The 136,850-nt window shown below is 43.1% G+C and overlaps 3 protein-coding genes across 10 annotated transcripts; 1 reads left to right on the forward strand and 2 right to left on the reverse strand.

The window, feature by feature from the left end:
* Positions 1 to 18,708: 18,708 nt before the first annotated feature.
* ARHGAP40 (Rho GTPase activating protein 40) lies at positions 18,709 to 90,390 on the reverse strand. 6 transcript variants are annotated; one of them, XM_039497778.1, is made up of 16 exons: positions 90,240 to 90,390; positions 43,156 to 43,352; positions 38,790 to 39,010; positions 36,127 to 36,330; positions 34,357 to 34,435; positions 33,082 to 33,242; positions 31,877 to 32,042; positions 31,433 to 31,524; positions 31,245 to 31,322; positions 30,798 to 30,957; positions 29,189 to 29,271; positions 27,831 to 28,037; positions 27,042 to 27,182; positions 25,298 to 25,458; positions 23,559 to 23,614; positions 18,709 to 20,739 (listed from the first exon to the last, which is right to left on the reverse strand). In XM_039497778.1, exons 2-16 carry the CDS (start codon positions 43,334 to 43,336, stop codon positions 20,633 to 20,635), a joined length of 2,097 nt encoding a protein of 698 aa, XP_039353712.1. In that variant the 5' UTR covers positions 43,337 to 43,352; positions 90,240 to 90,390; the 3' UTR covers positions 18,709 to 20,632. The 6 variants fall into 6 exon arrangements, with proteins under 6 accessions (XP_039353712.1, XP_039353710.1, XP_039353709.1 ...); XM_039497776.1 differs by lacking the exon at positions 90,240 to 90,390 and adding an exon at positions 60,543 to 60,718 and having other exon boundaries at positions 31,877 to 32,039; XM_039497775.1 differs by lacking the exon at positions 90,240 to 90,390 and adding an exon at positions 60,543 to 60,717 and having other exon boundaries at positions 33,082 to 33,239.
* A 2,743-nt stretch (positions 90,391 to 93,133) lies between these two features.
* ADIG (adipogenin) lies at positions 93,134 to 97,501 on the reverse strand. Of its 2 annotated transcripts, none has more exons than XM_039497784.1 (3): positions 97,217 to 97,501; positions 94,693 to 94,991; positions 93,134 to 93,661 (listed from the first exon to the last, which is right to left on the reverse strand). In XM_039497784.1, exons 1-3 carry the CDS (start codon positions 97,227 to 97,229, stop codon positions 93,428 to 93,430), a joined length of 546 nt encoding a protein of 181 aa, XP_039353718.1. In that variant the 5' UTR covers positions 97,230 to 97,501; the 3' UTR covers positions 93,134 to 93,427. The 2 variants fall into 2 exon arrangements, with proteins under 2 accessions (XP_039353718.1, XP_039353717.1); XM_039497783.1 differs by lacking the exon at positions 97,217 to 97,501 and adding an exon at positions 97,043 to 97,209.
* A 1,503-nt stretch (positions 97,502 to 99,004) lies between these two features.
* ACTR5 (actin related protein 5) lies at positions 99,005 to 113,091 on the forward strand. 2 transcript variants are annotated; one of them, XM_039497781.1, is made up of 9 exons: positions 99,005 to 99,731; positions 100,981 to 101,210; positions 103,055 to 103,224; positions 104,283 to 104,500; positions 104,765 to 104,947; positions 106,892 to 107,014; positions 109,454 to 109,593; positions 110,672 to 110,804; positions 112,407 to 113,091. In XM_039497781.1, exons 1-9 carry the CDS (start codon positions 99,336 to 99,338, stop codon positions 112,662 to 112,664), a joined length of 1,851 nt encoding a protein of 616 aa, XP_039353715.1. In that variant the 5' UTR covers positions 99,005 to 99,335; the 3' UTR covers positions 112,665 to 113,091. The 2 variants fall into 2 exon arrangements, with proteins under 2 accessions (XP_039353715.1, XP_039353716.1); XM_039497782.1 differs by having other exon boundaries at positions 99,007 to 99,593.
* The last annotated feature ends 23,759 nt before the right edge of the window (positions 113,092 to 136,850 follow it).

Raw genomic sequence — 136,850 nt, forward strand, 5'->3', positions numbered from 1 at the left:
AAAACCACCATGTTTTGCATATTTATTTTCCATCAATCTGACTAGAGTCTCCAGGTTGTATGGACACCTGAAACTGGGTGCATTTTGCTTTGGGGCAAAAGTCTTCCTTAGTTCCAGTTTGGGGCAGAAAGGGCTTTTCAGGGTGTGTGTAAGCCACCAACCCTACTTCTCCCCCTCCCACACACACTTCTGCTGTGAAAATAAAGAATGGTAGGGGCCAAGATGAGTACCTAAAAATTAGGGGCCCTACACTTGAAAAGTCAGGCCTAAGGAACTTGGTTAACACCACATATCAAATCAATGATTAAGTCCTTAGCAGAACCCAGATCAACAGCTTGCCAGTCCAGCATCCTATCCACTGGGCCACACTGCCTTCTTCTAAAACCACATGGCTCTGAATTTAAGTATCTACATTGTAGTTAAGAAGCTGTTTCTCTCTACCCAGCCTGCTCTGCTCTCCTGGAACCAAGAGGGCCCACTTTACTAATTTGTAGAGATTCTAAGCAATATTAACTATAGACTCCAAACAATGTGGCAGTGTCCCTTGAAAGTCTAGTGGTTTAAAAAAAAAAAAAAAAAGTTGGCAGTGCATGCTCCTAAACCACCTGATGGACTAGTTAGGGGGCATCCCTTCATGGTATGCTGTGCTCCAGCCCTTTGACTATGCTGGGGATTCAGTCAAGGCCCCCACAGCCAAACACATCAGGTGATGACTCAGAAGTGGCTTTGGGAAGAGGGACATCCGTGGGTCTAAGCATAACTCATGCTTTCCATTTAATCCCCATCAGTGCAAACATGCAATCCAGTTATTAGAACACTAGGCACAATAAGTAAATACACGTCCCCCACACACAAAACCATATTTGTGTAGATATTTTGCACACATGCTATGGATTCACATAGGTGCACATATACATACACACTTTTTGTACAGACAGTTGCATGAGGAAGGGAAAAATAATTGTGTGCACAGAATAATGGAGGAAAGCAGAGGACTGTAGTCTGAGGTGAATTATGTTTCCATCTCATTAGCCTGCCAGCTGTAGCACTAGCTGTGCCCATCAGAGATTTGCCAAGAGTTCTGATTCAGTCAGTCATGGAGGTTACAACCTTCAGGATAGAAAGGAGAGGGAGGGAGGGCAGAAAGGGGCAAAGATCTCATCTTTATGCTGGACTGCCTCTTGAAAGGTCAAATTTATTTTTTTGAAACAGGTCCTAGTGTCAGGAACAGAGTTATAGAAAATGTTACGTCTCTGAATTATGCTATTATTTTTAGGTGCAGACTCTTGTAGTTTAATGGTTTCACCGGATGTCACAGGTGGATCACTGCCTGGAGGCAAAAAATATGCCTGGGGTGATATATATTAATAACATGGACAGAGTGGGTAGCAACATCTTCATTGAACTACCTCCTTATCCACCCCATTGCTAGGTACCACACTCTGCACCCATCACTTTCACTTCACAAGTGGTCTGTGAGGTGTCCCTCCCTCCCTTTCCTCTCCCTCCCTCCCCACATTGAACTCCATGTTTTTCAACCTGTGAAATGAGAAGTCCACATACAAATTCATCCAGCTGCTGAAGTCTCACTGATTTCAGTGCAGCTGTTGCTGCCGGCATACCCCTCAGTCTGGAGAATAGAAAGACTCTTGTGGGAAGCCTCCTTAGAGACTAAACAACGCAGAGCAGAGAGAACAGATTCCCAGTAAGCATGGCGAAGTGCAAACAACTCACAACAAGTATTTTAAATCAAATGGCAGCTTATGCAGGCTGAGAGAAATCCTGTCCTTGTGCCACAGAAATCCAATGAGAAGAGCACAGGTGGTAAGCACAAGGCTAGAAAACCTCGGTTCCCTGGAAGAAGAGACAAAGCAACCTCTCATTCCCCTCCACAGGTAGATACATTGACCTTCATTCTCCATTGACCTGAGGCTCTTGTCCTCTGCTCCAGCTGAGTAAATGCAGCACTGGCCCTAGGTGTTTTGTTGCCCAGGGCAGCAAACATTTTTGGTGCTCCTCCTTCATACACCTCCCCCCACCCAAGCAGCCAAGTGATGTAGTGCCCCTTCCTCCACCCCCGGATGATGATTTGGTGCCCTTAAAAGTTGGCACCCAGGGCGACCACCCTGATCGCCCACCCTAAGGCTCCATCTGTGTAACAGGGCCTTAAAGGCAACAGATTTATGCTAGGGAGCCAGAGGGGCTCCCGGGGCAGGTGTAGAGCTGCCACAACAACTCTGCACCAGCTCCCTGCAACCCCTGGCATAGGGATCATGTGGGCAGGGGAAGAAAGAGGAAACCATAACTGGAGCACACTACAGTGCCTCTTCTCAGCTGCCTCTACCTCCTAAGGGACCACAAGAGCATAGGAATTGCTGACAGTGGCCAGCAGCACATATTTCAGAGGAGGGTGCAAGAAACCTGCAGCAGGCAGATTTGGGATCATCTGCCCCACCCCTCTTTGATGGTTAGAGGTTGATTTTAGCCCTGAAGAATGAGGGCTAATATCCCTTTCAGAATAAATTATAACAACTCTGCATATTCTTGATATCTATATAAATGTCCAAACCCTTTTTGGCTCTCAAGTTCTTTGCCACAGAAAGTCATTGTGACCATGAGTTCCACAGTTTCAAGGTGCATGGCCCATAATTAATGTTTTGGTTTTAAACTTCTCACCTTTAAAATTCTTTGAATGACCCCTTGTTCTTGTTGTGAGGGAGAACAGACATTCCCAATCCACCTTTTCTAGACCATTTGTTATTATACTTTTATCAAGTTTCCTTTTTAAGAAAGATTGGAAATATCAAGATGATTTTTCTTCATGAGAGATTTTCCAGGCCCTTGATCATTCTTGTTGCCCTTCTCTGAACCTCTCGAGCTCTACAATATCCTTCTTGGCTAATACGGCACACAGTATTCCAGATGAGGCCAGACCATTCATTTCTATGAAGGCATTAGGATAGTCTCTATTATCCACCATCCCGTTCCTTATGTGTCTCAATATTAGCTTTTTTGACTGCAGCTGAGCATTGAACAGATGTTTTCATTGAGCTTTCTCCAGTGATGCCTGTCTTGCACTGCTACAGTTAATTTAGAACCCTGTAGCATGTGGGATTCATTTACATTTTCCCCTCTAATGTTGGACTTCATTTGCCATGGTTTTTGCTCATTCATCTACCTTACCTAGATCTCTGAAATTCCTTATAGTCTTCCCTGTTCCTAAGTAACCTAAATCATTCTGTGTTACCTGCAAATTTTGTTACCACACTACTCACACTCACTACTCGCCAGTTCCACACATGAATAAACAGTTTAAACACAGGAACTAACACAGAACCGTGAGGTACCCATTGTTAGCCTTTTTGCCTTGAAAACTGACTATTTATTCCTATTTCTTCATTTTGTTTCCTTGCCATTTTGTTTTCATCCATCACAATACCTTTGTCTCGCACCTTATAACGACTTAACTTCTTCAGCAGCCTCGTTGGAGACCTTGTCAAAATGCTTTCTGGAAATCTAAATAAGTTATGTCTGCTGGTTCTCCTTTATTCACCCCTTTATTGGCACATTCAAAGAATTCTAAGAGATTAGCATGATACTATTTATTTTGGCGAAATGGGCGTTAGACCCCATCCAATCATGACCTTTCAGGTGTTCATTATTTTGCATTTCATTGTTACATCAACCAGTTTGTCAGATACAGATGCAAGACAAACTGTTCTTCAATTCCGCACATCACTTCAAGAGCCTTTTTAAATATAGGTACAACATTTGCTACTCTCCAGTCTCCTAGAATAGTGGCTGCTTTTAAATAAGGGATGAGGAGCATGTGTGTGTATAAATATATATATCAGGTGTCGGCAACCTTTCAGAAGTGGTGTGCCGAGTCTTCATTTATTCACTCTAATTTAAGGTTTCACGTGCCAGTCATACATTTTAATGTTTTTAGAAGGTCTCTTTCTATAAGTCTATAATATAGAACTAAACTATTGTTGTATGTAAAGTAAATAAGGTTTTTAAAATGTTTAAGAAGCTTCATTTAAAACTAAATTAAAATGCAGAGCCCCCCGGACCAGTGGTCAGGACCCGGGTAGTGTGAGTGCGAAAATCAGCTTGCATGCCGCCTTCAGCACCCATGCCACCCACACACACACACACACACACTCTCGAACTAGAGCCTAACTTTTCTAGAGTTTGGTGGGAGAGAAGGGGGAGAATCCAGGGTTTAGTTCAGCCCCCTTCCCTAGTACTCAAGGTTGATTCTCTCTCTCTCTCTCTCTCTCTCTTTCTCCTCCATGTTGAGTTTACGGACTCTGAAAAGAATCATGAAAGGAACATAAAGAACCTTAGCAGGCACATGGAATTAACTGTTATAAAATGCTGTCAGGAGCCAGTCTCTTTCCATTATCCAGATAATTTTCCTCTTTTGTCCTGGGATGAATAGATCACTTCAGCACCAAAATTGCTCCAAAGGAGAGTTGTTACCAAGGCTTTCAGAGCAAGAAACTTAGTTATACAACAAGCAGTAATCAACACAAGCAACATGTTGCATCTTCTAGCTGTAATTTCCCAGTTACAGTGACGTAGACTATACAAAAACTGTCTCCAGTGTCTAACTAGGAAGCTGTAGAAGCTGCATACTGAATGTGTAGCATTTTCTGAACTACAAACACACAGTATTTTTCCAGATTTGTGTAACACTTACAAAAAGTTACCCATAGGACTAATGAATACCTAACTTTTCTAGAAATATTTGCTCCAATAAAAAGTTGTCCTTCATTTGTTTCTTTTCTAGTAAAATTATCATTTGGGAATATCTGTGGAAAGAAAGTTTGAATAGTCACAGCACGAATCTGAATCAAGGAGTTATGTTCATCCCATCAGAAACAAAAGCAGCACCATCTGACCCATATGTCCGGTCAAAACTAGCCAGCTTCACTTGAATTCGAATGAACAGCTCCGGCACAAGCTACACATAGTTATTCACAGAAGTTATCTGGCAGATAAATTTTGAAAATGAATGAATTAGTTTATTGCCTTGACTAGCTTATGGACAAGAGACAAAAAATGAGCTGCTGATACTCCATAGAAAGGAATGTGGGTTCTCTCTCTCCCACTAGCCTCCAACCACCAAGGAGGATTCAGAAGGAAATGCCACAAATGGAAACATGTGAAATTTCCCAACCCCTACACAGAGTCATAGAAATGTAGGGCTGGAAGGGACCTTGAAAGGTCATCTAGTCCATTCCCTTGTGCTGACACAGGACCAAGTATACTTAGACCTGCCCCAGACAGCTGTTTATCTAAAAACCTCCAATGCGTCAAACTGGACACCATACTTCAGCTGAATTCTCATCAGTGCTGAGAAGAGCAGGAGAATTACCTCCCACATCTTACATACCACACTCCTGTTAATATGCCCCACAGTTAAAAAAAAAAAAAAAAAAAGCTAATATAATATACTCACCTTGTGCATCCCCTTGTGGTTGCTTCTGGGGATTAGCTCCTCCCAGTCTGATGCTCCCTTCCTCTGTCACTCGTGCCACAACCTCTCTCGCTCCCTCTCTGTTACAGTGCTTCCTCTTTGTGACTTGACCCTTCTTCTTCATGCCTTGGCCTTCTGTCCAGGACACTTCCCCTTCTGGGGTATCAAATGTTCACCAGACCAGCTGTCCCAGTACCATTCCAGCCAGTCTTCCAATTCAAGACTGTGCCACTCTCCCAGTGGCTGGTGGAACCCAGACCCAGCCACTATTCTGGGCTCCAGCCCAGGGACATACAATCAGCAGCCCCAAAGTCTGTAGCACCTGAAGCCTTGTAGCAGTTTCCCTGGGCATCTTCTCCACCACTCCTTTGAATAAACCTCTTCCCTCAGGGTCAGGATCCCAGGGTTTCTGGTCCTCACTTGGGTTTCCTCCTTCTCTCCTCACTAGGCCCAGAGAGTGACTGCCAACCTCCACACTGAAGCCCTTTATGCTCTCACTTCCTGGCTTTAGACAAGCCCCTGCCTACTATTGCCCATCTTCAATTAGTGCTTGTCAATCAGGCCCAAATTCTCCTCCCAGGTGCAACCTACTAGGCTAATGAGCCCTTTCTGAGCTGCCTTAACCCCTTCAGGAATGAAGTGGGGTGAACACCATCACACAATCCTTTTATTCCAAGTTCTGTTATTGACTTAGCTATGTATTATAAATAATATATGCCTCAACCCCATTGTGCTAGACATGGTACAAACACAATAAAAGACAGTCTCTGCCTTGGGGAGCTCACAATCTCAGTATAAGACTTACTGTCATTGGGGTGGGATCTTCGGCAAGACACTTCACCTTTGTGCTCCTGCCTGCTTACTCAGCTTATTCTGTACTCTAAAATGGAGCTCACAAAACATACAAACATCACAGAAGGGGTCAGAGGCTAAATACATTAATGTCGGTGCTTGGATAGCCATAGCTGGAAGAAGGAATAAGTGCAAGGTGTTATAATTTCCCCAAAGACCTTTGCCAACTATTGAACATCCTACAGGGCTTGTAAAGGCTTTTTCACAGACAGTACCAGAGCCCTTTTTTCTTCCTGTGGGATACTGATCTGATTTTTTTTTAAAACAAGTGTTTTAAAACATACTGTAGTGTGTTTTTTCATTGCTTGAATTGGCATCAGGTCTCAGGTGCAAAGAACTGCCTGAGGTTACATGCCTGGCTCTGCAGAGGACTCAGCCACAGGAAGAATCCAGATGAATACTCAGGGGCATAGTTTCACTGTTATAGGAAACATGAAGCTATGAGTTTGTTCAAGGGGCAAAGCTTCCTCTAATTTCTTGCTTCCCTCTGCCACCCACCTCCCCAAAGCTTTACTTTCTGCTAATACCCTCAGCAATGCAATATTGATGACAGTAGTTAATCAAGTTAAAGAGTTAATCAAAAGAGACCATTATTTCTCCCTGAAATCCCCATTATTCTCTGCATTGACAAGCATGTTTGCGAGGATGCATTGTGGACTGAACCAAATAGGTTCTTTCCATTGAAGCTAGCTCATTGCCATACAAAATCTGCCAGCCTGGCTTGTTTATTTATTATGGACCCGTCATGGTTTGGAAATGTAGCTTAAAATAAATGAGCCTGAATGCCACTGACTCTAGAGTTATTATTAAACTGCTCGGTCCTGAGGAAATTGCTTTTCAGAAACATCCTAAGCTCTTATGGGTTTCTTTTAAAGTGTTTAATACAGTGAGGGTCCTAGTTAATCTGAATCAATCTGCAAACTGCATCACTAATGAGAAAGGAAACTGTATTATCGTTTGATATTGGAATAGTAGTGTGAAAAGGACATGGCTAAAGAGATGGGAGGGGATGCACAATAAATATATATTGTCCTCTTACTAGTTGATGCACCAGCCTATACTTAAAGAAAATGCCTTTAATTTTTTTTCTTTAGTAGCCTCAAACTTTATGTAATGCTTATTCCAACCTTATTGACATTGTCTGCGCGGTGTCCATCAACCCTCTGATTTTATCAACTGAGATTGGCCGTGTTCAGACAGTTGTTTCCACCTGACAACAGCTGATGGCCTACATTAAAAGAAGAGCTGGGCACAGGGCAGTTCTGAGTGGATTTCCCGATTACAGAGCCAATACCAATGCCTAGCTTCAGTCTCAGAAGTGCAGAAGCCATCTTCTGTAGGTGCTCATTTCTTATTTGATATTTGCACTATGGTAGCACGTAGAAGTCCCCTATCAGGCTCTGCTAGACACTGTACCCTCACAGGAAGGAGACAATCCCTGCCCCAAGGCACTTACAATCTAAGCAAGTTCATTTCTAAAAAAGGGTCCCATGCATTGCACAAATGAATGAATGGCAGCTAGATGGTACATTCCTACAAGCAGTGCCATGGCTTGGGAATAGTGAATCCAGACACAGATTTAGAAGGATGACCCAGATGAGCTCTGAACACTCAGCAGCTCCAAAGCCTTTAGGAGGGAGAATCCCTGTGTTCCACATCTGTTCCTACACACCAGCAAGGTATAGAAAGGGGATGTCCAAGTGACTGGAGTGTGGGTACTTGTGAAGCCAGCATGTGATGGCTACTCCTGTGAAGTGGATAGTGTTATACCCAGTGAAACTACCTCAAACTCCCCCCTACCCTCCAAAAAAAAAAAAATCCTTGACAGCCTCCTTTCACCCAGTCCTAGGGTGACCAGATGTCCTGATTTTATAGGGACAGTCCCGATTTTGGGGGCTTTTTCTTATATAGGCTCCTATTACCCCCCAGCCCCATCCTAATTTTTCACACTTGCTGTCTGGTCACCCTACCCAGTCCCCACCTCCTGGATTTCTGAAATAGTATCAGTGGCCTGTAAGAAGTGAGTTAGTGGGTCTTAGTCCAGTCCCCACTAAATATGTCCAAAAGTGACAAAAGCCACATATTGGCAAGTCTCAGAAGAGGCAACAAAGAGGGACCAGGTTATGAAGAGTGACCACCTCTCTTCCTGCCTCTCACATCAGGGTTGAGACACATTGCTGGGGAGGAGGAAAGGAGGGAGTCTTATGCCAAGCTTACCTTTCTGCACTACTATAATGACTTTTTGGAAATTTTTCCAATTAAAAGATTTTCCTTTAAAAACATAGCCTTTATTCAAGAATGAGATTTTTCACAAAAAAGATATGTACTTTTGTGAGAAATTGTGCTTATAAAAATGGTAAATGAACTATTTCAATAGCTATTTTGCCAGGCTTTTCTAAATACGTTTTTAATATTCTTGAAAAAAAATGAGGGGAAGGAGTTAAACTGAGAAACAGGTCTGTTCTGAACACTTCAGAATGAAAAGAAGGTCTAAATTTTACCTACATACAGGTTTTCATTTTTTTGACCAGCTCAAATTCTTTGTATTCTAGTAACACAGAGAAAATTCCAATAAAAAAAAATGAAGGCTCCATCATGCTAGATGTCATGAAAAACATTTAACAAACAGAGAGATCGTGAGAGAAAAGACTTCAGTCTCCAGAGCTGCCCTGCAAAATGGGTACAAAACAAAACAAATTAACCAGCAGATGCTCCACCTTCCATAGCTTTACAATCTGAACTAGACAAATGACGTCAACCTTGCATTTTTCCCCTCGCTGACGGATAACATGATACAAGAAAGGAATTCTCTAGACCTGATCTTGCATCCAGCTTGAGAGGAATGACGCAAGTCCCAGCCCTTGTCACATACCCAACCTTCTGCAAAATTGAAAAGAAGAGATGAAAAATAGCAGCTAAAAGAAGAAACAAGAACTCCAGAGTGCCTGACCCCTTCAAATAAATTCATGTGCATTAGTGCCTGTGCAATAACATGGAGCCAAGTCTCCTTGGCATCACATTTTTTTAAAAAGTAAAAACTAAGGATCCGTAGCCAGGAATAAATTCTTATTTGCATTGAGACTAAATTGAAGAAAATGATGTGCATTTTTCCTCCCGGAAAATGGGCGATGTAGACCAATCTGGGTTGCTATGCAACCAAGGCCTGCACATGGCTGATAACACTCAAGGCATTATCTGTGTGCCTGACTGCACTGAATCAGAACAAAGCCTGGCTAATGAAGCTTTCAAATGCTGTTGGCTCTGCCTTTGACGGTTCAACACAGGTTCTCCCTGCATGTATGTGACAGTCACAGCAGTGATTCAACATCCCCTCCAACCATGGATGCCTCTCAAGCCTGGACAGGAAAAGCCCAATGGAAAGTGACAGACAGACAGCAGCGGAGAAGAGTGGCAAAATGTCTGACATATAGCTAGTTTTCAAAATGGAGGACAGTGACACAGAATGAGAGAGAGAGAGAGAGAGAGAGAGAGAGAAAAGAGGGGATAAAAGAGCAATCAACAAGCATGATCTGCAAAACGATGAGCCGCCTGCACCAAAGACCAAGCGGATTTTGTTTAATCATAGAATGCAATAGTCCTAATTCACCAAGGCTAGAGTTTATATTCATGGTGGAACAGAGACAGGGAGCAGAAACCTTTCTAATAATAGCCTAACCAGGAGGAGGAGAAAGAGTGAGCTTTCTCCTCTGGGTTATGTAGTTCAAACACCCCCCTGCTAATGCATGCGCTAATATGGAGAAGGGCACCTAAAGACAAAAATCAAGTCCTTAAAAAATGCTATGTTAGAATAAGTTTGGTTCTGAATGTATTTACTCCATTCATGGATGGATGCAATTTCTCTTGACTATCCCGCAGTTGGAGAAACAGATCCAGCAAACAGGTGAATGCTGTCCCCAGCAGGACAGCGTACATTGTTTTCCCCACACCTTGTCTGTCCCCACCCACCCCCGGCTCTCCCAGGTTATACTGAAACGGTCCCATTTTGTAATTTTCACTGCAATATCTGATAGTCACTACCAATCCCATTGTTAACAGGGAAACACACTGGGGATATTCTTCTTCCTTAGAAAGGCCAGTTGATTAGATACCCTCTCCTCCTGCTACACCTCTGTCCTGGACAGAGCTGTCATTGTCTTTTCCCAGCTTCTCTGACATCCACCAGACAGTCCATTTTCTGGTAGGAGAGAAGATACCACAAGGAAGGAAGGAGATCCTATTTGTTCCATTTCATGAATTTCTCATCTCTTTTGAAAGGATCATGTTAGGATGCGATGTGCATATCTCCAGGGATCTTTTACCTGCAATCACAGAGCAGTCTGGGTAAAACACTGTACTTCCTGTTCTCTGTCAGCAAAGAAAGCACACAGCTCTATCGAGCTTAGGGTTCTCTACTGCTGCTCATCACCATAATGTTGGAATGTTTCCACACAAAAAAAAAATCAATATCAGTGATCCTAGTAGACCCCATAAGCATCTGGCTCGTCTTCATTTTCAGGGTAAAAAAATCTCTGCTTGTGTATCGAGATGGGGTTTGTTGAGTTGCAGAGGAGATTAAACGAAAGGGGAGCCATGTTGCATCTTCTTCTGTAAGAAAGACAGGGTGAAGCACAAGTGGGGAAGAGGGAAGAAGAGAGCCTATCTAAATGTAAAACAACCTCTGGGTCTGATCCTGCTGCCACTGAAGTGAACATGAGTTTTGCAGATGTCTTGATGATTCAGTAGGAAGCAGGTAACCTACTGAATCAGCAGCACCTTGGGTTGCCACAGGATGTGTCCTATCCAGCTATTAACCAGGCTCAACCCTGCTTAGCTTGGGTGAGCTGGGGCAGGTGGAGAAGGGGGGGGGACACCACAATTCAAGGCTCTATAGCTGCAGAACAAATTTAACAAGAGACAATTATGCAGCTTTGCCATTAAGACCAACATTTGAAAAGCTTTAAATCCATGCAGTGTATGCCACTCCTGAAATTTGCAAACCTCTTCCCCACTTTCCAACTAAATAACGCTCTTTCAGTCCGTTTGTTCTGTCACAGGCAGCCAAAGTGCAGCCAGGCTTGATCGATTTGCTAATTACAGTAATTTTACCTTAAATGCAGGCAGCTGAGTGTTCATCAAGTCACAAATTCGCCGTTTAGCAAGAGACCTCCCCCCAGCTAAATAATTAGGGATAATAACAAGTGGCTCATAATAAATGCAACACACAACAATATGTGCTAAGGACATGATGCAGAGTCAGGAGGGTTATTAGGGAACCCCCATGTCTATTTCTCCTTTTGAAAAAAAAACAATGCAATATCCTTAATTGTCTTGCTTGAAAACTGGAATCTAGCTCATCAGCCAGCTCTGTTGGTTTGTTATAAGTAATACCCAATTATTCCCTTTTTGGCTGCCTCTTATTGTGTCCGGAGAACAGCTTACCACAAAGTCATCAGAACAGGCCAAGAGCATCTTCTTCGATGTACACTGACAGATATGAAAAGCTGCGAAGCAAGACAGCGGGAGACACTGACTATTTATGGAGTTCCTCACCTCACAGCTCTCCAGTTTTTTCTTAGTAATTAAAGTAGCAAATTTGTGAGCTTCCCCAATAACCTGGCATAGGTATTTGGGCCTCTCTTCCCCTCACCCCCAGCCCATCAATATCTTCCTGGGGCGGGGGGGAGAGGCAGTAGATTTTGAATTTGCATAAGTTTAACTAGGCAGGGGATTTGCCTCAATTACAAGGGTCGGAGTGGCTGTACCAATACAACACTACTGGTACTGGTGGAGCTTACTATAGGGTTTCAAGTAAGAGATAAAGGCTACCAAAGCAGATAGTGGTTTTGTCCAGCTACACCAGTGGTTGCACCAATGTAGCATACTAGCTATATTCAGGACAACCCCCTAGTCAAGGAAAGGCCTTAGAGTGATTACCAGTGATTGGGAAAGTAGTTTCCATGCCCTCCCACACCAATGGAGAGAAGCTGAAAGCTCCAGCATAACCATCACACCAAGTACAGTACTCAGTTTTGTTGCCATTTAGGGCAGATAGGGGGCTCTCAACACCTTGAAAGAAAAACACATGCAGCTCTGGAATTTTGCCCTTGCCAGTTCCCCTGTTGACCACTAGAGGCTTCTGTGCCACATGCTCTGCAAGCTACCTGCAGTGAGCGAGTGCTTACGAATGCCTGAAGCAGAGTGGAGCCCTGAAGTAGGTACAGCATAGCCGAGCCACCCTGCACCCACAGTGTTAATGGAGCTCAGGGCCTAGGGAAGCCCCATCCCATGCAAGTTAGAGACAGGGGGCAACTGCTGGAGCCTGCCCCAAGAGTGGGTGCCTGTGGTAGGCTGCTGGGAAGGAGGGGTTTTGCAGAACTCTGCCAGAGAAACCCCTCCCTATAATATAATCTGCTCTCTCTCTTTCTCTCTATATAGACACACACATTATAGGGAGGGGTTTCCTCTGGCAGAGTTCTGTGGGTGCAGGGTGGCTCTGCTATATTATATATATATATATATATATATATATATATATATATATATATATATATATATATACACACACACACACACACACACACACTCTTCATGAATTATTCTGCCTCCCCCTTACCCAGCCTCCCAAACACTTGGGCAGATGCTCCAGATGGGCCCATTCCCATTGCTTTCCTCAGCACTAGGATTTTCTGCTCCATCCCTAGCTTCTTTGTTCCTTCAGTCCCCTCTTAGTGCTGTCTGGGACACCTGGGAATCTCACCTCCATCCCCTGCCCAAGCCATGGAGTGGGGATAACAGGAGAGAGTTTAGTCATTCTGCTGTCCCAGCCCAGGGACAGGGCCATGTCGGGAACCTGCGAGGAGGTGCTGGAGAGCCGGCTACAGAGGAAGGAAAGGACAAGTGTTTCAGGCGTGCTCCTGGGCCTTTCAGAGTGGTGGAGCTCAGCCCATTCCAGGTGCTGAAGGACAAAGAAGCTGCCTTCTCCCTCTCCCCCACCTCCCAAGGAAGGACAGCCAAAGGGATGTTCCCATAGAGGAACAGGTGTTCCCCATAGACTTCAGAAAGCCTGAAAACCTGCGTCTATGGGAAAAACTATGGAAACCAGAGCTGCCAACTCTGCTGTCACCACCTATGTGGTGTACAGCCACTGCAACTCTGCATTATCTTTAGTAGGACCTTGATAAGTGGCCTACGGTTTAAGAGGTTGGCCATAATGCATCAGTCTTGCCCAACTGGGACAGTCCCACAATCCAAAAATAAACCTTTATGGCACTAAAGGATGCACAAAACAACTTTCACATCACGTTACTTCAATCCGATCAACGGCTGCCCGAGACATTAAAACCCAGTGAAAAATGTAGACAAACACTTGAATTCATGCTTTATTAATCAGGTCTTAACGTACAAGGTGTCACCTCACATTTAACAGTCTTCCCAAAGTAGGTTTGGGGGTTCCTTTCATTTGTATGGTGTTCCCCTCCCCAACACCTCAGAGGCTGCTTGAGAATATCTGCAGAAAGAATTTTCAATTCATAACCCTGGGTGTTTGTTCTGGAAACCTCCAGTTTTAACCAGCCCGTGACCACCACCTCCAACTAAAACTCAAAAATGTATCCCAAACCAAACATTTTTTTAAAGCTTACAGTTCTCCTGAAAATCATGATCTACTGCCAGCAATTTGTAGAAATTATGACATTTTTAGTGAATAAATTTATGGGGCGGAAGTCAAACTCCTCACAGTCAAGTAGCAAAGGGGGGGAAAGCGTCTAAATGTGATGGATAAGTTATTTGCTACAAATTATTCATGTTGCTTTAGCAAATGCATTTGTTTAGCAGAACTGTTCTGTTATCTGGCTGTTTTTCTATGGCATTCATCTCACCGTGCTAAAGTTTCATTCAGCCACTGAGCTTCTTCTTGTTCAAGACTTCATTGTATTTCTACACAGATTTTGTCCTGGGGCAAATGTTTTTTAAATAGGTGACATTCAAGTCAGTTCCACTTTATTCATATAAATCTGTTTAACCAACATTTTGCAAAGCTCTCGCATGCTATTTCCAATTATCACCTCACATCTCACTGTGACCAGTATACAAAATAAATACTGGGCTTTTATTCAGAGCAGACAAGATGGCCATGTAATGATCAATCAAAAAAATGCCCTTGGGAATGAGAGAGATTAGCACTTTGATAATGTGGAAGATGAATGGGTGGACTGAGTTTGATAAACTGGTGTTTTCCTCAGATAATCCCTCTGAAATACTTAAAAGGAGAAAAGCAGCCTCGAACCACTTGGGCTGTTTTTCATTCCATTCGTCTGAAAATCACTTAGGGAATCCTGATCTAGAGTGATAATCCTGTGCCCGCTGCTATTGCTTTTTATATAAACACAACTTTGGTCTTATACCATATTTCACAACCCAAACACTAGGCAATTGCAGCACCCAGCAATAAAACAGCAACTAATCATAATTTCATTCCACAGATAATGTGTGAAACCTTTAGCTTCCCTTAATCTTAGTTAATAGTTGGTTATTGGCTGTTAACCACTAGCTGGACTATTCTGTACTATGCGTAACCACAGACATGGCCCAACGGAGGGTGGGGGGCAGAAGGATAGAGGGGTTTTGGCTTTAGTTGGAAGTTGTAGGTGAATGAACATGTATTGCCTTTCTAGGGCCTGTGGCACTCACCCTCTTCTTGGTTAGGTCAGGATGTCCATCAAGAAACCTAAAGTCTCTGGGCATGCGTCTCATTGTCCGGAAACACTGGAGACAGAGCAGCCCAGCCTAGCACAGTGGATAAGTGACCGAGTGGCAGAGGTAGGAACTAGGAGTTGTGAATGAACACACACACACACGCACCATTCCCAACCCAGCTGGTTCCTTTTGGCCTTAAGAGGACAAGGGAAGTCATTGAAGGCTGAAGTGTTCATTTCCAAACACAAGCCATAGAGATCGTTACAGGACAATAAGGCTCAGAAATGAAACAATCAGCAGTCTGGTTTCCTTCCTTGTTACACGATCTTACCTGGAACCTCATCAGGATTGCCATGCCTCAGTTTCCCCTTGTGGCCCAATGTCTCCCTCCAGCTGGTAGGATGCTTTGGGTGCTTTAACATATGGCCAAACCAAAAGGATCCTCTCCCAAAGTAAACGAGCTGAACAAAACCATCCCTCTCCCTCCTGGGTTGAGTCCCTTTCTCCTCAAGATAGGGGTTAACACCAGTTCTTGCCCATCCCTGAGATAAGTTCTTCTCCATGGCTGCAGGGCCTGGATGTTGGGGGGCTCCTCCCCCTTCTTCCACAGTCCTGGCCTGGGACCCCCTAACTGAAGAGCAATTGCACAGAGCAGGTGTCATCCCCATACTGTGCCATCTGTCCAAGCCCAGACCATCCTCCTCCTGCCCCAAATCATCACCAGAACGAGAGCTCCTTACATCTCAATGCAGGGCACACACCTCCTTGGCCCTCATAGGAGAAAACAAACAAACAAAAAACCAACAACCCTGTATCTCAGGGTGTCTTCCAGAGGCCTGTGATGGAGACCCACAGATAGCTCCAGGCCTCCCTGCCAGCTTTCGAGCCCAAACTCCACCCCTTCCTTGGGTGCTTCCTTTCCCCAGCTTTTTGGCTGTTTCCTCAAGGTTGCCTTGCACATACTTCTTTGTTCCTTCAGTCCCCAATTAGTGCTTTCTGGGGCAGCTGCTTCTGTTCCCTTCAGTTCTTCCCTTCCCAGGTCCAGCTGTGGAAATGCTCCCAGCAGGGGTGCTAGAACTCAAGAGTGCTGGGGGTGTGACAGCACCCCCAGCTTTAAATGGTTTCCATCATATATAGGGTGTAAAGTTTTGTTCAATGGCTTTCAGTACCCCTGAAACTGTGCCAACACCCCTGCTCCCAGGTACATCTTGCCCTCCCTATCTTCCTCTTACTTAGTGGGAGTCATGCCATCACATGATTCCCTTCTCAGTCATACAACTCATCCAAGTTTTAAAAGGGCTTAGGCCCTACAAGTGCGCTGGTAGCAATTTACCTTTAAATGGCCGGCTTGCTCTGTTACAGACCTCATCACTTCCTGAGAATAGGTCTGAAGGGCACCTCATCTTAAGTGAGGTGGTAGCATCTACAGAGAGTTTGAATCAGGTCCCATGCCACAAGGAAGACAGAGACAAGTTGGTAAGCTTGTGTACATCTTGCCAATGTCTGGAACTAAAGACATGGAGAAAGTCAAAAGTTACTTTAAAAAAAAAAAGTTAATTTGACTGGTCTTTTTGCCATTGAGTACTAAGACTTGCAGTCAATATGTTTTATTGTAATATTGATATTTTCACTTCAAGACCTGTAAAAATGTATTGTTGATATTTTGACTCGAGTCTCTGGTTGACCAAATCTTGGCCCCATCTATAGGAGTTTTGCCATTACCTTCAATAGAACAAGGATCTGTCTCTTTACAGCCTAATCTGGCAAATATTAATGCACCAAGGTTTTACTCACTGTATGCCGCCAAGACTGAATTTGGGCCACTGTCTTCAAATGAATTTAATAAATCCAGCGTGTAACTGAGATCAGAATATAGGTTAGTATCTCCAGTAGACAAACATAGTAGCCTGAATGTATTTTTGTCCAGTCAAGCTCATAGTTGCTATCCCATCCTAAGTGTGGATTTCATACCCTGTCGCTGGAACATGGGACATAAGAAAGCCATTTATCTAACATCTTATGATTCTTTGTTGCTTTATTGATTAAGTGGATTTTAAATACACCATTAAAAATATTGTAAAAAGTTAATAAAAGCTAACATTCCAAACAAAACTTTTACATTGTGGTGACATTTTTCTAGCCTCACCAGACTTGGCCTTTTTTACAAAATTAGGAAACTGTAAATACGAAAGAACATCAATTCTATGGACAGAGATGGAGTTTGACATACAATTTGAATATAGTTTTATATTTCTAGCCTATTTGCCTCATGAGATATTCCCTCTAACCTTGTTTTTCACAGCACTTATTTCACATTTGGTGAGTTTCTCAGGAAACCGAACAGAGATTAGTTGTTTTACAGAAGTGATGGAGTAGCATTTTCCTTTGTCCCCACTCTCTAGCCCTTGTAGCCAATCAGAATGCACAGTTGTTATAGTACTATAAGATGTTCCTCATACCAAAGCAAGCAGAGTCCTGTACTGCAATTTGGACTATCCTGCTGCTGCTGTCCATCTTTGTACCTTGAACTATATATTTTTTTTAAAACAACCACACCTCGTTCACTATGTTCACCAATGCCCTTTGTTTTCATGTATAAAGGACCGCTGTTGTCTCAAAGCACACTATTATACTTGCCAATTTCATGTCAGATTTTCAAAAAAGTGCACAAAATGTCTGTAATTTGCATGCACAAGCCAGACAGTTGTACCTGCAAATGGATGAGGAGCATTTGAATGTTCAGTTAAATTAACTGTGCATGCAAATGAGGCATGCATTTTGTATACAGATTTGAAAACTTTGAAAAAAAAAATGAGCCCAAGATGTGGAGTATCCCTCCTACAGATAACTCTAAATCATTACCCCCAGCAACCAATTGATCAGCATTTCCCAACATTCTGAAGCGTTCATATCTTGCCATCTCTCTGAACAACCACGCTGAGGTTGGGAGAAGGGGGAATGCAAAGTCAGCTGCTTATCGGCTTGGGAGGGAGGGGAGGGTCATTTGTTTGTATCTGGTAGGAAAGCTCTGCTCCAGTTCCCAATGGAGAGATATTGTAATGACTTATGAAATGTCACTAGACTAGTTTTACATTGAAAAAAAACTGAATATATAAATAAAGCCACCTAGGATACTAGCCTATGGGTGAAGAAAAAAAAAAAAGAAAGCCCCGTGATCGAGAACTATCAGGAGTGCATCTTACAGTACGAACACCTTTAGTAGGAGGGCATGAATGCGCTCATCTACATACTTCTAACTCCCACATTATTCATGAGATGGTCCCCTGGTATCCAAAGACGTGTCACCATGCAGCAGCAGCTATTACTTTAGAATATTGTATTCGTGGTTTTGTAAATCTCCACTGTGTTTTTGTTCTTTTCTTTTGCTAATGCTCATAACAATCGCTTTGGCCAAGATTTTCGGAAGTGACCAGTAATTTGTGGCCCTTGTGTTTTGAGGGTCCAAACTAAGAGCAGCCTGATTTGCAGGAGCTGTGAAGCATCCTGCCTCTGAAAAACAGGCCCCTCTAAGGTAACTTAAGTAGCCCCTCCCCCCTCCCAAAATTGAGGCACCATAGTCGTTAGCCACTTTTGAACATCTTCACTTACAATTTCAGATTATTTAGGCTCTTTAAAAAGAGGATCAGGAGAGTGGAAGAAATGAAAGTAATGATCCCTCAAATCCGTGCATCTGCACATCATAGCTTTAATCTAAAAAACAATCAAAAAACAACAACAGACATTCTCATATAGACAACATTTTAAAAAGTCAGCAGCGTAAATACAGGAATGACATCAGGACTAAGAAGAATTAAACAGAATATGGCTCAGCTGTTTCTCAAGCATCTTAATCCTCTCAAAAGAATTTAACTGGGATGGAAAAAGGAAAAGAAATCTATACTTGAAGTGCTCTTATAAGAAATGTTATGATTCCAAGACAGGGAAGAGTAACAGCTAAATATCAGCCTGAGAAAACAGGAAAGAGGATCAATTCAGATGGCAATGGAAACAACTCAATTAGTGAAATAAATAATACTGAGATCGTCTCCAAGGTGGACAAGGATAGGCAGAAGACGACTTTCTGAAGTATACTTGAAGGACAGCCCTGTCTGTGCCACATGAATGTTTAAAATACATTATATTGCCTGCTGGGGGTACAGTTAGACGGACAGATTTGCTGCACATTCCACATTCTACCAGTGTGTATAGTGGGCTCCCTCATTCTTTAGGGATTTCAGCACCACTGTAAGGACAGTGACACTTCTGAGGTATTCTTCCAGAGCTGCATTCCAGTTCCGATCTTAAGGAAGCCAGTACACAGATGTTTATGCTACCAGACAGGCCATAACTATTCTGTGTTCTCCCCAAACCCACAGCACGCACACTCCAGAGTCATGGAAGGTTGCAGCCAGTGTAAAAGAGCCCAATTTGGTGCTCACAGTAGCCTGAGGGAGTTTGTAGTCAAAGATGATCTCCACCCATCACTTAGATTACCTTTACCCTGGCAAGGACTATAAGAAGCTGTGTGGAACTGTGGCCAGGTCAGACTAAGCCTCACATTAATATTGATTTTGCAGGCTTTAACATACGATCTACCTCACCCAAACCAAGCCCAGTTTGGCCCCTATATCAAGACAGAAGTTCTTTGAAATACAATCATAAAAATTCCTCAAATACTGTTCCAGAATTTCTCCTCTGCCACCTTTTACCCTGGAGGTTTCACAAAGATGATTAAGCAGCAAAACTAGATGCTGGTCTTCCTTTCAGTACTGGAGCACTTCACATCTTGGGTGTATCTATTATGATTTCCACTGTGCATTACCAACAGTACATGTGCAGGGACAGGCAAGCAGCTCCTCCTTGGCATGTCTCTTCTATCAGCTGGTCCCTCTGAGAAGAGCTGATACCAAGTCCATGTCTTTCCAGAAACAATTACTTTTTCTTGCGTGCAGCTTTAACTGTAGATGTTACATGAAGAATGCAAGTCTCTCCTTATATCTGGCCACTCATTACATCCCTCCACAAACAAAACCGAAAGCATCCTAACACTTTTCAGAGAAACCATGAGACTTGAGGAGTGGGGGTAGGGGTGAAAACGAGTCTAGTTCTTCCAGCACTGTACATGTGACACTCAGTGAAAAGTCCATGAAACTTAACACATGCAACACAAGAAGACTAGACTGTTGATAGTGCTAGTTGATTTGACCATCTCTCTCCTCCAAAATGAGGACGTGGTCAAAATAAAGAACAATGCAAACCCAAAAGGATTAAGAGACATTCTACCAGGTTCTTGCTCCAGGACAGGTCTCTCCCCCACTTTCTCTGCAGCTCTGCTTGCAGGTGCTTTACTAAAAGTATTCACACCCTCCGGATTCCGTGACCTAATGTTGACTTCCATTGGTTACCAACTCTCACATGCTCTCTTTTTTTCAGCCTGCTGTAACTGAAACAGTAAAAGACATTCCAAACCAACACTGCTTATTTCGCTCCAAAGTAACAACTTTCCTCCATTCTGGGACGTCACATTCATTAAGAAAAGTTCTAGCTTTCTGCTCCCGCCCAGAATCTTGAAACAAAAGTCTATTTTCACTCATGTTTTCCCTAGAGCATCCGTGGAAAGGACGGATTTTGCTTTATAATCCATTCAGCATGGGGGTTGATGTGGTACAAGTCTAAGAGATATGTATCTGGATCCAGGCAATGTTCACCTGTTGGATAAAAACACAAATTTTAAAAAGAAGTATTTTGCACCCTCAGTCCCATAGCTATTACTTTTTCCTGTGTGTAACACTATTCAAATTACTTTAAATATATATGTATAGCTATTTAGAGCAAACAAGTTCCATAAGTTAGTAATAGCTACCCTTGTTTTTAGAAGGTGTATCTTGGGTGTATCTATTTTGTACGATCAAGTTTTAAGAAGAACTGGTTTTCATTTGTGAACATGCAACTTTACACATTTTAGGGAGGAGGTGGGATAGCTCAGTGGTTTGAGCATTGGCCTGCTAAACCCAGGGTTGAGAGTTCAATCCTTGAGGGGGCAATTTAGGGATCTGGGGCAAAACCAATACTTGGTCCTGCTAATGAAGATGGGAGACTGGACTCAATGACCTTTCAAGGTCCCTTCCAGTTCTGTGAGATAGGTATATCACTTCAGGACCATTAATGCTTGCAGATATGAGAGAAACAATTCTACCTCCGTGCTGGTGATGTGCATTGCTAGAATCTGATCTGAGGCCTAGTCTGCATTAGAAAGTTTTACTGGTGTAACAATTTGGTTAGGGGTGTGATTTCTTTTACTGAAATAATTATACTGGTAAAAGTCCTAGTGTGAACAGTTATACGGGTATAAAAGTGATTTACCAGTATAATTATTCCCTTTCCCATACAGGAATAAGCGATATCAAAATTACTGCACCCCCACTAGAGGGGTTGTAGCACTAACTATACTGGTGTATTTAAAGCAGTACAACTCTGAGTTTAGAGATGGCCTGAGTGTGCAGGCAGTGGTTTTGGAGAAGTTTAAGCACAGAAATGGGTTACAACCTGATCTTCCCTTTAAAAACAGTTTTTAAAATAACGAAGTTTCCTTACTAATGCTACCTTAGCTTATAAAGATGACAGAATTTGTATTATTTAATTTAGCTTTCAATATCTATGCTGTTTATTTCATCTTTTTCATTTCAGCTTGGTCAATTAAAAGTCAGATTTGTAATTTTCACGTGTTTCCTGTCAATTTCACTTTCTGGTTCTCATACACTAGTGAGTCTTTGGGTTTATCACATTCCAGTGCAACGTTTCAGAAATCAACATCTATTCCTTTTTAAAATCAATCAGAGATCAGGTTACCTTTTACTTTCCTTACACAGTTCTGCCGCATATAGAAATGGCAGATCAGAATAGAAGCATTAGGAGTAATGCAGCAATTTATCGACTGTATTAACTACTATGGCCCTGACTCAGCAAGGTAATAAGCACGTGTCTAACGTTAAGCATGTGAGTATTTTTCATTGAAGTCAACATCATGAGCTTAAAGAAAGGCATGTGGTTAAACACCTCACCCTCTAATACTTACACGTGACAATAATTTGTCCTGCCAACTGTTCTGTGTATTTTTAATAAAGAACTGGCAGCTAACAAAAAAAAAATAAAGTTCATTCTAGATCATGAATAATTCCCCCCAGTGTTGTGTGTGTTTAAGTTCTGGGGTAAGTTGACAGTGTCCCTTAGAATAAATGACACTTACTGGTCTATCCTCCAGCATATGAATTGGTAAAAGATTCCTGAACAGATACACTCTTGTTGCCAACTTCAGTCACTACAGAGAACCAGCCTACCACCCTCAGTCCTAGCTTTGGCCTTTTATCACAATAAAGGCACCATAACACAGTATTAACATCCAAGAACTTTAGTGCTGGTAAAGACCTTCATACAGATCACTCGCAGCCTTTGGATCTGGTAGAAGGGATTTAGTTACTTCTATCAAGCAGGCAGAGTCCCTTTCTTCTGTTGATACTATAATGGAGAAGTGTTAAAGACAGACCTCTTCTGGTAGATAGAGTTATTCTCCTGACAATCCTGTAGCTCATTATAGATGGGCATTACCGAAACTCCATCTTTGTGCTTAGTCCATGTTGCCTCACCTCCATGTCCTCTATACTCATTAGCAGAGACCATCTTTAAAGATTCCTAATACCATAACAAGCCTTATCAGTCCTCACAAGACAAGCAGTGACCCAACTAGAACCTTGAATTTGTTGAGCCAGCTGCTATCACAGAAAGACAACCCAAACCGGTTGTTACTAGTTCATTAGTGAGCAAGCCTTCCAGCAGCATTAGCCTTCTCCTTTAATAGATGATGATACTGTACATAGTATTATGGCACAGGTTCATTTTACTAATGCTGCAGACTCAGTCTTTAAACAGGATGAGGTGTACAATGGAGACGGACTCACAAGAATAAAGTTGGGTTTGGTTAGGAAACCTGTATATGAATTAGACGATGGCAGAGGATGGAATGGCTTTGTATCACCGTGAAAAGAAGTAGACACGTACCTAGTTCTGCTGCATTTCAGAGAAGTTCCTTTAGAAAGTGTAACTATTTTTAGGGTCACATTTTAAAGAGATCTCTACTGTAGGCACCTGCGCCAAGTGGACCAATTTTAAGAAGAGTTCAGCACCCACAAGCTCCCATTGTTCCAAATGGCCTTGTTCTCAAGGGGAGCTGACCACAACTTCGGAATGTCTGGGCTTTAACACTGTTTATTGGGCCCATTTTTTAAATAACTCCCGTGTCTATCAAGCTGGATTGCCTGGATAACCACTTCAAGGCCTCTTTAAACAGCTTAAGTGGCAGAGGATTTCATATGGGTCCTGTGTACTTGGGTGAATTTCACCCCTGGGGAGTACAGTTTGCTCCATCTTTATCAGAACCCTCTCCCGCAGCCAGACTTTCTTTCTTAATTCCCCACTAATGCCCCAGCACCAAGAAAAGATCTGTAGCTATTCAGCATCCAATCTGACATACTTATGTTGCCGCCTACTTCATAGAGGAGCAGGTTCATCGACTCGACAGCACCATTACTGCAGGAGACAAAGAAGAAACACAACATTGTAATTGGACTTTGTACAAGGCAGGCCAGAACAATCACATCCAGCTCAGCAGTTCATGTTTCTAAGGCCAGCAAGGGTAAGAGAAGCTACAGGGCATAGGGCAGTAGACTCCCCTCACTCTCTAGGAGTCCAACTCTTGAAAAGATCACCCAAGAATCAAGACTGAAGCAAGGGACATTCTTCACTGCTACGAGACCCACAAAGGGCTGGCAAAGGACTAGCTTCTCAGACAGAAGATAAAAGGCACAAAAATCAATGTCTATCGGCAGCGTTCACCTTGGACCGACAGCCTATTTGAGCAGCACTCGTCTGTGTAAGGAACGCTGCAGCAGCCTTTGGCAGGGAAGGCAGCTGGCCATTGGGATATTAGTGTTAATGCTTTCAAGTCTAACGTGACAGCTTTGATTGCTTTCTCCTCTGCTCTCTTAAGCCTGGACATACCCTTTGTAGGGATGTGGTGCAAGAGATGCATCAGTGTGTGCTTCCTGAAAACACTGCCAGATACAAGCAACTGTCTGGATTAGCACAAAGGGTGATATTTTGGCTGCTAACGGTTTTGTAAAACAAATTTATAAAATCGAACTTCCGGGTTGAGATCCCAGTGCCTGATGGGGCAAAATCATTTGTCGCGGTGGTTCTGGGTAATTTCCCTGGATTGCCCCAGCAGATGCCAAGCATGGGCAATCATGGCTTGCATGACAGCAGAGATGGTTACTAGCCATATTGCACCATCCAAACCCTTCCATAAATTGAACTGAGGATGATCATGGCTACTAGTCCCCCCACTTGTGTGATGAATTAATAAAGAATGCAGGAATAAGACACACTGACTTGTTTAGTGAGACTGAGGGGAAGGCAGCCTCCAGCTGCTATGATCCAGACAGGACAGACAGTGTGTTGTGTGAGAAAGCAGCCCCACTGCTGCTCCTCCAGGGGGGACTTTTTTTTTTCTTTACAAGGGTGGGGGGGGGGGGGGCTCAGCCCTGTTGCTGTTGCCCTGATGAGGATGGTTACCAGCCACCATCCATCCCATCCATCCAAAAAAAAATAAGGGCCAGGGCTGATGGGATGGCGGCAGTTTTACCAGTCCTTTGTACTGAGGCTGATGAGGATGATATTTATCTGCAGCATTCAGTAAAGATAGGGTGACATGTAAAAAGAGAGAGGATTGTTTTGGCTGCAGGAACTGTGGGATAGCTTCAGTCCCCAGTCCATGAGCATCCATTTGATTCTTTGGCTTTCTAAGTAAAGCTGACACCACCTCTCTTGGTTTACTGCAAACTTCAAAAGGGAAGCCAATAAGGGTTTCCCTTCCCCCTTTCCCCCGAAAGAGCAGCCACTCCTCCTCCCCAAGAGAATCTTGCACATAGTGTTACAGTTCACCTGCTCGCTAGCTGCCAGGGGGCAGCAGACCAACAACTGCTCCACATCCCCAAAAGCCCATATGATGACGCAGTCACAATTTAAAGGGAGATTAGGGTTTCCTCTTCCCCCTCCCAAACACATTTCAAAAGGTTTAAAACAGCAAACCAGAGACACTGAATGTAGTCACTATATAACCTTTCTCCCCTTGCCAGTCTCCCACCCCTGCAAGAGAAAACATATGGAAACTGGACTACTCTGTCTGCTTATAATGAAGAAAGAGCCTTTTACCGTTTGATGAGGCTGACTTTGTTGACAATACTCCAGCCATTCTGACTGAGGTGTTTCTGAAACTGCCTCAGGACATCAGCAGCTTTGGTTCCATTGTTCAGATGAACCTCCAGTGAATCCTTCAGTAACAGAGACGTCTGTACTTTCACTGTCTTGGAAGGCTAAATATAGAGGTGAGGGGAAATGGTTTTAAAAGAAAGATACTGACAATTTAGAACAAGAGAGATGCCAGTTTTCTAAATGGAGGTGGGAAATCATGTACAAGTACAAATCCAATGGCCCATTGATGGGATTTATACCAGGTTGAGATGTGAAAATACAGAAGTGTCTAAAAGCGGTGAAGACTAAACAGAGAGATCGACTTTTGTTTTAATACTGTAGCCAAGGATGGAATTGTTGGTCTTGGATATAATTTGGAATAGAATTAAGTGTGGGTGCCCTCTGGTGGTCATGAATGGTCTGGGCATTAAAGCTGGTATAGAAACTTTGACGTAGCTAAAACAATCAGTTCCACTGAAATGGAAAAGCTTAGTGAAATTGGGTTGATTTTGCCTGAATTTCATTTTAGAAGAAAAACTGAAAAGGAGGGAGTTCTGAAAGCACTGAAATGCCCCACTGCAGCATTTTCCAAACAAAACATTTTGATTTTTCAAAAAATTCAGTTTTGGTTCTAATGAGAACAAAGCCAAAATTTCAGTCTCAAAATCCTTCAGAAAAACTGAACTTCCGTTCTCTGCACAGTCCTTTAAAAGTTTTATAATGGATGTCCCAACGCACACAGTTCTTCCTGCTTAAATTATACCTGTTTGCTCCATATTGGATGGATAGTTGCCGACTCTATAAAGCAGCAGCTTTTCAACAGTGATAACATGCATTGCATAATGCAGGATTTGAGAGTGACTCGTCCCTTTTGTTTAATTGATTTGTGGTTTCTAATTGTTTAATAGTAAAAGCCAAAATTTGCAAGTACACCTCAGTCTGTGCATAGCTTCCTAACTTTGGCATATTTTTTTAAAAGAAATAAATGGGAGCCTCTCTTTTTTAACTGCTATTTTAAACAGAATTTGGATGGGTCTGTCAGCACCCTTGGGAAAGAAAGTGGTATGGAAACAAGTGCAGTGAATCACTATTACTATTTGTGATATCTCACTGCCTACGTGCCCTAGTCATGGACCTACTGTTTGCTAATATCCAGCACCACTGCATGCACCTTTACTCATTAACGCTGGTGTCATGCAACCCTACTGATCAGAACAAGTGTTTGGAAGCACAAAAGCAGGGCAGGAGAGACAGACAGGTACCTGAAGGCTGCTGCCCTCATCTCTAAGTTTCTAGGATTTCTAGCTGGCACTTGTAAAAGCCAGTGTGTATCAGTAAGATAAGCCAGTATGTCCATTGTGAGCATACAGAGCCAGATCCTCAGTTGTGTCAAGTTTACACTTGGTGCAGCTAAGACGACAAGATTCGACTGCCAACATTTCAGATTTCCCTCCTCACACACAAGCTTGAGAGCACATGGCATCTAGGGCACAGCATTTGCACAGTTTAGTAAAGGAAATGGGGGTGTTTTGCTGCAAGCCAGTGAGACGAATTTTCAAGGAATTTGTTGTAATGTTTGTCTGTTTCTCTTTAATTTTTGTTTAAAGAGAATTTAACCCCCTGGCATACACTCATCATTCATGGGGGGACCTTTAAACAGGAAATCTTCATTCAACCCCATCCTCAGAGGGTTCAGCTTACTTACTTCTGCCTGGTTCTTCTCCACTTTGTCCTTGTCTGTGTGAATCTTCCGTAGCAAGTTTTTGATCCGTTTGTCATAGAACTGGTACCTCCGGCTGCTGCTCTCATTCAGTTTTCTCACTTGAGCTACCAGGAAAGAGGAAATCTAAGGGAAATAAAAACAAACCCCAATAAATAGAACCAATGGAGAGGGGTGCGTGGATGGATACATTCAAGAACTAGACAGTCATTCCATAAAGATACTCAGAAAGCACTGGGCTCCAATATATGTTGACAGTTACACTGGCGCATGCGTAAGTTTTCCCTACATTGAAGAGTTGATGGGGTTAAGGAGAACATGGTGAATGTGGAGTGGCACATCCCCACCCACTTTCAACCCTGAGAAGGTGGAATGCCTCCTAGGGCATCTGCAGAAAGTTACTCCTGCAATGTCCACTGCTCTTTAGGGGACTTTTGGTGGGGCTTTGTTTCTTTTTTAAAAAGGGAGGCTTTGTGGCTTTATGCATATCACATCCACAGGCAAGGTCACCTGCAGAGAAATCAGTGAGACTTCCAAAGATTTCTATTGTAAATAGGAAAAAGCCCCTAAAAAACAACAACATTCTGTAGACATAATATTTTGCCTATGTGCCTTCAAAACAGCAAAGACAACAAGAGAGTTTAGCCAAACAACTTTTGTCTACAGAGTTCTATTTTGTTTAAGATCTCCAGGATTATCTTATTCTTCTGAGTTATAGCCCAGTCTGGCTAATGCACAGGTTGCTATCACCCAACAGCCAGCCATGTGACTTACAGTCCAAAGCAAGTCTTGGTAATGGATCATCATCCGCACAACATCGGCTGCCCCCTCTGCCAGCTGCTTCTCCTTCCCTTCTGGGATCTTATTCGCCAGTCCTTTATGCATGAAGAGATTCGGAGCGATGACTGTGGAAACATTCCAGAGATTCATTTTGTTCTTTTTCTCCCTAGCAACCACTTTACTGAGAAATTCCAGCAGAGCCTGAAAGAGAGAGAAAGACGTGTTTTCAAGACATCTGTGCACAGTACAATTCAGCAAACCTGATTGGGCAAGTGCTGGGTGGCTTAGCTGGTTAATGTCAATAGCTTCTCATTTCTGGAGACCCAAATGCAAATCACAAGTGTAAGTGGGCTTGGTGGTCAGGTCCTAGCACTAAGGAGGTCATCAATTATTTGTATCAAGCTGTGGTGGCGGCTTTTCGGGCATCAAATCCATAAGTCAGGAAAGACAACAAGATTTGCACAAGGCAGGTAAGGTCTTCTTCCCTGACTCGTGGCAGGCTGCATCCTTTGGAATTCACTCTGAATTTCAGATTCCAAAGACCCCTCAAAATTCAAAGCTTCACTCAAACAAAACAGACAAGCATCTCCTGTTTCTACCCAAAACCATAAGCCAACCAAGCTGCCTCAGAACACTAGATCTTTGACCAATTGAGCCGGAGTTTTAAAGTTACAATAGTTCTGCAGGACTATGCAGATATAGCACTTCGATCATCTGGAGGCAGCACTATCGAGCGACTTGGGAGATACTTGTGGGAATTAAGGACATGGCTTCTACAGTACTTCTGACACCTGGGTCCCCAAACTGCTAGAGAACAAAAGTAAAATCCAAATGTCCTGCACTGCTACAAAACTGCTCCAGAAACAACATTCTCTTGTTCAAAATTAGCTACAAAGGTGAGAAAGGGATTTTAATGCAGTCTGATCTGTAGGGGATAGAAAGTTAGAACTTCTGCAGCACTTTTTTTCCACATTTTAAACAGATATTATATAAGAATCACAAAGATCAGCTGCATCTCGGTATCCAAGAACTAAGGAGACTTTGGTCAATGGATATTCTAATAGGAAGAGCCAGATTTTCAAACATGGGCATAAGATGTACCCTGACAAGGCATAACTCCTGCTGCTCCTGCATTTGCATGCATAAACTTGGCAATCCCACTGAACTCACACAGGAGTGTGTTTGGCCCCAGGCATCCACACCTAGACAAGTTAATGGAGTTGATGCGAGATCAAAAGAATAAGTCCAGATTGCTTATACTTCTCTCTACATGAGGTATTAAGACATAGGTTCTCTGGAAGGATTGACATTTTCTCACACAACTAACTGATACAGTAGAAGGTGGTTATTACCTTTAGGGTGTTTCTATTGGGCTCTGGAAGAATCAGGATAAGCAGGTTGAGAGCTTGCAATCTCTGCTTCAGATCTGGGATATCTACAGTAGGGAGAATGTACTGTGTCCCATCAAACAGTAAAAGCATACATGCAAAATAATCTGAGTCTAGTTAAACATCTAAATCCACCTGGCTCCCACATGGAATCAGAGCTCTGAACATGCTGGTGCCCTATTGTGAAACACATACCACTACTATGGGCAAAACGCAGGGGGGTAAAACTTTCCAAAGCACCCAAGTGATTTAGGGCTTGTCTACAAGGTACTGCATTCTGGACTATGAGGGTGTGAACTGTAGAACGCTCTAACTGCCCTGTATTTAGTTTGCTTCAGTAGGTCTATAAATGGCAGTTAGAGCGTTCTACAGTTCACACCCCCAAAGTCCAAACTGCAGCACCATGTAGACTAGCCCTTAAAAGCCTGAATCCTACTGACTCTCGATGAAACTTCAGAGCTTACGTCACTTTTGAAAAATGGCAATTAGTTTCCAAAGTCTGAGGGTAAATTTTTCCAATGAACCTCAGTACATTATTTCGATTCTAGGATAGGCACTACAGAAACGTGAGAGTGTTTTACAAACTTAATTGAGCTCACAGCATCCCTGTGAACAGACAGATTATAACTATTTCAGAGATGGGTCAACAGAAGCACTGAGGTTGTGATTTGCTTTAATTAAAATAGCAACTCTGTGGCAAAGCCACTCACAGCACCCAAGAAACCAGATTCCTAGAATGGGCTCCAACCGCTACTCCATATTTTCTCCAGAGTCAGAGAGACTACAAGTACAGAAAAGTAGGGAACGAATGAGTTTTGTTCGACAGCATTAATAAAAATGAATTTAATAATGCATTTATGTTCCACTACAGCAGCTGTAGGACTTAAAAAATACACTACACTAGATGGACTGAAAAGTGAACTGGTTCCACATTCGTCTATGTTTATGGTAGCAACAAGTTTTGAGACAAAAGCCATGTTCTATCCGAGAACCAGAAGGGGAAAAAAGGGGGGGAAGGGGGCAGTGTCTGGGCATGGTCTTGTCCAGAGGTGTGCAATCCATGTGTTAAGGCAGGCTAGGGAGGAAGCATCGTGGTTCAATGGAGGGGGGCGGGGGGCAAAGGACTGGGATTCAGGAGAGCTGGTTTCTACTCCTGGTTCTGCCACTGACCTACTGTCTGACCTGGAGCAAGTCACTTCCTCTCTCTGTGCCTCTATTTTCCCTCCCATCCTTTATCGGTCTATCTTAGATGATAATTTTTACCATACGTTTGAACCATGACTAGTACAACAGGGCCCTGATCTGAACTGCGGCCCCTACACCAGTAATAAATAATGCTATTGGGATACTTGAGTGCCATGCAAATGACTTTCGTACACTATTGGAAATAAGAAAGAATCTAGTGTTTCCAGCACACTGGGTGCGGTGTCCGTATTTATTTGACTGATCCTAGTTCACATCTGTCTAGAACACAAAAGCTTATGTGGCACATATCGAATAGGAGATCACAAGACCAACAGAACTTTGAATAAACCAAGGCTGCTAAGGCCAGGCTGCTTGGAAAAGGACTCACTTTGCACAGCAGCGAAAGCCGGCAGATACTCGGCTGTCAACAGAGGGGTGGGCAGCTCTCGAATGAACCTCTTCAGTAAGCCAGACACGTCGTTCTGGCGGACCTCATCCCAGCGGAACAGACCGGTATAGAAGTCACTTTCCAGCTTTTCCTCCAGGCTCTGTATGGGAAGGAAATACCCCATCACTCTCACTAACAAACAGAATGGGAATCCAACGGGGGGCGGGGGGAATCTTGCACAGGGCAACCCCTCAACAAAGAAGACACTGCAGAGTGCTTCACAACGTAGACTTACTAGCAGGCTCCCCAGCAGTGAGTTTTCCCTATTGTGTTGGCAAGGTGAGTGGGGATAATTTTAAATAAGGCTGATACCATACATCAGGCTCATGCAACATGATCACTTGACATGTACTCCCATACTTTAGAGTATTACCGAAATGACTGTACCTTAATCCTGGTCTGGGACCCAGAAACTCTCAGGATGCCTTCAGTGTCAAGCCCTTTCTTTTCCAAACATGACAGCAACTACAAGGGAAACAGAAAGCTCTCAGGTACAGATCTGAAGGCAGCTGTTCCAGCTTATGGTTCAAGGCCAAGGAGCTATCACATGCAAGTGAATTCTGAAGGTAACTTACTGCTTGGAGAATCAGAGGGACCTTGGCGTTGGGGATGAGTTTTTGGTCATTTTCCAACAAAGTGCTGAGTGGAACTCCAAAGAGTCGATTCTCTGCATTAAGGACAATAAATGTTGTAATTCTTTACTACGGTTATACACCAAAGGGGCATTTCTTCTATTGAAACCAAGAACTACACTTTATCAATACCCAAGTTGTTGGAGGAAAGAGAGGAACAGAAGCTACAACAGTAGTTAGCAGAGCAAGGATATAGGGGAGACCCACAGAAAGCAGCAGTGCAAGGACCCATGTTCTGATCTCAAGTGACAGCTGTGCAAGTCTGGCATATCTCGATAGTCTTTAGTCTGGATTTACATTTATTAGACTGAGGGAGTCTGCAATGAAGTCTAGCGTTACCGAGACCCATTGTCCAGCTTTGATCACAAGAACTGAGATAGAACTGACCTTTTGCCTTCTGTTTGGCTGCCTTGTTCCTCTTTAACTCCAAGCCCAGGATGTCGCAGAGAGCAGTCAGCTCAATCAGGGCCAATGTGGGGATCTTCTTCATGTCCTGTGAAGATAAGTCTCCTATCCGGGTCATTCCCAGCCTGCCCTTGGGAATCTTAAACTGCTAGGGAGAAAGAATGGAAGAAAGTTTGTAAGGTTTGAGGCAGATAATTCTGTTGATTTTCTTGTGTGTCTTGAATTCCTTTGTGTCCCTACCACTTCCTTCCATCGCTCTTATGGCTGTAAATCTGCCTCTCACCAGCCACAAACCACTGCCCAGGAATACCACTACTTCTGCTTCACCTCCAGGGAAGTTCTTATCCAGGCATTCACTGCCTCTTGTCTCCACTATTGCAATCACCTTCTCTGTGGTTTCCCCAGAGTCCTAAACTGCAGGTTTCCTAGCAGCTGTAAAGTTTTATGCTGCAGCTTGCTTTGCACCCAGAGCTCTCAATAGTGTAGCAGAATGGATTGAATGCAGTAGCTCAGCTTCTTGCTGCGTCAAAATGCATCACCACCAGTTTGGATGGGACTCAAATCAGATTACAGTTTCAGGGTGGATGCATACAAGATGTTGATAATTTAAATAATGCTAAGAGTGTGTTTTAAATAAATAAGGGGATTTGTTATGCTCTGGAAGAGCTCACTTCCTTCAGCATTGCTTTTTCTTGATTGTCTTATTTGCGATCCCAATTTTGTCAGGCAAATTCAGTACGCGAGACCATCCCAATTCACTGCAGCATTTAGAAAGGGGCCCGATAGCTTCATTCGGCTTTGACAGAGTCTCTTTTCCTATGCAAGTCAAAATTCCCCAACACGATACCTTGGGTCTGGTTATTATCCTTCCTCTAATGTACAGTGAAAAGAGGAAACACAAGTGTCCCAGACACCAACAATGCAGAACTGTAGTTGTTACGTCAGCCAAGATTTGGTGCAGAGATACCTCCTTTCCTGACTTCTACCACAACACAGTTCCTTTTATTAATCATTGCATTACAAGCACACAAACTCCCACATTAACATGTACACAGTTCTGCTATGCTTACCCAGAAGTCTAACCTATTTAATACCCTGAAAACACAAAATGAACTAAGCTCCCAAGGCTCTCTCTATAAGAGGGGAGCTCAACAGGTTCCGAGGGTAGAAGTGCTTAAAGCCCTTACAGTCAGGGCGCTCTCATCCTTTATCTTCCTAGGCTCCTGTAGAAATGATCCCTTGAGCAAAATGGCTGCTTGCTCCGAGTAGGCAATGTCAGTACAGAATATCTCCTCTTTTCCAGGGCTTCTGAGCATGCAAGAAAAATCCTGGAGTCCCCTTGAATCTGCTATGGATAGAAGAATCTTAGTTGAGGAAGTTTGGAAAGCAAAGAGGACACACGGGCAAACTAACCTAGGAATGTGTATTAAAGTGCAAGACTTGTGGAGCCACCATAAACAAGTAACATCCCTGGGTATTTGAACTGGGCAAGGTTTGTTAGCACACAGTATTATGTCCATGTTCAACAAGGTAGACTGGCTTAAAGTCATGGTATTATAGCTACAATCTACCAGGTCAGTGACATGCAAAATGTCTAAGATGACCTTGAAATGAATGAATGTCTAGATGGACAACTTCTTAAATAAGACACACAACTGATTTTGGTATGATAGCATGTGTTAATCTCTAAAACTACTTATTTTCATAATCTATAGCAACTACCCAAGTCCGTAACCATGTGATACTACTCCATAAACTCTATCCTCTAAAAAACCTAACACCACACAACATTTGAGCATTGGGGCAGGTCAGGCAAACCCAAGGCAGATTAAATGTTTGGGTTAAAAATCTAGGCCAACGCTCTGCCGTTACCAGATGGCATTGGACCTAGATATTGTAGCACACAGGATGTGTGTTACATAAAGATAATATACTCTTCTCAGAAACTTTAATACTGGAGGCAAAGCCGTTTAAGAACTTAGATTAGAAACATGTCCCTCCTGGCTTTTTAGCCCTACCTAGGAATTTCCTTGCTGTTGGAGATGATAAACAAAAGGTCAACACATGTATGTAGTTGCACATTATCTGAATATTGTACAGCTAAACAAGCGCTGTACTTCCTGACTTTTTTTTAAAACCAAGGATCTATTAGGAAAACCCGAAACTTGAACAGTTCTAAGCCTTGGCCTTTGCATATGTGAAAAGAGAGAGAAATTAAATAGTGTGAATTATCTCTCACGTGTATGTTTTAATCCCTTATAAAGAGAAGAGATTTGGATGGAAGTGGTGCAGGTACAGCTCTTAGTTTTTCACTGCTGCTAACAAAGAGGGCTGAGGGATATTTGCTTGTGTTTTTATATTGTGAAAAGGAGCCGATCATAGATGCTCTGTTCCCAAAACATGCTCCCTTCCTAAACCGCAATGACACACTGTAGGTTTACAATACAGTAAAATTGCCTTACGTTTCTGAGTGCAGTTTGAAGTCTCCACACTGTGCTGAGACCGATCCTTGTCAGACTCCTCCATCTCCACTACCTTCTCCTAGAAAAAAGGATGGAACATAATATGCCACATGCAGAGCAGATCAGCGGCCAACATGGGGCATCCTTGTTTTGGCAAAATGTACCATGTCAAACTATCTTGCTCTCTAGCACTGAAGAGCTATAACAATGCCATTTAGTTGAGTTGAAATCGGCAAGGTCTGCCATGGATGCAACAATCACTTAAAGAACTGCTATGAAATAAAATACTTCACAAACCCCAGTGTACATGTCTTCGTTTTATAGTATCTATAGCTTACTTTCTTCTGCAGCAGAAGCCTGCAATTAGCACTCCTCTCCCTGCCCCTCCCTCCATAACCCGTACACTCACATCATTGTTAAATCACCAATTCTTACTCTTTCACAGCTTCAGGTGTCAGTGGACATATGCAGAGAAGTCTCAATGGCCCCATTTTATACAGTAGTTTAAGTGTTCTAACTGGCTGTCAAAATGCACCAATCAGCAGTCAGTTTTTATTCAAACAGTTCCTCTGACATCCACCCACAGCATGATCCATCCATGGAATGGTGGCCTTTGAGGAGAAGTCACTTTCTTCAATTATATGCCATTTAGCCACATTGATGAAAATGCACTAAACAGACTAAGCAACACAATGTTTCCCTTTTGTCTGCTTTACAACAACACATCTCTTTGCCACAAGTCATATAGGTCCCTGAAGTGACATGTGTCTAAAAGATCAGTGTGATCCAGACATCGCCGAAGGACATGTTGACAAAAATCCCATGGTCAACAGAGCTGGCTGTGAAACAGGAAAAGGAATATTTTCATTCAAGTTTTTTGCCTCAAAAACTTTAATTAAGACTTTCTAACTAGCTCCAACTGCAACCTTACTGTCCAGTTAACCTGGCAATAAAGAATAAGGAACCTATGCTGAGCCATTGCAAATAAGTAAAATCATCCAGGTGCAGAGAAAGTTTTTACTTCTTTTCTTGAACAAAACATGCGACTGATTAACCTTGTGTATAGCTGGCCCAGTGACTTAGCAACTATAGTCCTGCACCTAACAAGCACACAGCTTGACGTCAGAGCACCATGGTCCTTTCCAGCTTGGCATGCCTGTTCTGTGAACAACAAATGTGGGTGTATCCATGTGTGTGAAAAGCTATGCTAGAAATGCAAGTCATTTTGAGGACTAAAAATGCTGCTTCAGAGATGCAAATAGGTCACGGCAGACTGCAATGCCACACACACACACACACACCCCACTGTTAGAGAACTCAGATAAGGAAATGTCATTGTGAAGCAAATTAAGAGTCCCTGCTGATTTTGATACATTGGAGTTCTAGTGGTTCCTTCATAGGCCCTGAACCTGCCCTTATTGAAGTCAACAGCTGGATTCCCACTGACTGCAAAACTGCAGGATAACTCTCACCGTTGACATATTTATTGGGCATAATACTTTCCTTAGCTCAAATGTGGCACCTAGAATTCACAGTAAGAACAGCATCAGAAACAGGAGGAAATGTGCACCTGAAGGGGAACAGGAACATGGGCGAGGGTCTGATCATAGGACTAGGTTTTCAATTGTTACTCTCTGCCTCTTGCACTGACTTTTTTCTGAGCGAGAAAGTTTTGTGATCAAGGCAGTAGACTAGGACTCAGAGGATCTGGGTTCAAAACTCAGGATGCAGTAAACTTCCTATGTACCTGTAGAAAAAAAATCAGATTACCTCTGTGTGCCTCAGTTTTCTCATCTGTAAAGTGGGAATAACATTCAACCACCACAAAGGGATATTGTGATTGCTCATATTTGTGGAAGTACCAGGAAGGTAAGACATGCTAAGTATGTTTGTTTGTACAGGGCTCCCATAATCTTCAGCAGAAAACCCATACTTGCATTGGAGGGCAGAAGTTGGCTCAGCATTCAAGGTGTTCTGTGAAAAAAAAAAACTCGCCTGCTCCAAAGCCTACTGAAATCAATGGGACTCTGGATCAGGGTCTGTAAAAGGGTACCAATCAACACATTATACAAGTTGTTTATGATCCCAGAGCATTAAAATAGGAAGAATTAAACATTACAAATAAATACATTGATTGCTCTTTAATGACCAGAATTAAGAATCTGATATTTCCCTTGCAATGGAGGAGGGTATCGCAAAACTCAGAGAGAACAGATTAATTGCCCTTTTTATTTTAAGTGCTTATGATTTCATCTTCTCTTCCAATAAAGGGAAAGACAACCCAGGAATATGGAATTCAGGTCTTGGCAAGTCAGTAAAAGAGGAACAAGTTTTCCAACAGCTAGCTTTAAAATAAATGTATTTGCAGTTCTTAACTTTGCTCACCCTGTCCAGTACATTCTGCTAATGATTGGGGATCGTAAACACATGACTGCAAAGCTTTGAAGTCCAACAATATTGAGAGAGAAAACATGAATAATTCCAGTGGCTCTAACCAGGGCCTGTAGAATGGTGTCTAGAAATCTGGCTTACAACTAGAAATGAGATGGAACATTCTGTTTTCTTATCAAGTTAAAAGCTATTTAAATAAGCAGGTTTGGTATCTTTGAATGTGCACACAGTATACCAAGTATTTTAAAGCATGAAGCTGGATCTCAGTTGCATGGATTGTCAAATGTAAATATTAGCAATATATCAAATGCACGCAGGAGACTGATCTTTATAAGCTCGACAAATGCTTTAGGAGCAATGGAAAATGGAATAATTTCAGAAGAGCCAATGGGATCACATTACATTTGTTGCTGGTAAGTCAAAACTAAAACATTCAGCATTAAATTTTCAGACAAGCAACTAGATTGAACCCCAGGGCACAAACAGTTACTGTAGCGCCACATAGGGTAACCAGGCATTGTGATACTAGGGGCTTTATCTTATATATGCACCTTTACCCTCCCACCTCCCCACCCCCCCCCAAAAAAAAGCGTCCCAATTTTTCTGCACTTGCTATCTGGTCACCCTAGTTGCACGTGCAAAATTACTACATGTGTGCTGTTACCCACTTGTGCATGAACAAGAACAGTCTGCATTTATACAGGATTATTCATAACCCTATCTCCGTGCAATTAAGCATGCTAGAATTATCTCTACCTAAGAACAGTGAGAAAGCTACAAGTAACATCTGCCACTGGTTTCCGGCCTTATATTATGGAGACACTAGTTTATTTTTCCAGCATGTATTTAAACAATCATTTATACTATTAGTGTGTTCAACTGAAACCTATCAGAAAGGTCATCTGGAGAAGAAGTATGAAGGAACAGCTCATTCCTGCAAAAGGTCTTTGTTATAAGGATGACACCAGGCTAGGCTCAGCTTGTATAAATGAGTATTCCAAATTTTTAAAAGGCACCAAGTGGAAAGGAAGGAATTGAGCAACTTCTATTGGGTAAGCTCCCTGGGTGAATTCACTAGCAAGTCCACTTTCCAGGGCTCATAATGAGGTAGGTTTAAGGACTGTGCTATCCTGCCTAATGCTTTTTTAATAAGACTGATACTATCAAGTCTCTGAAGGCAAATTAATTAGAAGAGGTGCAATTAATCCAAATGTTCTACTTTAATGGGAATAAGTTCAGGAACATGTTAAACGGGGCCTGCATTATTATGATCCATTCTCTCACTCCTGACTAGGCACTGGTCCCAAACTCCATAGCAAATTGTGAATTAATACCTCTTTTTCCTACCCTTTGTGTCCATGTGGTCAGCTTAGACTCTCAGCTCTCTGAGGAGTGTGTACATGCATACATTGGGGCCATGATCTCAGCTGCGGCCTCTAAGTGCTTTTGGAATACAAATAAAATACTAATGTTTTTGTGTGTCATACATGGAACATGTTAATTGTGTTGGCCAGATCTGAATTCATGACAACAAGTTGTCACTGGTGCTGCAAGCTGTGGAAAGCGGCTCTCTTTCTCCAGTACATAAGTGATAAGTATCAAACATCACAAAGATCCCCACCACAACGGACATTAACCAATATGCTTGTTGGCAGTCTGCAGGAAGGCTATGGACACTGAAACAGCCCCTCACCGCGAGAAGTGTTAAGGCATATTGGCAGAAGAGTAGCTGGAAAACTTGTATTGCCGCTGCCCATACCACTCCTATTCTGTGGTTTCAGAGAGGTCTTCAGACTTACAGAGCTGCCATTCTGCTACCTTTCGCTAGCGCTACACTGACTAGAGTGAAGTCTCTAAATCCTCAGGTTCTAGAACACTGTTTTACTGTAACCCTGAGGCATAAAACTCTGCAAGATACACTTCCGCTTAGGCTCAAAGGTGAAATGTTGCTAGTTCACAGTCATATAACCCCAGAGAGCCAGAAAGCCAAAGCGGCTGCTAGGACGCATGGAAATATTCTGGAAGTCAGTAAAGCAACATACCTCAGAGCCGACCACACCAAAAATGTCTCTGACATCACGCACGGGTGGTTTGTTCTTCTTCCGCCGTGACCGCGAGTAAGTATCCAGCCTTCGTTGCACGGCTGCAGCCTGCGTCTTGGTCAAGGTGGAGAGCAGCACTATGTTGTCATTTTCTGAGGTGTCCTCCCCAATTAGGTCAGAGAGGCCTGCATCCTGTAGCCACTCAGCTTCTGCTTCTCCCTCTGAGAGGCAAGGGATGAGGAGAAAAGCAGTGTCTGTGAGAAAGCAGGGTAACACTGCGAACTAACAGATACAGTAGGGACAAAGCAGGGCTAGAAAGATAGTCAGACATGCCAAAAATCCCAACAGCTCACTTCATTTGGGTCCCTCAAGGATTGTTTCTCTTGAACTACCGATTTATGAAAACTACAGGGCTTTGAGCCACAGCCCTGGGTTGGGGATGGATCCAAGCCACATCACCTCAGTGGGCACCAGGAGAGACTGGGCTTATCAATTAGGAGTGGGGGGCGGGGAGGGACATGCCCATTGCAAAAGCTGCACCAAACTCCTCTCTGCAGCTGGATAGCTCCACTGAGCCATGGGGAGAGAAGGTAGGCCCTGCTACCACCAAGTCCTCTTTGGGGCAGCTAATGCCACATCGTTCCCTATTCAGGCCTAATCTTTACACTCTGACAGTGCACGGACTGTGATTATGGCTGAACACTGGGGACGAGGGTGGAGGAGGAAAAAACTTGTGCTCTCCCATTACACAGCTGCCAGCCACAGTCCGGCCTCAAAGGAGCTTCCTGGGCAAAATTCTGCCCTGGCATAAGGCAGCACACAACTCAGTGACTGCAGCGGGGTCGGCACCAGTTCACTCCAGGAGTAAATCTGATCCACCGACAGCTTTCTAGAACAATCAAGAGAAAAGCTCTGTTAGAACACACCACCACCTGATATTCCCTTAGATGGCTTTTCTGCTCTTACTATTTAGATTGTTCCTTTAACAGCTAGATACATAGTTAGATTTACCTCAGAATATATCCAGACTCTGCCTGGATTCAATTTTATCATCTTTTATTTAACTTCTTATGTGCAGTTATCTTGGTGCAGTAACATTATACTTTTACCGCCACAGTTTATTTGCCATTACATTTTAAGTGGGCCCAGACATCTTTGCAGTATTTCTACATGCAGGTAGAAGTAAGTTATGTATTTAATTTACAACTATATTCATTTTTTTTTAAATACTACTACAGTCAAAGCATGTTATGGGTCCAAAGTGAAGCTCTCAGAAGTCAGGATACATAAAGTTATCTGCAAAAAACTTAACTCTTTCCCCTTCTGCAAATGAATCAAGTCTGAGGACTCGGCATATTTTTCCTGCATAATTCATTCTGTGTGCAGGTCAGACAGCGCTATGTGAACGAGGCAGCTGTTTGAACTCTGAGGACAAGCAGAGTCATGTGTAGCTTCAGCCTTAATACATTGTATGCCATACAACCTCCTCTCTTCCTCAGCTCTGTCTCTGCATACTGCATTTATTCACTACAGGGAGGTTCACAGACATTCTGTACTTATCCATTTACAGACATGGCCGAAAAATCACTATTGAACTGACTGAAGACCGAATATTTGTTCATGCTCTTCCTCTGACAGAAACTGATATTTCCTCTCCCGGGACAGCTGCTCAAGCAAACCATGACTGTCAAATCTATTATACCATATGTCTGTTAAATGTTTTTATAGGAAGTACCCCAGCCTTGTGAAGTTAAATTCACCTAACAACTGGATAAAGCTAACATCTCATCACATAGCCTTAAAAAGTAGTATATTGAAGTAAAAGAATCCATATAATGAAGAAAGAGGAGACAGCTCATTATGGAGTCACAGCTGCAAGATATTTTCCACGCTAAACCTTATTTCTTAACTTGGTGAAAATAGAACTACAGGCCTAATACAAATATCACTTGCTTTGTAGTCTAGATTTGCTATTCTGAGGTTCAACTTGGTCAGCAAGATTCCCTCCCGCCGGTGAAAAATATCAGTGAATGAATTGGGGGTGGGGAGTTCCCATTTTGTCAGATGGGCATTTTTGCTGGGAAAAGCGAACCCAAAAAAAAAAAATTCAGCCTGCTCTATATTAAACCCCCAATCCTATAAACACCTGTGCACGTGATTCATGCCACTAAATTCAATGGGAACTCAGGTGTTTGAGGTTACTCATGTATTTGCAGGATTGGAGCCTTAATCTAATTAAAGAGCCTTGCACTAGACACCTTATTCTGACAAAAATCCTGACCTCTGAAGTCAGTGGGAGCAAGGCATGCACAACAGGGCCTCCGTTTATTAACTTTTGGTGATGAGGAGAAATGTCCGTGTAATTTTTGCAACTCTGAAAGTTTCCAATTCTAATCATAACAGGAAACGAAAAACTGACACACAGCTAATTAGGTAGCTGATTTATGGTCTTCTATTAAACCGATTGGCCTATCTGATGCATCCAAAGTATCTTGGATATAATTCATCTAAATAATTTCCATTTAATAACCTTGGGCTAAATTACATTTACTGCTGGCATACAAAGAAGCAAGTATGACTGGTTATTTCTCTGGGAAACTCCAGTGGGAGGAACTGTCCAGTACACAGGTTAATGAAAATCTGGCTTCGGTGATTTAATCTGGAGAATAATTTCAAGGCTGACCCAAGCTACGTAGGTGCTAGACAAAACATTCCCAGGGAGAGAAGGGGAATATGTAACTGAGGAAAACACATGGATCTGGAAATTTAAAGAGAACACTGACCATCCTGAACACACCTTTTGAGATGTAATTTAGCAAAAATAGTAGTCAAAAAGGAACATTACCCAGAATTACCTAAAGAGATTTAGCCCATCCTGCATTGGACTAATATATGTTGTAATCCCAAAAGCTAAGGGAAAATTTCTGACACGTGGGTTTCAAAAGTTTTAGAGAAGCTGTAAGAGGAGAGGGTTTTCCCTTGCACAGACACTTTTCTTAGGCATATGGCAAAGTCACTCAGCTTCAAGCTGGGCAGAAGACAAAGAACTTCTGAGATTCAGTAATCTCACAATCTTTGTAACATCAGTTTAGTGCCAGCCCAGCACTGCTTTCTACATCGCACAAGTTCTTGACCTCTTATTTTATCATATTCTCTCTGGAAAAAAAAAACTGCTACTAAAAATACCCATTTAAATCTACATGCTTGTGACTGGACAGCTAGCAGTTGCTAGCATTGAAGATTGTGAACTATGAGGACTGGGGAGGCAGCACGATGAACAGGTTGTGATTTAAATACAATTTCAGAAGCATGGAGAAAGCTGCCATCTTCCTCCCCACACAGCTACAGAAGGACTTGAGGGGCTTTGGGAGTACCAGGAGAGCCAAATAACCAGAAGGGTCCTGGCCATCTTACATACATGATGAAATACAAGTGCCCTGCTGACAGTCTGTGGGGGAGTTCTAGGATTAATTTTTCCACAAGAGATAAACCACTTCTTCTCAGGAAAAAAAAAAATCAGGATATTTTTCCATGTGTGTCAGCATTTTGGGGAGCTCTTCATTTGTGCATAGCCCTCAGTTTGTTTCTGTTATGGTTATTTATTGTTTGCTAAGCTCCAACCAACATGCCCTGCAGTGTATGCTGCCTTAGCAGTGCTTTAAACTGCAGTCTGGAATCCAAACTCTTCCTTTGCACTTCATGATCTGCAAAAAACATGCAGTGCTCTCTTTTGCTACACAAAGCTTTGAAGAGCTCATGCTACAATGCCATCTAGTGGGCTGCACTGACTGAAACTAGTTCCAAAGAGAATGAAAGTAAGAGGTCATTGGGAAATTCATAGATTTCAAACCCAGAAGGGACTATTAGATCTACTCCAGGGGTGGGCAAACTATGGCCCGCGTCCAACCTATCAGACCTTTTAATCTGACCCTTGAACTCCCATCTATCTTTCATAAAGGACCCCTGTCTTGAAGGCACGACTTCCCTTGGTAGTTTATTCCAATGGTTAATCACTCACACTGCTAAAAATTTGTCCCTTAATTCTAGACGAAACCATGCTGCACAATTCCTTTCGCACCCCAGAATCTTTTTGCCCTTTTCCCCATCCAAATAGTTGTCCCTACCCTTTACCCCCTCTACCCCCAAAAAATGTTAATAGGGTGGTTTTTTTGTTTTTGGGGGGGATCCCCAGGTAAAATTATCAAAAAGTACCTATGTACTTAAATGACTTAGGAGCCTACAGCCCATGTTCAAAATGACTCAAGTACAAAGGTACTTTTTGAAACTTTACCCAGTGAGATTTGGTCCTTGCCAACATACGTTTTCCTCCTCATTGCTCCCTCCACCCATATTCCCAGTGACCTACCCTCTGGGGTTTTGACATCTGCAAGGTTGCACTCCTCTTGCTCAGCTTCAGTGCTCTGTTTGATGTTCTCCACCTCCAGCCAAAAATTGTCCATTGACAAACTGTCCAAAGAATCTACTCTGGAATTCATGCACTCCGACAATGGGGGCTCCATAGAACTCTTCTGAGGAAACTGGCTCATTTTGCAAGGGCAACTTCTGCTGAGGAGAGAGGAAGGAAATAAATTAAATAAATCAAGATCAAGATATCTGGGCTCGACTTTCGTGCTCAGTGAGAATAAGTCAACAGTTCATGATTAAATGACTGCAACAACCAAATAAAGATAAGTGTGCGATGTCCTATTGTTTTTGTTTAGCGATAATAGGAGGTTGAAGGCTGGAAACAAGCTCATTAATTAGTCTAGCTACATGCAGTTCCTTGGACTGTCTTTCTGATGACCTAATAGAGAACACCTGCCAGTGTAAAAGAGGAGTAACAAAATCTTATACTAGCTCAGTTCAGCTAAGCTGTAGGCCTCCCTGAAGAAAACTACAGTCCTGTTGAACGTGGGACTACATTAGTGCAAACTAGGTACCTTTTAAGAACATGCCAGCAGAGTCTATACGGGGCAGTTAGAACACAGGACTTTAGAGCACTCTACAAATCACGTCCTTCTGGTACACTTTGTCAGCGCCGCATGGACAAGCTTTAGGAGACCAATATGGAGACCAGAATTCCCCTTCCCCCCCCCCCCCCCGCCCGGTTGTCTGCTGAGCAGCAGATTATTAGGCTGTAAGCAAAAGATACCTGATGTATTTTGAGAATAGAAAATGCTCTAGGCATAGTCTCAGAAGTGAGGATTTAGGAATTAACGCTGCCACAGCACTCAAAGTGAGCAAGAGCAACTTAGATTTTTCACAAACAGCTTTGACAGCTCGATAGTTACAGAACCTGGATTCAGCCCCAGTCCCTACGCCAGTTGACTGACACTTGCCTGGTTTTCATAGGTATTCCCAAACTCCTTTTGAGGAAAGAATGATTTTAGATCACTCCTGGCTCAGAATGCAAACCTTTTGCAGTGCAAGCAATATATGCAACAGAGACAACCAAAAAATGAGAGTACCACTCACTTTACCACAAGCTATATAACCTGATCTAGCCCTACGTAACCTACTAACTAGTACGATAACCCCAAAACTCTGTGTTATGTCACATCACAGAGATTTTGCTGGTATCAAACTCTGCTTTTCAGAGGGCTGTCATTAGCTCTGCAGGCAAAATCAGTGTTGCCAACTGTTGCGGTTTTATCACAAGTCTCACAATGTTTGGTCTTTTCCTTGAAGCGACAGCTCCTGAAGTCACGCGATTATGTCAGAAACTCGACTTCATTTAAAAAAAAAAAATCATGGTCAAGGAAAAAACCTAAAGGCTCAAAAACCAAAAGGAGTCTTTACCCCAAATTTTTTTTTTAAATCTCTGTGTTTAAGCCAGTCATGATTTTTGGGGACCCAACTCATGGATTGTTGTTTTTAAAACATTTGGGACTGGCAATACTGGGAATTAGTAAGAGAACCAAAGCAGCTAGGACTTACTGAACAAAGGGTGCGCTGCTATAATTCCATGAAAGAGAAGTTCAAGACAGTAAAGCCCTGTTAGACCATCCAGCTGTCCCGCAATGAGCATTTGCTTCCCCTCCCCAGCTGTTAAAAGTTGTATTACTCTCACAGTCACAAAGTAAGAGATTAGTGTTTGCATGTTTGGGAAGTCCCCTAGAAAGGAGAGAAATGCTTACAAAAGGGATCTGATAACCAGCTCTTAAGAAGAGGAAATGAGCATATTACGGTAGGAGTTGGGGAGATGAAAAAAGAAATATTCTTCCCCATTGACCCAAATGGAGTAGTTCTGCTTGGTATTCCCCTATGGCAATTCCAAATGAAAGTAATGGTCACTTGATCAAACACTTGCCTCAGTGAGAAGATATGTTTCTCATTCTACAGTGGTCATTGGCTTCACCAAGGAAGTATTTCTGGAGAAACAAATGACAGCTCACGGCTCTTCAAAGTGAAATCAAATTGGAGTCAGGGACACAGAGAAATTTATTTCTGTATACACAACACAGATATTGATATGTAAATATGCACAAGTAATCATATTTAAATACACACACACACACACACACACACACACGCCACATGACTTGATTCTACATTGGATCCCATTACAGAACATAATGCAAGGTGTACAAGAGAATCTGGACACTGACTCGAGAACACATAGCCTTGCTTTCCCTGTGAGGGACAGTATAAGACATTTATTCACACAATTCTGAACAGGATGCCATGTCTAGAGCCAGCCCCACATTGTTAATTACACTAAATCATTCCCACCCCAACCCCAGAAAATTCAGAACATCTGTGTTTTCTGACCTATTTACACCTGATGAGTAACTGACACCACCATTTTCCTCACTGAATTTGGCCCACAGACATCCATGGGTTCCATTCCCACTGACATCACATGTGTGAAGTTAGGCTGCAAGCTTTTTGGTGCAGGGGCCATTTTTTCATTATGCATTTGTACAGCATTTAGCATAATGGGACACTGCTCCCTGATTGGGCGCCCTATTTAAAGTACTTCTATGACCTGTAGTATCTGGTTACCTCACAATATTTAATGTATTTATTCCCAACACCCTTTGAGGTTAGGAATTGCTATCCTTTCCATTTTACTGAAGGAGAACTGGGGCACAGGGAGGCTAAATGATTTGCTCAAGGTCATGCAAGAAGTCTGTTATGGAGCAGGGACTTGAACCCAAGCCTCTAAAGTCTTAGGCTGGCACACTAACCACTGGACCACCCTTCCTCTCACACTACTGTAAGGCAAACAGATTTAAAGACCAATTGTTTCTCTAATCTGAAGACAATTAATGTTTTCTTTTGATTTTCTAAAGAACAAAATTGACTGTTTAAAGCTGCTTTAAATATGTGACTGATGAGGCAGAAGCATGCATCACGTTAGCTTCAGATTCTAGACATTTATAAGATTATCCCTGTGAGGACAGTGAGCGAGGAACATTCAGTAACCTACACGAGTAACAGCAGTTTAGATTGGAGGTGGAGATTGTATGTATTAAGCAAAGAGTAGGTGGAATAACCAAGTTCACTCAGACAAACCGTAACCATAACAAAAAGTTTAACACTTAGAAGATTTTTTTAAAAATTAACTCGACAAAGCAATTGGCTATAAAATCAAGTTAGTGAAGTGCATAGTTTAAAATAATAAAATAATAATAAAAAAATAAAACCACACACTCATGGCAACCCTCCATCTTGAAAAACAATGGTGCAAGTGCCAAACCAGTTCAGTTGCTGCATGTCATGCTTGCAGCATCACAAGTAGCTAAAAAATCCAATTCTAAAGTGAGAGTCATTGCAAGAGATAACATAGGCAATAAGGTGCAGGGCCAGAAGATAAAGCTGACTCACTACAAGAATTTTCCTTTTTCCAAGTACTTCACTATCAGACACCTTGGTTCCTCACTTGATATTGAAAATACGAGGACAGCAGGTGTGGAAGCTGTTTAAACTTTTCTCATGCCTGCTTAGGTGCTCCAAGTATTGCCACCAGGCAGCAGCATGCTCAAAACGAACATCTGGAAGACCCATATCTTGGTGTTCAAGTGCTTAGCCAGTTGACTGAATGTGGGTGGCAGCCCTTCTCAGAACTTATCATCTAATATCAGGTATCCAATATAACTGACCCGAGATGGCATATCCCCCCGCCTTAGTTTCTAAGATGAACTGCCAGCCTTTTTACCGTCTCTCATAAGAGAGCTGTTGCATACCCCCAATCATTTCTGTTGCCCTTCTCTGTACTTTTTCCAGTTCTAAATGTATGGCTTTTTGAGATGGGACAACTAAAATTGCATGCAGTGTTCAAGGTGTGGGCATAAAATGGATTTATACAGTAGCGTTTTGATATTTTGTCTTCTTAGCTATCCTTTTCCCAATGGTTCCTACCATTGTTAGCTTTTCTGTCTGGTGCTGCACATTGAGCAGATGGATGTTTTCAGAAAACTATCCACAAAGACTCCAAGATCTATCGTGAGTGGTAATAGCTAATTTAGACCTCATCGTTTTGTACGTATAGCTGGGATTATGGTTTTTCTATGTGCATAACTTTGCATTTAATCAACCTTGAATTTCATCTGCCATTTTCTTGCCCATTTACCCAATTTAGTAAGATCCCTTTGTAACTTTCTGCACTCAAATTTGGACTTAATTCTCAAGTGTTTTTGTATCATTTGCAAAACTTTGCCACCTCACTATTCGGTGTTAAAAATGACCCATGTGAAAGCCTTACCAGCAACACTAACGACAGAAAGTCCTCTGTAATTGTGGAAATCACTCCAATCTCCTTTTATACTCTGTATTATGATGTTAGCATCCTTCATGTCTTGTGGTACCCCCTCCTTCCCTTCATCAGGCAAGCAAGGCATTGTGCAAATGTTCAAGAACAACTTCTCCTCCATGTTTCAGTACTTCAGCTGGAATTCCATTTTTTCCCCCCCGGTGTCCTTCCCTGATGCTAGGGAGGTGATTGCCTTTTCAAGCACATTTATAGATGGCTCTATATTGAACTCTTCAGTAATCTGGAATCTAAGGATCATGCTTAGCACTGCTTCAAAAACAATGGTTTCACGCAAGTAGTTTGTAACTGATGCAACACTGGGTGGAGCACTGTTTGCCTCCATCAGTAATGATGTCTCCATTAAGAGATTTGAGTGGGACAGTCTTCTTGGCAGAAAGATCTATTGCTTTCTTGATTCCATCATACATACCTCTTAGATGTCTATTCAAAAAGGAAATCTGCATCTTCTCGCACAGACCAAGACAGTGTGAGGATATTGCAATGCACCCTTGACCACTCTGGGGTTAGCACAGGTCTCGGGATAGAGGTTAATATCTTCGATAAAATATGCTCTGCACTTTGCTTCAATAACTGGAAGTATTGTAGGATTAAAGCAATAAGGACTAGGCCCAAAGGCTTGAAGGCCATGATGTTTGGAAGCCAGCATAGCTGCAGGAGATGCTGGAGGGCAGAGCTGTACTACAGTGCCAACCACCTGACATTTTCCCCACAGCAAATTTGATTCAGGGTTTTCTCCCCTGGCCTTTGTTCAGTCAAGAACCAGCTGCAAGGCAGCAGCGCCAGCTGGAGTTACTCCTTTGTGGACATTGTTTTTTATTCCTAACCCTAACCCTCCTAAAGAAACTACTCTATAGTGATGTGAGCCATGTCAATCCAGCCTTCTCCATGAAACAAACGAAGGGGGAAAAAGAGGAGACAATTCTTCAGCCATCTCTACAGCCAATTTCTTGTAAGCATCATGGAGAGGGAAAGACACAGCCTTAAGGATCAGTTCAGAGAGGGCATTCGGCATGAAAGGGGCAAAATGAAAAGCAGTGCTAACATCGTTATGGGAAAAAACAGACGAAACAAGATAATTAGGCCACCAACGTTGGTAAAGCTGAATGAGTCAGGGTGAGAGATGCAACAAGGACACTGTATTTAGCCCATTTCAGCAAGCCATCCATATTCAGCAAAGCATGAATATAAAATGGGACTTAGGCACATGATTTGGCATTCACTTGACATATGCAAGCCACATGAGACTTTACTTACTAATCAACATCCCCACAAATGACATACCAGCACGATTTAACATTTCCATGTTTGTCACCCTGTCTTGTCATCTTATTCGAAGAATTTTACACAAGCATCTGATATGAAAGCTGTTTAGTTTTTTGGTATGTTTAGCGTAAATGCCAGATTACAGGATCCCAAAGAGTGCACTGTACTCTGAAGCTCGTGATGGGCCTAGAAAGAGAGGCAGACCGCTGTGGAGATTTGAGGATGCTTGCAAAGATGACTTAGTATCCTTTGGAATCTCTGTGGATGATTGGGAAAGGAGTGAAGACTGTCATGCTGGTTAGCAAGGCCAGCTTGTAGATGGAACGAAGCAGACTGGATCAAGCTTCCTGATGACCAGAGTCAGAGGAGGAAAGAATCTGCTGCTCTGATTCAAAGCATTGCTTGTGTGTGAGTGTGCCCTACCAGTGGGGATGTCATCTCACTAACCCTCCCCTATGATGCTCAGGTCAACCCTGGGCCAAGTGTTGTGACAGTAAGAAATTAGGGAGGGGGACAGGAGGCAATCAGATCTGGAATGACATGAATTTTAAAGGCACAATCTCTCAAGAGGCTACGAGGACCAGAAAGAAATGCTTTCTACAGCACCACTGGAAAGAAAAGGATTCCCCTCTCTCCAACAGCACTTATTCCTAAATCTGGTGGCTTGTAAGGTTTCATTTTTAATTAGTAGACACTGACAAACACAAAACAAAGTGCATCATAAAACACTCACATAACCCAAGCTCTTCTGAGCCCAATAAGAAAACGGTGTTGCTGTGTATTCATTTTGTTCTAGTGCTGGATCATTCCATCCAGAGAAGCTGCTCTCAATGGAGTGTTAGCTCCTTGGACTTCTTCCCCACTTGCTCAATGTTCTTTCTGTATTGAGAACTCCTCAGACTGCTTCTCTTTCATCAGATGCATTAATAAAAAGGTTTCCTCCTGTTGTGCTGAACTACTTCAAAGGGGACACTTGCTACCAGTTTAAGCCAAAAAAAAAAAAATTATCCACTTTAAAACTGTTCCAAACCTAACCAAGGTGGGAACAGGCAGGAGATGGTGAAGTCTTCCAGATATTAAAAAATGCAAGACAAGATATCATTCAACTTAGAAGTATTTCCAAGGATATGAGCCAGGCCCAGAGGGACTCCTGGCACCAAGAAACAAAACAGGCAAGAATGAGTTTGAAACTAAAATGAAAAACTAAACATAAAATTGTATTAACTCAGAAGGGAGGAGTCAGCAGGGTGCAGTGCTACAAAAATCACAGGTTTTAAAGAACAACAACATTTAGTGTGGAATAAAGAACAGTTCTTGAGAAGGGGAAAGCAGGAGTTGATTGTCATTAGTTGGATAGGCTATTAATTTAGAGGAAACAACTGAAGCCTGTCTCTTGTTGGCCTTCAATTTATTTCTCAAGGTCGAAAAAAACCTCTAAAAACAAATCAGCTGGCACAGGAGCGCAGGATTAAAGGAAACGTAGGAGGCCCATGCAGTGGGAAACTAAGTCCTCTTTAATTTGCTTCCAAGTTTCAGCCTGGAACCATGAGTACAAATCCTAATGAAGAGGCGTACAAGTGAGTTCTGAAACAGAGCTGCACATAGGACAGATCAGCTGATAAGGGCTCACAACAGGATAGATTCTCCTTTGCATTCGGATCCCTTTGCTCTGCGACCTGAGCTACACGAAGGGGCTGAAAAGTAGCTAGGTCTGGCCAGCTAAGCATTCCCCTCGTTGTGTGGGAACTGTAAGCCATTAAAGAGCCTGGAAACCCACCTCCATGCCATGACCAGCATAGAATACAGTTAGCAGGGAAAGGCTGCAGCCAGAGTACAATGCACAGACAACATTCAGTGGTCACATGGCCCCTCCAGCATCTAAGTTGGTCTACCCTACACTGGAGTTCAGTATGGCACAGATCCATCCCAGACACTTCCCCCTTCTCACTGAGATAGGAAGCTTAGTGAAGCAAAGATTCTTGGCCAGCATGTTTAAATAGGCCACTTCAAGCAATCCAGTTTATTCACATGTATATTCATAGATTTTAAGACCAGAAGAGGCCACTGTGATTCCACAGTCTGACCTCCTGCATAACACCGGCCCTAGAATTTCACTTAGAGATTCCTGTACCCTGCACCCCAAAGAGAATCTCTTACAGCTCTCTGTCTTGATACAGCAAAGATACACTCGAGAACCTACAAAGGTAGCTCATTTGAGAAGCTGAAGGGAATCCTGAAGGAAATGAAGTTGTTTCATTTGATTCAGTAATATTTTTAAATGTTTTTGAAAAAAATAGAGATTTTTTGATAAATTAAAAATAAATAGATTTTCAGTGCACAAAAGGTCACTTGTATTTACAATATTGATCTGGCTGCCAGCTACCCAATGCTTAGATTAAACTATCAGTGTCCTGGCAAAAGCATAAGTCTTTAAAAAAAAAGAAAAGAAAAGAAACAGGTTTCATTGTCCGTTGTAATCCCCAAGTTCAGTTGGCTTTAAGCACTGTCCTCAATTCATGCTACCAGTTGTCTCTGAGGTTTGACAGCATAATAATACAACTCACCCCTTTAGAGAGGCTGATAGCCAAATAACAAGGCTGGTGCAATTGTTAGGTCCATAACCTAGTTGTAGTCCAGGCCATACTACTTGTCAACTGTGTCACAGTTGGGGTACCTCAAACCCAGACAACGTTTGCATATGCAAACAAGATAGGGTGACCAGACAGCAAGTGTGAAAAATCAGGATGGTGTGGGAAATAGTTCCCTACATAAGGCAACGCCCCTATCATCAGGACATCTGCCCACCTTAAAACAAGAGCTTGTGTATGCAAATTACAATGCCTTGAGCGTACCCTATTTCTGAAACAGTGTTCGACAGCCACCTCCTAACCAGTGTTTTATACACTGCTAAAATATAAAATCAGATGTTCTTCAATGGATTCATTTTCCTACTTGCTTTTAAAACAAATCTAACTGCTCCCATACCAATACAATAGGCATCAACACTAAACCAGAGCAAGTTACGCGCCTCTCGGTTTAGACTGTTGGAGCGAAGGAAGAAGAAACAGCCTCCTTGCTAATGTAACTACTGTTCCTATAGTCAGGGGCGGCTCTAGGCACCAGCAAAACAAGCTGGTGCCTAAAGGCTGGGGCCCCAGCCCATCCTGCCGCTGCCGCCGCCCCTGCAGCCGGGGTGGGGGCAGCAGGCTCGGCCGGACCTGCGCCCAGTCATGCCTGCGGAGGAGGTCCACCGCCCGGGGGACGGACGACCTGCCATGACCAGACATGGCTGCGGCGCCCGCCGGCTCGGCTGCCTCCGGCGACCCGACTGCGCGCAGCTGACAGCGAGCCGCCGGATCCGCACCGCGCGGCGCGCGGGGGCGCAGCGGAGCCATGCGGGACCAGCGGTCCTCTGCAGTCATGCCCGCAGGAGGTCCCTGCCTATAGTGTTTGAAGGGAAAGGGAGAAAGAACAGCAAGAAAGAAAAGAAAAGACACCATTTGTGACAGGATCACCTTGAACAAGATGGATTCCTGCCAGGGCTATTTTAACTTAGCTTAACAAACAGAAGGCTAAGGGGTGATTGAGTACAGCCTGTACGTACTTATGTGGGGAGCAGATACTTGACAAAGAGCTCTCTAGTCTAGCAGAGAACGGTATAACATGATTCAATGACTGGAAGTTCAAGCTAGACAAATTCAGAAAAGAAATAAGGTGTTAAAAATTAACAGTGAAGGTAATTAACCATAGTAACAATTTACCAAGGGTTGTAATGGATTCTCTATCACTGGCAATTTTTAAATCAAGATTGGATGCTTTTCTAAAAGATCTGCTCTAGGAATTATTTTGTGGGAGTTCTCTGGCCTGCGTTATATAAGAAGTCAGACTAGATCACAGTGGTCCCCCTTCTGGCTTTTGAATCTATGAATAAAATCCAATCAGTGGTTAATAAGTTCACATTGCACTATCATACAAGAGAGAAACACAAAAATCTCATTCCAGAGACTAATTGCTGGAAAGCAGAAAAAGGGTCTTCAAAAGTAGCTAGAACCCGTCTCTTTCTTGGGGCTGTCTCAGCTGATACGTCTTAGAGTGCTTCACTTTTTTTGTATGAAGGGTCATTATAGCCAAGTTGGTCCCAGGATGTTAGAGACACTAGGTGGGTGAGGTAATATCTTTTACTGGGCCAACTTCTGTTGGTAAAATACTACCTCACCCACCTTGCTTTTTTTGCACATATGCTCATATTGCCCTGATTTATATTTTTCCAAATACTTTCTAGATAAAATGACACATCTTTGTACTGATAGCCTTCATCTTGAACAATGATTTTTTAAAATTTACCATGGGCCTTGTGAACAGGAATGTCAAAGTTCAACTTCTCTAAAGGTATGTCTACACAGCAAGTAGACCCCAGCCGACTTGGGCTCACGGGGCCTGGGCTGTGGGGTGGCTTCATTGCTGTGTTGACTGGCGGGATCAGGCTGGAGCCTGGTTGGGACTCTCTCACCTCACAGGGTCGTAGAGCCTGGGCTCCAGCCCAATCGCAGAAGTCTACACAGCAATGAAACAACCCAGCAGCCCTGATCTTTTTATTTACTTCAGTGGGAACTGGACTGACTTGGTCCCGGAGATTGTTTCGTGAAGATAGTAATAGCAATAGTAGTAAAAGCTGCTGCCACTGCATCCCTCTGAGAATAAGAATAGGTATTGGTAACAACTTCCATTTAAAAGTGATAGCAGAACAAAGAATAGGACACACGATTAAGACAGTTTGTAGGTGATTTTGCCCACTACAGACCACTCTATGTACACAGAATCCTGAATTAATGGCGGCATCCCAGTCTTTCATTGCAGTTTCAAGACCAAGTTTTTTGGGTGCAAGGCTAACACTTTACACCACATCACTAATGAGTCTGGCCTTAATGCCAGTATAATCAGCTCAGGGAGGATCAACCCAGTGCAAGAGTGAGCCTTCAAAGCCATAGCTGGCGTAGGGGCGTCCATACTGCCCTTCCTCTACTGCTGGCATTTCAAGGAAAAGGGGCAGGGTCAAGATTCCTCTAGTCTAGGCCAGAGGTGGGCAAACTACAGCCCGCGGGCCACATCCGGCCTGTGGGACCATCCTGCCTGGCCCCTGAGCTCCTGGCCCGGTAGGCTAGCCAGCCCTTGGCCCCTCCACTGCTGTTCCCCCTCCCCCTCAGCTCGCTCCGCTGCCAGTGCAATGCTCTGGGTGCTGGGGCTGTGAGCTCCTGGGGCAGTGCAGCTGCAGAGTCCGGCCTGACCCAGTGCTCTGAGGGCCCGGCTCCAGCCGGGCAGTGCGGCTGTAGTGCTGCCAGACACCGGTGCTCCAGGCAATGCAGTAAGGGGGCAGGGAGCAGGAGGTTGGATAGAGGGCAGTTCGGGGTAGTGGTCAGGGAGCAGGGGTGTGGATAGGGGTCAGGGCAGTCAGGGGGGAACAGGGGGTTGAATGTGGGCAGGGGTCCAGGGGCACTCAGAAAGGAGGGGGGTTGGATGGGGTAGCAAGGAGCAGTCAGGGGCCAGGGAAAAGGGATGGTTGGATGGGGCAAGGGTCCCAGGGGGTCAGTCAGGAATGAGCGTGGGGGTTGGATGGGGCGGTGAGGGGCAGGGGTTCCAGGGGCAGTCAGGGGACAGGGAGAAGGGGTGGTTGGATGGGGCAGGAGTCCTGGGGGTCCATCAGAAATGAGAAAAGGGGTTAGATGGGGCGGCAGGGAGCAGTCAGCGATGGGGGTCCGGGGAGCGGGGGGCCATCAGGGGCAGAAGTCCCGGGAGGGGGGGCAGATAGGAGGTGGGGGCCAGGCCACGACCCCCTCCCCTAACCCACCCTCCATACAAAATTTCTGAAACCCGATGTGGCTTCAGGCCAAAAAGTTTGCCCACCCCTGCTCTAGGCTATGCTGATCCTCTACTTGTGGTTTGAAGCCAGTGAAAGTTAGAGCTGCCTCCAGGCTTCTCTAACTCAGCACAGCTGGATCAGCTCTGCAGAACAAGAGGCACCAGTTGCAGAGCAGTACAAAGCTGAGCTTTAAGCCAGCTTTGCACATACCTCCCCTGACATGCTACATGCAGGTCATCCACAGCCCAGGGGAGCTGCAGCATTCATGCTTGTGTCAAAATACTTTTATCAAGATTGCTTGGCCATAAGACTGTACACTTGCCACTCTCAAGCACTAGCAACAGTAGCTGGGATTTTATTACCACCATCTGCCTATGGGATTATGGTTTGTGATCAGAGACATGACAGTTGCTTCAGCATTGACTTCCTCTACATTGGGAACAGCTCTGGAGCTGGCATTCTCTACTTCAGCTGCCTTCATCCTGATGTCAAGCACATTTTTCATTGTAGTAGCATGTTTGCAGCCCACTGATGATCCCTCAGCACAATAGAAATAAGAGTGCAATGCTGGCTGACTGCCTCCATCTGTCAGCTGAATATAGTATTGTGCGGTACTTGTAAAGCAGTTTCTTCATTTGCACACAGGGCCTCCTTAGACAATAAGTGTTCCACAGGCTTGGCATACCTAGCACGTGCACTAACTCATCTGTGCAATTCTCCCCTGCTCTGGCTGAGTCTTCTTCAGGAGAAGGAGAGCATGCCCCAACTGCTGGTCTCTCACCCCACAACCCTGCCCAGAGCAGGGAGAGAACATAGTGGCAAAAATACTACCTTGCCCTGTCTACATGAGGTGGTGAACAATGAGGCCTAAGAGCTAAATTTGCCTATAAGCGCATCCTTAGATCAACTTGTACTGCTGCATCCAAGCAACAAAAATGCTTTCTGTTCCAGATCTAATCCGCTCCAATTTCTATTTCCATTTCAGCCGTGCCAATGAAAGAGCAAGTCAAAGTTTCATGCTAAATTACCTGAGCCCTGGGAAACTGCACCTCAGTCCTCTCCTTTCTGGGCTACATCCCAAGAAAGCTACCATTACACACCCAGGGTGTGGTGGTGCAGAAAGGAAATAACCAAATTAGAGGTGAAGGAAACAGGAGATTTGCACACCACTATTAAATAAAACTACCTTAAGCATAATCGATACACAAGAAAAAAATCAATACGCAAGAAAAAAAAATCAAGACACGTTTTGCATTTAAAAGTGATTTGTTAAACAAAAGGAAGTATTATTGTAGTTATCAAAGTGAACGGATTGTTTCTGGACACCATATCCTTCAAGATTTCAGTAGATTTCATCCGCTCACGCCTACTTTTTATTCACGGATTGGATTAGAAAAAACAAGCTTTCCAGCTTTCTCAACTCTCAAATCGGATTTAACTAGTTGAATAAACTGGAATGAAGAAAACGTTCTCTCTACCAGCAAAAGGGGTTACTGCTGTCAAACGCTGGCACACTCAACCTCTTCCATCACTTCAGTGTTTTGACTTTCTTTAAAAATATGGCAAACAAACATGTACTGCTTCATATTATTTTCTGAATTTAATTGAAATGATTTTAATAGATTATAATAATTTTTGGATTTGACATAAGTTACTTTCAAACTTAATTTTAAATAGTTTTTAAGTAAACCTGCATTTAGTTAAGATTAAATAAAGACTTGATTTTTTAAATCAATGTATCCCCTCTGCAACCACACAAGCAACTATGATTTATTCACCATCCTACCCACAAGTGGGAGTAATGATGATCTACTTCACATCACACATAAGGTAAATAAGGTAACTGGGGTGCAGCATTTCAGTCATTTGACAAAAGCCAGAGAGTCAAAGTATCCTAGCTCTTAGACTTCCGCTCCAACCTGTGGACCATGCCTCTGTGTTAGAGTAAGGGAGCTTGGTTCTATTTCCATCTCTGCTGTACAACCTTGGGCAAAACACTTAACCTCTGTATACTTCAGCCTTCCCATGTGTACAGGGACAAGTTATCTGTCTCTGAGGGGAAACTAGTCTGTGTGTTAACATGCTTTGAGATCCTCAAATAGTGCTAGGGGGGTACGCCAAGGATTATCTTCTGTTTGGGCCTTCGTTTATTAAAGAAAGGCCTCCTTGGAATTACAAAGATACATATCACATGTGGTTAGTGCGTTTCTAATTTGCCTTACAACTACTCCAGTGCTGAACACCTACTTAATCGGTGTAGTAATTACTATGAAATAACTCACCAGCGCCAGTCATTTCCTGTTGCAACCCATTCTAGAAGCTAGCCAATTTCACTGTGCATTAAACCAGATATAATAGATAAGCATAGTTTACTGCTCAGGAATGCTGGGAAACAATTGGGAAGAGGTTACAAGGAAGGTACATGAATTAGCTACTGACCAACAGCATTAAAAAAAAGGGCCAGAGAAGGATACACTGAAGGATCAAGTTAAGCTTCATGCTTAAGAGATTTAGGGTCAGTGGAAAACAGGAAGGGCAGAAACATAAGCTCCTTACTTGGATTGCTCAGGTTATGTCTACACTTAAACAAATAGAGTGGCACAGCTGCACCACTGTAGTGCTTCAGTGTAGACATTCACTATAGTGACAGGAGGGATCCTCCAGTTGCTGTAGTGCAGTGGTTCCCAAACTGGGGTTCATGAACCCCTGGGGGTTCACGAAATGTTACAGGGGGTTCTCATGAAAAAATTCCCTAATGGTGGACAGAGCTGTCCCTAGGGACCCCGGGCAGCACGGGGCCAGCAGCCCCTGAACTTCCGAGAGCTACACATTTCAAAACGAGCAGATCTATCAAACTGAGGAGATTTAAACTTCAAGACTCCTTATAAGAAATGGAAAGGGAGGTGGATATTTTTTGCTGTTTTTAAAATTAATTAGGCAGCTACTATTGTTTTTAAAATTATTATGAAGAACAAGTTTAAGCTTTGTTGTAACGTGCGTTGTTTGCCTGGACTGCTCAAGACTTGAATGCTTGTGTAGGAGGAACTCTTTGAGTTGGCGTCTTAAATATCTTCATGCTGTTTCACATCTGATACTCCTTGATGAAACATAGGAGCCTTGTCTTATAACAGGCTTATTCAAAGTGATACAAGCTACGAAAGTGAGATCTTGGAAGAGTGTTGCCGTTTTCATAATGTAATAAAATTACTGTAATGATAAATAATAAATAGTGTGTAATAAGCATATCATAAAAACAAATTTTATATGTCCAAGATCACTGCTTTTATGAATTATACTCATGTAGAGGAAAAAATCCCTGGAAATATTCATATTTAGGAGGGGGTTCGCGAGACTTGACTTTTCGAGAAAGGGGTTCACAGATTGTTAGAGTTTGGGAACCACTGCTGTAGTTAATCCATCTCCCCGAGAGGCGGTAGCTAGGTCAACAGAAGAATTCTTCTACCACGCTCCACATTGTGGGGTTAGGTTGGTTTAACAACGTGCCTCAAGGGTATGTATTTTTTACCCAGAGCAACATAGCTGGGTTGATTTCACTTTTTCAGTGGCATATGCTGAAATAGTAAAAAAATGTTGATTTTGCACAGAGATAGAAGATTCCACAGCTTGGTAACTGTTCTCAGACGTTTAGCAAAAGCAACTGCCAAGGACAGGTTAACCTCACCATTGTTCATGATGCATGAACAGTTCCTGTGTGCAGGTTGGTCATCTCACGGAATGTCACTAAGCAAGTTCTAGAGCTCAGAGAATGCAAAGCAGCTGGCTTCCAGCATGCAGAATAGGGAACTCACCAATACTCACACATGGCCTTTGTCTGCCAGATTTAAATAGAAGGGTTAGAAGTAATAGGGGGAGGTGCACTAAGGGAAGGAAAGCTGGATCAATAGCTCTTTTCCAAGATTGCTTGAGAGGAATGGTAACAAGGGTACCATTACAGGAGGTCCCGGGTATACATTGGGGTTGTGTTTCTGAAAAGGGCGACGGATACTGAAACGACGGATACCAGGGAATTTTTCCCCATAAGAAATAATGGCCCACCCTGCCACTTCCTGCCCTCCCTATCCTCCCACCCTGCCTCGTTCCACCCCCTCCTCCGAGCATGCCCGATCCCCGCTCCTTCCCCTCCCTCCCAGCGCCTCCTGAACACCGGGGGAAGCACCCAAAGAAAAGCCACACAAAAAGTGAAGCGACGGACATATGGATCAGAACCGATACAAATTGGAACATGTTCCACTACTGATGAGCGATGGATAGGTGAAACAACAGATAAGGGGGAAAGACATATACCAGGGACCCCCAGTACTGGGTAAAATATTTGCCATTAAGATGCCTATCCAATACACGTTGCATAGTTACCACTGCAGGAACAGTGGATAATTAAAAACGATTAATATGAACACTGGGATTTTCGGCACATCATTTCACAAACATCACTTCATTGTACAGCAATCAAATTCTATGTCTATAAGACTGCTGTAGAGAGATAGTTATACAAGAGTTAAGTAAAAGCAACAAAGAATCCTGTGGCACCTTATAGACTAACAGATGTTCTGCAGCATGAGCTTTCGTGGGTGAATACCCACTTCTTCAGATGCAAGTCAGATGCAAGAGTTAAGTAGTTTACATGATGGCTGGACCTGAATGAGTGTTTCTAACTAACAGCTGGCATTCTGCCTTCAACCTATTGTTTGGATTTAACGAGAACGACTTCTACTCCAGCACCTTCAGATCGAGCAATACAAGTATTACGTTGGCAGTCTGGAGAATTAAGAACAGGTGGCTAAGTCGTTTTTCAAAAATACCAAAGAGTTCAAAATATTCAATAGCCAGCTGTCTTAAAAGAAACCCCTCAACTGTCTCAAAGAAGTACTGCTGGCTTAGAATCTAGTTCTTTTTTTAAAAATGTGGACTCTAAAGTAGTAACCCCCGCCCCCCAATGGTTTTTACAAACATGTTTATTGTTGTCCTCCTTTGTTGCTATGTGAAAGACTCAGACTGATTATACAGCAAAACAGACCACACAAAGTACTGTGAACTTCAAAAGTAAACAAACTGAAAACAGAGAAACATACATTTTCCTGTAAACCCTTTCAGATGGGATAATCTACCCTGCTCATTCTAACGATAAAACATTTTCAAACAGAAGCATGATTTTTACATAGAAGGTCTCTTTCCAGCACTGGTGTATAGTCTAGATACAAAGTGGTAAGCTAGCTAACTAGATGAATCCAGTAAAAGATGCTCTCATATGATGCAGCAGGTCAAAACCACAAAACAATCTGATTTAGTAATAAATTATGTTGTAAACTAGTGCAACAGACTCACTGACTAATATACACACTACACATTGTACAAAAACACACCATTCCTGTCTCCTGTGTTTAGTTTCACTGACAAATATAGAGAATAACCTTTTATGACCAAATTATTACAAATGCCATTTTATTTCTGAATCTTGGATAAGGAAGTTTTCAGATGCTATAAGTTAGTGCCCTGTGATGCTTCCCACTCCCCACTCCCGTCTTTTATAAAGTTTACTGCATTGATTCTGAATATTTATTCTGTTTCATACAAGAACTCACAGCCAAGAAGCTTACTTATGTGACACTGATTTAAATTAAAATGCTGTATGAGAATTTGTGGAAGATCAAGATGGCCAAAGTGTGTTTTTAAAGGAATTATTAACTACTCTTGTTCATATTCCCATTAGGGTTTCACCTTGTTTCCACTCATTTGTATATTCTACTGGGGTGCAATATTGTTCTACCTCTACATCCTCCTTTCTGAACAAAACTTAAATGCACAGTAAAAAAGAAAGTCAAATGTGAGCACTCCATACCTGCAAATGCCAGAGACCTGCGAATGGGAAGGAGGCTGAATGGAATGGAATACAATTTGCGGTCTGGGAATTCGAGTTCTGGCAAACCCAGAACCAGGCTTTCCAAGTTTATCCATGGTCTTGGTTACAAGAGGAATCAATGTTGGCTGTCTTTCAGCAGCAGTAGTCCATCCGTGTGCCTTTGACAGTCACAGAGCTCCTTGTGTTACATCTGCAGCTGATTGCAAAGAAAGCAAAACCACAGCGCCACCTACTCATGCTGCAGAAACTCTGCTAATTGGATGGTAATTCCCTCCTCCTCCTCCTCATCCACCCAGCGAGACTGATGTAATAAAATCATGGTAAACATACCTGTGACTTTAAATATACAGCTATGCAGCCTGTCCAAGAGCTATAATCATCTGTCCTGCGCTGGGAATGCAATACATACCTGAAGGACATAGTGAAACCAGCTTCTAGCATTTGAAAATTGTGTTGCTATGCGTTTAGATCTAGAGAAATTGTTCGCTCTACCATTTTCCACATAACTGATGCAAATCAGACAGGGAACATGCCCAAACCAGGGCTGGTTAAACAATAACTAAAATCTCAACCATGTGAAAAGTAACTCCCATGAGTGACATAAGTAGCAGTGAACAATCAATCCACTTGAACTGTACCAAGGGTCCTCACAGACTGGAATACATTAGCCTTTCAGTAACCCCAATGAGAATGTCATCTGACCTCTGGTAGATAATTCATTAACAAGTGCACAAATTGAAGGGCAAGAACTCTTGGAGAAGAGGAGAAAAAGACAGTTATATGGCTGTTCCAAGCTTTGGTATCATGTGCTGAACCGGATTTCCTGATGAGTTAGGAGTGTAAAGAGCAGTATTAACTGGATTACAGTTGTACCAACAACATGCAACCAAACATATGGCAAGATGCAAATCCCAGGCCCAAAAACTCATTTAAGACAAGCAATATATGACAGGAGAGGGGGAAAAGGATAAAGCAGTCATATTCCCTCATCAGCTTTCTTCTTTTCACCTTCCATCCTCAATTGTTCTGAGATTTTTCCTGGCTGATTTTCAGTGTTTGTTTTCTGCTCCTTGTCTTTTCACTAACATTGAGTTACCATAATCGCTGCAAATCTTATAAAAAAATAAAATCACATTTGAAATTTATTCAGTGAAGCCATGTGAGGCTTGTCAAATACTAACAGATCTTCCCGATGTGCCTAGCACTAATGGTTCTATGGGTCATTCTCCTTATTATTGGGTCAAGAGAAGGGGCACCACCAATGGAATTTCCTCAGAAGGACTCAATATTTAAAGTAAGAGTATTCTAAGGCCATCTCATTTGTGGATTCCTTCTACTTATTAACACAGCCACTATTCCAACCTGTGTACTTGTAACTACATATCCTATGTGGGTGATTCCCAACCACTGGATCTGCATAAATTTAGATCTAGCGGCCGGTCTGCACTAGTTGATTCACTGCAGGCAAACGTGGCCCATGGCAGCAACACGTGGCACTCTACCCACATAGCTCTGCGGAGGGATGGCAAACTTAGGAACTGAGTGATGCATGGGGCTATGTGCAGATTCCCTGCGCCCGGGTGAATTTCACCCCAACCCAATTGTATAATTCAGTAAGTCTGTCGCTTGGGAATTAATACTAGCTAGGAGGGGAACATTTCCAGTTTTCCTAAATGTATAAAAATTACCCTCACTTCTGTCCTGTTGAAGAATTTGTCCTTTTGATATTCTTGGAGCTTGACAGAATGAATGTTGTTTATTAGATATCATTTTTGCTCATAAAAATAAAATAACTGAGCCCAAACCTGGAGCGCTCTCATATCTGTAATATATTATGAGAGACGTCAACTTTCTTGCTCAATTAGAGCCTGATCCAATGCCCAGTGAAGTTCCCCCTGGCTGGTCTATCACAAAAAAAGTCACTGGTTTCTATTTACCAAATAAAGGCTGCACACACTCACTGCATTCTACACAAAGTTCTTTCAGCTTCTTACACCCAAGCACACATCACTCCTCACAGGACTTCCCTCCCACACTCTCACAGATTTGTTTCATAACTAAAATTAAAAAAAAAATCAATAAGCTTCTATTTTAATTTTGCAGTGATTCCACACTACAAACGGTCAGCTGAAGAGAGGGGAAAGTCTTCATGAACTACACAAGACCACTCGGATGAAGAGCAATTATGTAAAATGGTAACATCTTACTCAATAGCTCTGAGCGAAGACACAAAGGGAGCAGATTTGCTTACAGCAGTGATTTTCACTAATTTTTGTCTTGTTAGTGTGAGGTGACCTGCTTTCCTATAGTGTAGGCAATAGGGCTGTGCCCCTTCGGGTTGTGTTTTGTCTCACAACTCCCATTTGACTTATTTATTCACACGTAAAACTAGCCCCCAAAACATTTCAACTGATCACAAAGCACTCAGAAGGGGTTGAATCTGAACATAAGGCATCTTCAAGTTTATTTTTAAAAGGGTCCCTCCCCTCACCTTTTTGTAGTTTAAGGGTTTTCCTCAAACATGCAAGACAGACAGGAGAATGTTTTCAAACGCTGCTGAGCATGTGAAAATGGGATGGTATAATAAAAGCCTAGATGCCATCTTAACTATAGCTTTCACAACCGTAAAAGATAAATTACACAGAGTACTATCAAATTAAATCCAATAGGCCAACAACCAAAATTACGGATCTGGCTAACCCACAAAAGCCAGGGAAAGGAATTCAATTCTCCACTCGAACCCAGATACATACACGAGATGCTTCTACAAAACCTGTTCTCACTTTGCAGGAGTATAATTTGTAATCAATGGGCCAGATCTTCAGTGGATGTCAACTGGCATCACTCCCTCAGTTGCTCCATTGGCTTCAATGATCTGTCCTACAAGAGGTCTCATGACAAGTGAATGGTGCTCTGACACAGGCTGTAAAATTCACAGCCTTTTCTTTGCCTTTTAGAATATCCCTCCACAGCTCCCCCTTAAAATTCCTATGAAAGAAAACAAGTGCACATAACTACCATTGCTGAAAGAACAGAGGGCACGTCACACCCCACAGACGCCTTCTCCCAGCACTTGTAGGCAGCCTCAACATGTCTTGCCTTTGCCAAACAGGTTTTCCAATAATACAACTTGTCTGCAGGACACTCAATAATAATAATACAAACTAGCTTCACAGTCCTGGGTTTTTAAAAGGACAGGGACTATACAAGACGATAGTTCAATCAGGTAAGTTACAAAATGGAAGAGTTTAGAGTACATAGGATGTACTGAAACAGGAACATGTTTCAGTTTGTTTATATAACAATTCCTGGGAGCAGGGTAGCTTGTGCACAACAACATTTCAAAACTGAGTTTAATAACAGGGGTACATGTATGCACCTCAGAGTTGCTCCACATCTTGTATGGGGCCAACTGGGTGAAAGTGTTCAGTCTATCCTGTATTCATTCCTTTCTGCATTAAAGTTGGTGACTTGCTGGCATCTGGGAGGGATAATTCGTGTGAAATGCTTTCCAAAAAAGGATAGAAAGTCACACTGCCTGCTAAGCTTGAGCTCTGGGTACAACTCCACTGTTCTGACTCTGATCTCACACCACTGAGAATCAGGAATCTCTCCAGTGAAGTCACTGGGATTACACGGGTATAAAGCCAAATTGGCTTCAGAACCAGGCCCCTCACGTGCATCCTCAGTCATGCATCTTCTAGATGGAAAAAAAGATGAAGCTACAAGGAAAAAACAAGAATTCATTTCTGGCTTCTGTGAGCATTTGAATGAGTCATAAGTGCAGCCCGGCACTGGGATTCTGCTGTTAACAATATAGGCGACTCCAGCTTCAAAACATGAGTTGCTGCTTAGTGGCTTGCCAATGCTGCACAAAATGTTTTCAGACGAATTGGCCAATACCAGTAAACCCTGATTTCACTAAGGGAGTGTGGGGGGGGGGGGATGATGAAGGGCACAATAAGAGGTTCAGTCAACAAGGAGGTTCAGTCAAGCAGACTGCACATGCCCCACAGGGCTGAAGCCTCCGGGTAAGCTTATGTGCAACCCCCAAGGTCTCTGTAGCTACATTCCTGGGAGAGTTTTGCTCCTGCAGGATGAGCTCTGCAAGAACAGTTTCAGATGGTCCAACACCTTTCTGGGTACGTGGTGTTAGCCTGCATCCACACTGCTGGTTAGTCATGTTAGAACCTGACGGGCTGCGCTAACTCGAGCGGTAGCCTATACCACTGTTTGGGCCAGCCAACTTGAGTCAAAAAACACCACCATATTTCAGTTAAGAGTATGCGTGGGCATGAGACTCCAGTTAAGGGCACCACTCCAGTTAACTTGGCAGTGAAGACAAGCCATTAGAAGCAACAGCAGAAACAGATATTGTAGAGCGCCTTTTAACCATTCAGACTTCATATATGCTCCCAAGGAAAAGACAGTGTTCACCTGGAGTGAAGGGTGAAAGTTTCACGTCAGCTGAAATCCCATAAGAGAATTAGGTCCTTTGCTCAAAAAGCAAAATTTAGAAAGCCTGGAAATTCCAAGCTAAAGCTCCTGTTTACATTTTACAGCATGCCCATTAACAAACACTAGGGACTTAACATTTTCTTAAGTCAAAGTAATTTTAGCTCTTCCCCCTGCTCCTCATCAGAGATCAGGAGAAACCTCAAGCTACACTATCTATCCATCCACACATCCTTATTAAGATTAAGAAGTAATTATAGTTTTTGTAGTCCCTAATGAGATGAGCCTATGTGATGGATGGATAAGATTATCCGAGTCTCTGCTCGTTCTCAGAGTGATGCTACAGATAGAGCCCTGCGCGGATACAAAATTTGCACCCGCATCCAGTCCACAATCTGCAAACATGCAGATGAGGATATCCACAGATTTGCAGGGCTCTAGCTACAGAGGCATAGTTGTGGTTTGGGATAGTGTAAAGTAACAGTGAGGTTTATTTATTGGTAACCAACCAGCAGCAGTAAAGCAGCTACAGAGATTTTTTGGACCTGCTGGAGCTCCCAAGTTTGTGGTTCTATAGCGCCTCCAAGAGTCAGGATCTTGGTTTTACATTTTATCTGAAAAATGGCACCTCACGCAGCCCCATGCTATGCTGGGGCATCAGTTCAGTGCTGACTCGGAGGGGAAAGCATCACCTTCAGTGAATCGCCAACCTTACTTTACATCATGTAGCCACCTGGCTTTTAGTCGGAGGATTCAATCCAAATACTGAGCAGGTGAGAGCCTGCTCAATGACACGTATAAGATCCAATCTGATCCCAGCCTAAGACTGTAAATCAGAGGGCATAATCCTCCATTTGTGGATTCATAATCTGCTTTAAAGCACCTACATGTTATGTGACAAACAGAGGATCAGAACTTCAAGTGAGAATAAACAGCAGGAGCAGATGACTCAGAAAAGCCGCGCAGATTCTGTTTTCATGCAAATAAACTTTAATCTTGCAATTGATTTTTTTTTTTTTTTTAAAAAGGCATGATGGTCAGGGAATACACTAGCTGCTGGGGAAAATGGGGTCGAGTGAGAGCTACAGACAAGCAGTGGAACCCAAAGTTACTTCTGTCCATTCAACACACTATCAGCAGTTGTAGCTGTGCTGTTCAGTTGAAAGTAGAGCAGAAGCTGGGAGCTGCCTGCACACAGCAGGAATAGATTGCATACCATGGGAGGTGAGCAGAGGGGAAAAAGAAAAATTTGCTGAATGGGGAAATGGAGAAGAGGGCAGGAAGAGGCACTGCAGAGCAGGCTCTGCATTCCCAAGTGATCTCAGGAGTATCTGACCAATTATCTCACCTCTTCTGCCGTTCCCCAGTGTGCCTCTAAAGTGGCACATGAGAACTAAAGAATTAATAGTGAAGACGAAAAAAATGCAGAAAATCTGTACACAAAAGCCCAGAGTTTCAAATATTGTATTCAGATTTAGCATACAACATCAATGATATTTCAGTTATAAAAGTACCTTTGGCCCTAACATAGCAGTCACCAGGCTTGAGAGATATATTAACGCTGAAGAACCTTTTCCTTTACAACCCACCCATGTTGACTTACTCAGACCTTTGTCAAACATTCTCTCCTTTTGAGTTAAAGCTTTCCATGATTGCTCCTACCCAAGGTAGAATTGCAACCTGTATTTCTCTTTCTTAATCACACGCAACTTTCCAAATACAATAGGGTTCAGGGGCGGGGCATCCAAAGAGGTATGGGTGTGTGTAAGTAGAAGAGAGTATATATGCTAGAGGCTAAGGTGGCAGCAGCTGTACTGGGAGGGGGTGTTACACAGAAACATTATAATTATCAGGACCTAAAACAAAATTTTTCCCCCCAAACGTCTTCTCTCATACTACACCAAAAATCCACTGAGCCATACACTTCCAGCCCCATACCTTGTATTGGGATGCTGTATCATTCACTATGATATTTTGCCACTAGAGCTTATTTAAATTCCGATGTGAGTAGTTCGGACCCAACTTTGTACATTTATTTTAAAACATTCTGCACTCTGAATTTGATTCAGTCCTGTTTGTATGGAGCATTCATTTTTGGTGACACTTCAGGCCACCAAAAATTGATGAACTTGTGCACAAATGTACATTTGCTTGGAAGTTTGTACTCAAAATTAGTTACTGTCCTGTTTCAGTCATCCATTCTAAGAACCAGAACACTTTCAAAATAGCTGTTAGGAAACAGCACCAATTTTATTATTCCTGCATTTTTCATACGCCATTTAAGAGAATGCATTTCTGCAACCATCATTTTTGGGCCCCATTAATGATATCATTTCACACTCAGGCCAAAGCTCTCCATTCAGTTGTAAGCAGCTCTACAATAACGTTTATCTAAACAAATGCATGTCTAGTCACTACTGTAAATAATGAGATTTAAGCCACCCAAACCATTTCCACTGCCCAAGGAAAAGCTGTAACAATAGAAGGAAGCTCGAATACATAAAAGCCACTATTGCTTTGATGAATGAAGTTATTTACTAACCTAGTTGCACAAGTTTCTGCCTCCAGGGCATTTGTCAAAGTCTGTAAAAAAACCTGCAGCTCTTAAATAGATTTCAGGTTATGACTTTGTTTACCTAGCTGTTGAACACACACCCCACTCGGCCCCGTAGGGAACTAAGAATAGACAACAGTAAAGAAGTTAATGGCGTACAATATCTTGTATCAGGTTACATCTTTCCAGCTGTACCTTCAAGGACAGATACAAACCTGATGGCAGAGTGGAATGAGAGCCACCAGTCTAGCATGCTAAACATATTTTTTAGTAGTCTGTAAGGTAGCTTTCAATACCAGTAAAAATAAATGGTGGCCCTTTGAACACACCACCAGATGACATGAAATGCTGCCTGTAACTTCTGAAGATAGAACACAAGGATGGGGTTGGTAATTGGTCAGAGCACCTTCTACCCTTTACGTTCAGCCCCTTACCATAATGACGGACTATCCAATTTCCGTGCAGTAGCCTCAGTCCAGTTCACATTGGACAAGAGTCCACATCACAAAATATGCCAATGTAACTGGTCACCTCTGCAGAGCAGCCAAGAACTGACCAAGCTACCCTCTCTCCCTAGAGGTCACCCCCTCCACACCAGGTGTAGGACCCACTGGCATAGTGTGGTGTTGAAAGCTTGCACTACTCTTGGCTGCCCCCTACTCATTTCCCTGGATAAAGAGCCTGCAGAACTCGGGCTCCAGCTCTCAACTCAGCACATTCTAAACCCTCATTTCATTTCCCCCCCTCGCTATAAGACTTGAGACACTAGGGGTACCCAGATGGATAGAGCTGTAGGGAAGGGCAATGCTATACATGGACCCACTATTTCTTCTCCTGCTGCTCTGCTTCTCAGCATGAACCACAGAAATTTAAGGCAGACATTTTGTTTATTTCCTGCCCAGTAATTACAAGGATCTCAGCAACAGCTGGATGGTGACCATGAGCTCAACTTACTGTGAGTAAATGCATTTTTCAAACATCCCATGGGGTTTACAATTTGATAAGAGCTAAGCATGACCACTCTGAAGGAGCACAGCTGCACATGTAGCTTCACTTTTTTGCATAAATGTGGGATCAGTTGCTCTAGGGTTGGCAAAGTTGTGTATTGTCCAAAATGAGCCAGCCAAGCAACAACTAGTGACTGTATTTTATTTGAAATAATATTCGGGCAGGGATTATAAAGAGGGAGAAAGATAATCTAACCACAGGGAGGAGGGCTAAATCCTCTCAACAAGACTATAGTGAGATCTCCCGTTGTGAGCAGTGCCTGGACACAAGAACTAGCACAAACTTTGAAGTCAGGATATTTTTTTAAAAAAAGCAAATGCTGCTTCTTACAAACTCAGTGTATTGCACCTTCTTCAATCTTGCCCCCTTTTGCATTTTTTAAAACAAATTTATCTAGGTGCCAAAATCCCTTCTGGAATTCAAAACAGCTTGCAGCTTGTTCATTTGTTCCAAACCAGCCGCTGGTTTCGTTTGCCATCATTCTGCTTTGTAATAATGCACAAAGAGATAATAGAAATTGAATTTGCTTCTCCAGAGCAATGTTGTTTCTCTCAGTACCCACAGAAAATTAGCTCCCAAGCAAGCACCCACACATCATCATCATGGCCATGGTTACCTCCAGCTCTCAGTATTTTTGGACACAGACTTTGTTTTATTTTTCTCTCTAGTTTGTTTTTTTGAAGAAAATGCTGCTGCACTGGTTTGGAGTTTTTGGATACCAGCCAGCCTCTCTTTGCTGAGCCAAGTATGACAGGAGTGCCAAACAAGAGAGAATACATTCATCTACTAACACTGTCAACAGGGTCCTCCGTCTACTAAAAAGCAGATAAACTGGTACACGCAGACAACTTTAACTCCCTCGCCACTCACCCCCAGAGGTTGCCCTCTGAGAGCTCTTGTAAATTCCCTCCTTCTGCAGTGAAGAACAGAGCTTTAAAAGGACATTGTGCTGCAAAAGCAAGGGAGGGTTTTGTTTCCAATTCAGAGGAACTGGGGGCACTTTCATCTCCGGACAATACTCCCAGTTTCACCAGGGCATTGATGCCCACTAGTCTCACCCCCAAAAAGAAGTCTATTTATTTCTGCTCCTTTATTAACTGCATCACTTGTCCTCTGCCTGCAAATTAGAAGCTTTCTGGGGAACCCCTCTCCAAGTAATATCAGCCAATTTTTGCACACAAAGGCACAATTACTGTTGCATAGGTGTAGCATAGGCTACATGTCTAAACTTGCAGCCTGCTTCCTTTCCACAAGAATTTTGCCATCCATCCAGTGGGAGCCAGAGCAGGCCCCTGAGGAGGAATTCAATTGTTTTCTTAGTCATACAATTCTTTTCTTATGGCAAATGTCGTGTGACTGAGATTTACACTCATTTTCCTCATTTGCTATTCATGTCAATAGCGATTTGGGACTGACCTAGGACAGCATCATATTTAGCATATTGACCTTTTTCCTTTGAAAACTGTGCAGTTAAAGACAACTTGGTTGCCTCAGTTTACCCCACATTAGGTCTTCAACAAAACCAGACAGATCCTTGCATCATGCACAAAAAAAGCTGCTAGGATGACAGCTGGAACAAGCTCGCTCTCGGTACCTGCAATAAGAACGCAACAGTGGTTTCCACAATATGGCTACCAGTTTCATGAGGGGGCTATGAAAGATGACATCAGATACAAATCACTTAGTAATAACCGAGCATTTTTATAATCCTACCTCAACAATCCAAAAACATCCCTCAGTGGAATTTCTAGTTTTATTTTTCAAGATATTTTAGAGGAAATGATAAATGGAATTACATTGATCTTAATGAAAGTCAAGATGGGCACATTGCATAGGTGATCTGAGGAAATACAGAATCTAGTTTTTGAAGTGAAGTGAAGACCTTAAAGAGAGATGACATAATAGTAAGATCTGATATAGCTATTTTCATCAATAAATCCCAAAGTGTTTTACAATGGAGAGCAAGTACTATTAGTCCCAATTTACAGGTTGGAAAACTGATACAGAGAGGTGAAATGATTGCTCACGGCTTCACAGAAGAAGGTCAATGATAGAGGCTGGACTAGAACCCACATATCTTTACTTCCTGTCCACAGTTGCATAACGTGCATCATCCTGCATCCCTCACATGTCTACAGGTTAGAGCAAGGAACTGGAAGCCACAACTCCTTGTTCTGTTGCTGACTGGCTGTGTGGTCTTGCAAAGTTACTTAAGCTTCCTAGACTTCAGTTTGTACCCAGTGTGCAATATGGAAATAATACTTACTTGCTTGACAGTGGTGTTTTGCAGCTTAATTTGTTTAAGATTCTCTGATGAAAGACATTGTATGAAGTACTAGAGACGGACAAGGGGACAGAATTCCATCCCATACAATTTAGCATCATTTTACAATTTTTCCCCTCCCCCTAACCCCTCCCCCCCCACACACACCCTGAATTTCAGGTATCTCTAGATTAAGTTTAAATGAGCACACATCCATTACACAGATAGATATGCTATAGCAGTGATTTGGTTTCTTGGTTCACAAATCCTGCATGTCACCATAATTGTACTATCTGAACTTCAGGTCAGCTCTAGTAAGCGTTATACTCCATCAGTTCTAAGCAGAAAAGCATGTCCTTCACAATGGATATTTCCCCTACATGTGCGTGACTCCATTCGGATGTTTTATTGTGTTCAAATGTTATTGTGAACTTTGTGTTGCGCTCAAAGGTTACAAATCTTTTTATCTACGTTCACAGATGTCTCCTCCAGCAGCCAAGTGGTGTTTCCTTTACCTTAGGAAGTCTTCCCTTTCCTTGCCCTCTGCACTGACCGCAATGGGATGCTCATTTCTGCTGTAGGACTGCACGCGTAATTTATATGCCAAGTATACAAAGAGTAACCTTGGAGAAGCAATTCTTTGGTCATGTTTAAGGGTTTTTTTCTGGCAAGGCACTATATCATGTACTAGTAATAGCAAAGTTCTCTCTCTCGCTCTTCTTTTACCCCCCACTGACAAAAGGCTTTTTTAGTATGTACTGAAGTTTAGTAAAACCTCAAGTTCTTCTGCACTAGTGACTTTAAGTAGTTCACGTATTTATTTTACCAGCAATGAGTGATGTAGTTGCGTAACGTGCTTACTCAAAATGATTTTTAAAAAGATCTAGGGTGCAAAACTTCAGACACTTAGGGTGTGATTGCTCCCCTATTGGAAGTGCAGCACACTGAGGCACAGCTGGGTGTGGAAGGGACAGCATAAACGTGGCTTTAAGCCATTTTTGTGCCCCTGGGATTCGGGATTAGTTGGGAACTGGTGCGGCCCAGGCATAATTCTGCTATTCAGAATGGAAACAGAGCTTTGTGCTAGGACTGCACTCCCTCGTGCCCCCTTAGGCCCCTTCTGCCTACAGCCTCACCCCTAGCACATTCCCACACGCTAGGACTGGCCAGGAGCTCCGCGTACATTGGAATGCTCCCCCAGTCCCCGTACACCAGCACAGTGCTGCACAGAAACTGTAGCAGCAGAAATAATCTCTCCCTTACTAGTGTGTCAGAAGACAACATTAATTGAAGACAAAGGGACTGCTTACAGTAATAAACGTTTGCAGGATGAGGTCCATAGTTATTAGAGACAGTGGTGCTGTGCATGTGCCACCTACAAAGGCTATTGGAGAGATTTGTGAATTGGGTCATATTTCCATATATTGAGCCCTAGAACTTCACATGGATTGAAAATAGCTTCTACAAGACTAATGTATCCATTCAGATCATTCTTGGTGCCAATTTATTCACAAATCGGAAGACATTACAAATCCCACAGTAGACAAAATAAGACAGTGCAGCCAGCCATTGGCTGGAGTATTTTTAGCTTACAACACCTGTACTTTACCATACATCCGCAAACAAAGTTTGTCCCAACAGTCTTAGAAGTGTTGCTTGTAACACCCAGGGGAATGCCTTTAGCTCAGGTCCCAGATGGACATTTGTACTCCGCAACCGTTTCTCCATGGTGCAGATGGGAAATCACAGGCATTATAGCCACACCAGTTCAGCCAGCCCTCCTAATTCTACCCGGCAATGCCTTGCCTCCTGTTTGCTCTTATCCAGAACCCCTATTCTCAGCTAAAGTGCTGAAGCACCTACCCCCCAGTGTTTCAACAACCCCAAAATGCACCAGGTACAGGAACAAAATCTACGTAACAAAGAATCCTCAAGCCTCATCCCTTCGGTCCCCCTAAAACACATGCTACTCACAGCACTCCATGGTATACAGAAGTACCTCTGCCCACAGATATGCATCCACCACTCCACACCACTTACACAGCAGAAAAGCACCCAATTTTGCTTCACCCATAGACAACCTGCCCCTGACTAAATATAAATGCTACTTAAGAAGAGCCCACAGCAATGACTGTCATTTGGTGGTGCAAACTTGAGCCTGGGCAGTAGTTTTGGGAAGTTGTGTGTGCAACTCCTAGTGAACAGAGTGTTATCTCTTGAGCATCATGTCTTCTTGTGACCCATCAACTGCCCTGTCAAATGTTTTCAAGATTCTAAATCCTGATGCAAGGGTTACAATGTAACCATGAGCAACCATTCATCCAATCATTAACAAACAACTTACAATGATTTCTGCAGATTGTGACCCATCCAACACACACACACACGTTACAAAACATCTAGACACACAAGGCAGGGGAAGGCTTGATTGCTCACTGGCTTTTTTTTTTTTTTTTTAAACAGCTTTAATCCAAGTCCATTTCTTTCTACCATTGAGGGTAAGAAAGTTCTTGGGGGATTTTTATGTGGCTCAATTTAAAAATAGTTTAGGGAACAAAAAGTTGAGTGTGTTACCCCCGCCCCCCCTTTAAAAATCTTTTAGTGAAGCATCTCCCTGGCACTTCCCTATTGTACATACTTATGTCAGATTATTACAATATATGTCTAAGTGTTATGTGCTGGATCCGTCTTAACACTTCAGGCCCGATTTTATTACTACTGACAAAAGAACAGAATTGAAGTCAACAGAGTCACACTAGCATAAGTGAAAAGAGAATCAGGCCCTTCATTATTATTTCATATTTACAACGTGGTAACATCCTGAGGCTCCAATCACAATCATTGTACTAGGTGCTGTATACTGAAGCTGTGGCCCCCGCTCTAAAGAGTTCACATGTAGTGAAGGATGCTTTACAAGCTTTATCCAGCCATGTGCTGGGAAAACTGTTGCCAGAAGAGCACTAGCTACAGTTTCTACACTCTGATCTTGTCTCCTCCAAAATCCATAAGTCATACCTTGCTAGCCCTCTGCATGTCAGACCAATGGAGGGACATTCCACCGAAGGTTTAAAGGCAAAGGGTTATAGGACGTGTGTGTTAGCACACACCCCATTCCACCCATGACTTCTATGCAAACTCAGACACTCAATCACTCCTGTCTCTGGCTCCTAACCTGCCTTAAGGCAGAGGGATGTGTGGACAAACCCAAAATGAATGAAATATGCATTCAGCATGATGCTATTTTTGCAGCATTTTTTCCCCTCACCTGCTTTCAGGCTAGAACTTGAGTGTCATGTTTCAGGTCTGAAAAGCTAAAACCATCTCTCTCAAACCAAGCTGCTGGGGATTCTGCTAAGCACTCTCTAGTACCACCACAAGGTTTGGCTCCAATTTTGTTTTTACAATTCTTTACAGAAAGTAGTTTTGCAATGAACAGAAATTACCAAAGCAAAGATCGATGCTACGGACTGTCTGCTTTTACTGCGGTTAGAAAACAAAACCCAGAGTTGTAACACACTAAACCGAAATCAGAGAAGTTCTTATTCCTGCTGCAGATCAGAATGTTTTTGGTTCTGTCACATTATATGTTGGACAATGTTACCGTACTGTTCAAAGTCAGGAGAAAACTCCATTACATCAAATGGGCGGGGGGGGGGGGGGTGTCACACTTAGCAGATGTTTTAATACCACTCTTGAGCCTCTTCTATGCTGAGGATTGGTTAGGCCCCTGTTACAGGTTAAGATCAGCATTGAGGTATGCACTAGTTGTACTTGGCTCCAGACTAGGGGCTGTTCTGGAAACCAGACGCCTGAGCACCCACACTGTCTCCCAATATACTCCCTGAGCATGGGCTGGCATAGAGTTGTTTACACCAACTCTATAGGTGCTGAGGTATTTCCCTGTGCTGGAATCATCTGACCACTTTATAGCTCCATTACTTTGGCAGAAAGGAGCCGGGGGCACCAACGAATTGAGCCCTGAGACTCTTGAATTAAAGGCATCAACTATCTCCTCTACTGCTCCCAAAAGTCACCTACCTCTCCTGCTAGTTATAGAGGAAATGCTGCCTTTGAAACAGAGCGGTTACCATTACTTCCTTGTTTTTAACATTCATGTGTGCACACTGGAACAAGTCCAGAGATTATGGAGCTTTAGCCAAGCAGCTGCATTTCAGATCAGCTGCGGGATGTATATGCAGCAATCTCACGCCTACCTTCCACCACAAGGTAGTCAGGGATTTCCTTCCACTTGCTAGCACTGATTTCAAACATTAACATTGTCTGAGATTTACGTTGGCGGAGAAAAACAACCCTTCATCAGCGTATTTGTTTATCTGTTGCCCAAAAAGGATATCCTTCCAATTCCATTATTCAGTGGCCATCTGTTACCGAGCTAGTGGTGCTTGGAATAAACTGATCCCTATTCACTAGAGAGCGTTACAAATCAGCTTCTCGCCACTCTAAACAGGATCTTGATTAGCTAATAGACAGCTTCTTCACAGATCTATCTATTTATAATGATCCACCCTCCATCTCAGAAAATTAACTTGTATAGTGCCACAACACTGTATTTCAACTTTTACAATGCAGAAATTATGTTCCAGGTATTCCTGGACACCGGTACATTTACTTTTTCTTTTTTTATTTTTAGATGTCAATCTGTGTAACAAAATTAGGCTACAGTGTGCAGATACATACAAGATGAATACTGCATGGGCACATGTGGAGGGAGGATCATGTTCCTAACTCAAGACATTTCAAACCCATCAGCAAATAAAACACTTTGATCATTTTTCCTTGCCACATGGCAAGGCACTTATGGCAGGCTTGTTTGTTTCTGAGACTTCTCTGGTAGTTAATTCCCATTAATTCAATACAGATATTATCAAGCAGCACAGCCATCTATCCCCAAACTCATGACATTGCACTGGACTAGGAACCTTGTGGCCGGCACGTAATAGCTGTACCGAGTGAGGTGAAAGGCATCCTTCCCCTGATTCTTCTGCATAAAGTTGTCTTGTTGGTTTCTCCCTAGAAGATCTCCTGGATTATGACTAAAGATTGAATACATGGTGAGGCAGGTTGGAATTAAGTGGAATTCTGTTCTCGCTCTGCCATTAACTTCTCTGTGGCTTAAAGCTAGTCACTTAGGGTACATCTTCACTGCAAAAGACCCCCAACATGGCCGCAGCTGGCCCGGGCCTGTTGACTCAGGTTGATGGGTCTTAGGCTATGGGGCTAAAAATTGCTTTGTAGACACTCGGGCTTGGGCTGGTCCCCAGGCTCCAAAACCCCACAAGGGGGGTGGGGGAGGCTGTTTCAGAGCCTGGGCCTCAGCCTAAGCCTAAATGTCTACACTAAAATGTTTAGCCCTGCAGCCCGAGCTCCGCAAGCCTATGCCAATTGACCTGGGCTCTGAGACTTGGTGCTGCAGGTTTTTTATAGCAGTGTAGACATAATCTTAGGGCCTGATTTTCAGAGGTTGGGGTGGGGAGAGGGAGCTGAAAGACACACTAATTTTTCACAGACAAATGGCCCTGTGAGAATATTGCAGCCCCCAGAACTGAAGGTTACCCAGGACACAAGTTAAAACAAAAAGCCTCCTGGTTCCCTTACACAATAAGGACCTGATCCACAGCCATTCGAGGCAGTCCGTTGACTTCACTGGGCAACAGAATGGGGAATAAATATTTATACTGGGCTCTTCAGTCAAGCAGAGAAAAATAGAATACAATCTAATGGCTGGAAGTTGAAGCTAGACAAAAATCAGACTGGAAATAAGGCAAAAATTTTAAACTGTGAAGGTGCATAGCCACTGGAACTATTTAAAAAGAATTCCATCGCTGACAATTTTTAAATCAAGATTGAATGTTCTTCTAAAAAGATATCATTAGGAATTATTTTGGGGAAGTTCTCTGACCTGTATTATATAGGAGGTCAGACTAGATGATCACAGTGGTCCCTTCTGGCCTTAGAATTTATTAATCTAGATCAGGACCCTTAGGTCTAAGCTCCTCATACTGTTTAGCGTGTCAACAACGGAAGGACAGTTTTGGCAAGTCACACCACATCTGAAACAAACGTTACTATTTTAAAAGGCTCACATCCCCATTCTTAGAAGATTTACTTTTACTTCATAAAGATGCAGACATGCCAAAAATAAAAGCCCTCTGTATCGGAAAGAATTTGTTCCCCATACCAAGGCCTCTCGGCGGGATGCTTCTGATTTCACTGTCAGGATGAACCAAACTGGTATTTGCAATGCTATGTTGGCCTAAGGAAACCACAGACACACCCAGAATACTACATATCAGAAAGGACTGTCTCACATGGATTCACTTGTTTGAACCCACAGACTCTTTCAGATCACAAAAATTAATATCCAAGTGAGGATGGTTATGTTGCATCTGTCATCTGCAAGTGTTTCACAGACTACATACACCCAGCACCAGTGAAACAGTCACTTTTGCAGCAGACAGCAGCAGCTAGACCGGGGTGGGCAAACTTTTTGGCCTGAGGGCCGCATTGGGTTTCGTAAATTGTATGGAGAGCTGGTTAGCGGAGGGGGTCGTGGCCCGGCCCCCACCACCTATCTTGCACCCCCCGTGGGACTCCTTCCCCATCCACCCCACCCCCATTCCCTGACAGCCCCTCTGGGACCCCTGCCCCATCCACACACTCCCGCTCCCTGTCCCCGACCCCCGTCGCCCCATCCCACCCCTCCTCTCATTCCCGACAGCCCGTTGGGACCCCTGCCCGCATTCAACCCCATTTCCCCACCACCACCCCCACTCACACCCCCACCCGCTGACCACTACCCTGAACTCCCCTGCCCTCTATCCAACCCCCCTGCTCCCTGCCCCCTTACTGCGTTACCTGTAGCACCGGTGGCTGGTGGCACTACAGCCACGCTGCTTGGCTGGAGCTGGGCCACGCTGCCGATACCATGTAGCTCGAGACCGGGTCAGGCTGGGTTCTGCAGTTGTGCTGCCCCAGGAGCTCACAGCTCCGCCACCCAGAGCATTGTGCCAGCGGTGGAGTGAGCTGAGGCTGCGGGGGAGGGGGGGCAGCAGGGGAAGGGCCGGGGGCTAGCCTCCTGGGCCAGGAGCTCGGGGACCAGGCAGGACGGTCCCACAGGCTGGATGTGGCCCGCGGGCCGTAGTTTGTCCACCCCTGGGCTAGACAGACAAGTGCAGTGGGTCCCACAACTATAGAAGCCTCTTACTGAAACAACATAGTCAATCATTTAGATCTACCGGCACCAGCTTGTTCTTCTGAGGCTGACTGTCCTGGGTGTAGCTGGTTGAAATTGTTCCGTCAGAAATCAGGGATTTTCAGCTAAACTAAATATTTAAATTCAGAAATGCCACTGCAGTGTCTTGTGGGAGTTGTAGTTTGAGTGCCTCATGGCCCTTTTCTCCTCTGTAGTCTGGGCTCCCTGATTGGACTACATCTCCCATGAGGCATAGTGGCCATCCAACCACCATGATGCACCATCTTCCTTCACAAAGCAGACTTTGGTGCATTTTGGGAGATGTAGTCCAATCAGCGAGCCCAGCCTGTAGAGGAGAAAAGGAGGGCAAGGCACTCAAACTACAACTCCTATGAGGCACTGAAGTGGAATTTCAGAATCTAAATGCTTATGTTTTCAGACAAAGTATTCTGTTTGGTTTTCCATGGAAAACTTGAATTTTTGTATGCAAAATAACCCACTTTTTGCCCTACACTAGTCTTGGGTTCAATATCCACAGATTACCATGGTATCTTATGTACTCCAAGCTTGAATAAAAATATGGCAGTTGGAATATATTACTGACCACCTGACCAGGATGGCAGCAATGATTGTGAAAGGCCGAGCGACGTTAGAGAGGCTACTAAAGCAGAAAGTGCAATAATAATGGTTGATTTCAACTATCCTCGTATTTACTGGTATGTCTCACCTCAGGGTGTGATGCAGAGATAAAGTTTCTAGACACCATAAATGACTGCTTCTTAGAGCAGTTAGTCCTGGAACCCACAAAGGGAGCGGCAATTCTTGATTTAGTTCTAAGTGGAGCACAGGATCTGGACCAAGAGGTAACTATAGCTGACTCGCTTGGTAATAATGACTCTAATGTTATTAAATTTAACATCCTTGGAGTGGTGGGGGGGGGAATACTACTTTAAAAAAAAAACACAAACAAAAAAAAAACACACGCCAAAGTAACAATTTTCTTTAAAAAGGGGAACTACAAAAAAATTACAAGGCTTTATAGAAAGAAATTAAAAGGGCCTGTCACAAGGGTTACATGCCTTCAAGCAGAATGGGGACTATTTAAAAACACCATAATAAAGGCTCAGCTATCCCAAATCAGAAAAGAAAACAGGAACAAAAGAATGCCACCATAGCTAAACAGTAGAGTAATGGAGGCCATTAAGTCAACGTCTACTGAGAATAACAGCAAACTCTAACAGGTTAAGTATAAGCAGGCAGGCCAAGAAAGAATTAGAGAAGCAACTTGCGAAGCACACAAAAACTAACAGGAAGAATTTTTTAAAGTACATCAGAAATAAGAACCCTGCCAAACAGACACTGGGACCAGTCGAAGATAAAGGTGCTAAAGGAGCACTCAACCAAGACAAGGCCGTTGCAGAGAAGCTAAGTGAATTCTCTGCATCAGTCTTCACTGCAGAGGAGGTGGAGGAGGTGTCCAAAAAGACTAGCTCTGATGTGGGTAACAAATCTAAACTATTGCCCCATACTGATGTGTCAGTAGGAGAGGTTTTAAAATAAATCGATAAATTAATGATGTATTGCAGGGGCGGGCAAACGGGTATGGAAATTGTATGGTGGGCCACGAATGCTCACGAAACTGAGGATTGGGGTGCAGGAGGGGGTGAGGGCTCTGGGGTGAGGCCAGAAGTGAGGAGTTCAGGGTGCAGGAAGGGGGAAAATCAGGGCTGGGGCAGGGGGTCGGGGCGCAGGAGGGGGTCAGGGGTGCAGGCTCCGGGTAGCACTTACCTCAAGCAGCTCCCGGAAGCAGCAGCATATACCCCCTCCAGCGCCTACGTGGAGGCGCAGCGAGGTGGCTCTGTGCACTGCCCCGGCCGCAGGTGCCATCCCTGCAGCTCCCATTGGCCGTGGCTGCCGTATAGCCAACGGTCAGTCTAGCCCAGTAAGCTGCCTCTGAGAGTGGCCTGTACTGGGGGGTGGAGGGGTGTACAGAAGAGGGCAATTTTGGAGATATCCACCATCTTCCTTTCCCAGTTTCTGGTAGTCAGAGGTTTAGTGTTGTCCGGAGCATGGGATTACATCCCTGACCATCCTGTCTAATAGCTGTTGATGCACCTATCCTCCATGAAATTACCCAATTCTATTTTGAACCCAGTTATATTTTTGGCCATCACAACATCCCATGATAATGAGTTCCACAGGTTAATTGTGCATTGTCTGAAAAAGTATTTCCTCTTGTTTGTGTTCAGCCCGCTGGCTATTCATTTCATTGGGTGACCCCGGGTTTTGTGTTGTAGAATTGGGTAAATAACAGTTCTGTTCAACCACACTATTCATGATTTTATAAACCTCTATCATATCCCCCTTTAATTTTGTTTTTTCTAAGATGAACAGGCCTAATCTTTTCAGAACTGGACACACTATTCAAGGCACTCCATGGGTTTATATATTGACATTATTATATTTCAGTCTTATTTTCTGTCCCATTCCGAATAGTCTTTTTCACTGCTGCTGCAGATTGAGATGAAGTTTTCAGAGAACTATCCACAATGACTCCAAGATCTTTCTTGAGTGGTAACAGTTAATTTAGAATCCAGCATTACATATGCATAGTTGGGATTATTTTTTCCCCAATATGCATTTTTTTGCATTTATCAATGTTGAAATTTCATCTGCCACTTTGTTGCCCACTCACCCAGTTTTGTGAGATTCCCTCTTCAGTCAGTTTAGGATATAACTATCTTGAATGATTTTATATCATCTGCAAACTTTGGCACTTCACCGGTCACCCCCTTTTCCAGATCATTTATGAGTATGTTGAACAACTCAGGTCCTAGTACAGATCACTGGGGTACCCTGCTGTTTACCTCTCTCCATTGTGAAAACGGACAGTTTATTCCTACCCTTTGTTTCCTGTCTTTTAAACATACAGCTAAGGGTAGCATAAAATCCCTCCTTACCCTGTAAAGGGTTAAGAAACTCAGATAACCTGGTTGGCACCTGACCAAAAGGACCAATAAGGGAGAAGACACTTTCAAATCTGTGGGGGAAGGTTTTTGTTTTGGGTTCCGTTGTTCTCTCTGGGTCAGCAAAGAACCAGAGCAGGGAAAATACATCTCCCTAAACCATATCTGAACTAAGCATCTAATCTTACAGAAATAGTAAGTAATAGCAAGGAAATGCATTAGATTATCTTTTGTTGTAGCTTGTGAATTGTCCCTGTGCTAAGAGGGAGGTTTATCACTGTTTTTGTAACTTTGAAGTTTTGCCTAGAGGGGAAAACCTCTGTGTTTTGAATCTTTTTGTTACCCTGTAAAGTTATCTTCCATCCTGATTTTACAGAGGTGATTCTTTTATTTATTTATTAAAATAAACTTCTTTTAAGAACCTGATCGTTTTTCAGTGTCCTAAAGACCTAGGGGGGATTGATCTGTGCTCACTTTGTAACCAATTGGTTAGGATATTATTCTCAAGCCTCCCCAGGAAAGGGGGTTTAAGGACTTGGGGGGATATTTTGGGAGAAGTAGGGCTCCAAGTGGCCCTCCCTGAATGTTTGTTTAAATCATGTGGTGGTGGCAGTGATACCAAGGGCAAGGAAGGAATTTGTGACTTGGGGAAGTTTTAAATCTAAGCTGGTAGAAATAAACAGAGGGGGTTTCATGTGGGTCCCCACATCTGTACCCCAGAGTTCAGAGTGGGGAGGAAATCCTGACAGAGGACCTTCCCCTGACTGCTGTACATTCCCCCCAATCTAGAGAAAAGATACCACCATTAAATTCCAGGGTTTTATAGAAATTACTCTCTCATTAGTTTCTATAGGCCTTTTCCATAAGAAATACACAGACAGCAAGCAAAGGATGAACTGAGGAAACGAGAGCAAGAAGGGAAGTGAAAATAGCCATTGCCATCTCGTTAATTAATGGCCCAAGTTTTATTTCTTCTTTGTCTCAGTGCAGAGTTCACGTAGGCCAGGAACGGTTCCCATCTCTGAGCAAGAAAAGCCATCCATCATGCTGGACTTTCACACTACAGGAATTGTTTCACAGCACAGCATGAGGCAAGGCTAGAAAAATTCCTGTAACACATAGGAGGAGAAGAGTTGTTTTCCCTGCAACTAAAATTCCCTTGATTGGGGGAATTTGACATAAATTTTGTCAAGAAGAGGGAAGACATCACTGAGTACTGTGGTTGACAGTCATCTTGTTGCATGAATGTTTTTGATGTGCGTATAATGATCTCCCAACACCAAAAGACAGGTCTTTCCAACTGGAGGTGAAGCACTAAATCCATTAACTAAGAGGAGCAGCAGGGCAGCTATTTCTCTGTGAGCCAGCCACAAGAGGATGCATAACACACTTCACAGATGTGTTACATTTACGTCTTCCAATATTACTTTGGAGACAGTGTTCTCCACTGCCATGAAGCAGACCCAAGTTTAACTGCCTCATTGCTTGATTCCTAAGCTTCCAGTGCTGGATAGCTGACAGAAATGCTATTCAGATGGAAACAATTATCTTGGAGAGAAAAGAACTCCTATGCAGATGGAGCAAAATTTCAGAAGATGAAAAAAATTGAAAACATTCCACACTTGTAGAGTAACCTACCCTGGGGACTGGACTTTTCTGTAAACTACGCTAGCTTTTAATTTCCTTTGTCTTCACAAGCATCCACCATAACCCTGCCAGTCTGAAAGCCAATGTAAAGAAAGAAAGAAAGAAAGAATATTCATACTAGTCAATAACAATTATGAGGACTTATTATTAGATCTGCCAATAGATTCCAGGTTCACATGTTAATACTATCCCAGGCAACATGGACCAGCTCTTCCCCAAGGACTTTGCAGCTACAGTTTGTCAAGTATGCAGTTATGACCTGCCTTTAGTCACATACAATTCAATACCAAAGCCAAGTGCATAGATTATTCCTAAAATCATCTATGAGCTGTAAAAGGAAGTATATTACTATACACAGATTAATCATTAGCTTAATTGATCGTTTCCATACTTCATATTGCTCAGATTTAATTAGCTAGCAGTCTTACTATGCTTTGTAATGGCTCTGTTAAGTAGAAAAATAACTTTAGGTTAACAAAGCTTGTTCTCTTTGTAAGCTAAGTTGCTGGTAAAAAGGGAGAACTAAATTAACGTAACAAAGGCTATTACAGAAAATTATACCATGTTTATGCTCCTGACAGATTAGAACAACTCGAGCGGTTATTAATTTGGATACAAAATCCTTTCAAAAAAGAGTTAAGAAGAAAGATGTTTTATATACTATGATGTGGAAAAGAGTATCCTAGGCAGATGTCACTTTAAAAAAAAATAGACCAGTTAAAATCTCAGCTTTTTTTTTTTAGATAGCTATTTAGAAAAATTCTATGAATTCAAGTAACATAGAAAACAAAAAACAAAAAAAAAACACCAACTATAGTGAGTAAGATAGTTAAAAAGTGATGTCATGTAGATTTATTAAGGTGTTTTTGGTAACATGGCTCATACAGGATATCATTACTAAAACATTTTTAGGACTTCAACTCAATCAACCACATAGGCACACGTTTGAACTATGAGCACATGGATAATCTCACCCCTATTAAATATGTGCTTTGCTGAATAAGAGACCTACGTTTCATTTGGAACCATAATACACTGAATTTATGGTCATGCACTGGGCCTTTCTAATCTCAAAATTAAAAAAGAAAAAAAAACGTGAATCCGAATAACAATGTGGTTTTGTATGTTTGCATTCTTTTGTTCTGAGTTATATCTGGCCAAAACTGAAAAGCAACAGTACATCTCACAGTAAACATCTAACAAAGACCAAACAATTATTTATGATTTTAGGTTAGCCAAAATAAGGACTGCTCCCAGCATGAATCCATGTCTGCTGTTTCAACCTGTTGCAATTTTCTCCAGCCAGTTAATCCAAGCCATCAAAAACCTGGAAAATAAGATTTACAATCAAAGCGTCACTGCCAAAAATCTTCCTGACTGAAGTGTAAACTGTGCTGCTGTCACTGCACCTCCTGGTGGCAAAGTGAATACCACCAAAAAGTCTTGGGTGTAATTTTTCTACTTACAGTTGAAAATGGGCTGGTCCAAAGAGCCTAATAATGATGGTTGCTTTTCATTAAGCACAGATGTTACCACAAGCATTTGCAGCTGAAGTTATTCCACAACTCCTTTAGGATAAGGATGCAAATAACTGTTCTACATCACATCCTGCCACTAGGATCAGGAACAGACTCCAATGTAAAATTACACAAGAGATAGATCCTCAATTACACAGTGTGTAGCCATAGCCTGAGTAGGATATACTTATCTCCAACAGATACCAGATAGCTGATGGGAATTGTTTTTTTGTTTGTTTATATTTTTTCTCAACCGCACACTTTTAGCAACGCTTATAACCTGCATCATTTGTCATGCCAATGAAAGCTTGTGGACCTAAAAATTAACTTGTGAGCAAGAGATGAAAACCCATCTTGCGTTTCAAAATATTGTTAAGCAGAGAAACATGCTGTTTCCACTGGACTCAGTGGCAAAACTACCACAAACATCAAATGGAGCAAGACTGAACCTGAGCATGTAAAATGCTGAGCTATATCTTCCTTCAACAATGGTCGCTCCTGATGGTGCAAGGATCCTCAGTAGACTATGCATGTTTGATGATGACGCACCCTCCTTCACTTTCAGTTGAGGGCACTAAGTGCCTCAACAAATTGCAGTCTCAGCTAGGGATGTAAATATCGGTTTAAAAAGTTAACCGGTTAAACGATTTTGTTTAACCAGTTAATCATTAACTGAGGTAGCTGGAGGGTCTTGGCACGGTGGAGGCTGTAGGCAATCCGGCTGGGGTCCAGCTGGCGCAGTTGGGGCTGGGGTCCCGCCAGCGGGGCTGGGGGCCCACTCCAGCCCGGTGGGGGCTGGGGCCGCTCCTGCTAGCCCAACGCGGGGCTGCTGGGGTTAACAGTTAACTTTGGTTAACCGTTTACATCACTAGTCTCAGCAGGTAACAACTTTAAAGAATTCATGCCGATCCTAAAATACCGTAAATTGAAACAAAGTTGCCCTTCAACGATGCTAAGTTTGGGTTTTCTCTGCATAATAAACATATATATGTTATACTCTATATACAGACACATAGCATAGTGACAATTACCACACAACTCAAATGGAGATTATGTTGTTTCTAGGGCTGTCGATTAATCGCAGTTAACTCGCGATTAACTAAAAAAAAATTAATTGTGATTTAAAAAATTAATCACAATTAATCGCAGCATACTGTTAAACAATAGAATACCAATTGAAATATATTAAATATTTTGGACGTTTTCTATATTTTCAAATATAGTGATATCAATTACAACACAGAATACCAAGTGTTCAGTGTTCACTTTATATTATTTGTATTATAAATATTTTCACTGTAAAAATGATAAAAAGAAATAGTATTTTTCAGTTCACTTCATACAAGCACTATAGTGCAATCTCTTTATCATGAAAGTTGAATTTACAAATGTAGAATTATGTAAAAAAAAAACTGCACTCAAAATAAAACAATGCAGAATGTTAGAGCCTACAAGTCCACTTAGTCCTCATTCAGCCAGTTGCTAAGATAAACAAATTTGTTTACATTTACGGGAGATAATGCTGCCCACTTTTTATTTACAATGTCACCAGAAAGTGAGAACAGGTATTCACACTGGACTTTTGTAGCCGTCATTGCAAGATATTTATGTGCCAGATATGCTAAACATTTGTATGCCCCTTCATGCTTTGGCCACTATTCCAGAGGACATGCTTCCATGCCGATGATGCTCTTTTAAAAAAACGAACAAACTGTGTTCATTAAATTTGTGACTGAACTCCTTGGGGGAGAACTGTATGTCTCTGGCTTTGTTTTACCTGCATTCTGCCATTCATGTTATAGCAGTCTTGGATGATGATTCTGCACATGTTGTTCATTTTAAGAGCATTTTCGCTTCACATTTGACAAAACATAAAGATGGTACCAATGTGAGATTTCTAAAGACAGCTACAGCACTCGACCCAAGGTTTAAGGATCTGAAGTGCCTACCAAAATCTGAGAGGGATGAGGTATGTAGCATGCTTTCAGAAGTCTTAAAAGGGCAATAGTTCAATGCAGAAACTACAGAACCCAAACCACGCAAAATAAATAAATAAATAAATAAAGCTTCTGCTGGTGGCATCTTACTCAGATTATGAAAATGAACATGCTTCAATCTGCACTGCTTTGGATTGTTATCTAACAGGACCTGTCATCAGCATGGATGCATGTCCTCTGGAATGGTGGATGAAGCATGAAGGGAATATGAATCTTTAGCACATTTGGTACGTAAATATCTTGCAACACCGGCTGCACCAGTGCCATGCAAATGCCTGTTCTCACTTTCAGGTCACATTGTAAACTAGAAGCCTCCAGCATTATCTCCTACAAATGTAGACAAACAAGTTTGTCTGAGCAATTGGCTGAACAAGAAATAGGACTGAGTGGACTTGTAGGCTCTAAAGTTTTACATTGTTTTGTTTCTGAATGCAGTTTTTTTTTTACATAATTCTACATTTGTAAATTCAACTTTTATGATAAAAGCATTATAGTACTTGTATGAGGTGAATTGAAAAATACTATTTTATTTTTTACAGTGGAAATATTTGTAATCAAAAATATAAAGTGAGCACTGTACACTTTGTATTCGATGTTGTAATTGATAAATATATTTTAAAATGTAGAAAACATCCAAAATATTTAAATAAATTGTATTCTAATATAGTTTTAAAAAATTAATTGTGATTAATTTCACTGTTAATCACTTGACGGCCCTAGTTGTTTCATTAAAAACAAACAAACACAAGTTTAAGCACACTGGGGTGTCCTTGAGGACTATACCATGTAAAAAAGTCAGTGAGAAAAAAAATTAAAAGTTATCCACTGATACAAAAGAATATGCATCTAGCAGCAAGTTATGCCTCTTAAAAGGCCAATTGGGTACAAGAGTGGGAGGGGGGTTGAGGTATTTTTAAAAGCAAACCACAAAAAATAATTGCATGCTCTTGTTTTCAAAGGCTGAGAATGCTTACATAAATAAAGGCAGTGCCTAAGATTTTCTAATTGATCAGTGATTTTGGTGTCAGACTTGAGGCACCTTAAAAGGATCTTGTTTTCACAAAGCAGATGCTCAGAAGTTTGAGAACCAAGTTCCTTAAAAGTGTTAAGTAAAGTAGCCAAAAATTAAGGGATCATAATTAATCAGCCCCCATCTTAATTCAATGGGTTATAAAGTGATACTACTACAGCTAGATTTCTCAGCTTTTATGAGTGCTCTGCTCTATTTATATCTATATCTATCTATAGCATTTGGTGGCAAGTCAATAACATTTTCAGATCACAATATTCCTATACAAAATACCATCTTAGCTTTTATAAGAACAAACAGAAATTACTTATACAATCCACACTTCTCCTCCCCACACACGCACTGTGTATTACGCCATTTTAATTTCTTCCTTGATAGAAGTAGAGTGATCCAGGAGACCATTTTCCAATTTTTCCTGTTACCTGAGCTCCAAGGACACCTTTAAAGATCTGTTCATCCCAAAACCAATAGTATCTTCTAGAAGAGAATCCCAAAACACTTCACAAACATGAACTAAGCCTCATAATATGCCTGTGAAGTGGTGGTTTTGCAGATAAGAAAACCAAGGCACAGAGAATTTAAGTGACTTGTCCAAGGTCACACATAGCACCTGTGGTAGATATATGAACATAATCCATGTCCAGGGGCGGCTCTAGCCGCGGGACCAGCAGACCCTCCGCAGGCATGTCTGCGGGAGGTCCACCGGAGCCGCCTGCCGCCCTACCGCGGCACGCCGCCCCAACCGCGCGCTTGGCACGCTGGGGTCTGGAGCCGGCCCTGTCCATGTCTCACAATTCCTAGTCCTGTGCTTGAGCCTCGAGAGCACCCTTCATCTCATATACCACCATATACTAACCTTTACTCCAAACTGATCCCCAAAGGTAGACTGAACAGAGATTCAAACTTTTCAGTTTGGAGAACATCCTAGGTATAACAATACAAAGAGCTTAAAAACAATCCACTGACTTGCCAGAGATGAATAGAATATCCTGTTAGTAATGGAGCTCAAGCCAAAAATGTCTGCAGCTTTTATTTAAAAAAAAAAAAAAGTTTCTATTCTCCGTGAATGCAGAAATAACCTTCCAGATCAGAAGAGGTTCTGCATCAGTTCTTGAGTCTGCACAGACAGCAGCAGTGTCTCTGCTTATAAAGTAGCCCTTACATGCAGCAACAGAGTAAAATTATGACAACACTGTAAAATTATGACAACATACTACTGTTTAGGTACCTGTGGGAAGCAGTGAAACTAGAAAGAATCATGACACTTGCATCAACAGAGTGTAACTGTTTGGCAAAGCTATAGGCAGTAGCAGAAGCAGGCACTGGAGTTATTAGCATGGAAGAAAAAAATTAAGAATTAAATGCAATATTTGGAAAGAGAGAGGAAATAACTGATAAGATGGAGTCACAATACTTCACTTCCAGTAAGAAATGCAGCTGGGCCAAAGCCAGAATATCAAGACTCTTGATGTTTCACAGAGAGAAGGGTTCAGATTTGAATCTTCATGCCAACAGTTTTGGTTCTTGGCTGAATCCAAAGCCAGAAGGGCCAAGTCTCTGGGCCTGGTTTGAATGCAGCCAGAAATCTTACGAAAATAAGCTTCAGATCCAAGCCTGAGACTAAATATCCTCTCATTTCTTTCTAGTAGAGCCAGGTGGTGGCACATCATTATATTCAGGTATTTATGCACATCTCTGATTCAGTGACCAGGAAAAACAAACAAACAAAAACTTATTTGCCCGCCAACCTTAAAAAACAGAATATAGCAATCCAATGCAGCAGATATTAAATACCCAACTATAAGATAATATTTCAAGAGCCCTTTAACCAGCAATAATTTATCCACCCATTCATTATAAACATGCTTTCCCAAGATCACTAAAAATAAATCACTGTGGTGGTGGCATTGGCAACTGCTGGAAGTTACCATGACCCAAAGCAAGACTTACTAACTTAGACTCAGATGCTGCAATTAGATCCAGGCAAACGATCCCGAGTTAAGGGATCTCCACGTGGGTGAGCCAGGGGCTTTTGGGCAAGAATCCAACGGCAGGATCCTTGCTAACACACGCGTGGGTGCGCACACGCTGTATGCCCAGGCCAGGAAACGCTCTTCCTGCTGGCCGAGGGAAGCGAACATTCCGGGAACACCAGGGGGCTTCGAGCAAACAGGAACAGGGCTCGCTCGCCAACATGACAAGAGAAGCTGAATCTCCAGGGCACGCAGCAGTGTAACGGTCCAGCTGCACCGCACAACCACTTGCGCAACCCCATCAACACGGACGATTAGGCAGATCCTAGAAATATGCAAGCCTGGTGCGTAGGGGAGAGAGTAAACATGGGGGAGGGGTCCCCTAGCCCACTGTTCCCACAACTTTTCACTCGCCCCTAACGGCTGGACTAAGCATTCCCACTCCTAGATGTCTGCCACACACACTTGTTCGCACCATTGCCATGTCCCCAGCCAGCGCTGCAGCCCGTCACTGAACAAGGCTGGACCATGGGGCGGGGGTAGGGTGACCAAATGTCCGGATTTTATAGGGACAGTCCTGATAGTTTGTTTTTTTCTTATATAGATGCCTATTACCCCCCCCCCCACACACACACACACACCCATCCCGATTTTTCACACTTGCTATCTGGTCACCCTAAGGGGGGGGGCAGGCTGGCACTGGGGATTTTCGGGTGTTGCAAAACCCCCACTCATTACTGGGGGCTGTCACCCAGAGTGTCCCACCTCCCCCCCATCATAGCCACGGGGACACTAGGCTATGGGGCTCTGGGCGCCGGGGCTTGCTCTCCTGCCCAGGGGGCACCTCTCACCACTAGGTCCCCTGGGCAGGAGAGCAACCCCCGGCGCCCAGAGCCTCCCTGCCTCGCTTGCAATGCCCTGGCAAGGGGCGCAGCATCCCGTCCGAGCCCCGCCAAGGGACCCTGCAGCTGCGCTCCCCTCCTCGGGACCCTTAGGAACCAGCGGCTGCTGGGGACACAAAGGCATCGCTCCTCCAGGGGTCCCCGCTCCTACCTGCTCTGTCTCCGCGGGGAGCCTGGCCCGCAGCCCTGCGCAGGGAGGGAGCGAACCCCCGGCTCGGCGAGAACCAGCGACGTGAGAATCTGCGGGTGCGGCTGGGCTCCCCCGCGGACTTCTAATTGCTGGCGCTGGGCAGGAGAGGAGGGGCTTGGGCGGGTTTGAAAGGAGCCGGGCTGCAGGGAGAAGGGGTGGAGTCAGGCAGACAGAGCTCAAGGCATGACCCATGCGAGGGAGGAGTAGGGGGATGGAGAAGCCTGGGCAGGGTCAAGGAAAAGCTGCTTTCCATCCCCCGCTTGAAACACGGCGCTTCCCCTTTCTCCTCCTGGCTGCTAGGGAAATACGCGTGTTCAGAGAGAGTAGCTTGGAACAGGGGCTGCGTGGCTGTTGCCTTGCTTTGGGTTTTTAAAAAAAAAAGCACAATTCAGTGAAACTGGAGGGAGATCGGGTCCTGCAAAACTAGCCTCATTGCAGAAGTAACTACTTCTTCGTGTAAAGCGACGAATCCCCTCCGCTATCTTCAAACACAGCGAGCTCGCTAACTACGAAACTTTTTTTAGGCTCTGGCACCTGGCGATGTTGCTGATTGCTGCTTCTGGGGGCTGGCCCGGGCCACCTCGCACCCAGCAGTTTCTCAGGCCTTGAATATGTGATTGCTACTGCAGAAATATTCAAGGTGAGCCTGCAGCCGCTTAAGCCCGTTTCAGTGTTTGCCGGATGAAAGCCTTCAGTGTGCAAAGAAATCATTTGTTATCTTCAGTGACTTGCACTGGTGCATGAGAACTTAGGAGAAACAGTCTTACCAACTATCCTTCATTCCTATGCCAATCTGACAGATGAGATAATTAATGTATGGGATAAGTGCTCTGCCTCTTGTGTATTTTTTATTGTTTTTGTTCCTGTTACAAATTAATGTTTTGTGGAAGGAGGAGCTCAATAGTCCTTGGGATAAGGGAAAGGACTTAGATGTCTAATGGTGAAATACTGCATTAAAGGGGCTCAGCTCACTTGAAAGTTGCAGCAGTGAGGTGTATACACAAATTAATTTTGAAAAAGGCAATAAATGAAACTGAGTGCACTAGGATCATCTTTATAATAAAGACCTATGCAAACCCACTACACTAAATCTATGTTTCTTCTACTACTGGAAAGCATCTGCAATAAGGTTCAAAACCAGCTCAATGCAAATCATACCATGGTCTTAGGGACTCCCATTCATCTGATTGTTTCAAAGCTAGCCAGCTGTGAGAGGGAGTGGTTCTGTGTGCTATTCCTATTTCTGTGGTCAGATGAAGCTACTGCTCAAATAACTAGGGGCATGCAGGACTCAGGTATATACTGGCAATGGGGAAGAGCTCACTACCAATACTTACTTTTCTGCTGCTTCAATGGAACATGAATCAGTTAGAATAGAAGAACACAAACAAATTAAGTTGAAAGAAACAAGGGGAATATCTCCTTCCATTCCTTCTACTCCTTACTGTTTCATGTTCCACTGGAGCAGACAGACAAGTAATTACTGGTTCTGAGCTCTTCTGAAGAATAAGGGTGAAATGCCAATGAAATGGACATAAATGTTGCTTTAGTCTTCTGTGAACTATTAGAGCTCAAATCTGTATTGGTACATTTGATTTCCTAATCTGTTTTGTAAGTTTCACTTACTACTTCAAGGAGGGAGAAATGTCAGTCATTTAAAGATCAGGAAAGCTCAGACAACCCCCTGTTGTACCTAGAAGCTACAGCTCACGTTAAAAATAGTAGCAGGCTGCAACTACCGTTCCACTCCACTGGCACCTATCTTAAATATTTAAGCTGGCCCATCTTCCTGAGACTGTGGTGTCAGACACCTGCCAAGCCAGTGATTGGTACATACACACCACTGTGAACTGGGGAGAAAGAACAGACCTCCTTCCAGTCACTTTCCCACTGTGACTGCACTGATTTAGCATAGTCAAACTGTGAGGCAAAATCTTTTACTCATCCTCATTGGAGTGTTCTAAAAGGAGAACCATCCCTGCCCTATATTCACCTTCCAGGCGTGGATACTTTAACTAGCCCCAGCCATCTGAGGAATGACAAGTAAACTCTTCTTAAATAAACTATTTATTCAATCTTGTGCAGTTTTCCACATGCTTTTTTTAGAATTTAGCAACCAGAGAAGTCCCAGGAAATGTAATAGCTGTTTTTTTATGAGTGTCTTAGGAGAAGACAACATACACTCAAGACATGCTGCATCGATAGCATAGGTTAATACAATAATTCTGCAGTCCTTTCATGTATTTCTATGCAGAGCAACTTATTTACAGAACTTCTCTAGGAAAAACAAAGGTTCTTTCAAACTCTGTGAATGCTTTGATTGCTGAACAATGATATAGCTTGTGTGTGGTTGTAATCTGCTGCCCTTTTAAAGATTTGTCAAGAACTTATTGACCTCAGTGCAAAGTCAGTGTCCCTTCTGCTTATAATGTGTCTATCAGCTATTCCCTTAGGGCACAAATTAGTGGCTCTCCCCATTTTCATCAGCCCTCCAGTCCCTGCACCTAAATTTCTGAGTACAAATGTACCCCTTTGGGGCACAATGTGACATCATATACACAAGATGCTAAGTGCTTTAAAAGAATACACCAGGAACACTGGGCAGGAATGGAGAAGTCTTGTGTCCACTGTCTCTGTATATTGTGCAGCAATGAACCCATTAGAAATCTAAGGTAGGTTTGTTCCATTTCTCAGGAGCTGGGAACTGAAAAATCTGCTAATCTCTAACATTTGGGGTCTTATAAATTGGAGACCAGAAAAACAATGGGCTGATTGAAATATGAACCGTTATTTTCTGTCATTGGAGCATAATTGTGCTTGAACAATCAGTGGACGTTCACTGTCTTACATGTTGGAAATGAGAGCTTGGTGCTGGCAAAAGATGTCAGCTCAACTGACAGTACTTGGTCTATTGATACTATCCACATGGAAGCCAGTTGTAATGTGTGTGTGGATGCTGTGTGTAGATTAAAAGAAAAGAAAAAAACAAAGGAACACATAGTCAAGATTAGAGAATTCCTATGCCTCTGCTCCACACTAACAGCTCTCAAGGACATTTAATAGGTTACTGCTAGTGGCAACATCCCCCCTTGTTTTATTTGCACACCAATGTAGTTCTCCAGTTTGGAACCACCATTCATATTGCTGCATCACTTTGCTTCAGTTTTCTCGTATCTCCTCCCAGTGAATGAAGCAGACAGCCCTCTGATTTCTAGTCTCAGGGAATCCAAGATTTTCACCACCTTTTCTCTCAGCAGGGTGAAAAGCTGAGCTGTCCAGATAACCAGAGATGATGTCAGCCGCTGAATCGTCAGGACATTAGAGATCTCGAGCAATTGACAGCCAAAGTTCCAGATGAGAGAAAGAAGCAGGGTGCACAGTAGCTAGCAGGAAAAAGGGGGAAAGAGATTTTTCCTGGTGAAGACATTCTTTAAACTGATGGCATTTCCAATGGGATATAAAAGGTCTAAGACCACAATGAGCATCTGGTTCTCCCCCCACGTTCTCCCAGCAGACCTGGCACATAGCAAGGAACTGCTCTAAATCACATAACAAAGAACTGATCTAAATCTCCAGTCCCCAAGCTACTCCACGTGGACAGACCCCTGAAGAGCCCCACTGAAGTCACTGGATATCCAACTGCAGGATCAACACACAAAAAACAAGATAAACAGAAGATTTATATTCATGTACTTTATAACAGGATTTTATAGCATTTGAAAGATATTTCCTACTTTACTGACATGCCAAGACCCCTTATGAGTGGATGATGTCATAAATACTTAGAGAACAGGTAGCACTGCATTAAGTGCTCTGAGTTAGATGCTTGGGACTTCAGTATTAGCAAGGAAATTGGAGAATCCTGAATTCAGGTCTTGTCAAGTAAGTGAAGAGGGCAAAATAATTTTTGAAGGAAGAGCCTGTATCTGTCAATTTTAGACTTACATGTATTCCATTATTTAGAGTCTAGAACAGCTTTAAAAACTATATTATCAATACATTCAAAAGTTACATGCTGACATGTTATATCAAAGGGAGTTTGTATACACAAGTGTAGCCTTTTAGCTGAATCAGATCACTGAGAAAACTAAAACAATGAAAGCTACTGTTTACGTGTTGTGTCTGTCTTTTGAACTAGAGCAGCTCTGCAATGCTCAGGATATTTTTTTTAATATATATAAAGGCACTCAAGTGTGTCCTTACATAGCACCTTTATCTACTACCCAGAACAGGAACCATTGGAAATGGAGAAGAGTTTGGTATGGGACAGACACAAATAAATTGCTACTTTCTGCCCTGCTGATTAAACAATCAGAATCTGAGTTTGGTTGAGGTGGTGGGGAGGAAGAGACAGGCATAAGACACACACAAAAACAGCCCTCGCATAAAGAGCTGGTATGGCCGGTCCACTCACCTTTATGGTATTATACAGGGCATTCTTCTCAAAGCGACATAGCCTTGTCCCCTGGGCCCATGACAGACTATCCAAGATTGCAGTAAAGAGGCCTTTCGTTTGGACTCTTGGTTTTGAACTCAGATAAGCCGGCCTGGGCCCCATAGGGGCCTTCATCCACATCTCCTTTTGGAACTCCACTGCAGGCATCTCACTCCAGCTTTTATTCCCTGTGGACTCATTCTCAGATTTAGGGTCTGCATTGTCATCAGACTGATCAGAAGATGGCTTCTTTATTTCTTTGGCACAGGGCAATTGGGCTGAAAACAATTTTTTTTAGTTAAATGTAAAGTAACTGTATGGGGTTGGGGTGGGAAAAAAAGAGAACAGAAGTGTTAAGTATTAGGGTACAGCAGCTGCATTTAAAGTATGGCTCTGCTGTGAAAAATTACTCTACAATTTCAAATGTGTTCAGGTTACAAGTTAGAGATGTGTTTTCCTTCTCTAAGTGCTAGTCCTACAAGCTCAGCTTGGGGTCTGAGAGTCAAGTGGGATTCCTTACCTCTAGCATATCACCACCCATAGTAGAGGTTTTGAAAGCCAATCTAGGCTCTCATACACTTGTACTTTACTATGAGACTGAACAAATGTAACCCTAGAGTTTAGTGAGCAATTCTCTTGAGGTATGAGTAGAATCCATCTCACTCTCCCACAGTTGTGCTGACTCCAAAGTTAACTACTGAAAAGTAATACGAAACATTCCACGCCATGCTAGTTCAGCTGATATGATTACTGGAGAGTGATCTGCTATTGACTGGCAGATCTTCCCTAGACCCGCTAAATCGACCGCCAGTGGATCGATATCAAAGCGTCAATCCCAGCTGTAGCATAGACCTGCCCTGAAATTTATACTGGTGGTGTAGCTTCATCAATGTAGCCATACCAGTGCAACCCACTAGATGCATTGTACCAGTGAAAACTGTCACTTGCCCTGGGGCAGCTTATGCATACCCACACCTCCACACAGAATAATTTGAAATGGCAATGAACTAAACGTGTATGTATAGCCATATCCAGACCATTATATAAATACACATATATGCACACAGGTAGGCCATGCCCTCAGCAATATTTCCATTCCACCCAGGTAACTTTGTGCTACCATCACCCCTAAGCCCTGAACCTTTCAATCACCCCAACAGTTCAGTTATATTATCCATAACAGTAAGCTTCAGGGCACATGTAACAGGACTTTAATTACATGGTAACCAGTGGGCACTGAAATATGGTTGTCACCTGCCCTGGTTTGACCAAGACAATACCAGTTGTAGTCTTTGTCCCAGAGCAATATAGCAATGGGATCCCAAAATCCCCAGGTTCCTCCCTCAGCAAATCTGTATCTACAGGACAATAAAGTGGTGAATCTTAGTTTCTGCAAAGGGGGACTCCAAGTCAAAATATAACATGTGGATGTCTGTGCACACACATGAGGGGATAAAGGATGGTTGGAGACTATCATCCTCCTTAGCTACCAGTACTTCTCATTCTGCTGGTGCCACACAGTCCAGTAAAGTCCATTCTCACTATTCCCACAGAACCCACTACAGGACTGGGCCTTACACAAGTGAAAGAAAAGCAAATTGCATCAATTTGAGCTAAAGACATGTTTTACATTAGACTTTATTCTCTTTGAAGGCAGTGCCTTTCTGAGCCTAGAATTGATTCCTGTGCGCTAATCCAGTCAATTACACTCCAAGGTTAGAACTAACAATGCCTTATCCCTTCAGGGACATCAGCAAGCCTGCTGTTAGCCACTGATATATGAGAAGGTGGACAAATACCAAGGGGGGAATCCCGAAGCCAAGGGAAACACATCAATAAATGAAAACAAACACTTTTCTCCCTTACAAAAGCTTCGTTTCAGTCCCTGTACTATTTGACAAGGCATCAGCGCTGGCACTCCTAAATAATATCATAAGTGACTGAGGAGAAGAGTAAATACTCAATAGTTATGAGATAACTCCATAATATTTGAGGTTTTACCTCAAAAAAAAAGGAGGGGAGCTTCATTTAAAATCCACAAAACACTCTTCCACACCTTTGTTAAGTTAAACCAAGCTTTTCAAAGAAAGATTAACAAAGAGAATCCACCATTGATAACAGGTCCTTCTAGCTAGACATTCTTGACTGATAAAACATCTTATATTGAGCTTGATTTTCCACATACAACCTGCTGCACTGAGAAAGCCTTTAGTTTCTTTAGGAGACAAGCTGTATTAGCCTAAAAATAGCTAGCAGAGTGCTGTAAAAGGAAAGCTAATACTTAAAGCCTTTATACAAAAGCATTTATCTATCTGATCGTAAAACTTACCTTCATTGAGTAAAAGGTGAAGCCAGATAATCAGTAGGATCAACAACAACCCAAATGGCAAACAAAACCAAAAAAAGAGAAGAGGAAAGGTCAAATCATTCACCAAAGGAACCAGAGGATACCTCATAGCTAGTTTCAGGTCAAGCTGGTTGCTTACTCTGCTTCGGTAGCTACCTTTTGGTAACATCACAGTCTGTGTCACAAAAGGACTATGCTGTCATTCTCAGCTTAGCTAGTATGAAGGACAACCCCTAGCCCACTGAGGAAGGAAACAAAAAGGATTAAGAGCAGGATGAGAAAAATCAACTGGATAGAATCTGGTTTAATTGCAATTTATATTTGCAATTAGAAGATAGCCACAAATTATGAGCCCTCCAAAGCCTATAAAAATATAATAAACAGTACTTCCATGCCTATTGTGAAAAAATAGATGACAAAGCACTTTAATATTTGTCAAAAACAAGGTGACTAGTACACCTTCAAAGGAAAGAAACCACTGCAATCAGAATCCAACCTACAGAGATGGCTAAAGAAGAAAACTTATATTTATTGAAAAGTTCTTATGTCAGGCTCCCACAACTGAGATGAGCAATAAGCAATTTTCAGAGAAACGATGGATAGATAGTATAACCATCTCAATATGTTTGAATCACTTTGTGATTCTTTTCTTTCCTTGACAAGTATAGTAGTCAGTAAGATCACTGTCCTTTAACTGTTCTTTTTTTTCCTCTTAAGAAAGGTAAAATAATTCCTTTTTATAGGAATTGTGGGTTGTAGCTTATTTCTAATCACAAGGGAGTCTGGCAGTGATTAAAGCAGGAATACTAGGAAAGAAGCCCTCGCTTTCTCATTGACCTATAGTGCAACTGTGGAAAAATCACTTAACTTCTCTCTGTGTGTTTCTCCATCAGTCAGATAAAACCATTACTAACCACTCATCTCACAGGGGGTTTGTGTTGCTTAATTAATTGTTTGTATAGCACTTGGAAAAATTGTCAGATGAAAGGGGGTATATAAGTGCACATTACTAATATTTGCATGCTTTTAATTTTCTTGTTTGTGTATACATTTGTTTTCTACAATAGTCACAACCTTTTGAATTTTTTATCACAGGTTCTCAAGGTGCTTTGTAAATTCTAATTAATTAAACCTGACAGCACCCCTGTGAGCTTGGGAAGTCTTGTTATTCCTACTTTGTACCCTGAGTAAACAAAGAAATCTGTGACCTGAGTTTTAAAGATGCTGAGTATCTGCAGCTTCCATTGACTTTCATGGGAATTGTAGGTACTCAGCATTTCTGAAAATCGGGCTATTAGTGAGTTGCCTAAGGCTAGATAGTCAGTCAGTGCTAGAGGAGGAACAAAACCCAAGACTTCTGACTCAGGTCTCTTGCTCTAACTAGACAATGCTTCTCTTAGTTACTGGTATACTAAAAATTTAGTTACAGTAAATATTTCTAAAGAAAAACTGTAGCATTAAGGCTTTGAGATAAAGTACTAAAAAGATTTGACTTCCATAATTTTTAGCTGGATGGGCTTAAGGGGAAAGCGTAGTCAGAAGAGACTCTACTCTGATCCTAGCATCATGAGTTGTGAAACTGAGAAGGGTGGCAAAGCTTGGCTTTTAAACCAGTTTTACCAGGTGTATCCTTCCAATACTGAATTGTTGCGTTAACATTATCCTTCCTGGAAAGCTGCTTAGAGTGACTTCTAGTTTAGCCACTACATTTTAGGGCCCCTTTGATCCCCCAAATCTTCCGGGTTGTCACATTTATTCTCTAAAGTGCTAGACACGCTCACACGATAGAACCGTGTGAGGGACACCTGAGAAGCAAGAGAGAGGAACCAGATCAAACACAGGGGAAACCGACGAGTCTGTTTTCACCCAGTGCTAGCAGTAAAGAAATAAGATAAAAAGTAAAATTTGATTTTAAAACTTTATCCATCGGAAATAAGCCGTTATTAGTAACAGTCGGATTTCACACTAACACAATCAAGACGTTTTTAAAATCGGTCGGTGGTTTTTAATCTCGATCAACGATACTTGACGCTCGCTCTGTTTTCTGGACTCTCGCTTAGGGAGTGCGAGGAGCCTGTTGCCCCACATGCTCTGCAAGCTGCATTAACGCAGAGGCGGCCACCTACTAAGCATTAAGCCTTCGCGGTACTGCCAGCAGCTGCCTACCCCCACCCCGAGGCCCGTTTCACCCGCCCGAGCTCCGCCCGGCCCGGAACGCTGGTGGCGGGCTCCTGTTCCCGGCCGGAGGGAGCGCGGCAGCAGCGGCGGCCCCAGGATGGCGATGGCGGCGGTGGCGGGGGGCCTGGTGTTCCAGTTCCGCGATGCCCGCTGGCTGTCGGACCCGGTGCTGGGGCCCAGCCCGGCCGTGCGCACGCCGCAGCCGGTGCCGCTAGTGATCGATAACGGCTCGTTCCAGGCGCGGGCGGGCTGGGCCTGTCCGGACCCCGAGGTGCCCGGGGAGCCGCTGCTCCGATTCCGCTCGCTCGCGGCCCGGAGCCGGGGGGCCCGGGGCGGGGCTGGCGCCGAGACCCAGGTGGGCAACGACCTGGGCAGCCCCGAGCCGCTGCGCTGGCTCCTCCGCTCGCCCTTCGACCGCAACGTGCCTGTGCAGCTGGAGCTGCAGGAGCTGCTGTTCGACCACATCTTCCAGCGCCTGGGCGTCTCCTCGCAGGTCCCGCCCGGGAGCGGGGGGCAGGGTCCGGACGTGGGGAGACCGGGGAGGGATTTGAAACCTGGGCCCCGGGGAGAGCAGGGACGGGGGCGCTAGGCCCAGGAGTGGGGAGTGGGGGGGGGGGAGACCAGATGAAACCCAGCAGAGAAGTCTGGGCAGAGGGACCTGGCTTGGGATGGTTGTGGGAAGGAGGATCCAGGAGGAGCAGAAGTGGAGAGGAGTTTCTGGTATCGCTGTTTGGGTGGGGAGGGATCGGCATGGGGAGAGTGAAGAGCCTGGGGTGGGACAGGGTTTGTGACTGAGCAATAACGGAGGGAAATGGGGGAGTTCTCAGGTAAGGCTGCAGGTGGGGTGAGACGGCCAAGGTACGGAACAGGGCATGGGTTACGGTAGCAAATCCCAAGGCACTTCTAGGTTTCCCTTTAGGGGGCTGTGTTCTGATTGTGTCCAGTGTCTTGGGTTCTTTGTTGTAAAACGAAGCGGCCCAGTCCATAGTGCACTGAGAACTGCACTGGGAGTGGGGCATTGGCTTCAGGGAGGCTCTGCAGAGTTCTTGTTGCAGGCTCTTGGTTGAGAACAGTTGTTTAGAGCCAGCCTCTAGCAAAGAGATTTGGGGGTCTAGCTGAGTGACCATCCCTCCTTGACCTAGTTGTCTGTCTTATATATCAGACTGCATTTTGTTTGTATAGTCCTTTACCATATTGTGTGCAAAAATTCCAGCCCTTTTAAGCCTTGGGTAAAGCTTTCAAAGGAGCCTATATCCCACTGACAATGAGACTTAGATTCCCAACTGCCTAAATCCATTTTGGAAATGGGAGTTGGGATCTTAAGTTACTTAGATGCATTAAAAATCTCTCTTCTTCCTAAAATTAGGACCCAGCCCATTATTCTCTACTAGTTGAAGTAATGGTGGAATGTATAGGGTAGACAGGGCTCAGATATTTTTATTACTCTGTCACTTAATCCTGACTTTTATAGTTGTTTATTTAAAAAAAAAAAAGTATACCAATCATTGTACTGCCTTGCTCGGAGGTATTGCTGGTACCCATAAGTATTTGCATTATGCTCCTTAAGTAGGGTTGAGGGTGACTAATAAAAGATATATGCAGATAAAGAATGAAAGTACTTTTTATTTAAGTTCTATATGCAAAATAACTAGAAATGAGAGAAGACCCATCTGTATTATGTGTTGATCACATGAACATCATAATCCTCTTATTATCTTCTCTGTCCCATGGCTCTGCTACAGGGTTGTGTTGACCATCCAGTCGTTTTAACAGAAGCAGTGTGCAATCCTCTATATTCACGGCAAATGATGTCGGAGCTCCTGTTTGAATGTTACCAGGTCCCAAAGGTTTCATATGGAGTGGACAGTATGTACAGCTTCCACCACAACAGGAGGCAGGAGTGGCCTTGCAACAGTCTGATAGTGGCTTCTGGTTATCAGTGCACGCACATTTTGCCAGTCTTAGAGGGCAGGTGAGTGACGCTCTAGCACAGGTGGCCACTGGTTTCTACAAAGTGATGCACAGCGGTCTTATTTTGAATACAGAAGTGCAGGCAGCAGATACACCAGGTTTCCTCATTGTGTGTCTTGCTCAAAACAGATGCTGGGACCTGAACTCTTTGCAGGCTCAAATGTCTATTAAAGACAAGAAAGGATGGGTGCAGTCAACCTTCCAGTAGCAAGATTTGGGCTCTAATATACTTGAATGCTGGGGTGAAGCGTACTCTTTGTGGAATACATACAATGCATTTCTTTATTGTTACAGTGCATAAATCCATGTTTCTAAAATAAAGGCGCACAATAATCTTTCTACTAGTAAAATATCAGACACAGTAGAAAAGGTACATATGTTGTGTTTACTGAGATTGTTTAAACAGTCAAAAAGACTGGGTCAGACTTGTGAAGCCCTCACCTGGGCTTTGCCATACTGATCAGACCATTGATCCATGCATTCCTGTAACCTTCCTGCCATAAGTGGTCCTGTGGTCTATACTTGATGCTTCAGGGAAAATCAAACTTTGTTCACATGATGCACATGGCCAGTTGTGTAATGCTGTACAGGGAAGGGGGCTTTCTCTAGCAGTCAGTTACTCCATGAAGTAGGAAAATTTGGGCTTCTATTAGCCGGCATAGCTAGACATACTGTTTTTCACAAAATAGTGTAGTCCAGTGTTTCTCAACCAGGGGTATGCAGAGGTCTTCCAGGGGGGTTCTCAACTCCTTTAGATCAGTGTTTCTCAACCTAGCGGTTGCAACCCCCAGGGGGATCACAGGATGGGTTTAGAGGGTCACAAGTCAGGACCAGCCCTAGGAGGTGGCAAGCAGGGAAATTGCCTGGGGTACCACGTCATAGGAGGCCCTGCAAAGCTAAGTTACCTGTTTCAGCCCTGGGCGGGAGGGCTCCAGCTTCAGACATGGCTCACAAGTGAAAAACAGGCTCAAGTATCACACTGGAATGTAAGTGGAATATACATATTGTAATCAATTTATTTTATAATTATATGGTACAAATGAGAAAGTAAACAATTTTTCAGTAATAGTGTGCTGAGACACTTTTGTATTTTTGTCTGATTTTTGTAAGTAAGTAGTTTTTAAGGGAGGTGAAACTTGGGGTACGCAAGACAAATCAGACTCCTGAAAGGGGTACAGTAGTCTGGAAAGGTTGAGAGCCACTGGTCTAGTTGAGGTGACTCTGAACCTCATGGCCATGGATTCTGCAAGCTGATTGTACATTGGGGGAAGATTAATCCACTGTGACCAAGTATTTCCTTATGGTGTTAATTTTGTTATATGCTCTGTTGGTAATCTACTGCAACTCTTGTATTCAAGTATTTCTTAATCAATTTTCCCCCTTTCCAGTATTCCCCCCCCCCCTTTTTTTAATGGAGCTGAAATGAATGTGACTGTACCTGTTTTGAGTCCCATTGCTTAGAAGTATTGTGATCCTATGGGATTTCCAGGTCTCAGTGAGCACAGAAACATTCTGTGCCCAATCATCTTTGATATTTTCCCTTCTGTAAAGCCAATTCTACACCTGTTCTGTCCCCCCGCCCACCCCTGACCTCCCAAAAACCCAGCAAACCAACACAAGCTGACAGTGGGGGCTTTTTGCAAACAAAAGTGAAACTTACAAAGCTTTTTGAATATTGCCTATAGTTGGTAGTGTTGGAGGGTAGCAAAGGTGTTGAATCTGCTATGTATTTGCCTACTTATTTATAATCAATATTATTTCCCTTGTGATTAAAAGAGATGTTTCATGCTGTGAAGTTCTGGACTTCTCTAGTTTCCTTTGCCTGCCTTTTTTGCATTGTGTTAGATTGGATGCTAAAAACTGCAAACGTATCAATCTTGGCGGATGCCAGGCAGCTGTGTATCTTCAGCGCCTTCTGCAGCTGAAATACCCTGGGCATTTTGCTGCCATCACTCTCAGCCGTATGGAGGAAATACTGCATGAACACAGCTATATTGCAGAGGATTATATAGAAGGTAAGGCTGGGTGTAAATCATAACCACACAATTTTCATTCAAGTTTGATCCTGTCCTCTACCTCATTGTCAGGTAGACAGAATTCTCCTTTTACTGAGATTCTGACAGTCTTCATATATAAAGCAGTTAAGCCTTCATAGCTTCCTCTGCATTAGTCCAGCTTGTAGAACATGTGGGACAACAGTTTTTCATAGCAATCCATAAAGGAGAGTCCATAAAATAGAGAAAATTTAAAGTAATGTTTATCAAGATAAAACTCATGTGCTATGTTAAAAACATTTTATTGTTGGTTTAAAATCCCTCTGTTACTAATAACTGGGATTGTTTCAAATGGGTAAATTTTAAAATCAAATTTTACTTTTTATCATTTCTTTACTGCTAGCATTGGGTGAAAATAGATTGGTCAGCTTCACTTTGTTTCTGATCTGGTTCACTCTCTGCTTCTTATGTATCCATAATACATTTCTATCAGGTTAGGGCTACTAGCATTTCAGAGAATGAATCTGATAGACTAATACACACAATCTTGTAAAGGAGCCCTAAAATTGTTGTAGCTAAGCTAGAAATCACTCTAGACAGCTTTCAAAGAAGGATACATTCAAAGGATGGGTACTTTCTAGAATAATTTTATTTATATATTTTTGTGTTTTAAAAAATACTACTTCAAGAAAAAATCCTGCACACTAAAAGAGTCTGCAAGGGACTGTGGAAATGCACGGAGACATGCAACCTGGGCAGAATGGCTTTAAGAATGAATTAGGGCTCTGTTCACCACTTCTCTATTGCATGCTTTTTGCATTCTAGCGATCAGGATTCAGTGAGACAGACTGGAAGACACTTGATCTGTGTATGCAATCTAATGCTCTTGCATTCAGTAGGTGCTACTTTGAGGGGGCAGCTACAGGGAACGATGGTTGGCTAGGCAGTAGAGAAGGGTCCCAAACTAAATTGCTGCTTCTTACAGCGTTCTTTAATGTGGGAACTTGCAGAACGAGGTGTGCACAAGATAACGTGTCAGCCTGGCAAATAGATTATTTGCTTTCAAAATATTCCCACAGAGCTGCAGAAGTGGAGGTCTCCTGAGTACTATGAGAACAACGTGCACAAGATGCAGCTGCCCTTTTCCAGCAAACTCCTCGGTAGCACCCTGACATCGGAGGAGAAGCAGGAGAGGCGGCAGCAGCAGCTACGTAGGCTCCAAGAGCTTAATGCACGCCGGCGGGAGGAGAAACTGCAGCTTGACCAAGAGAGGCTGGACAGGTTGCTCTATGTGCAGGTAGTTATGGAAGATGTGTTTTGGGGGTGGAGGGTACTGCTCTCAGAGCCCTAATAACCTGGGAATGTTTCTGGCACTGTTTCACGTACAGCACATTGAAGACTTAGCAGTTACCCTGTTAAGGCAACAAGTCTGCATCACAACACATGGAATTGTGTGTTATTTACAACAGCAAGGGGAACTTTCCAGTGCCTTTCGCTGCACTTCTAACTGTCCTGCACTGTTGGCAATCATTACCTGCTTATTGGGGGGATCTCTCTGCAGGAACTGCTAGAAGATGGTCAGATGGATCAGTTTCACAAAGCTTTGGTTGAACTGAACATGGACTCCGCAGAGGAACTGCAGTCATACATCCACAAGCTGAGCCTGGCCATTGAACAAACCAAGCAGAAGATCCTACAGGCAGAAGTCAGCATTGAAGTGGATGTTGTGGATAGCAAACCAGAGGTACGGCGTTGAAGCCAGGTTACTTCTGTTACTACATGTAATGCACTCAAGATTACATATCCTGAGAGTTTCTCCATTCTCTAGACTATTCTTGTGACTGAACAGCTCTTCCCTTTAGCAACGTGCAACTCCCTATTGATTTGACTACTGCTGCCCTGCCCCACTGCCACCCCTCTTCCCACCTGGCTACGGGTAGGTCTGAAGCTGGCTTTGTGGTTTTGCCTGAAATTCACAACTCTTCATATGTTCAGCACCCAGTATCCTCACACATCTCTTAGGTGTCTGTTTAGTTTATATTCTAGTACAAAAATCAGATCAGCCATCCTGACACCTTAGTTAAACTGTACAATTATCTGGGATGAACATGCTTCCCTGGTTCCTCCCAGAGCTGATTAGGAGGGTGGGGGAAGGAGAAAGTATCTTCATTGGGATTGGGGCAAGGGCAGTCAGAGGGGATGAATGTTTTCCTTTCCTTCTTTTCAACACATGCTCTAAGCAGCACCTATAACTTAGTATTGTTATACAGTGTATCCCTATTTGCAGCACCTAGCACCACCTTCTCCCCTCCTCCTTTGTACTCCAGGCACAGCACTCGGCCGAACCCTACCCATAAAAAAATTAGGAACAATGTATTGTTAGATTTATGAAATATGAGTGGAAGTGTCCATCCCATGTTCTGGGTATCTTCACATACTCCTGTTTCAGAAGGCCTGGGGTAGGGGGCAGGGGAATTGCCCCCAAAATCTGCTCAGAAAGATCGGAATGGAGAGCCTGTCTATCCTAAGGGAATAAAAGCCAGGATTCAGGAATAGTTAATTACATTGTGTACCATGTGCTGTGCCTGTGGCCATCCGGCAACTGGCCCACATTTTCCTATCTTTTGCTACTTTCTTCCCTCTTGGGTATTTGTCTTATTTTGTCTTTTAAAAGAAACCTAAATGTTTAACAGACCTTCAGCTAACAGCATCCATCTAAAATTAACTCTTCCCAAAACCATGGGATGCCATTTAAGACTTTTGAGTGAGAGTTTTTGTTTTTTGTTTTTTTTTTAAATTCCTCTCTTCCCATTTTAAAAAGGGTATGAGGGGATTTGTTAACCTACTCAGACCATTTAAAACTTAGCTTTTTTCCCGTTGTTTGCTCAGTGTTTCAAAATAGCCTGTTTGGTGTACAACAGGCAAAGCCCAAGTCCTCTACAACAAACCCCAAACCCAAATTACTGTTTATTGTAGAAGTAAATGGGGTAATTTAAAAAGTTACCCTAAAAATCTTTCCCAGTTCTCAAGAGTACTGTAGGACCACAGCTAAAGGTATCATTGCTCAGCAAAGAGCTTTGAAGCCATGACCATCCCTATGTCTGACAGAATGTCCTTGTGGCCTTTTTGGCACAATATACCTAGACTGTTGCTTGTCTGAAACTAGGCAACTCCAAGACTCATGTGGCAGCTATGTAACCAGTAAGTGTTTATTTTCCAGACCCACACAAACAAGGTGAGGAACTGTGGTAATTATAGAGCAGTTAAAATCTGGTACATTTCCAGTTCTTTTAATAGGTCTTAAAAATCTATTTTAATAAGATTTAATGTAGACTTTGGATAGCAGAGACCCTTTCTTCTAACAAGGCTAATTCAGGGGGATGGGTGGTCGGTCTGTTGAATAGGAGGCTTAATGTGTGAGTTGGCATCTTGATCAGGAGTTAAAGGGCTTTGTGGAATTTATTCTGTGTGTATATGTATGTATATATAATGTTCCCTGGTTTGGGTTTCTCTTCAGTGCCTGAGAATTTTTAATGCTTGTATAAGCGTATTGCAGAGATGAGGTTTCAGGCAGCAGGGCAGGATCAGGCTAACAGGCCATTGTTTCCTCAGAATCCCAGCCTGTTATAGACTGTTATCAGAGCTAAGGTCAGTGAAATAACTGATCCTCTTGGTTTCCTTTTTCCAGACCCTGGACCTGGACCCTTTGGGCAGTGAACAGTCCCTGGAGGATGTGGAAAGCATTCATGAGTTTGAGCCTTTGTTTGCTGAGGATCAGCCTGAAGTTGAGAAGCCAGTTACCACAGTGGAGGTTTGACTCTTTATAATCTTTCCTCGCTTCATAGGGATTGCCCTACCAGTCGAGACCAATTGTCCAGTGGGTCTACTATCCTAGCTCAATAGCAGCCAATGCTGGATGCATTAGAGAAAGTCTAATGTTCCAGGGGGCAAGGAACCTATGGAGGAAACTTCTTCCCAACCACAGTTGATCAGTTATATTCTGGTGCATGAGGATTGATGGCTCTTGTGATTTTTTTTTTTTTGTCCTAGCTAATGTAGCTGCCCATGCTTACTCAAAAAGTGTAATCATATTTTGAAACTTACTGTTTGCCTCTGCAGCCACAATTAAATAATAGAGGCATACTAGAAGTTTGCGTGTTTCAGCTGACTGATTTGAAACTGGTGTGCAGCCAAGAAACTAAATGAAAAGACTCTGATCTTTTTTTACTCCATTAAAAAGATGAACATTAGTGAGGAGAAATGTTTTACAGCTTGTGAGAATCTCTTATAAACAATGGTTCATTAGAAAGAAATATTAAATGTTTGAAAAATAGAGTTGATGGTTGTCCTCTTGCAGTCAGCTTGATACATTGCACAGATGCTTTAATTTCATTCTTTATGAATATGTCCTTCAAGCAAGCGAGACTTGGCTGCTAGCATTGTAGCTGACTGGGCTTCTTGCTACCAGTTTAACCCTGTCCACACTAGAAACACAAACATGTTAGCTACAGCAGTATGTCAGTGTAGCTTTTGCTAGTAGGGTTCTGACATTGTTTCCCTCAACGACATAGGCAGGGATTTATTTATTTTTTTTCCCTGAGAAATTTTAATAGAAAATGGTGCTAACAGGCTGTTACCCTATGTCAGGTGCTGGTCTATAGCACAGTTCTGTTGGCAGCTTCGTCAGAAAAAGGTCCCTGTTGATGTTGGCGAGGCAAACAGCGCTAAAGCTCTGCTAACACGGCTCTGTTACCAGTGACTTTGGCCATATCTAAAAAGGGCAAACAACCTTGCTTAGCTGACTTTTACAATAGAATCTGGCTCAGTAGCATGGATGGGGATAAACCCAGTGCTAACTGGCTAGACCGCAGCTCCAGCCTATGTCGCTATTAGGCGCTTGTCTGCATTAGCCTTGTTCTTTCATTTGACTGTTGCTGCCACTGATGGTAGCAACAGCGAGAGCACTAGTATAGACAAGGCCCCAGTGGAGGTTTTAACAAAGTAATATGACTTTTAACCTTGCTTAGGGCAGACCTATGTGAAACGGTGGCTTAAAAGTGTGGGCAACCATTAGTGCCTTCAAGCTCAAATTGTAACAACAGTAAGAAAAAGGTCCAGTATAGATGCAGCCTGTTAGGGCTGAAGCCTGGCTTTATAACATGATTTGGCCCTTCCCACGCTGGCTGGCCAAACCATGTTACCACCTGGCTTGCCCAGAACTGTACTGAAAGCGCGGTTGTCAGACCTCTGCCCTGTGTAGCTGGTGCCTTTGTAATCCATTTAAGCAGCAATCTGCTGGGAAAATAGGAAACAGGGAAACAAAGTGCATAGTGATTATGGATTACAACACTGATGTTGCCTGATGGTCCCTTCTGGTTTGTCTGTCCCTAAAATCTCAGGGCTTCAGCCAGTCACCTTCAAGGGTCAGGAAGGGATTTCCCCCCCCCCAATGTAACCTGGAGTCTTTTTGTCTCCTTCCTCTGAAGCATCAGAGATGGCCATAGCTGGGGCACTGGATGGGGACGACCAGTGCTCTCAGATGGTACTGAGCATGCTCTTTCTCAGGTGCTTGGCTGGCTAGTTCGTGTTCATGTGGTCCATGTCTAACTGATTGCTATGTATGACCTGTTGGGGGGCTAGGGGGAGGCAAGGCGCGGTTGCCACCTTCAGCCTGGGATGCAGGTCTCTTGCCAGGATAATCGAGTATACCTCACTTAATTCCCTGCCATTGCAGAAACCTCAAATTTGGTGCACCTCAGTACATCCTATTCTCTGCCTGTGGCACATAATAGTTTAGTCTTCTGAGGGCTGTAATATCTTGGTGTCATTTCAGTTGTTGGGTTTTGTGTGCCTGTGCCGGGTGGTGTTGGTGGCCTGTGATGTACAGGAGATCAGAATAAATCATCTGGTTGTCCCTTCAGGGCTTAAATTCTATGATTCTGACACTGTAGTCCCCCAACATGATTAAAACACACTTTGGCCTTGCAATGTAGATAGAACGGAACCATGATTCAACCATATTGATTATGTTCTACAGACCTGCAAGGCTCAAGCCCTATTGCACTATAGGAACACAGGTAAAACATGAGTTAGTCCTATCTATGCTGCCAAGTTAAACTGTGTGAGAACAGTCAGGGCACTGCTGTTTTGTAATCAGGTCCCACAACATAGTAGTTAGGGAGGCATACTCTGAGGGAGGGGAAAACATAGTGGGAAAAGATAGGTAATATTTAATGTCTTGTATTTAAAGCCCGTGTTTAACCTGGCAGAGTACCACCAGCTTTTTCTTGGTACGGAGAGAATCAGGGTTCCAGAAATTCTCTTCCAACCCTCTCTGATAGGAGAAGAGCAGGCGGGCATAGCAGAAACCATGCAGTACGTCCTGGACAGGTGAGTTAGCAAAACTGCTTGGCTCCCTGCAGGCTTTGTTTGCCAAAATGGAATTAACTCCCTTAGGCTAAACTGAAAACAGATTAAGGGCCCAATCCCACTAAAATTCACTTTGGTCTGGGCATCTAACTCCCTTAAATTCCTCTGAAAATCCTCATCTTAGTTTTGAATTTCAGCTCTCACCGTTTGGGTCAAAACAGCTGCTTGCTTGTCAGCACAGGTATTCAAATCCTCTTTTCTTTTGCCGGCCTTAGTTGATCCACAATGCTCCACGTGGCCTTTGTGTTCTGGATTGCATCGTTAGTGACCGAGTAACACTAACTCCTGTGCTAGCCTAAGTAGATACAGATGCCAGCAATAAAACCTTCTAGGAATCTGAATCACGACACTACAACCTGGAGTGGGTCAGGATTAGAATAGCCAAGGGGCTTGCAAAACTGTGTAGAGCAGTGGTTCACAAACTTGTTCCGCCGCTTGTGCAGGGAAAGCCCCTGGTGAGCCGGGCCGGTTTGTTTACCTGCCGTGTCCGCAGGTTCAGCCGATCATGGCTCCCAGTGGCCGCAGTTCGTTGCTCAAGGCCAATCGGAGCCGCTGGAAGCGGCGTGGGCCAAGGTACATACTGGGGAGGGATACCTCAGTGGTTTGAGCATTGGCCTGCTAAACCCAGGGTTGTGAGTTCAATCCTTGAAGCGGCCACTTAGGGATTGGGGCAAAATCAGTAGTTGGTCCTGCTAGTGAAGACAGGGGGCTGGACTCAATGACCCTTCTGGGTCCCTTCAAGCTCTGAGATAGGTATATCTCAAATTTTATATATATATATATATATATAAAAAATTGAGATACACCTATTTGAGTTATACCTATTTTTTAATGACTTTGTCTGCCACCTCTGCAAACTTCTGGCTGTCTACAGGAAAACAAATATGAGCACCAGGTGTGGTATTCATGAAGCAAGGACTGTCTGCTTATGTCCAAAGAAATCTCGCTTGATGTTGAGGTGGCAGTATTCTTCTCCATAGCTATTCACTCGTTGCAGTGAGATGCTCCCAAAGTTGAAGCATTGGTTTTCTTCCTGCAGGTATCCAAAGGAGCAACAGGCTTTACTTGTCCAGAATGTCTTCCTCACTGGTGGAAATACAATGTACCCTGGACTGAAAGCCAGAATCCAGAAGGAGCTACTTGAAATGAGGCCATTCCAGTCGTCTTTTCAGGTGCGGTATTAGCTGTGAAAATGCACAAGCTCACAGTGTATTCCGTTAAAAAATCAGCAAGGTATGCGTAGGAGAAGTGTGAGATGAAATCTAAGTCTCCTGTATGTTTTTGTAATGACACTTGCAAGGTCCTTCCTACCCATCTCAAAACAACTTGCACAGCTTTTCCCATAATCTTCCATTACTTTTTAAATAGCAGACTGGCCTATAGACAGTATAAAATGACTGATGTAATCATAGTCTATTAGTTTAATATCTGTTGCTTTGCAATTTGATGACTTTACATAGCACTGGCCTTCATATGACTGACCAGTGTAGAAACATGGATGCAGCCATGTTTTTGGCAGTTGTAATAAGGGTTACTGTTGAATGCCACTCACTATTTTTCTGTATATTAACCACCTTTGGGTGGCTTTCTTCTAATCATGTAATCCCCTTCTTTGCTGCTGTGCTCCATGTAGTTCTGCTGTACACAGCTGAAGGTGAATTCGGGGCTGCCAGCTTCCTCACAGCAACATAGTGCCAGCTTTTGGTGTCCCTACTTCTTTACTCTTTGGTCTCTTGATATAGTCTCTTCCTTTCTCTTTTTTCTTCCCAGCAACCTCCCTTGCCCCTGTGTTCCCATCAGGCCTACCCACCCCCCCATGAGGTGACACTCCCTGTTAGTGCACTACATCCAACATGCTTGCATTGCTATTCCCAGCTGCACTGTAGTGCCATACAGCTGGATGTTGACTTTCAGGGAGTGAGAGTTAAGTGCTTGGAACACAAGCAAGTAGGTTCCCAGCTATTTGATCATATTAAATGCAGGATCACTGTAGCCAATAAGTGAGGTAGAATAAGTCGGCAGTTCTTAAACTGTGTTCTGGAAAGCTGACTGGTTACATTGTGCTGACGTCTCTGGTTTCCTGCTGCTGACTCAAAAAACAAAACAAAAAACCACCAAGTAAAAAACCTAAGCACCCTATAAGTACTTCCTTATTAAGCAATTATTGTAGTTGCCGCATGGATTTTATGTGATCATATATGGGAAGGGCAGTGTCAACACGATGATCTTCCCAGTAAGATGTGGTCCACACTGTAGAAGCCCCTGCCATAAATTCTTCATTTTAACATTGATATCTCTTGAATCAGGGGTGGTGCTGGGAGTCTCCTAGAAAAGGGCAATGCCAGTGGAATGTGATACAGTGCAAGCTTGTCCAGTACAGCATTCCTTCCTGTTAATCCGCAGTTCCTCTCTGCTGTTCTAGTCCTAGGTTGCCAGACCATTCTGCCAATGCACTTAACCTGTGCTACCCCACCACCACTGTTCTAATCTTGGCCTTCCACTTGTTCTGAACCCTGTGGTGGGATTTTTGATGTACCACCAAACCCACTGGGGATTTGTCTTCACAAGCCAAAGAACAATACTTTGACCTCCCCATGACTTCCAGGACATTGAGTGAGATTGGCTCAAACTTTTAAACGTAATGTATGGAATATTGCAGTATGTAGATTTGATTTTGTGAAGTAAGTTAAGGGGCTACTCTCTCCCAGAGTCTCCCTTGTTTTCAGGGTTCACCTCTATTGACAGACCTCTTCTTTGTGCCTTCTGCTGTGTAGGTTCACCTTGCTTCCAATCCCATTCTGGATGCTTGGTATGGAGCTAGGGATTGGGCACTGGAATATGTGAACCATGAAGAAGGCTGGATAACCAGAAAAGATTATGAAGAAAAAGGGGGCGAATACCTCAAGGAGCACTGTGCCTCAAATGTCTATGTCCCCATTCGCCTTCCAAAACAGGCTCCACGGACAACTGAAGCTTTAGCACCCACCAAAGTACTGGCGGCTAGTGTAGGCAATCCCTGTGACCTGGCATAGCAGAGAGACTTTGACCACACACCCAGGATTAAAGTGACTGCATGCCAAGCAAGGGAATAGTTGCTACCCCTGCACAGTAAACTCACCACGGACTGCAGGCTGGAGCCTAGCACAGAGCATTTAGCACTTTGGGTAGCAATTTTCTCTTGAACAATCAGGAGTGGGAGCTGTTCTGTGTCTCTAGAGCAGCAGCTGGCCTTGTCAAAACACTGTAACATGGAAGCTTTTGGCAGCTCCATGTCTGATGTTGCCTGCACAGAATATGGGACTATGCATCTATTCTATGAGGAATCGAGCAAAAGGATGAATACAGAAGATAAATATTTCAGATGGAAAAACATGATCAACCTCTTGGAATTTGATAGTTATATTACAGAATATGTTTTTTAGAATTCTTCTTCAAATAAAAGAAGATTTTTTTTACTTTTTTTTGTGATGCTGTTTTATTAAATGACTTAATCTAGAAGCAGGATTTATAACGTAGCAGTCCAGCAGGGGTCTCTCTTGCCCATTACTGTATGAGTGGTTTGTAAGAAGACCAGCACACTTCATTGGTATTAGAAAACATAAAGCTGGGCTGATGCACTGGCTCTAATCCTTGTTGCTTTGACCATCGATTTTTTTTGTTTCCTCCTCCCACCCTCCAAATAAGTAATGTTTTGAATCCGCAGCCATAATTGGCTTTTATTAATCATTTGTTTTAATCACTGTCCCCTTTAGGAGTGGGGCCACTTGTGTTAATTGCAGTTGAAGTCTGAAGATATCCCCGGCCTAAAGACCTTACAATCTGATGGGCTTGCCAGATCCTTACCTATACCTAGGATCCAGCAGAGGAGAGGTGCAGGTCAGAGTGGCCCCTTGATCTACCAATAGTTTTGAGACAATAGGCCCGAGAGATGTGACCTGACTGGTTCTCCTCCTCTTCTCTCCCAGAGTCCGCCCCTGTTGTGGAATACCAGTTTAAGACCATCTTGCTGTGCCTATAGGTTTTAGAGCAATCTGAAAGTTAAAAGCTCATAATATATGGACTTTGACATTGGGAACCCCTTGATCAAATGACCCCACCTCTGCACCACAAGCTCTACCCCAGCCCTTTTTCTGGCCCACTAGTCTTCTATGCATGTAGATCTGAAGTCAGCAGTTCACTGGGGAGGGGAGTTCTGTATCTGAGGAATCCCTGGACCAAACAACCCCAACTTGCACCATGAATTCTACCACAGCCCTAATGTGGCACAGCAATATTATGGTGGCATGGTGGTGCCACCACAGTTGAGGTTACACCAGGGTTTCCACTGTAATGGGGAGGAAAAGGTTGGCCAAAATTGTCTTGCATAACTTAGATCACTTAAAGTTTATTGTAGTTTGTGCATGGCTTGGGGTTTTGTTTTGTTTTCATAGAATCATAGAATCTCAGGGTTGGAAGGGACCTCAGGAAGTCACCTAGTCCCACCCCCTGCTCAAAGCAGGACCAATCCCCAATTAAATCATCCCAGCCAGGGCTTTGTCAAGCCTGACCTTAAAAACCTCTAAGGAAGGAGATTCCACCAACTCCTTAGGTAACCCATTCCAGTTCTTCACCACCCTACTAGTGAAAAAGTTTTTCCTAATGTCCAACCTAAACCTCCCCCTCTGCAACTTGAGACCATTACTCCTTGTTCTGTCATCTTCTACCACTGAGAACAGTCTAGATCCATCCTCTTTGGAACCCCCTTTCAGGTAGTTGAAAGCAGCTATCAAATCCCCCCTCATTCTTCTCTTCTGCAGGCTAAACAATCCCAGTTCCCTAAGCCTCTCCTCATAAGTCATGTGCTCCAGCCCCCTAATCATTTTTGTTGCCCTCCGCTGGACTCTCTCCAATTTATCCACATCCTTCTTGTAGTGTGGGGCCCAAAACTGGACACAGTACTCCAAATGAGGCCTCACCAGTGCTGAATAGAGGGGAATGATCACATCCCTCGATCTGCTGGAAGTGCCTCTACTTATACAACCCAAAATGCCATTAGCCTTCTTGGCAACAAGGGCACACTGTTGACTCATATTCAGCTTTTCGTCCACCGTAACCCCTAGGTCCTCTTCTGCAGAACTGCTGCCCAGCCATTCGGTCCCTAGTCTGTAGCAGTGCATGGGATTCTTCCGTCCTAAGAGCAGGACTCTGCACTTGTCCTTGTTGAACCTCATCATATTTCTTTTGGCCCAATCCTCTAATTTGTCTAGGTCCCTCTGTATCCTATCCCTACCCTTCAGTGTATCATCCACTCCTCCCAGTTTAGTGTCATCTGCAAACTTGCTAAGGGTGCAGTCCACACCATCCTCCAGATCGTTAATGAAGATATTGAACAAAACCGGCCCCAGCACCAACTCTTGGGGCACTCCACTTGATACCGGCTGCCAACTAGACATGGAACCATTGATCACTACCCGTTGAGCCTGACCATCTAGCCAGTTTTCTATCCACCTTACTGTCCATTCATCCAGCCCATAGTTCTTTAACTTGCTGGCAAGAATACTGTGGGAGACTGTATCAAAAGCTTTGCTAAAGTCCAGAAATAGCACATCCACTGCTTTCCCCTCATCCACAGAGCCAGTTATCTCATCATAGAAGGCAATTAGGTTAGTCAGGCATGATTTGCCCTTGGTGAATCCATGCTGACTGTTCCTGATCACTTTCCCCTCCTTTAAGTGGTTCAGAATTGATTCCTTGAGGACCTGTTCCATGATTTTTCCAGGGATTTTTCCTTCCCCTATAGCCATCTGTGGGAGGAAATAGCAATCAAGGTTTGCTGTGACCGCTTTAAAGAGGGGATGTGACTAAAAATTTTCTAGTGTCTGACATTTCCTTCAGACCCCACCCCCTTCACAAGAAGTACAGCACATAGGGGGCTAGCTTGACAAATAAATTTCAGCTATACAAATTGATGTCTTGACTGACAGTATCCTCCTGCCATGTTAGCCAATAGTGACCTTAAACCAATCCTTAGAATAGAAGACTTTCTATGGGGGGTGCTTTTCCTTATGCTCAGAAACTCTTTGGATGATGCTGGCATTGAGAGTCACAGTCACTTGCTCTTTTGCTCACACAATCCCATAGCTGAGGGTGAGGAGCCTGCAGCGTAATTACACTACCCTAATGTTGCTGCTTATTAGAGTCTTCCTTCTCTTTACTGTTTTCCTTGACCATGCTTCTGAAGGAGCAAATAAGCATGCATGTGTATTTTAGAGCACTTTGGAAGATCAGCTCTTAAATCAGAAGCTTTGCTCTTAGGGCAGAATTTCCAGAAGAAGCCTCCACAGAATGCAGGCAGAGAGAAACTACTGCACACAACACAGGTTCTAAGAAAACTGCCACGTGCAGGACTCAGACTCAGTATGTGGATGCTGCTCATCAGATTCAGCAACAACGGTGCAGCACCTTGAGCCACCCGCTTACTGTCAGGCTGCCTGTAAACTGTCTTGCAACAGAGTCCCAGTCCTGCTGCACAAGTGCAGATTACTTTCTCTGGCTTGTCGGCTTGGCTTGAACCTCATTTTACCCCCTGCCTAACATGTTGAGTATTGCACGCCCAAAGACTAGTTGAGATCAATCCCAAGCAGGTGATAACAGTTTAGGGAGGATGAGGACCGTAGTTTGCCTCCAGGATATGCTTAGTTTTGGGTTGTGTAATAGGTAATAAGAGTGAATTGGTGTTGGGGGTGCTGCTGCACCCTCTGGTTTGAAGTGGTTTCCACCATATACAGGGTTTACAGTTTGGTTCAATAGCTTTCAGCACCCCCACTATACAAATTGTTCCAGAACCCCTGTCAGAGTGACTTTTACACAGTAAAAAGCCCTGTGTCTTAACTGCAAAAAAATCCACCTGCATCTCCTGGGTGTAACCTGTAGGCTTGTGTAGCGAGTGCAAAGTGATGCTCAAGGCAGCCTTCCACAGGGGATTTCTCACAAGTGCCCATTACTGTATAGCAAGTGCCTCAGAATCTTTAATGTATTTATTCTCACAACCTCCCTGTGAGCTAAGGAAACACTATTTTATCCTTGTTTGACAGAAGGGGAATTGAGGCACAGTTGCCTTTAACATGTGAATTCACAGCAACATACAGCTCTAAAATGAATGGTGTGTTATCGCCTCATTCAGGTAAAAGAATGCAAAGACACAAATTACCACTTTGTGAGAAGCTAGGTGAGCTTCCTCTGTTTAATCTGAAAGAGGTAATCTTCAACTGGGTTCCACCTTTCACAGAGTTGTTTAGATTTGTTCTGAGTGGAAACACCACATCACTGGGAAGCCCTGGAGACTGAGAACATGTGCCACTTGTTTAAATGTCCCAGATTTCAGTTTGAGCTGCAGGCAGGTTTGTTTTTAGTGCTTGAGGCTCCTTACTCTCTCTGTCCCAATGTAACTCCAATGCTGTGACTCATTCTCAGTCTCCACCAAAGCAGCCCAAGATCAGAACCTTTTGCTCCAATTACCAATCTGTGAAACATGTAAGGTGCTGTATAAGTGAGCTGTCCAGAGAAATGGGGGACACCCCTGAATTATCACTGCCCTCAAGGTTGGAATGCAGGATTCTCCCTCCCAGGGAGAGGTTACAATGATCCTGTGACAACCAGTGGGAAGGCAGGGAGTCAGAAATGGGGCTGAAGGAGAAGTGCATGAAAAGTTGGGAAGGCAAATGGTGCAATGGATTTTTCCCTGTAATATAATATATGGAGATATACCTATCTCATAGAGCTGGAAGGGACGCTGAAAGGTTATTGAGTCCAGCCCTCTGCTTTCACTAGCAGGACCAAGTACTGATTTTGCCCCAGATCCCTAAGTGGTCCCCTGAAGGATTGAACTCACAATCCTCAGTTTAGCAGGCCAATGCTCAAACCACTGAGCTATTCCTCCCCTCCTGTAATATTACTGTCCCCAAACCCATAGCATGTATTTTCCCATGGGTTCTACGCGTTCTGAGAGACTACTATCCTGGGTCTTACCCTTCATTCCCATGTGCCACCTCTGCTCTTTTCCTTCGGGTGTGAAATAGTCCAGGCCCTAAAAGTTCAGCTTCAAGAAGAGTTTCCTTTCAGAGACGTAAAATGCTTGAATTCGTCCTTACCTAGCACCTCTTAGCACAGCAGGTATTCTGCAGGCTGGCTCTTGCTCCCGTTTTCAGGTGCTTAGGTACCTATATTAGTTGGTACACAGCTTTCCTCCTCCTCCTTCTCCACACATGCCCAGCACTGGCTCTCTTAGGCAGTGTTGTGTTAAGTTATTTTTATGGTAAATGTTCTTTTTTTACAGTCTTTTCTTCTTTTTCTTGAACACTAGTACTAGGGGGCAGTTTCCCTTTCAGCGCACTGTGCGGTTCAATCAGCAGAGCACTAGACTGAAAGTCAGGAGATGGGAATTCCACTCCTGTCTCTGCCTTGTTATATACACGATGATAAACCAGAGGCTATTTGCTTTGGGACCTTGGGCAAGTCACTGCACTCTTCTGTGCCTCAGTATCCCCCATCTGAAAAGAAAAAAGAGAACTAATTTCTTAGAGTGTAAGTTCTTTGGGGGCAGAGAATGGTGTTTTTTACTCTGTTTGTAGAGCCCTTAGCACAATATGGGCCTGGTCCATGGCTGGGGTGCCTAGGTGCTATGATAATATAAATAATATCTAGCCACCTTTGTAAACTGCTTTAGATGGAAGTATCAAGTGATAAGTCTTACTTTTTTCATAGTCTTACTTCATTCATAGCCAACTGCAGGCCGGGCAGGATTATTAAAAGTTGGCTTTTCCCTTTCTAGACTCAGACACAATGTACCTGCAGGATCTCCCTCTTTGTCTACCATTTTCTTTAGCAGCGTAGCGCAGTATCTGCTTCATTTATTGTTCAACTTACTGGAGTGACCCTCTGATGGCATCTACGTTCATGTGTAAATGGAGGCAATCAGAAAGAAGAGTCAATTAAAAAAGAACCCAACCCACCAATGAAATTCAAACCTCCTTCCTCAAAAGGGCTGGCTGAATGGACAAGCATTGCAGCATGCGGCTTGGTTCAGGCCAACCTCTGTCATGGTGAATTCAATGGAGGAGAGTTCTCTCTCGAGCACACCCAGGCTCCCTGTGTTCAAATGCAGTTAGCTTGTGTGCCTCAGCTGTTCTCAGCTAGGTAATGTACAGGGAGAGAGGCAGCCTGTAATATAACCAGAGCTCTAACCATGTTGAAAATAAAGACCTTCCACTGCACTTGGAAACCGATGAGTGAGTCAGTGCATCCTAGAGAGCTTTGGTGTAGTGACAGAAACCTGGCTTGGCAAGACACCAGGGCTTTTCTAGACTTCAAGGGAAGTTTTTCACTTTGGCAGAGGGCTTGCGGTTCATTTCCTACTCCCCCTTCTCTCCAGGCTACCCACCTCTCCATGTTTATCCTATGTCTCTCCCTGTTGCCTCTTCCAATCCAAACTGCTAAATGGACAACCAGGCATCGATTTTTCTCTTAATGGCCTGGAAGGCTGAGGATTCTCTACCTGAAGACCCGGGGGTTTGGTGGGAGGCAGCAAGCTCAGGACTACTAGAAAAGCATAGCTGTGGGACCTAAGGACAACCTCAGATTCTCACCAAAGCTTTTAATTACAGAGACTCAGTTCTTGAGTGTAAAAGGAACAGGAGTTTTCCCCATCGCTGTTAAAGGGGACCTGCAATAAAGGGGGAAGAAGTAGGGTCTGGGGTTTATTTTGTTACTTCATGATTCATAATGGTAATGGCAGCCTCAGTCCTGGTGATTTTCTTGTTGCCTGTTTTTTACACTTAAAAAATCAGGAATGTCACAGCTGGTCTTCTCAGCTTTTGCTGGGGGATTGCTAGGGGCTCTCTGATGTGTATTGGAGCAACAGCAGCTTTTAATTGAAAAGGGAAGGGACCTTGACTAACATTTTCTTCTAGTTGGTTGCAGGGCATTCGAGTTACAGAGGCATTCGACTCTCTGTACAGTCAAAAAGCAAGTGCTTCTCCACGCACCATTTTCAGGACTTCAACTCTCCCCTTAGAACGAGATATAGTTAAATCGCAGCAATGCCCTAATGTTGACTGAGTTATACGTGTATAGCCTATAGCTGTACATCTACCTGTGTCTAAAAGGATTAGTTACATGCATACAAAAACAGTATGTAGATCAGCCTTTAGAGGTTTAACTTCCTTGGTATTTGTAATATAATCCTACCAGTTCTCCAGTCATTCACAAAGTTATCCAGAGTAAACAAGACCTAGATTCCTCATCTGAAGAGCGTTTTTCCCCCTCAAAGGAATTCTCAAGCTGCTTTTATCCATCATGTAGAAGCAAGAAAGGGCATAAATTCAGGTGTTTTTTTTTCCCTTTGCAAATCACCTTTATCCCCATAAGGCAGCTGAGCAGGGAGGTCTCCTCGGTGTCACAGGCTACTTTCAAAGGCAGTAGTTGAAACACTTGACCCATCCTATTCATCTATGTTATAAGGCTACAATGAGCTCCTATTCAAACAGTCCATAAGCAGCATCCCATAGCAAAGACCTGTTTTCTCAGAGGCAGTCACATAGCGCGCTTCCAGCACTGATTTACCCTGCTTTAGGAAAGTTATTACAGGGTAGATGCAATCTGTTAACACGGAGGTTTGGGCTATTAATTAAAAGCATCTTGTGTACAGCAGTGGTAACTTGTCCAGTTACAGGGTAAACGGCTTTGCTTTCTGAACATGGCAAGTTGTTTTTAAAACCTCGTTTCATCTCCCTTGCACTAATGGTTTGTATCAGCACAGCATTCCCAACAGACTCTCTACTGGGAAACATGCTTGCCACCATGCTCTTTTGCAAGTTCTGTGTTACAGCTTGGTTAAAACTTCCCCCCACCAGACACACTCTCCTCTCACCCTAGATTCTTGCCACATACCTGGCATTCTTTCATTTTTAATGAGATAAAGGAGTGGGGGATTTCACTCTTGTGGAATCTTAGAGGAACAATAAGTGGATTTCTTTTCCAAAGCCCCGTTTAGGGCACAAAAGCTCCTTGTGAGACAGTCCTGTCATCCCCAGTCAGGCAAGGTTTGTCGTGCATGGGGGATCTTTTAGCTATTCATTCAAAAATCCTGCTGAATATGAGCTCTCAGTGTGATTCTGCCGCCAAAAGAGTTAATGCGTTTCTGGGATGCGTAAATGGGAATCTTGACTAGGAGTAGAGAGGTTGTTTTACCTCTATATTTGGCACTGGTGTGACCATTGCTGGAATGCCGTGTCCACTTCTGGTGCCCACAGTTCAAGAAAGATGTTGATAAATTGAAGAGGGCTCAGAGAAGAGCCACAAAATGATTAAAGGATTAGAAAACCTGCCTTACAGAGAGAGACTCAAAAAGCTTAATCCGTTTAGCTTAATAAAGAGAAGGTGAAGGAGTAACTTGGTAACAGTTTATAAGCCTCTACATGAGGAACACATATTTAATAACGGGCTTTTCAATCTAGCAGAGGGGGGAAGGTATAACTCAATCCAGTGATGGGATGTTGAAGCTAGACAAATTCGGACTAGAAATAAGATGTACATTTTTAACAGGGAGAATAATTAACCATTGGAACAATTTACCAAAGGTTGTAGTATATTCCCCATCACTGACAATTTTTAAAACATTTTACAAATTATTTGGGGAGTTCTCTGGCCTCTGTTCTACAGGTCAGACTAGATGATCATAATGGTCCCTTCTGGCCTTGGAATCTATGACTCCATGAACCTCCCTCTCCCCGTGCCCTCCTTCTAGCCTTGGAATCTATGAAAAGGCCAGTCATTTTAATTTGTCCCTTCTTCCTTCTGAGTGCCATGTTCTTTACGGTCTTTGACTCTAATGGGAGAAGAGTTATGCTTCCGTTGAGCACTGTTGAAACCCACACCCTAAATATTCCATGTCTAATTCATAGATTGCTGGCTTGCTTCAGTGCCCTTGGTCCAAATTTCTCCTTTTCCTTATCCTGTGTGATTCCCTGCCATCTGCTGTCCCGCCTTCCAAGCTGGAAGTGGATGCACAGGGGTATCCATAGAGAGTTATGAACTACTCTGGAGGAAAGGTGCACTATTACCGCTATGTTTCATATTTTACTCCTGTTGGTGAAACATTTGAACTGAGAATCGTAAGGCAGGAACAGGAGTAGTTTTCACCCTGGGATCTGACTTCTTATTTGATTAAATATCTGGTGAGGGAAGAGGAGTCGTTACATGATCAAGAATGTTACTGCAAAGGTAAAGAGAAAAAGAAACCAGTACCACTATTTTTGCCTTTATGAGCTCCCTTAGCTGGCTCAAGTAGCACTCCAGCATCAATAGTCATTCCCAGAACTCTGCTGACATTATCAGCAATAATAGTCAATTAAGTGTACCAGGAAGTAATGATGAGGAAATAAACAGATATGTTCAATTCGGTGCCAATGGGGCAAAAGAAAATTAATGTTTACCAAATGGATAAGGTTAAAAGCAATACCAGGGAGAGGTGCACGGGAGATATGTTCAAGCTTTCAGTGTTATAAAGGACTAAGAAATATAGAATGTTCTGGACAGTGCTTTTTATAGCTTGCCAAAGAGGCAAATTACAATACAGCATTAGAACATTTTTCACCTGCTGGCTCTCATTAATCTGACTTTAGAAACATGATTACAAAACCTTTTTTTTGCAGCGCAGGTTTTAAAAAGTGCCCTGAAGGTAAATGGATCCATGTTCTATTGTATTGTTTGAGATTGGAATGCTGTTTGGTACTATTGATAGATGTGGAAATTTGCAGTTGTGCTTGGGTCTTTGAGATTCCAAGGGATTAGGTCAGTTTTGGCACTTGATGCCTTAAGGCCATTTTTTTCCTCCTGTGAATTTGCTTTTGAAATGTGCATAATAAACTGCTATTAGGCAGGTACAGCATGAACTACTAATCACCTCCAGTCTGGTTTGCAAAGTACAACAGTAATAGTATTACACTTTTAAATTACACAATAGCTATAGCACTTTTTAAGTGGAGGATCTTTAAACCCTCCACAGTGTAATGGAGACATGGTAGTGATTCCATTCAGCTGAGGTTATAACTAGCTTTCCTCTACACCTGTCTGATCACAACAAACCTTCACTTCTTGAAAACTCAGGTCTGGCCTTTGGTCAGTGGGTGATTTCTTGGTGTGATGTTTGAGTAATAATGATGTGTGCTGGACAAGGTATTTCAGAAAGGTAAGAGGGACTTGGAAGGGAATGAGTGTTTCATTTTCCAAGCAGTGTAACTTTTCACGGGTGTTGTATCTCAAACTGCTGAGTTTCCACGTTTGTTTTTTTCGTTTGCATTCAGTGAAGACTGCTGCCTTTGAGAAGTGCATTTGGGAGGGTGTTATTCATTTTAGCTATCCAGCCAGATTCTATTGATTTCCATAATTACACCAGCATAAAACTGAAGTAATACGGTAGTGAAACAGATCTATTGGCTACTAACATTTCAGTTTTTGCCAAGCTTTCCTGGCTTGAATTTTTGTGCAGCTTAAACTCCATAAGACCAGGGATCTAGCAAGGCTGGGAATTGTGTGGAGCTTTGACTGAAGTCCTGTGCCCGCTACTCCTGAGCCTTTGCCTACACACATCATCTAGTGGCTTCTTGTTACTCTCTGGCCTCACTGCTATCCTATATACTTGCATAAAACCAAGTCATTTTTAAATTGGCAATTAGTGGTGGTTGTTTTATATGCAAGTAGTCTGAGAAGCACATTTTTTTTCTCTTGAACAATTCCTTTTCGAAAAAAATTAACTTTAAAATAAGAGGTAGGAACAGTGGAAAATTCCTTGGAAAGAGGAAGAAGTTTCCAGACTGAAAACTTTGAGTGAGTGAAGGCTGTAAACAGATGTGGGATTAAACCAACATTATTGTAGTTTGTAAATCAAAAAAAGTTTGAACATCAGGAAATAATGAAATTGAGCTCTTATATGGTGTTTTTCATTAGTAAGTCTCAACATGCTTTACAACAGAGGGCAGTATCATTATCCCCATTTTACAGATGGGGAAATTGAGGCACAGAGGGGACGTGACTTGCTCAAGGTCAATCAGCAAGCCAGTGGCTGGCTTGAAGGTTGTTGATGAACTACAACAGCCCAGAACTACTGTTTAATTGCCAACACCAACATTAGCCCTTTCCCACCCCACTTCCCTGCTCCTTACCCCCAGACTCTTTTAACTTTCAAATACAGACTCCCTCCTGGTATCCCAAAGGAAATTCTGTCTATTGGCCTGTGTGAACCTCCTCCTCATTAAAAGCTTGAGATCAGACTAAACACTAACACTTTGTTTTAACCTCCCCATGTGGTCCATGCAGCCTTAGCCGTCATTTACTACCTACTCTTGGTTGGGTGGTATGCTCTATGTCAATCACCCTCCATATCTGTCAGAGACCCAATTACCAGACCCAGACTGGCTATCAATCTCCCCCCATCATCCCCGTCTTCCAATGTCCTTCTTGAACATTGGAGGCCACAGCTTCAACTAATCTGCCCACCCTTTGTCTGTCTTGTCTATTTGAATTATAAACTGTTCAGGCCGCGGACTGTCTTATGAGGAGTTCGTCCAGCATCTGCACAGTGAGCCTCAATCTTACTTAGAGTCCTGTGGCACCTTATAGACTAATAGATGTATTGGAGCATGAGCTTTCGTGGGTGAATACCCACTTTGTCGGATGACATGCATCTGACGAAGTGGGTATTCACCCACGAAAGCTCATGCTCCAATACATCTGTTAGTCTATAAGGTGCCACAGGACTCTTTGCTGCTTTTACAGATCCAGACTAACACGGCTACCCCTCTGATACTCAATCTTACTTGGGGCTTGAAAGCACAATGCAAATGAAAGCTAGAGGGAAGAGCTGCTCAGGTTAACTAGTGGAATTTCCCTGCTAAGAAGGGAGGGTTGAACGGCAGAATAAAAGCCGAGAATTGGAAACCTAACTATTTATAGACTTTAATGTTGCAGCTTCTGAAATGGAGGGTGTTCATGTTCATGCTAGATACATGCATTTGTAAGGAAATGCAATAGCTACAGCATTTTGAAGTGGTTAGCAATTTACAGCCTTAACTAACATAACCAAGTATTTGTCTGGAAATTACTGAAGCTTAACATGCCTGAGAAGTAGGCATTATTGTGGCCTGTTAACCCATGTGCCTCACCTTTTCAATCTGTTAAGCAATTTAACAAAGATGATACATGGACAAAGATGAAAGTAGGAATAGAACCTGGGGCTTCAAACCACCCACTGTCCTCCTCTGGTGTTTAGTCTTAGTGCCACACTTTGAAATTGCCAAAGGATACTTTTTTAAATGTCCACTTAATCTAATCAAATTAAGACTGGCTGGTGCTGCACTAATTCCATTAACAAGGAAAGACCACCACCATTTGTTATGAAAAATGGCTTTCCAGTAGTGGGTGTTGTAGCGTGAATATGTATAGGAATTTAATACACTGTTTTCAGGAAGTACTTGATGAGAGAATAAAATGTGAAGGAAGGAATAAAGCCTGAATGTTGCATTAGGTTGGATCTTTCCTTTTATGCTTGAACACTGAACAGCCAGTTTGAGTCATAGGGTTGGCAGCTCAACACCAACTCCAAGACCTTGTCTACACTGGAAAAAATAGTATATTTGTTACAGCAACTCCAGCAGCAAATGCACTGGTGTAGACAAGGCACAGACATTTCACCACCATGTGCTCTAGACACTGCTCAGATATCTGAGACCTGTCTCCGTTAAAAAAGCTGGGCAAAGTTTTTTCCACCAAAAAATGGAGATTGGGGTCAACCAAAATATTTCACAGATTCATCTTGAATTAATTGAATTGTTTGTCAAAAAATCTGAAAGAATCAAAATGTTTGACATTTTTTAAACAAAATGTTTTGATCTTTTCATTCAAAATGACTTTGGAAATTTCAATCAGTTTAATTTTAAAAAGTAAAAGCACAAAGTCCAAACATTTCCAGGGAAACAAGATGTTTTGTCTAATCCAAAATGATTTTTTATTTTTATTTTTCAGGATGGCCAAATTCAGTTTTTTGCACAACTCTGTTAACAAAATAGCATAGACGCAACGGCTTTCTGCCTTAAGGGGACTTTTCTTCTAGTATAGATACACCCCCAAAGGGGCAACACTGCAAAGGAGACAATTATGAATTATACAAGCAACTTTTTATCTTGGGAATTGACACACATTCCAGATTCTAGGTCACTATCTACGTTGAGACATTTGCTTCGGGATGGAAATGGATATTGTTGAAAACACCTGCAGCAACAAGTCTGAAATGTCTTTCCAGCAGGTCCAAGACCTCAAGGCTGCCTTGCCCATTCCAGAAATGAAACCTGACATGCATTTTGTCCCAACACAAAAAAACAAGTATATAGAAAATATTAATTAGAAAATACTCCAAAAATCTGAATGTTGTGGCCTTCCAGGCTTGCTGCAAAAGACAGCTGTTTGATGTTTTGAAGAAGGCAGAGGGTTTGAATCCCATAGCAACAAAAGGGTGGAAAGGAGTTTCTGAAGGTGGCTGGCTGAGTTATTTACTTAAATCAGGGAAAGGCTCCTACACCGACTGCAGTGACATTAATGAATTTCAGATCAAAAGCACAGGAACTATTTAACCATTTGCTAGTATGAAAGTGTTATAGGCAAAGGAGAACAATCTTCAATAAGATGAATACATTGTAGCCAGAGATCCACCCATCATGTTATTTCCTATTCTATGATAATACTCTGACCTTATCTGCAAACAGCATAATATTCCTTCCACTCTGAAAATGGTGTTTGCTTCTAAAGACAAGGTCTCTTTCAGTTATTTCATTGTATTCATCACAGGACACAACAGCTCCTCTCCCAGGCTTTTGGGGATCTGTTTATGTTTCCTCATATCTTTGGCTCTGGATTCTTTCCACAGATCCTTAAGTTCATGTTTTGCCCAGTCTCCCACCTCTCTGATTAGTAAAATACATGGTTCTGCAGTTCTGTTTCTGTGGCCCTGTTGGAGAGGTGTAATGGAAGTAGAAGATATTCTGTCTGTGGATGATGATCACTTATTTCAATCAAAGCAATGGGAGTAAACGTGGCTGAAATAAGACTAAGGCATGGTACACCTACACCTTGCATACTGCAAGCAGTTCTGGTCACTCCATCTTAAAAAAAAAAAATGGCCAGGAAGCGGACAAGATACTTTCGAATCTTGGGGAAGGCTTTTGTTTGTGCTCTTTGTTTTGGTGATGTTCGCTCTTGGGACTAAGAGGGACTGGACATCAATCCATGCTCTCCAAATCTCTCTGAACAAGTCTCTCATATTTCAAACTTGTAAGTAACAGCCAGGCAAGGCGTATTAGTTTATCTTTGTTTTCTCAACGTATGAATTTTACCTTTGCTAGAGGGAGGTATCCGTGTTTTGTTGCATCTTTGAAACTAAGGCTAGAGGAGGTTCCTCTGGGCTCTTTGAATCTGATTACCCTGTAAAGTTATTTTCCATCCTGATTTTACAGAGATGATTTTTACATTTTCTTAGTCCCAAGAGCGACCACCACCAAAACAAAGAGCACAAACAAAAGCCTTCCCCCACAAGATTTGAAAGTATCTTGTCCCCTTCTTGGTCCTTTGGGTCAGGTGTCAGCCAGGTTACCTGAGCTTCTTAACCCTTTCCAGGTAAAAGGATTTTGGTGCCTCTGGCCAGGAGGGATTTTATAGTATTGTATACAGGAGGGTTGTTGCCCTTCCCTTATAGTTATGACAGCAGTATTTCTTTTTAACAGGACTCAGTCAACTTGGTGTTCATTTGAACATTTGTACTGCATGGTTGTGATTGATTGCCATTGAACTTGCTTGAATACGAGTAATTTTACCAGGTGTCCCGTATTCAGCACAGGGAAATATGGCCACCCTATTAAGGGGGGATATGATAGAGGTCTATAAAATCATGAATGCTGTGGAGAAGTGAATAAGGAAATATTATTTATTCACATAACACAAGAACTAGGAGTCACCCCATGAAATTAATAGGCAGCAGGTTTAAAACAAACAAAAGGAAGTACAGTTCGTCTTTACATAATGCACAGTCAACCTATGGTACTCATTGCCAGGGGATCTTGTGAAGACCAAAAGTATAACTGGGTTCAAAAAAAGAATTAGATAAGTTCATGGAGGATATGTCCATCAATGACTGTTAGCCAAGATGGTCAGAGATGCAACCCTATTATCTGGCTGTCCCTGGGAGAAGCTGGGAGTGGATAACAGCGTATGGATCACTTGATGACTGCCTGTTCCGTTCATTCCCTCTGAAGCACCTGTCACTGGCCACTGTTGGAAACCAGGATGCTGGGCTAGGTGGACTATTGGTCTGACATAGTATGGCCATTCTTATGTTCTGATGGCACTTCTATCAAAAGAACTCATTGACTTTCTGCAGAGCACTTTCATTTGTAGGCACTGCGGATAACCTCCCCCTCGGGCTAATGCACAGCTTCGCCTTCCTAAAATCCTTCTGTCATTGAACATTGAGACTGAGGCTGACCAGGAATGCCCACATTTTGCAGGTGGTTTGAAGGTCTTTGATCTTGTGCTTCACAACACATCTGTGGCATAGAAGTATCCTTGTGTCACAGCTCACATTCTATTGGGCTTCTGTCATTTTACAATAGATGCTCTAATTAGGGGAGTCTAATGTGCTCATGTAATAAACTTCCAGCACATTTTACAAAAAGGCTAAGCCTAATGCCATTTGTCTTTCATATCCTGGCTCTCTTATATATATAAAATCATAATACATAGCTTTCATAAAAGTGCATTATTGCTTCACAGCATCTCACAGACCCAAACTCTGGTCTCTGAAATCTCACATCAGAGACAAACTTTGCATCTTGAATCCATCTCTGCAATTACCCCCTTATGAGGTAGGTAAAATGTGTTTGTTCAGATTAGAGGAACAAAGTACACAGCTTAAGTGCAGCACAATGGACTTTATGACCAAAACTAAACAATAGATAGAAGTAAATGATGCATCATCTAGGTGTTGAGTTTCTTTTCTGCTCTGTAAAGAATCTGTGTAGGCAGAACTTTAAATGGTGCCTGCCATACATGCATTCTGTGCAAGGCAAAGATGTCTGTTTCACAGTAGCATGACAGATGCCACAGCAGGGGCATTTTAAGCATTAGTAAAGATGTGGGAATTAATCTTGAGATTACAGACCCCATTAGCTGAAGTTCTGCTGCTTCCGGTGGACAAGGCTCCAGGAGAGCGCAAGTATAATCTCAGCTATCAGTGCTAAATCTGTACAAAGTCCGGAGGAAGAAACCCACTTCCTAGGAAAATTTGTCTTGTCCCTGTTGCTCAAGGAGCTCACGTCTCCCCAGCCACCGCCGTGTTCTGTAATCACTTACACCTGTGGTCACCTACAAACAGGCTGGCAGGCTCTTCCCAATCAGAAGCCTCCACTCACAGGTGTGACCATTTCACTTGGCACAGCTGTAAACAGCTAACCAAGGTGGCAGAGAATCACAACCTAGAGGTGTGGTTTTTATCTTTATTACTGTAGCAATTTTAGCAAAACAGCCCCATTCCCCAATGTACTGGAGCCTCCTTAGATCCTATTAGAAGGTCCAATCAAGCCAGGTCTCCACTGTTAGCCGCTGTAGAGCAATAATAAGAGTCCCTGCACTAAAGAATTTAGAATCTCAGTTTAAGATGAGATGTAACAGGTGGGTGAAACTAACAGGTAAGTGGAGGATGGGCTAGTGATAATGGGTGCATGGTTTCTCACACAGATGGCCAGCTACTAGTCACAGAGATTCAGTCAGTGCCTGCCCTAATACAGAATCTTCCCTCAATCAACCTGCAGCATTGTTTTCCTGGCCTTACAATATCCAGGAGCCAAATCCTGTAGTCCTTACAGAGACCAGTCCAGAGTTGTGATTGGTCCAGACAAGTGGGGGTGTCTGAAATGCAAACCTAGATCTGGTTTCCAGTTCCACACATGGTTTCTTTCAATAAAAAAACCTAACCCAAGTCCTGGATCCAAATACCTCCCTGTGCTGTGGTGGTCAAGATCCAGATCTGACTATTGCACCTGGAGCCCATCCCCCATACAAAATGTGCTTTGACTCTTACCATGAGAGTCTTCACTGGTAAAGATGGCAGAGCTTGGCCCTATGTACTCATGGGAACAGCAAAATAGAGAAAATAAATGCTAAACCCTGATAAGGGTTAATCTCTTGCTAATCCTGTGGGGTTGATTAAATGGTCTTCCCTTTGCAGCTTTAAATTTATTCACTAAGATTCTAAAACCATTGGCTCTGCACTGGGTTTTAATTTCGCTGTGGGCACTTGAATCATTTACTGGCATCTCTTCGGCATTCATATGCCAGTTTAATGCTCTGTGCTGTGACATAGCAATTTGGCTTCTGTTTTCTTAGCTCTGTTGAAACCATCATCCCCAAGGTCAATCACCACTTCCTCCTATCTGAATCGAAGGGCTATCTTCTGTTTCTGTTCTTGATCTGATGGCCTCCTGCAGTACCATTAACCAGTCATCTCTACTTATTCCCCTCCACTGCAGGTTGCCTTTACCCTGTGCTCTCCTGGTTCTTCTCCTACTGTGCCACCTTTCAGTATCTCCTGGGGTGTCAGCTCTTTCCCTCTCTGTTGGTGTCCCTCAGAGTTATCCAAGGCTTATTCCTCTCCTAGTCTCTTGGAGACTTCCACTCCCATGGTTTCTACTGCCACTTCTATGTGGAAAACTCCTAAGTCTACTCCTCTCCTCCTTTGTCCAATTCGGCATCTCCTGCTGCCAACTCCCCAATACCGGATTTCTTCCTCCCACTCCTCCTTTGACCACTCCACTATATTCCTCTTCTACCAGATTCACAGCCTTAAAATCTTTATTTCCACATTCTTCCTCCCCACCTTCTGCAACCCCTTTCCAAACCTCTGAATATGTACTTTGTTACATAATATCCCCAAACTCCATCCTATGCTTTGCACCCCTCTTTCTAAAACCCTTCCTCCTATGCCTCTTGGCTTGATTTTTGTAATTGTCGCCTTTCCTAGCCTACCCAAAACACCACAACTAAAATGATCTTTTCCTACTGCTTTGACCTCAGCACAACTCTCCTTGAATCACTTCACTGATTTCCTCTCCACTATGCTTCTCCTCACCAGTCAGGCCCTAGTAATCACACCCCCAAATTACATCTGTTCTTCCCTACTATTCCCTCTCTAAATCCTCCCCTATCCTTTCACCTTATAGCTCCCTCTGTGTGTGTCTCCCACTTCCTGCTTAGCCCCTTCTATTGTACTAGCCCCTCTGCTTAGACTACTCTCTTCCCAATCACCAGGCACCATTTCTAATCTTCAAATCTTAAATTGCTATAACTTTCTGTTTCTTTCTTTTCCCACCCCCAAATAGACTCAACTGGCTGCTAGCATCTAGTCTGCCTCTGACCAATACACTTTTAGAATACAAGAGCATGAGGTAAAAACCTTCCCATGAAGCACAGCCTACATTTTTATGGTAACGAGATCACAGGATGTTAGTATCTAGTTTATCTTATTCTCTGTCTGCTGCTTCTAGGTTTGAACCCAGGATCAGAAAAGCCTAAAGTTCAGTCCTTGGGGGCAACTCCAGAGTTATGCCTGCTTATACCAATGCTCAGTTTGGCCCTTGGTCTCTTTGGGAATAAGGCATTACAATTACCCCCAAGTGATGTCCTTGGCAGTTCTCTTACTGTCAGTGAATTTGGGTCTCTGCTTCACTGGTGCTCTCTGAAGAGAAGTCAAGGATCCCCTGTCCTGCCACCCTAGCTGCTGCCAAAATCCTGGTTTGCTTCTGCAAAGGGGAGCATGGTACAGATCACAGCTCTGGCTGCTTGGCTTCCACCTAGCATCCTCACAGCAATGTGAACTTGCCTCTTGTAGGTCCACATGCCCTGCATTGCATGCACACCCATGACCTGCCAACTGGAGTGCAATCTTTGCTTCCCCTTTTGCAACTCTCTGACTCTGCCATATCTCACTGGTGCCTGAGAGACCAAACTCCCTTCCTGCCTTGACTGGTAAAACGCACTTCAGCTGGGTACGGGGTGATCAAGCTGGAAAAGAGGGAGATTATCTACTGATACAGACCCATTACCATATTATCTGAGCCTCTCGCAATCTTTGACATATTTATCCTCTCAGCACACCTGTGAGGTCGAGAAGTGCTATTATCCCTGTTTACAGATGGAAAACGGACACACAGAGGCATGCAGTAGTTTGCCCAAGTTCACACGGGAAGTCTGTGCCAAAGAAGGGAATTTAACCTGGGCCTCCCAAATCCCAGATTAGAACCCTAACCCCAGGACCATCCTTCCTTCGCACATATGAGAGAGCTGGATGGATCCCTTCAAATGTTTTTTCACATGGGGCCATGCTAAGCCTAGGGTTGTCGACTCATAGACTTTAAGGTCAGAAGGGCCCATTATGATCATCTAGTCTGACCTCCTGCACAATGCAGGCCACAGAATCTCAACCATCCACTCCTGTAACAAACCCCTGACCTATGTCTGAGTTATTGAAGTCCTTAAATTGTGGTTTGAAGACCTCAAGCTGCAGAGAATCCTCCCGCAAGTGACCCGTGCCCCATGCTGCAGAGGAAGCGAAAAACCTCCAGGGCCTCTGCCAATCTGCCCTGGAGGAAAAATCCTTCCTGACCCCAAATATGGCGATCAGTTAAACCCTGAGCATGTGGGCAAGACTCACCAGCCAGCACCCAGGAAAGAATTCTCTGTAGTAACTCAGATCCCATCCCATCTAACATCCCATCACAGACCACTGGGCATACTTACCTGCTGATAATCAAAGATCAGTTGCCAAATTAATTGCCAAAATTAGGCTATCCCATCATACCATTCCCTCCATAAACTTATCAAGCTTAATCTTAAAGCCAGATATGTCTTTTGTCCCCACTACTCCCCTTGGAAGGCTGTTCCAGAACTTCACTCCTCTAATGGTTAGAAACCTTTGTCTAATTTCAAGTCTAAACTTCCTAGTGTCCAGTTTATATCCATTTGTTCTTGTGTCCACATTGGTACTAAGCTTAAATAATTCCTCTCCCTCCCTAATATTTATCCCTCTGATATATTTATAAAGAGCAATCATATCCCCCCTCAACCTTCTTTTGGTTAGGCTAAACAAGCCAAGCTCTTTGAGTCTCCTTTCATAAGACAGGTTTTCCATTCCTCGGATCATCCTAGTAGCCTGTCTCTGAACCTGTTCCAGTTTGAATTCATCCTTCTTAAACATGGGAGACCAGAACTGCACACAGTATTCCAGATGAGGTCTCACCAGTGCCTTGTATAACCTCCTTATCTTTGCTGGAAATACCTCGCCTGATGCATCCTAAAACTGCATTAGCATTACCATCTCCATCTCCACAGGGAATCTAGCCCCCAATTCCTTTAGAGTGTACCCCATCTTCCACTATCTTCTCCCATCACATTCTATTGATGTACCAATGAAATGCACTGCATAAGAACTAGGTATTATTATCCTCCCCTACAGAGGGCAGGAAACTTAGGGCTTGACTGCACTTAGTTGTCAAAGACTTTAAATCGAGAGGACCTGGGCTGTAGTCCCAGCTCTGCCATTGACTCCAAATCTAGTTCTTGACCGTGCTGCCTCCCTACTCTTGGTGATTATAAGGCAAACATCAGCTAGCAGCACAGATTTCCTAGATAACTTGCACTTTTTCCTGACACTTCTAACCGGCAACTGCTTCACCCTTTCTACCGTGTGGTGTCTACATGCTTTCTTCAGACAAGCTGTCTTGATTTTCTAGATCCCAGTTGGAGATGAACAGTTCTGTCTTGTCTTCCTCTCATCAGCCCTGTTTCCCAGGTCTTTGCAAGTAGTGAAGATCACAAACAAATATACTTTGAAGAGGATTGCCTTGTGCAACTGTGGATGCTGTCCTCCACCCAAGAGTATCTGTGATACTCCTCAACTGGCCAGGAGATGATCTACGGAGCAGAGCATGATAGACACAGTGACTCTGTACCCCTATTCTAATCTGTCATATCACCAGCTTATTTTTGAATAAGTCTCTTGCTGTGGCAGGCTTTCCCTGGTGGAATCTGTCTTTAAACAATAGGGATCACTCTGGATCTGCACAGATAATAAATTAATTTGGGGTAGAACTAACTCTTGGGACATGACCAGACAAAAGCTTCACACATGCTGACACTCCCTGCCCAATACAACACTTTTGCTGTGCAGTTACACATGTGGAAGGCTCCGGGTTAATTACAAACACTGCTGACCTCTACAAATTAAGAAGCTTGCTATTCAAAGGGAAAGTCCATCTTTCAAATTGTAAAGTGACTTGTTGGGCTGGAACAATTCCCTGGAATGGGATAATGGGCACCAATATTTCCTGAAGGCAGAGTATACGTGAGCGTGAGCCAGAGCCAGAGCCAGTACAGCCCTGCTCAGTCTGGGCTCCTTTAACCATTGACTGGGAGAAGTCAGCTGACTGAGGATCATGTGATGGCTGAACTATAAAATTTGCTGCTGCGGGAGGAGATCAGCAGTGAGGCTTGGGGAAACAGGAAGTGCTTGGGACTCTGTCTGCACTGGGCTAAGGAGAGATCAGACTTGCTGTGGGCTGTTGACAAAAAGTGGAAGAACCTCTCTCTTTGGAAGTGGCTGTAGGAAAGGCCTGTGAAGAGGCAGGATACAGAAAAATCCCAGGGAAGTGTGGAATTTAGCAGGGATATGGCACTGGTGTGGACTAGAAGCCCAGTGTTGGTATCTGTTGTTGTTTGAGGGCCCTAGACTCCTGAAGCCTAGTTCTGGAAAGTGTGGGAGGAAGCCATCTCCTGTATCAAGGGCAGGCTGTGGAAAAAGGACTATTGTGTTAAGGAGGGCTGTTGAGCTGGGGTTTTTCCTTGTGGAAGGGAAAGACTCTTTGATTTGGCCAGAGGTGCTATCTCTGAGGGTGACGGAGGCAGAACCTGCATCCTGATAGCAGACCAGCTAAGCTATTGTCACATTTTTATGCTTTCCCTCTAGTGAGTAGCACTGAGCTTTCTCCTTGGTCACTTGTAGGCCACATCCAGGGAACAGTTTTCTCCACCTGGGGCACAAAGCTGTTAAGCTCTATCTCTGTCTGGTATGTATAATGCACCCTTCAGCTTGATATCTGAATGCTGTTGTGTTGAGCCCCCTTATCCTTTGCTGATTTGAGTGAGAAGCACAGAATTCCTTTAGTATAGAGTCCTTAAAGCAGGGCTTCATTTGTGCCAGGGCTGAGCCCTGGCACTTGTAGGCTTGGCAGTTCATAGCACTGGCACCTCTGGACTTGCTGCATCAGTTATGAATGTAAAAAAATTGCTCAGCCCCCATACCTCTTTCATTACATATTAAGCACTGCCTTAAAGCCTGGAGGCCTTTTGTATACAGGAGGTAGATTGCTGTAGTCAATGGACCTCTTAGATTACTCTACTAGACAAAGCACTTCACATCAAGCCTTCATTATTATAGTACAGTATATTCCTGTTTAGCTAAACAGCCTGGGGGACACCTGAATGTTTTGGATAACCAGGTGATTGGATAAATAGAAGTGATTAGCTGACAGGGCTACATGGGAATGCGGATTTTTGGATAAAGGGAATTAAGCTAACTGACATTATACTGTTTGTAATGGGGGGGGACAGAACAAATGATAAAGCATTGTAGGGTGCACTTGGGAATTTGTGCATATACAGTCTTTTATTCCACATGGAGAGGGTCTAGTGGTTAAAGCAGATTCAGAGCCAGGGCTCCACGGTTCTACTCACAACTCTGCTACTGACTTACTGTAACCATGGGCAAATGATTTTCTCTATACCTCCGTTTACTTGTCAACAAAATGGATATAACCATTATATCATCAGGGTGTTGCCTTGATTCATTAACACATGCAGAGTTCTTTGAGAGCCTCAAATGAACACCTTTATAGAAGTACAAAATATTGTTTGTGGCTTTTGTTCTTAACAATTTCCTTATATAAAGCATGAAACATCTCCCCTCCAGAGTAAATTCATTTCATAGCAAGTTCCTGTTTGCCATGAAATGAATTTACTCTGGAGGGGAGAGGTTTCATGCTTTATATAAGGAAATTGTTATCAGGCTCTTTATTTTATCTATGAAAAACTTGAGATATTTTTTAAATCTCGATCACCTCCTATAACAACAGCAACTTAATAATTTCAGTAAAGCCAGCAGTGTTCCAGCTGTACTCACTCTGAATTAAAATGCAAATCTTATCTAGATCCATAGTAGACTGTTTTAGGAAGACCCAAATATACATGGAATCTTCTACCAACCCCAACACTGGAACCTGAGACCTTTTTTAAAAAACCTGAACAATCCAAGGCAGTCATTGTTTCACAGGCACTCACATACACCCAGTACCTTTTAATGTCAAAACAATATGTTAGAGGAGGAAGTTGTTTTTTTTTCTTCAATTCCCCTTCTTCTGTTCTCTAAACATTGCCATTTATCTGACATCAGCCAAGTCCAGAGGTTGTGTGCCTCTTTCAGGGAAGGGCTCATACAGAGAGGATCACATTCTTAGCAGTGTAAATCAGTGGTTCCATAGCAGTTAGTAGTGCTATGCTAAATTACATCAAGTGATTGGAACCAGTAAAAGAAGCCCAGTTGATGGGAGGGGATCGGGGGCTGAACTAAGCTTGCTACTATCTTAAAAAAAGACGTATTTCCTTTTTTCACTACTTCCTTTCCACTTTCCTCATTCGTCTTCCTTTCACCAGTAGGAAGGGAGTGTATAGCCCATAGGCTCCTAACTGCTTTTCAGCTGTAGAAAGGGCTTAATGCCATTTCCCTGAGTAGGATCTCTTAATAAAATTTGTACTTGAATAAAGGGATCCCCCTTTTCTCATATTGCATCCAAAGGACTCTTCTCCTGTTTTGAGCTAGATCAGTGGTTCTCCAACTTTAGCAACCCAAGGACCTCCATTTTGATTTAAAAAATTGTGTGGACCCTCAAGCTGGCTTCTAATTTTCTCCTGGGGGTGCTCAATGCTTGCTCATCTCCAGGCCCCACTCCCACTCCACCCCTTCCCAGTCCTGCCCCACAACTTCCAGCCTCCCCTCCACCCATGCCTGTCTTCTTCCCCACCTCTTTCCGCTC

Source organism: Mauremys reevesii, linkage group 13, assembly GCF_016161935.1.
Source record: "Mauremys reevesii isolate NIE-2019 linkage group 13, ASM1616193v1, whole genome shotgun sequence".
NCBI lineage: Eukaryota > Metazoa > Chordata > Testudines > Geoemydidae > Mauremys > Mauremys reevesii.

Excerpts from the sequence above, each read along its gene's own strand:
- ARHGAP40 (XM_039497774.1), bottom strand. The coding sequence starts at position 60,658 with ATGGATAAACTTGGAAAGCCTGGTTCTGGGTTTGCCAGAACTCGAATT. Across the intron at positions 32,043-33,081 it reads AGGATGAGAGCGCCCTGACT|CAGTTTAAGATTCCCAAGGG; the intron begins GTAAGGGCTTTA and ends CTTTCTCCCTAG. Across the intron at positions 31,525-31,876 it reads AGCCAAACAGAAGGCAAAAG|AGAATCGACTCTTTGGAGTT; the intron begins GTCAGTTCTATC and ends TCCTTAATGCAG.
- ADIG (XM_039497783.1), bottom strand. The coding sequence starts at position 97,169 with ATGAGGTATCCTCTGGTTCCTTTGGTGAATGATTTGACCTTTCCTCTT. Across the intron at positions 94,992-97,042 it reads TCACCTTTTACTCAATGAAG|CCCAATTGCCCTGTGCCAAA; the intron begins GTAAGTTTTACG and ends AATTGTTTTCAG. Across the intron at positions 93,662-94,692 it reads CCCTGTATAATACCATAAAG|CTACTGTGCACCCTGCTTCT; the intron begins GTGAGTGGACCG and ends TTTTCCTGCTAG.
- ACTR5 (XM_039497781.1), top strand. The coding sequence starts at position 99,336 with ATGGCGATGGCGGCGGTGGCGGGGGGCCTGGTGTTCCAGTTCCGCGAT. Across the intron at positions 107,015-109,453 it reads AGCCAGTTACCACAGTGGAG|CCCGTGTTTAACCTGGCAGA; the intron begins GTTTGACTCTTT and ends TTGTATTTAAAG. Across the intron at positions 109,594-110,671 it reads ATGCAGTACGTCCTGGACAG|GTATCCAAAGGAGCAACAGG; the intron begins GTGAGTTAGCAA and ends TTCTTCCTGCAG.